This window comes from Panthera pardus, unplaced genomic scaffold, assembly GCF_024362965.1.
Source record: "Panthera pardus isolate Hobbes unplaced genomic scaffold, ASM2436296v1 HiC_scaffold_22, whole genome shotgun sequence".
NCBI lineage: Eukaryota > Metazoa > Chordata > Mammalia > Carnivora > Felidae > Panthera > Panthera pardus.
Genome location: NW_026526788.1, coordinates 76,174,148 through 76,283,379, shown reverse-complemented (window position 1 = coordinate 76,283,379; position 109,232 = coordinate 76,174,148). Strand labels below are relative to the sequence as shown.

Below are 109,232 nucleotides of genomic sequence, written 5' to 3'. Positions count from 1 at the left end.
GTGGCACTGATTTCACAGGAAATAAGGAAGCAAAATACAGATTTTGGAAGAAAATAAGCAATTTCAAAATGTTTCCATTTGCTCCGAATCCAGCTTCATTGCTTCAAGGGGTAGTTTGGAAATTCTTCGCATGAAAGTGCAGTAAATATTACTGCAGACCGTCCTATTTACTGGCCCGGAAGAAAGGGGTAGAAATGACAGATTTCCTAGAACAACTTCTGGGAAATTTGTGTTGATGGTACTTCTGATTTAAAAAACTTTTTTTAACGTTTATTTATTTTTTTGAGACAAGAGACAGACAGACGCGAACGGGGGAGGGCCAGAGAGGGAGGGAGACACAGAATCCGAAACAGGCTCCGAGCTGTGGGCACAGAGCCTAACGCAGGGCTCGAACTCGCAGACCGTGAGCTCGTGACCTGAGCCGAAGTCGACGCTTCACCGCCTAAGCCACCCAGGCGCCCCCGCCGGTACTTCTGATCTTAAAATGCTTCGCTCTTTCCTCCAGCGAGACTACCCCAAATCCTGCGACAACATGCGACAGACTGGCAAATGCCCGCTTCTTCAGTTACACAAAAAAAGGAAGCTTTTTGTTCTTTGTGTCCGTACTGCTTGGGTGTGAGTGGCTGAGTGTGTGTTGTGTGTGACATAGATTTTGAGATCGTTTCGGGAGATATCACAAAAGAATCTCCTTCCTCCCTGTTAGAAATTCCGATTCTACGCCATTAATTGGCATTTTCAAAACACCAAGCACCAGGTTTGAAGTCTACAAATAAAATACAAGCCCAGATGCTGTGTTTACGCTTGCATGCATTAACACTTCATAAGCAGTTCATTAAACTGATAACACTTTAAACAGTAACACTGGCTCTTTCAGACCCTCTCAGCCTGTAATTGTCCCGAGGCACCAAATGAACCCTTTCGAGGCTGGGAACCACAGGAATTTACATTCTTGACGTGTGTCTCTTAATTATGGACACCCTGGGCCCCGGCTGACTCAGAGAGGGCCGGGCTCAAGCCTGCACGCCCCAGTGACTACACACACAGGGACAGACCCAGAGGACTTGTGTGCCGGGGACACGGCCCAGGGAAACGGGCCTCAGGACCGGTCCCGGCCGCAGGGGCAAGGCTGTCTCACTACTTTCCTGAAACACCTCGGGTTTGTGCTGAGCCTCTCACTAGAAACCAGTTTTCCAAGAACAAATCTCCCTGTTGATAAAGATCTGGGGAATGAACTGTCACCACCCTCTTGAGTTTTCCTTTCCCACTGCCCCAGCACTCGCTAGAAGTCAGAGAGCCTGGTGCAGTCTGGGACCCATCCCCCTGGCATAGACTTCTAAGCCCCTGGGGACTGTGTCATCAGAGGGGACATCTTGGCCGCCTTGACGTCCGCGTATCCATGCACGGTACTCTTTCTTGAACAGCGTAAGGGTTAACTGTCCTATTACCACTGTGTGAGCTCTCCGCACGCATTTCACTCAGTTCGACAACCCAGGGAGGCTCTACCTCTTTGGAATGATGACACCGAGGCCACAAAGGGATGATGGTATCAGTCCCCCTTGTACTCAAGCACAGGGCACTCTGCCCAGTAAGCCTTTCCTAGCATTGCCTCCCACATCCTGCCAACTGGTGGGGACCTTATTACCCTCACTTTGCAAAAGAGAAAGGGGAGACAAAGGGGAGGGGGGACTGAACTGGAACTCAAGTCCACCCGGCTCCCACGACCAGGCCAAGGCCTCTACGAGACGGTCCTCTCTGAGGACCTGGGGTGTGCACGGCAACTTAGAGGCTCTCTAAGCCCAGCTCCTGGGGCTTCACCCCCGAGGGCAGTGAGAACCAGGCCCCTCTCGCCCCTCCTGCCAGGCCAGTGCCTGCTGCCCTGAGTTCCCACGCCTCCTACCCCGGGGATGACCTCCAGCCCCACGGAACTGATGGTAACTGATCTGATGAGCAACTGATGGGTAACTGATGCATAACTGACCGGCTGCTGATTAACCTCAGCAGGGGTTTCGGCGAGCACCCTTTCCAGACCCGGAGGTCTACGGGCTTGGCTGCTCAGAGGCGGACACCTAACCGTGAGGCCCTACCCTGGAATCCTTGGTCGGAGTCCGCAGCAAGCACGGGGACCTTGAAGCACGATGTTCTGCGGCCGGGCGCACAGCGCCATCGCGTGGCCAGAGTGGGTAGCGCAGCTAGAACCTCCCGCTCAAACCTCCAGGACCAGGATGAGGTTAGTCGGGCGATTCAGGTTAGGGAAGGACCACTTCATCCTTTTGGGAACCTCCCCTAGTCTGCAGCTGTGGGCTCTGGCGGCTTGTGTGGCTGTAACAGCAGGGGGAACGGCCCGGTGGGGTCTTGCTCAGCGGAGACGCTGTGGTCGGTCCCAAAGCCTTCAGTGGGGGGAGCAAGGCACCCCCACCTCTCCTAGTGGGGCAATGGATTTCTTCCTTCTGAAAAAAGGAGCATGGATAGCAACGGCTCCTGAGAACCTTCTGCTCTTTCAAGGATATGTGGCTCTTCGAAACGGGCAAGGTCGTATTAAGGCCCACCCCACTAATCATTCATTCGTTTTACGGTTCATTACGTCAGCCAGCAAAAATGTCGTGAGCACTTCCCATGTGCCAGGACCCAAAGTGCATGCCGATGGTACAAAAGAGGACCCCAGGGTTGGCTTAGAATGTGGCGGGCCCTTTACCGGTCAGCGGAGGCCCCTCGGCTCCTTCTCAAAACATTTGAGAACGCATAAGGAAAGATACACAGAATCACAAAGCAACCAATCATCCTAAAACACAGTCACCAAAGTATTTTTTTTAATTGTGAAATAGTCGTGTTCTTTGTCAATATATGATGTAACAAGGTCTACAGACCAGAGTGCTAACGGCCGTCATTTCATATAGTGAAGAGCACGAGTGAGATTTCAAGTCAATTGCACCAACTGTAACGTGATGGGAAAATAGCTGTGATTCCCGTTAGTGACAAAGTCACCAGCACTGCTAATACGCTGGGACATGTTGCCTGTATTCATAATTGAAGAAATGTTAAGTTGAAAACAGAGATGTAAATGCTTCCTCATCCGAGTTCCCGGAGCCCCTGGATTTTACCCATGTGCGGCTTTTGGTTAAGAAGCTGGCGGGTGAGCAGATAATAGGTAAATAAACAGGGTGAGTGTGGATGGTGCTGAATCCTTTGCAGGAAATCAAGAGGGGGATTCTGGCCACAAAACTGAGGTGGGGGAGTGGGTGCATGTCACATGCAATGGTCCCGGAAGCCCGGGAGAAGACATCTGTGAAGAGGCTCTTATAGAGGCAGGAGATGGCCACCAGGGGGCGCACTTTAACCCATAACCCGCGCATTCCGCAAACTTGACTCTTGCCTGCAGGGCTGGTCTCCAACCTTTGCCCACAGTGCACTGCACCCCCGCCCCCCCAGTTCCTAAAGCCTGGTCATACTCGCACCCCTGCCTGGGCCCTGAAGGCACTTGATTTTGCAACTTTGCCCCCCGTGGCAACCCAGCCGTGAGACAACAGTGATCTGCCCTGTGGAATTGAACCCCTCAGAACTGAACCTTGAAGAAAAAGCTCAGGATCTGAGTTGTATTTGGGAACCAGGCTCCTTAAGGCCTGGAGGTCCCCCGAGCCTTCCGGGTTTGTGATTCCTAAACCCCCTCAGCTCGCGGGTACGGAACCTCTGTTCTCATCCTTGGGGTCCAGGCCAGACGGTGTCTTGGGGAGTGGTTGGTGAGCTTGGGGCCGGGTCAGAGGCGGCCGTTGTAGTTGGTTACGAACCAGTGTGGCAGGCTTGCGGGGTGATGTCAGGGGCTGGCACCAGCAAAGAACAACTTTGTTGACAAGAAGATTAATTAGACAAATGTAGCGCCCATCAGTTACTGCCGCCCCCTCCTCAGGGGTCAACTCTAGTCAAGCCTTTGCTGGAGGTTTTTTCTTCTCTCTCTCTCTCTCTCTCTTGTTTTCCGTCTTTTTAAAAGAAAGCTTAATCTTCTAACAAGGCAGCCAAAAAATAATTCAAGGCGTGCCAGAGGAGCAAGTACATACAGGCAGGCTCTGAAGGGAAGGTTCCTGCCAGGCCTTGGGCTGGCCCAGCCTGGGAGCCGACTGGGGCCTCTTCCTCCTACCTGTACAGACCCGACCCCAGGAAGCGTGTTGAGCCCTGAATCCTTCCTCACGAGGGGGGACGCCCTGTTTGTGAGCTCTCTCGGCCTCTCCTCCTCTCTGCCTTTCATGACCGCGTGTCCCCAGAGAGCGGCTCTGGCAGCCAGCCATGCTGGGTCTTGAGGACGCGAGGCTTCTGCCATCTCCACCTCTCCTCGTTTCAAATGCCGTCTTTCTCCAGCGGGCACCCGTCCCATTGTCTCATTACGGGAAGCGACAATGAATCACCGAGTCGTGGTGGCCTCATTCATCATTCCACAAATATTCATCGAACCCGTTAAATGCCAGCATCGCTGGGGAGAGAGGGGTGATCTTGATACATCAGGCCCTCGCCTTGGGGGTGGGGGCCTTATATTCCTGAGAGGGAGATACAGCAATGAGTAAAATACACAAATGAGCTAGTTGCTGCCTGTGGTAAAGGCCAAGAAAGAGCTAAATGACGGGATGCGGTGGAGAGGGCTTGGAGGTGGCAGCCATTTTGGGAAGGGCGCCCTTGAGGAGGTGAAATTGCAGTGGAGGCTCCAGGAGGGAGGGAATCTGCCTGGGGAGAGCTGGTTGTTTTTCAGCCACAGGAGACAAGAGTCTCCTATTTACGCTTTGTCAATCAATACCTGACGGTTGGATGAATGAAAAAATATTTCCAAGTTGTGCTTCTCACACTTTTAGCGTACATTTGAATCTTCTGGAAGACTTGTTAAAATTCAGATTTCCAGCCCCACCGATTCAGAAACGGTGGTGTGGGGCCCAGGAAGCTGCACCTCAACGGCCCTCCCCTCCTGTGCACCCCGGCCGGGGAAATGGATGAGGGCTGCCGCAGGTCCCGGCCTGCCCAGAGGCTCTGCTCCCTGCCCAGCCGGTGGCCATGGCACAGCCCACGCCTTCGGCCTGAGCTGCAGTTCCTCCTCGGCCCCCTCCCCTGCTCAGCCCTGGATTGCTGCCATCTCCGTCCCGTCAGGCTCCCTGAGATTCGAGAAAGCCCTTGCACGGCTGTGGGTGCCCCAAACCAACCAGTGTAGCTTCAGCAGGCCTGTCCCGGGAGCTTTTGATAACCCAGGGCCTTCACCTCCCACCCTGCCCAAGCACCCACCCGGCCCGGGGTGAGGCCCGTGTCCCACTGTTAGCGAGGCCAAGACCCCTGAGCACACCCAAGGCTCATAGCAGATCTGGCCTCTTTAAGGGGCCTCTGAAAGCCTCCTAGGGTGGGGGGCAGAGCTGGATGGACACTCAATTGTCCTGCCCAACTGTCACCGCTCCTAGAGACGCCCTAAAGCCCCCAGAGGGTCCCCAGAGCCTCCTGGGCCCCACATCCATTTTTTTCTCAGAAAGAGCTGAGGATCCCACCTGTGGGAATGAGCTTCAGTAGCAGACGGGAGCCCAGGGCCTGATGAGGACACGGCCACGCTGAGGGGCCTCTGGGAGTGCAGGAGAGAGGCCGGGCCTTTGAGGAGTGGGGCGTGATCACCGCTGAGCACTGGGTCATCCAGGGAGGAGGAGCCCACATTGCCACCCCTGAGGCTGTCTTGGCCTGAGGCCCCGGGGGGGGGGGGGGTTGCGGCTGGGACCTGCTCTGGAGCCAGGCCCCTGTCTACTGGACAAGGAGCCCCAGGGCCAAGATGGGACCTTCGTCCTGACCTTCCAGAGTTCATCTTGGGTACCTGGCGCCCTGAGCCAACCCCGGGTCTGTGTGGCCCTCTCTCCCTGGGTTCATTCTCCCGTGGGTAACAGAGCCAGGATGTGTGGGTGGTGGGGATGTGGGCACAGACAGGGCTTGGACATGTGGGACGTGCATCTCACACGCGAGACAAAGAGCTGGGGTTGGGCTGAAGCCCAGCTCTCTGCCCTGCATGTTCTGATAGGCAACTCTTGAGAATTCTCTTTTTTTTAATTTTTTAAATGTTTATTCTTTTTAAAAAATTTTTTTTCACATTTATTTATTTTTGACAGAGAGATACAGAGCATGAGTGGGGGAGGGGCAGAGAGAGGGAGAATCCGAAGCAGGCTCCAGGCTCCGAGCTGTCAGCACAGAGCCCGACGTGGGGCTTGAACTCACGAACCACGAGACCATGACCTGAGCCGAAGTTGGAAGCTTAACCGACTGAGCCACCTGGGGGCCCTTAGATTCCTAAAGTCAAACCTGGCCTTCCAGATGAGGAAGAAGATTCATTTATCAAGGTAGAAGAATAACACATGTCTTACCTAACAGCTTATTTTGACTAATAACCTGTCAGTAATAGGCACAGGGCACTGGGCCTCCACTTTTGCTCTTGTCCTGGGCATCTCAAACGTCAGGGAGCTCAGAGACAGTTGGAGGAAGTTGCCAGAACCAAGGAATGCTCCTCATGGAGGCTGGGTGATTCTGAGAGCAGAGACAGGAAACTACCAGTGTTGGTCAGGCCTCTTTTCTTCTCTGCACTCTGGTTTCACCGCAGCGATTCTCCCGGTGTGGCTGGGGAAGACCAGCCTGAGTCTCGTGGGGGCCTGTTTAACACGCAGATTCCAGGGCCACCTGCCCCCCGCCCCCCCCCCCCCCACACGCCCAGACCTGATGAATGAATGGGGTCTGGTGACTCAAAGTCTCTGGGGATGGGAGAGCCACCGCCCCTCATGGGCCCACACCGGCAGATGCACACTTGGAAAAGGAGCATGGGGCTCTCTGAAGACCAGCCGGAGGGGTCTGACCCCAGACTGGGATCATCTGCTGTCTCGAATAGATGTTTGGGGACCCCCCAGAGACCCGTGACAGGAAGCCGGCCCTCAGGCCACCTGGCCTGGTTCTTTTCTAGGAGGGAATGTAAAACTCACAATGGGATGGAGTGATAGGCCTGTGCGTTATCCTGAGCCTGCCACAACGTGTGGCCCTTTCTCCCTCTCCAGGCCTCAGTTTCCCTGCGTGCAGGACTATAAAGGCAGTTTGATATCATCTGACTTGAATAAATAAACTGCCATGTAAGGCATCAATTTACTGGTCCTAGTCACGAAAGCGAGCACACATAGATTGGGACATTTTTGGTTTCTTTGGCCAATGGCTTTTGGAGGGCTGAGGGGCCAGACAGATCTGATCAAACAGAAGGCACTCCAGAGTTCCGTGGAGGGGATGAGCTGCCCAAATAACGCCATTTCCGGATCTCTGCCGCCCTCTGCTGTCCAGCGCTGGCTAGGACATGCTGACAAGGCAGCCTGGAGCCACATTCCAAGGGGTTCTTGGAAGGGACAGCGGTGTCCTCCAGGGCTGCTGCCTCCCCATCAGCTGGGCAGAGTCCTCTGGCTCACGGAGGCTTCGCAGGTGGTGCCGGGACCAGCAGTGGCTGCAGCACCACCTGGCCACTGGCTAGAAACGCTTTTCAGGGGTCCCCCGAGACCCTGTGTATCAGAAAGTGTGGACGGGACTCAGCACTCAGCATTCTGGTAAATTCCTCTGGGTGATTCTGATGTACACGCTAAAGGAGAAGTTTCGCTTCTCTTTGGAAACAGAAGCCCAAAGGAGAAATGGGTGTATATGTATATATGAATTTATTTATATTTACATGTATTTTGTACCCATATCGTGCATCTTCAAAATTAAAATGAGACATGAAAATGTAGCTTGACTAGTTTGTTTTTATTTCGTATTTGGGTAGGTCAGTGCTGTGAGAACATTAGGATCCCATCACACAGGCGGGCTCAGTCTGAGCTTTTGCAGAGAATGAGACTCCTGGGGGACAAGCATGTAGGAAGTTTTCTCTAATCTGGGTGATGCATGTGCCACTGCAGTGAGTGACGGAGAGCCTCTGCTGTCCAGCAGGATTTCTGGGTCTCAGCAAGACCCATCTGATGGCCGACATCATCAGCGACAGGGATATGGACTTTCAGAGACAGTCCTGATTTGAATGCATTCATTCCCTCGTTTAGTGACTGTTTATTGAGCACTAACCATGGATTCTAAAGACCGAGCCAGCCGTGTGGCATTGATTCCTGCCCTTGTTGACGCAGTCCCACGGGGAAGACCAGAACTAGCGCATAAGAATGAAGTCGCTGAAATTAATTGGTCACAGCTATAAGCACTGTGATGGAGACAGTCCGAGGGCGCCGCCTAGTGACAGGGAGAATTATAAGGCAGTGGGATTTTCAGAGGGAGGTGGCCCCAGCGCTGTGAGGGAACCTAGGACACCTCAGCCTCCACCTTTCCCTCTGTAGGCTGCAGGGGGTGCCCCGAGAAAAGACGTCGCAGAGGCTGGGGGTTGGAGGCCTGAATCTTTCTACCCCATCAGAATTAATTATTAGTCATTATGGGACAATTTGTATTGTTTAAAAACTTTAGAAAACGTGGATCATACAGAGAAGGTGAACATTTTATTTATTTTTTTCAATGTTTATTTTTGAGACGGAGACAGAGCATGAACGGGGGAGGGTCAGAGAGGGGGAGACACAGAATCCAAATCAGGCTCCAGGCTCTGAGCTGTCAGCACAGAGCCCGACGTGGGGCCCAAACTCATGACTGTGAGATCATGACCTGAGCCAAAGTCGGTCGCTCAATGGACTGACCACCAGGCGCCCTGAGAAGGTGAACATTTTAAACCACCAATGATCCCACCACACAGACATAACCACTGATAAGAGTTTGTTGTAGAGGCTTTTTATTTATTTATTTATTTTGAGAGAGAGAGAGAGAGTGAGAGAGAGAGAGAGCCAGTGGAGGAGGGCCAGAAAGACAAGAGAATCCTAAGCAGGCTCCACACTGTCAGTGGAGAGCCCATTGCGGGGCTCGATCCCACAAACTGGAATCGTGACCTGAGCCAAGATGGAGTCGGATGCTTAACCCACTGAGCCACCCATGTGCCCCAGCTTGACTTTATTTATGTAAACATATGTGATATTACACTGCATTATATTAATTATACTAGCCATCATGCTGTATATTGTTTGGTACTTCACTTTTTTTTTTTTTTTTTTGAGGGAGGAGGAAAGTGTGAGGGGGGAGGGGCAGCGAGAGAGAGGGAGAGAGAGAAAACCCCAAGCAGGCTCCGCACTGTTAGCTCAGAGCCCAACTTGGGGCTCGAACCCCACGAACCGTGAGATCATGACCTGGGCCGAAGTCGGACGCGTAACCAGCTGAGCCACCCAGGCGCCCCAGTAATTCGCTTTTCAAATGGCCAGTGTGGCCTGGCGTTCTTCCTTTCTGCCCTCCGTCCACCTGTGACTACCACGCTGTAGCACGTGGCCAGGCAAGGTGCCTCCAAGGCTCATTTCACTGTGACACCTGTCAGGTCTTCCTCCCACGGCTCCCAAGCATACCCTGAACTGAAGGGGCTTTTCTTACTGAAAAGTCACTTTAAGAAGACGGTGGCCCTGTTCTGGGGCTTTTGTGTGAACGTGATCCTTAACTTTCAGAGGTAACTTTCAGAGATAACGATGCCCTGAGGGCCAGGAGAGCGCAGACTTGGGACCTAGGAGGGCAGAGACCAGGCGAGGAGGGACAGGGAGACGGGGTCACACTGGGAGAACCAGAGCTGCCTGGAGCCTGGGAGGGGAGCCGAGAGGTGGTTTCGGCGTTCAAGGCCCAGTCGCCTCCGTGAGGGGCATTTAAGGCGTCATTGGTAATAAGGACCAAAACCTCCTTTCTGCAGGCTGTGCCCGTCATCAGTGAAGCCACGTGCCAGCCCTGCGCCCTGGCCCAGACACGGCCTCCCCCCAAGGCTCTGGTGACAGCAGGGCAGGAGCGAGGAAGGGCCTGTTGGAAGCCACGCGGGAGCATTTGCTGGGGAGCCAGAGCGAGGAAACACAGAAAGGCCTGGGGGCAGGAGGAAACTCAGAAAGCCCGCCTGGGGGTGTGCACCTCACTCCGCGGCCTACCAGCTGCTTGTGGAAATTCGCATGTCGCCAGCAGCAGCCTCCCCGGCCTGGTGAACGCGGGGAGATGCAGATCTCGGGGCAAATTGCTGGATCCGGGCAACGCGGGGCAAGAAGGACACCGCTCGGGGCACCTGATGCCACATCTCATGCTCTTGCCCTGTCCCTGTGATGGGTCTGGAGAACGGGCCGAGAAGGCCGTGGAGGGACGGATGCACCCCTACGGTGGCAAGATGGCCCGTTCTCGGCCATCAGGGCCGCTGGGGTACGGAGGGGCCGTCACAGGCGCATCGGCTCTCAGCCACCGTCACTCCAACGGAGGGATAGGAGACGGATAAGGAAAGTAAGCTCGATCCCGACCGCACAGGGAAATGGCTTGGGGCTCTGGGCACAGCTCACGTGCTCAGGCACCCCCTCGGTCCTCCGGCTGCACGACGCTGTGTGTTCGTGCCTAGTTTTCAATTTGCTCATACACTTCAGGCGACCAGGAAAGAGGCAGAAACACCTGGGGCGCATGCTGGCGGCCCACGTGTGCCCAGGTGGGGCCACAGGTCGTGCAGTGAGACCAAGGTGGTTCTAAGAGTTGAGCGTCTTTGCTTATGAACATAGCGAAACTACAAAATAAAGCACGGTGCTGGTTCTTTCTTGGTTTTATGATTACAAAAGTCAAAAACTGTCGGCACAAGAGTTGATTTTGGCCCGGGGTCATATTTTGTCTGGCTTGGATTTTTTTTTTTTTTTTTTTTAATCAAGCCAACACTTAAAAATTTGGATATTCTATGAAGTGTTTGGCCTTTCAGCTTCTTCTGAAAGATCGGATCTGACGCTCAGGGCTGGGGTTCTTCTGCACCAACAGTCAGCTGGCGTCAGCGGCTGCTACTGATTTTCTTTCCGGAGCCTGCGGCCCCGGCACCCCCCGCACACAGGGTGGGCTCGAGCGCTGCACCCCGTCTGTCTCCCTCGCACTCATGACCGCCCTGCCTGGGCAGCGTTTGACTTTCTGACTTGTTCTAGAGCCTGTGGGTCCCCGTCACCCATAAAATAAAAATGTTTTGGTGCCTCTGGACTTCCTCCGTATTAAAATCAAGCAACATAAATCAAGTTGTTCAAGGGCTCTTTGTGCATCTGATTCTAGCCCCTGAGTCAGTGACGCTATACGTTTTCATCTTGCAAATACGACAACCACAAGCAACTCTAGGGAAAAAGTTGTGGATCACAACACTACTGGTCATTTCTGAGCGCCCTGTTAGACACCGTACCCGTCCCTTTGCTCAGGAGCGGAAGGTGAGCATTGACGGAACGGAGGGGAGATCTGACCAGGACGTGGCTTCTTTGCTGAATGAGGAGGAAGGCGCCTTATCTGGCAGTTACGCCCAAGCTCGTGGTGGCCTGCAGCCCAGTCTGTGGAGGCACCAGGGCCACCGGAGTCTTACCGTCTTTTCCAAGAAGTGGCCAAAATGGATTTTTTTCTGTGTTTAAAAGGGGCGACAGAGAGGCTGTGAACCCAAGTGGAGGTTTCAGTGGACAGAGTGGGGGTCCTGAAAGGCTCACTACACTCTAAAAATAAGAGTCAACCAGAAGTAGACTTGCCCCCCCAAGGTTCAAAGCCCGGTTTGGGGTCACCTCATTTCCCAACTGGATTAAGTTCAGGTAATCTGGCTGGCGCGTCTCACCTGACTGCCTGCAAAAAGCAAAAAGTAACCAACCCCCAGGGGAAGACAGCCCCATCCACAGCTCCAAGTTATACCGAAGCTTTTTTATATACAATGTCTGACAATCAAAAATTATCAGGCAGGGGCGCCTGGATGGCCCAGTGGGTTAAGCGTCCAACTCTTGATTTTGGCTCACATCATGATCTCACGGTTCGTGAGTTTGAGCCCTGCGTCAGGTTCTGCGCTGTCATTGCAGAGCCTGGTTGGGATTCTCTCTCTCTCTCTCTCTCTCTCTCTCTCTCTCCCCCTCCCCTGCTCTCTCTCTCTCTCTCTCAAAATAAGTAAATAAACTTTAAAAAAAACTATCCAAAAATGATCGGGCATATTCAAAGGCGCATCAGTAAGACTGACGACTGGTTCCTCTGTAGAAATAGTGGATGCCGGAAGACGATGGAGTATGTTCAAAGTGTTGACAGAAAATCATCGCCAGGCTAGACTCCGCGGTAAAAATATCCTTAAAATGATGGAGCTGAGCAATGATTGTTTAAGCTGGGTTATGGGTACACAGAGGTTTATTTCACTGTTTTCTCTACTTCTGGAGGCTTGACATTCTCCAGAAAAGAAATGGAAGCAAAATGAAAGACAATGAAGATAAACAAAAGCTGAGAGACTGCCTTACCATTAGACACATACTAAAGATAATAGTGAAAAGTGTTCTTCAGGCAGAGGGAGAAGGATCCCAGATGGCAGCTGGCAATACAGAAGGAGCGAGAACGATGTGGGCAAGTCTGAATGGATATTGACCACATAAAATAATAATTATGTCGTGAGGAGGTTTGAAATATACATAGAATTAAACTACATGCCAACAATAGCTCACGAGCCGGAAGAGGGATAAACGGAATTAGAATGTTCTAAGGTCCTTTTCACTGTCCGGAAGGTGGTAAAAGCATTAATTTATGTTAGACTTTAATAATGAGTCACGATGAATGCTGTAATCCCCCGGATAATAATGAAATGAGAAGAAGAGAATATATAAGTAACGAGTGGGGAAATGGAATATTAAAGAAATACTAATCCGAAAGAGCAGGGAGGAGGGGGAAAGGATATAAAACAAGTAGGGGAAAGGAGAAAACAAAGAGTCAAGATAACAGATTTAAACTGCAGTGCATTAAGGAACGGGTGATATGTAAGTGGTCTAACACTCCAACTGAAAGAGTAAATAAAAACCAAAGCCCAGGGCGCCTGGGTGGCTCCGTTAGTTAAGCATTGACTTCGGCTCAGGTCATGATCTCGCGGTTCGTGAGTTCGAGCCCCGCGTTGGGCTCTGTGCTGACAGCTCGGAGCCTGGAGCCTGCTTCGGATTCTGTGTCTCCCTCTCTCTCTGCCCCTCCTCTGCTCATATGCACACGCACGCTCTCTCTCTCTCTCTCAAGAATAAATAAATATTTAAAAAAAGAAAAAACCCAACTCCATGGTACTTAGAAGGGATGCCCGGTGTATGTAGAGGCACAGAAGGCTAAACATCAAACAGTACAGGCCCAGGGAAGGAAAAACAACGTAGTTGTGCCAACAGCAAGCCCGGAGGACCGTGAGGCAAGAAGCGGTGAGCGAAGACCCAGTGGCTATGCACCCGACAGCCTGTCATGGCGGTAACCTCACCCTCTAGTGAAACGTGGTTTGTGCCTGTCCCAGACCCTGACTCATCATGAAGAAGCAGGCGTATGGAAACCTGGACATGCCTGGTGCTGAAGAAAATGCCGGAGACGCTGGAGTGGGTGAGACCCGCCCCGCCTTCCCAGGGCCTACGGCCCAGTGGAGGAGACAGACTGAGGAATGGGGTGATACGGGGGAGAGTGGCAGGCCTTGTGGTGAGCTCAGAGGTGTGAGATGGGGCGGGGGGCCCTCGGCTGTCAGGACAGGTAGACGGGCGAGGCAGGAAAGGCGTGTGAGACAGCAAGAGTGACGCCATGATGGCGTCGCACGGTCAGAAGCCACCAGTACGTCAGGCTGGTTGAATGTGTCATCGGGTGCAGGTGGCAGGTGCCGAGTGGCCCTGCCCTGGAGAGGAGAGGTGGCCTGGGCCTGGGTTAGGGAGGACCTTTCATGTCATCTGAAAGTGACCAGTCTGTGGAGAGAGACCTGGTGAAGGGTTCTGGGCTGGAAATCAGCATAGTACACTGATTTACGGGGAAGACGAGAGGGGCAGAGTGTTTTTTTTTTTAAACTTGGAAGAGAAAGCCCTGGCAGGAAAGAAGGAAGGGAGGGACGTCCTCACTGTTGAAATGCAGGAGAGCACAATCAGCTAGCAGCAGGCAGAACACGGAAAGAACCTGTGATCAAATAGGATTCGGAATCCCAAAGTCCATATCCTTTGCCTAGAGGAGCACAACTTGTAGCTGGCATATTGAAGATCCTGAGAAGGTCTGCAATAAAAAGAACTTATTTAACCATATTCATTTTGGCATCTCCCAAACTTATTTCATTCTGATGCTTTTAAAAATGTTTATTAATATTTTGCAGGACATCACAGTTCCAAAAAAACACAGACTGGGACATATTGACCAAAAAAAAAAAAAAAAAATCTTGACTCCAGAAGCCTGGAAAGCTAAAACCACAGAGATTCCTACCTCTGGAATCTTCCCTAAGCCACAATCGCGGGTCTGGATGGCTTTGACTGCCAAGCAGACTTTCCCGGGCTGTGGGTTTTGGAATCGCTGGTGCCCGAATCCTTGTGATCAGCAGCGGGCAGCAGAAAAAGTCAGCAACATGTGGCGGGAGCTGCTGCAGACAAGGGGGTGGACGCAGAAGGCAGAGAGCCTGGCCGTGCAGATCTGGTTGAAAACAAAATTTCTAGGTCCAGAGGTGCAACTGAAAGCCATTGCTTTTCTTTTTAGAAAGCAGACGCCGAGAGAAACACGCAAGCTCCAGACCCTCCGCCAGGAGACTCGAGTCAGAATTCCTACTTTTCTAGGGAGGAGGGTGTGCCGGCCCTGTGACGTGAAGTCCCTGAGGAATTCTGGGTCCTCGGTCTTGGTCGAAGGCAGTGTAGTCGTGTCCTAGGGCCACCGTGACAAGTCACCACACGCTTGGTGGCTGAAAGCAGCAGAATTGTGTTTTCTCACAGTTCTGGAGGCTCCCTGGCTTCTGGTGGCTTCTGGCACTCCTTGGTGTCCCTCCACTGGCAGCTGCGTCTGTCCAGTCTCTTCCCAGGGCCATCGTCTCTGTCTCTGTGTTTCTGTGTCCTCTCCTCTCTTCCCCTCCTCTCCCCTCCCAGAGACACCAGTCATGGAGTGATGATCTAATCACCAAGGACTACAAAGACCTGTTCCCAAAAAAGGATACATTCTGAGGTTCCAGGTAGGCATGAATTTTGGGAGACACCATTGAGCCTCTGCAGGAGGGCTGGCGGTCCCACCAGCAGGCTGTGTGTGTGGCTCGGGCGCGGGAGGATGGCCGCAGGCTCTCTCTCTGCTGGGATCCATTGGGTTCAATCAGTCTGAAGGTCTGGGAGTCCAGGGGCCGGCTGCCCATGCTCCAGGCATGGCAACTACTTTGCAAAGAGCCACGGGCTGCTCACCTCCCAAACGTGGCCCCTCCATTTCCCTCCATCCCAACCACTCTATTACAATCGAGTTAGCACAGGGGCGCCTGGGGGGCTCAGTCGGTTAAGCGTCTGACTCTTGGTTTCGGCTCAGGTCATATCTTACAGATCGTGTGATCGAGTCCCGTGTGGGGCTCCGTGCTAACGGTGTGGGGACTGCTTGGGATTCTCTCTCCCTCCCTCTGTCTCTCTGCCCCTCCCTGGCTCGCACTGTCTCTGCCAGGTTTGCTAACTGAACCCAGCCTGACCCCGGATGAGGAGTGCGTACAGGATTCCAGCTCAGCTGCGGATGGAACCCTCTAAGATCCCCTCATTCACTCGGCTGGCCCAGTGCACGCAGTGCAGCCTGAGGCAGCAGACAGGCCTGTGTCTTACATCCCAGCTCTGTCGCTCACTAGTCAGGTCACCAAACTGTCCCATTCTGCACCATGCTGGCTTTAGCATCCAAAATCCAGTGTCTCAGAAAATTCCCCACTGGGGAACAGTCCAAGACAGAGGGCCACCCCAGTTGTCCTCAACATCTCTGATTCGTAGTTTGCCCTTCCGTGAAATGGGACGAGACTGTCTACCGTGAAGCCGTAGACTCGGACGGAGCATGGCTTGGCTCGCGCGTGCAGGTGGGAACTTGGCTTCCGGAAGCTGAGAGGCAGGGGCTCCTGGGAAGGCGTTCATTCTCCAAAGCAGACCCACCAGGGCTGCCCAGACATTTACCATCCCTGACCCACGTGACCCAATAACGAGACCCAACATTTGCCATGCCGAGCTCTGTGCCAACAAGGGAAGTGCTGTCACGGTGCTCACTGCGCTGATGATGAAACTGAGGCATGGGAAGGCTAGATTAACGTGTTTAGGGGGTCACACGACTGGCTAATGGCAGAGCTGGGATTCAGAGCTGGGGTGGGCTTGGGGGCGAGTGGGGCGGGTGCTGCCAAGAGGGGGCAGGGCAGACCCAGGTGGCGGGTGACAGAGTTCAGGCCGTCCCCCCATTCCCATAGAAACTGAAATATTGGCTTTTCAGGACAGAGGTGGCCTCTTGGTACCTACAGATTTCAGAAAATACAAAACAATGACACATCATTTTCCTTTCTCGAAAGCGCTTCTGTTTTGTATTCATTGACCAGAGGATGTCGTCAGACTAAACACTCCAGTTAGTCAGTTTTCAGGGAATTGCATTTAATTAAAACACCATGTGCATTTGCTAAAGGACATGAAATGTGATGAGAAAAAGGAGCCCTGCTGCATATGCCGGGAAACACGGAAAGTTTCAGAATGTGATTACTCCACACCCGCCGGTAACCCTTCTAGAACACTCTGCAGAGTCTAGGGGGCTGCCCGAGGACACGGTCAGGTGGGGAGGCTCTGGAAGGCTGCCCTGAGCCCTCCTGGGGCCCACGGCTCCACAGCCGGGTAGGGCTGCGTCCTCCCTGGGCCAGACCCTTCCTTGGGGACCTAAGTGTGTGTCTGTGCCCCCATCACATGGGCTGTCTCCGCCTGGCACCAGCTTGGACTTCAATGCAGTCCCCTCTCTGGCTTTTCCCAAAAAGCCAATCACATGGAGCATCCAGTGGATTTCCTAATTTTAGATTCGTGAGGTCATGGGGTCAGGGCCGATTGCACAGGCTGTGGCATTTCTGAGAAAAAGCTGTTTCATGTGTCTTCTCCCAGGGCAGCTGGATGACGTCACAGGCAGGGTGACGTGGGCCTGTGGTCACTAGACAAAGGCAGGGTGAGTGGGCCTGCGGTGCCCAGCAGCACGTGAGAGTGATATGGAGTGACGTCTGTCAGCAGCCCACGGCTTGGCCCTGCCCCGAGGCAGGGACTGCTGGAAATGAGCCCTCCAGACCAACTTCCTGTTGCTGCCGTGATGGAAGAGCAGCTCCTGGGCTCATCCCCTCAGGCGTTCGGAACTTCCTGTCCCCCTTGCGGGCTCGCTGGGCACTTGGGCCAGGAAGCCTCTGCATCTGTCCTCTCTGGGATGACGGGTGTGGGGCCCCAGCATACTGTCATGCTCATTAAAGGCTCACTCACCTGAGAAAGAGTGTCGGAGTGAGCGCTTGGAGAAGGGGCAGAATCCCGACAAGGGGTGGCAGTCCCCCGCTCCTGGGCCCTGCTCCTCTGCCTGGTTTCGTCTGGAGCAGGACAGGGCAGGCCAGTCCCGGTCCTGAGTGCCTCGTGCCCAGGAAGGGGGGCAGGGCTCCTACTCAGATGGGCGGAGGCAGATCGCAGACCTCACATGGCCCCTCCTGGTCTGAGGCCCTACGACCCCGGCATGCGGTGCCACTAAGCACAGGATCCTGAGTAGGGGACACAGGGCAGGCACCCAAAGAGCACCTTAGACAGGGAGGAGAAGACACACGCTGTCAGCTCCTGCTAGGACGAAGGAGCACCTCCTTTTCCTCTACCTCCCTGCCAGGCCCCCTGTATTATGCATCCATTCATTCAACATTTATTTATCAATGGTTCTCTATGTGCTAGACCCTCTTCTGGGATCTAGGGACTCAGGAAAGAACAAGAGTAACCCAGCCTTGCCCTCATTGAGCCTGCAATCCAGTGAGCAAGCCGGGTCAAACGCACACAACGCTGGGGTTTCTGGAGATAAATGAAGCAGGTCAGGGAATAGAGAGAGATGGGGTGCTAGTTACAGGACCTGGCTCAGGGTCGGCCTTTCTCATAATGAGGTGATTTGAGTAGAGAGAGGAAGGAGACAGACAGAGAGCCATGCAAATGCCTGGGGAAGACAGCTCTGGGCCAAGGGCACAGCAACCACAAAGGCACAAAAGTGATGAGGTGGGGCCATGATTCCCGATTGGCACGGTCAAGGTCAGAGATGTGGACAGAGAGGTAGGAAGCCAGGGGCTAGATCAGGCAGCGCCTTTTAGAGTCAGGCCCTGGTAAGGACTTTGGATTTCACCCCAAGGGTAGCGGAAGCCCCTGGAGAGATGTGGCCAGGGCTGTAAATGCTGAGAATACGTGTCCAGAGGGTCACTAGCTGCTTTGTGAACAGAAAGCGGGGCTACCGGTGAAGCAGGGAGCCGGTAAGGCTGCTGAGTCCCCCGCCTCCACACCTGAACTTCCTTCTCACGTGCAGTTGGCTGGGTCCCACTACCGCGGTCTGAGGACCCCAGCAGGCTCAGGAGGTCCTGCCCCTTCCTCCTGGCCCGTCTTTCCCTCTGTCCCTGGCTAGTGATGCCCGCAGCGCTCCCTGGGCCCCGACTCCGCCCATCCAGCCTGGGGGACCCGTTCCAGCACTCCTGAAAAATGGAACCAGCTGCTTGTGCTGGTTCCAGGGCCATTTTCACGACCACACCTTTTCCTGTGCTGTTTTATGTGCCTGGGCACTCCCGGCTCGTGCTTGCTGGTCCTAATTCTGCCCACCGTTCAGGGCCGTGCTGATACCACCTCATGGGAGCTTCCAGGGAGTCGGCCTGCTCCCCGTCACCCCTGGGTCCTCTGCACCCGCAGCGCACCGCCCCTGCTCTGTCTTCCGTTGCGGCATCGTGCCCTTTCATGGTCACTCCCCGTGGATTCTGTCCAGCCCCTCCCTGGTGAGGGTGAACTTGCCCTGCTGCCCAGTGCTGCCCTTCACCTCTCTGCCCCCTCCAGCCCAGCCTACCTAGTTTTCCAGAAGTATCCGGTGGTGGCTGTGCCAGTACTCAGAGGGTGGCGGTTCCCATGGGGAGGGACAGGGCAGGGGCAGCAACAGAGGATGGGGACGTAGGAAGAGGCTTTGGAGTCTCAGGCAGACCTGTTGCGTGTGGATTTTCACAACTGCTAGAAGCTGGCAGAGGTTTCTAGAGACGCCTCAAGAGACAGAAGGCAACCCAGCAGGTGCCACATGAAGTTCTTTCCACGAGTTTTCCACAACGCCAGAGTGGGTAAAGGCAGAGCTAAGTCAGGAATCCAGCCTTCCTTCTTTCCGTCTGAATCCCAGCTCCCGCCCAGGCAGCGGGGCTCCGGACGGTGAGGGAAAGCGAGCCACGCCATCCATCCTCAGCGAGGTCAGGCAGCTACACGGCAGAACACGCTGTCCCAAGCTCCACTCCCCCCTTTGCCCCCACATTCAGGTGCTGGGCACGATCACCGAGTGGGTTCAGAGGCAAAGAGGTTCGGCGGAGTTCCTCTGCCGGCCAGAGTGTGGCTCCAGCAGGCCCTCTGAAACGTGTCGGTATTTCTCAAAGCACAAACTTAGATTCTTACCATCACCTGAACTAACCTACTTTGGAGTCTTGCTAGGACATTACCCTCTGGGACGGCTTCCTAGCTGCTTGACAGGACACAGTCCATTGTCCTTGACCTGCTCTTGGCAAAGACCGGCCACTTAAGACGAGGAAGGGCCTGTTGTTCGATTAAATTCCCCACTGACACGCACGCTGGAAGACCGCTAGGAAGCAAACGATCTGTAGAACTGAATGTTGTTGTTGGACAGGTAGTTACCAAGAAAGCTCCCCGTCATTCCCCACAAATCAGCCTGAGAAATCTCATTTCTTGGGCCTCCCTCCCTTCCATAACGTGTCTGTGCAAATTCCGATTTGCCGATTCCCTCCTGAGCTTTTCCACTTGATTATATCGCAGACTCGTCCATTTTCCACTTCTGGTTACTGTCCCACTTCCCGGTTCGTCCACGTGGATGGCAAGCCCTAGCCATCAGTCACTGCGACTCCCCTGACCCAGGACTCTCTCCCCAGGACGATCTTCATAAATGTGTGCACCCTATGAATTCACATCAGCAACAGCAGTACCCACCACTGGCTTAGGACAGAGTATGTTTCATCTTCTACCCTGCCTCAAGTATTCTGGCTAAAAAATGATGGTGAATGTCAAAAGACTAGAGTGAAGCGAGGGTCTTCCTAGGGAAGGACACGTTGGGAGGTATCTGGAGTAAAACTGCGATTTGCTTTGAAATGCTGATAGGTCAGGGCGCCTGGGTGGCTCAGTCAGTTAAGCGGCCGACTTCGGCTCAGGTCATGATCTCGCAGTCCGTAAGTTCGAGCCCTGCATTGGGCTCTGTGCTGATAGCTCAGAGCCTGGAGCCTGTTTCAGATTCTGTGTCTCCTTCTCTCTGACCCTCCCCCATTCATGCTGTCTCAAAAATAAATAAACGTTAAAAAAAAATTTTAAAAATAAAAATAAAAAAAAAAATAAAATGCTGATAGGAAACGGCTCTTGGATTTAAACTTTTATATCTACAGATGCCTTTAGTCTCAGAATTGTCAGGAGTAAAACTAAGGTCACCCCAGGTGGTAAATGTCATATGTAGTTTCCCAGATCCACCACCATGGAGATCTGGGCCCGTAGAGGAGCCAGATGGGAGGGAGCCCAAACAGCTTTCTGTAAAGAGGTTGGTTCTCGTGCACCCGGTCACAGAAAAATCGCAAAGGGCTTCATACTGATCCGTGCCCAACAAGGCAGTGGGACACCTGAAATTTCATCACAAGGAAGCACTTGGGTCCTTGAGTAGGCATGGGCAAACTTTTGCCCATGAAGTGCCAGATATTTAAATATTTTAGGCTTTTCAGGCCATATGGTCTCTGTAGCATCTACCCAACTCCACTGAATGAAAACAGCCACAGACAACAGATGGGCAGGACTGTGTTCCGATAAAACTTTATTTACAAAGCAGGCAGTGAGCAGGCTGGTCTGCAGACCCCTAACCTAGAGGAACAGTTCCAGGGAGAGGCCCTTTCCGGATGACCCTGCCTCCTCCCCCAGCCTCCACCATCAGCCCACTTTCCTGCAGGGTTAAGAATACCGTTAACTGCAAAGAGAAAACTGACCTGAGCTACATTTTGAAGGTAGTGACTGAGGAAGGTCTTTTTGTCCGATCTTAATTCTCCACTATCAGTTGAAGCCCGTCTTTCTGAAGCAGTACATCACAGGGTTTTGAAGAGCCCTCTTCCCTAACTGCACTTGGCTGTGCTAAATATAAATATGGAAGCCAGGAAAGCTAAAAATCAATCCAAATTACCTGAAAAATGCAGAATGTCTTTCCTTCCCTGACATTTAGAACCGTTATCTTATCTGTCTGACTAGGTCTTTATTTCTCAATATCCCTTAAAAAAAAGAAGGGGGCTGCGATGGTGTTTATTTGGCCTTTTCAGGCGAGAGAGCCAAATGCTGAAGGTAAATGCTTCAAAGTGCCAGAAGGGACTCCTGTGAGAGCTTCAGAACCACTGGAAATCCTGAGTGAGACAAAAGTCAGGCTTTCATGGGGTTATTTTCAGTGGGTCCTGCATGGCTGAAAAGCAAACAAACCGAAGGACCCTCTAAGGACAGGAAAGACAGCGGACAATCTGCTCCCCAACGTGTCCTCCAGACCTGCCTGGCTACTTAGCTGCCAGCAGCTCTCAGAAGCGCGTTCCCAAGACTCAGCTTCTTCGCTCCCCTTCTTTTAAAACAGCAACACCTCGGGGACATCCGGGTGGCTCAGTCAGTTAAGCGGCCGACTTCAGCTCAGGTCATGATCTCACGGCTCGTGAGTTCGAGCCCCGCGTCAGGCTCTGTGTTGACAGGTCAGAGCCTGGAGCCTGCTTTGTTCGGATTCTGTGTCTCCCTCTCTCTCTGCCTCTCCTCCGTTCACGTTCTGTCTCTGTCTCTCTCTCAAAAGTAAACATTAAAACAAACAAACAGTAACACCTTCAAGGGTCCTCAATCTCAAGTGCCGTTTCATTTTACTGAGTTCTTTCACTCACAAACCGTCTGGAGTCCACCAAATCAGTTACAAGAATGTGACCCAGAGTCCTGCTGGCTGGAGGCCTCTCCCGGCCGTGCCTCTGCCCTGCAGGACCCCTTCTGCTGCACGGTGACAAGTTCGCGCCTCAGCCTGACGTGGGTCACGTACCGCCACTGAGGAGAACGAGCTATCATGGATGACCACAGAGCCCAGGAGTCCCCGAAACAGGACACTGTCCTCACGAGAGGTGGCGTTTCCGGGCAGTAACCAGCCGGGAGGGGAACTGGTTTCATACCAGCGTCTGTTCTGTGGATTTCTGACCAGGAACGGCAGTGAGGGACGGGAGGCTCGTACAGATGCCACTCCGGTGTCGATTTCAGAAGAGCGAAATGTCCTGCTACCACTTGCAAAGCAATGGACGTACCTGCAGCAAGGCTGCGGGGAGGCCTACAGCATGCCACGGGCGGCAGAACATCAGCCACGGAGCAGGAAGAAGGGAAGGGTGAGCGGCAGGCCCTGCAGGGGCCAGCCGGGAGGCAGGGGTCACCCAGGGGCCTTCCTCCCGCCTCCGCCAGCCTGGCGGCCGAGGGAAGGGCCAAGGCCCAGACGGTGCTCCTGTGGGCACGGGAAAGGGAGGCGCCTGCAGCCCCGAAGCCACTGTTGCTCTCGTCCCAATTCCGGCTGCGGGTTTCATCCTGGGAAGCCTCCCTCGTAAGGCCCTAGTAACACCATGCTCCTGAAGATCCTTCGTGAAAAGATAAGCAGAAGTGCAGGCTGCCTATGAAGGTGATTCCTCCTCATCAGCTCTTGACCCTGAACACGCAGCAAAGGTGAATGTAGCTAAGGGCCAGCTTCCAGCCCACAGGGTCACCAGGGAAAGGGGAGCCCAGGTTCTGTCTGGAATGGGACTTTCAGGTGGATCTTGACAGACCTGGTCTCCGTCTTGTGAGGAGTAACGACTGCCATTCTACCCAGCTGGACTGTGACAGACCTCGGGCCCTCGCCGTCCCTGATTAACGGGTTCTCCCTGCGCTGCTGTGCCTGGCCGTCCTCTCCTCCATCCCCACAGGCCGGCAGCGCCCCATTACTTAGTCACTGGCCTCGAATCCAAAGCATATTTATAATTTTCAAAATGCCCCACTCTGGAGTACGACTTCTTATTTTTCCTCTTGGCTTAGTAAGGCCAGCATTCTTTTTCCCTTTAGCTAGCTGATGGCCGAATAAACACAATATATGGGGGCAATCATTTAACTAATAATATACAGAGAGTGGTGTTTGCCCATGGCCTTTAGGTATTCAGATGTAACCTGCCTACAGGACAAATGGATGGATCCTGTATTTCCTCTAGAACTTTCAGCCAAACTGCCAGTCTCAGAACAAGCATTCCTTTTGACAGGCCCGTCCTCCCCATGGATTCCAGTTCCTTGTCAGAGGGGCTCAGATTGACCTCTAAGGGCAGAGGCCATGATTCTATCTAAAAACCATATGCGGACATCCAGGAGGGATGACAGGAATGCCACCCCCTCTCCTCACCTCACCGAGAGCTGCACGCCGAGCCCTGCTCCCTCCGGAAATCAGAGCAGATCTGCCCAGGGGGCAAGGGCTTGGTCCAACCCTGCACCACACTCCCAGATTTCCTACTCCAGTTTCTCTGGACTCGGCCCGCAGCCTGGACTCTGCAGGGTAAGCATCTGGACTGACGCCCGAGAACCCAGCACAGCCCCTGGCCTCGTGCACCGCAGCTTGGGGAACACAAACGCCTGGCTGCAATCTCTTTTTTATTTATCATTTCTGTAAGTCACAGACAGCAATAATTTACAATTGTCACATCTCACGTATGTCAGTTATTGGACAAACACAAAGACAGAAAATTCAAGCACAGATACTTCAAAAAGGAGGTTAGTGTCATGCATCAGAGAAGGAGTTAAAATTCAAAATACCCAAGATTCCACATCCTAGAATAAAACATAAAGCTTAAAATTTCCCTGTGAGCCTATTAGCCTAAAATTACAAAATTTAGCAACTGCCTAAAGCAGAGAATCAACCGTTCTATGTTCTCAAGGTAAGAAACAAGGAATGCTTTGGTAAAGTCATCTTTACTGTTTAAATATTTCCGCTCTGTCCCTTGAATGACTGTGTATAAACACAGGCACAGCACATATTTGAGAATTAAGTCTCACAAACTTCTCTCACTATTAGATTTTCCAAACATCTTTACATTTAGTCAATGAGAAAAGCAATTCAGTCACTTGAATTTTAAGTTTAAAAAAATTAAAAGTATTTCCAGGGACTCTTAAGGCTGTCTCCAAAAGTATAAAATGTTATATACCCTTTCAAAATCTGAAGCGTTCGCATCTTTTTCTGAGATCAACACGGGACGTGGACGTGGCCCCTGACAACACACATGCTCATTTGCTGCTGTGCACGTGAGCAGCTCCCGGGGACCCTGGCAGGGACGGGGTCCTCCGCAGTCTGGATCGTGACCGTGAGCACGGCCAGACCAACCTCCTGCCCCGCCCTGCTTACGAGGTCAGGTTCCCCAGCACAGATGGACTTGTCACTCTTCAGTCCGTTCTAGCTTGGGGGATTCCAGCTCCTTCAGTAAATCGCTGCCAGCCGCTCCAGCTTTTGAAGCAAAAAGAACCGCTCCCTGTTTGAAACCGAGGTTCTTCAAACTTCGGGCATAATCTGCATATATAGCAGAGATGAGTTTCTGTAAACCACAGTTAAGGAAAAGAAGGGCAGAAAAGGCTGTGATTATATTCCACCAAGCTCCCATGGGCAGGAAAGAAAGACCAGCTCCGTGGGGGGCTGCTCAGAAGGGACGAGGGTGCCCTCGGGAGGGCGCAAGTGCAGACACCTGCCTGGGGGGAGGCGAGGTCTGAGTACAAAGCTATTCCTTCTAAGGAAGATCCAGCTAAATCCTCCTAGACTCCCTCAAAGCCTAACGCAGCCAAAGACTAGAAAAAGAAAGGGAAGATGTAAGTGTACACCCTGTGGCATCTGAAAGGCCCAGAGGTGGGTGGTTTGGGGGCAGATCCAGCTTAGGAGAGAGGTTCTGATGATAAAGCCCGCCCTGAGGCAGGAGCTCTGGCTACCTGGGGCGGGGGGTGGGCGGGAGGAGGGGGGGGGGTCGTTCAGACAGCCCTGTTTCATTGCGCTCTGACATTCCAAATGGCCCCTTCCAACTAGAGCCAAGTTCACCAGTGCCTGGAGATAGGATAGTGAATAAGTTCAAGATCAGTTTCATTGTCTGTAAAAAAAAACATACGCTATATATACACAGAAGACCAAGTATCTGGCAGAAATGAGGCCACAATGTAGTAACTCAAGAGGAGGTGTGATGAGAGCAAGCAGGGCTCAGCCAACACGAGCTCAATCTTTTCAAAGAAAAACAAGTGACTCATGTGAGGTGAGAAGTCAAAGTTCCTGCTAATACGTGGGCCACCGTGACTTGCCTGCATGACGCACATCTCTGAAGTGCCATCATGGTATCATGGTTTCCCGTTAGACTGTCGCTTTGGGTAACAGTATCTTTTTTACCTATTCCAGAATATATATTCCCAGGTAAATATACACGTTTTATTCCACGGAGTGCACTCTTTTCAACAGCACTACTTTAAAGTAGCACCACGGCTCCTGGACTTGTCCTCAAGTATTTCCTTTAAGTTCAAACAAGCCTTCACAGAATGCGGAGTCCCGTCCCTTTCCAGTCCTTCCTGCCTCCCCGTCCATCTGACAGCTGATGCCAGCGACGCAGCCACCTTCTTCCTGACCCTTCCCTCCCATCCTCCCTCCTTCCTGACTTCGGTGGATCTGAGTACGGACCTTCGAGAAGCCCACTCAGCCACTTGCCTCCCCTCGGCATAATCCACCCAGTGAAGGATATCCGTGTCCTCGGTGACTGGGATCACACCATACTTGAGACAGGCTTCCACAAACAGGGCAGCTCTATCGAAGTATCTCATGCTGCTCAAGAGACCAAAGTGAGTTCAAGCTTTGGGATTTACGGCAGTTGGGGGCAGACCCACCCAAGGGTGTATTTCCGTACAAAGACTTGTTGTGCCCGTTCTCCCTGGAAACCTAAGTGCCAGTAGGTTATACGAGCACCTTCCAATCTCTGGCTCATAGAGGAAAGCAGGGGACAATACTCGTGTCCCCACCCCCAGGCTCTTTTTAATTAACATTTACAAAAACTGTGAGATAGTTGAAATACACACGAATCTACAGAGATAAGACAAGCATCCACATATCCACTGACCAGATTTAACAAGGAATTTTTGGCCATATTTGCCTCAGCCTCCCTTAATTTTAAATGTCCTGGAAGGGATACATATTATTTTCGGATATTATTTTGGGACATCTCCCACCCACAACGCTGACACCCTTCCTGCTGCTCTCTGGCCTTCATTTTAGTTACACTATTCAAAGCTGAATTCTCTGAAGACTTCTTTTGTATTGTTTTACTTTTTTTTTTTCGTTTTATTTATTTATTTTGAGAGAGAAAGCGCATGCATGAGTGGGTGGCGGCAGAGAGAAAGGAGAGACTGAATCCCAAGCAGGCTCCGCTCTGTCAGCACAAAGCCCGACTTGGGACTCGAACCCACGAATCGTGAGATCATGACCTGAGCTGAAATCAGGAGTTGGACGCTTAACGGACTGAGCCACCCAGGCGCCCCTTTTATGTTGTTTTTAAATACACGGTACCTGTTAGGTCTGGCTACTATACTGGCGGGAGCCCAGAGCTCCCAGGCCCACTGAAGACGGGTAAGCATGGACCGTTCCATTCCTGCAGGGGTTCATAAACCTAACCCGTAAGCTTCTCCTTTCACCCCGCACGGCGAGTGCTCCACCCACACCACAGAGCCTCAAAAGAGCACGAAGCAATCAGTCACCCCGACTCGCCACGAAGCACTCTGGGTGTACCTGTGAAGGGTCTCGGCCACGCTGGAGAAGCAGCCCAGGGAGAGGAGGACCAGGAGGGCCTTTGACTTCTGGTTGACTTGTGGAGAGCAAAGGTGGTCCACCCACCTCTTTAAAACATCGGCACACTCTTCGGAATTTAAACGGACCTGAGAAAGAGGCCCACGTGAAAAACAAAGACATCCTGCGCTACGTAGAGAAAACTGTCACGTGATCAAAAGGGGATCTGTTTCTAGGAAGCAAACGCGAGGCCCGGCTCTGCCAGCACGCTGCCCTGACGCTGCCGCTCGCCATCGACAGCGGTGGGAAGCCCAGCCTGAGGAGCGGAGGGCCCGGCAAGGCCCCGGGGCTGGGGGCTGGGCTCGCACCCCGGCGGGGAAAGGGGCCAGCTGCTTTCGCTTAACTGCTACCACAGCGATCCATTTTTCATTAAGAAGCCACGGAATTCATCCTCCTAAATAGGAGCACGGGAGTTGCAAGAAAACATTCGCACGGCAGCTCTGCAGCCAAAAACCACTTCTAAATGACAAGGCCGAACTTTCTATCCCAAACGCTCAACGCACCTCCTGGGGTGACCTACTTTTGCAAGCCAGGCGGCCCGGTTCCACTCGCCGTAAGTCTGCAGGTAGCGGCAGGCGTCCGCGGCCTTGTCGATCAGGCAGAGCAGCTGCACGCCCTCTGGAAGACAGAACGGCAGCCGCCCCGGTGAGCCGGCGGCCCGTCCCCGACAAGCCACCACTGGACCTCATCTGGTCTCACGCATTTTATACCCACTGCAGACGTTCTTCACTCACATTTCAACGCAAAATGCTAACGGAGAGTTTTACAACGTTACCATGCGAGGATGGGGGGGCGGCCAGCGCCAACACAGTGCAGGAAGCAAACGGGGAGAGCGCGGGGCTCCCGCCCTCGCCTCCCCTGTGGCGGCTGGCCCGCTGTCCCGGGAAGCGTTAGCGGTGCCCCTTTCCCACCTAAGACGTGTTCCGGTTCAGATGATTACGAGACACGGTCATCGTATAAAGAGCTAGCGATCACTGCCTATTTTTCTCCAGCATATATCAAAAAGCAAGAACTGCCTTCAGAATCCAATGCTCTGCTGGAAACAGGCCGGATTTTCGGGAACTGACCACCACACCCCCACGGTGTGCCTTACCTGCCAACTTGCCGTTGGCAATCATGTTGGTCGCCACCAGCTTAATGGTGCTCTGGGAGGGGCCTGACGAGGTGACAGTTGTGACCAAGCAGGCTTTCAGTGAGTCACAGTAATAGTGCTGGTTGTCCGCACTTGTCTCCAATAGCAACTGCACAGCTCTGTCTGTCTAATGAGAGAAACCGTTCTTGTAACTATGAGACTGTTTTCTTCCAACAGCATCTTCCCGAATTTATAATCTGGAACACTAAAGTTTACAGCTTAAAGAAGACTTTTATTTTCAAAACTGGCTGGTCAATGCTGTGTTTATGCACAAAAACAACAAAGTCTCCCACTGCTTCTTTGAAATAAAGGCAAAACCACAGTCTGGCTTATGCAAATGCTCAAGAAACTGCTTACTTTAGCTTTGCATCTGTCAATTCTGAGACACAAAACCAGACCACACCCAAACAGTTAGGTCTCATCGGACATTTATAGAAGTCAACATTCCAAGCTGGTCAACTACAGATTTTTGCTTTCTCACAGGTTTTGTTGGTCTTATTTTGAAAGACAGCCTAAATTTACATGTATACTTTCAGAGGAATACTCTGATCTATCTACCCATTTGTGTGTGTGCGTGTGATCTAACGTAATACTCTGAAATACTAGTCAAAGAGCAGCTCCTTGAAACACGAAAGAGTTATAAAAGTTGACGTACCTGACCCAAGAGAAGTAGCTGGTCTGTACATTTCCTTGTATGATCATAAGTTGACCGCTTTACTTCCTGGAGATTAACCCTTTCCAGCTGAAATTTCTAGAGTAGAAAAAAAAAAAGAAAGAAAATTGAGCCTGGATTATAAGACTTGAATTAAATTTTACCATACTTAAAAAAATCATTTTATAAACCCTATTTTGACTTCTGACGTTATTAGATAGTCAACTTCATAGAAATCCAACCATTTAATAAGAATTTGATCAGGAAAACTGTTGACATGAATTCTCATTTGTGTGCAAGTCTGCCCATTTACAGAAACCGGGCGTCAGGTGCAGCTGGGTGAAAGCCCTCTGAAGTACTGAGTACCGAAGTACTCTACTGCAGTGAAAACATTATGAAACCACCTTTTTATACACAACACGGCAAATTCAAGTCAAGTGAAAGAAATATTTGTTATTTATAGAAAATAAAATGAGAGGAATTAAAAAGAGTCTTCTAAGTGAACAATTTTAAGAAAACAAAGGCTTAATAATAAAATTCTAATGTGTATTTAAAGACTCAGTAAGCATCTACGAGCTTTTCCAGGCCGGAGTCAGGCCTTTTTTAGGCAGGGGTGCCAACGGACACATTTCTGTTATACGATTTCAACTTAGCTGGCACGTTTCTCGAGTTCAAGATAGTCGCAAAGACATAAGTGGTCAAGATGAGGGCGTCACAGAGTTTCACATACGAAATGGAATACCTGGAAATAGGCATTTTCACAGAGGATGTCATAACATATATCCAGCGGGTTGTTCACTTTGTCCCGAGGGGCGGCCTCTCCAACGGCTGGGCTGCGCGGGGACGAGCTGTGCAGGTAGTGTGCGGCGACGGTCCAGAAGTGCAGCTCCGACTCGTCGCCGTACAGCCTGACAAGGGGGACACCGAAGCCGCGCTGAGCCCACACGGCAGACATGGGTGCGGCCAGGGGCTCCCCCAGTAGCCTGAGGAGCCAGGAGCCTGGCGCCGTCACGTGAAAAACCATCCGGGACACCGGCCTGGGCCGGGCAGGGAGAAAGAGGAAGCAGCGCCGTGTCCAGCCCCGTCACTGGGCCTCCCACAATGCAGGTGCCTGAGCACACGGCCCCTCCGTGCCCCAACCTCCCGCTGTGCCGCGGGAAGATCGGCGCCGTGGTTCCGAAGCCTGGGCAATGGTTCACCCGGTTTGCCATTAGCACACGTTTTAATCTGGACCGGAGCTTCACATTAAAGAAATTCCTCTGGGAAAACTGGCTAAATAAGGTATGGAAATAGTTGCAATTTATTCTCTGGGGAGTGGACGGAAGGGTATTTTTGTGCAAGTGACAACTCTGTTGTACAGTGAGGAAGTTACAGGTTACTGCTTCTAAATACAATTTTTCAGCGTATTTGAGGACATACCCTTTGTGCCTGATACTTTAAAACATGCATTTTTTAAAAATTTTTTAATGTTTTTTATTTATTTTTGAGAAAGAGAGACAGAGCGCGAGCAGGGGAGAGGCAGAGAGAGAGGGAGACACAGAATCTGAAAGCAGGCTCCAGGCTCCGAGCTGTCAGCACAGAGCCGGACACGGGGCTTGAACTCGTGAACCACGAGATCATGACCTGAGCCAAAGCCGCACGCTTAACCGAGTGAGCCACCCAGGTGCCCCTAAAACATGTATTTTAAAAAGCTGTCCATAGGAGGCAATCTTTTCAGTAGAGAAGACCTAGATCTCATGTTAAAAATGTAATTGTTTTTCCTATTTGTATTACTTGTTTCAAAGTTAATTGTAAATCAAATCTAAAGGATGAACTGATATGCCGTTTTAAAGTCTGAAAAGGTTTGGTCTTAAATAAAAACCCTTCATAAGACAAATGAGTTAATCTGAAATACTCTTGTCTCTTACACAGAGCGTTTCAGTGTTACCTTGAAACAAGCAGGCATCTCTGCAATAGAGTGAATTCCGGATCGAGCAAGAGTTTCTTTATGTCACTGCAAACAAAAATCCAGACAAAGGCAAGGCAAAATTTTTGAATCAAACAATAAAGGAGATAAATCACTATACTCTTGAAAGGGGAAATACACTCAGTATTGTTAATCTACTTAAAGTTTTGTTATTCCTTAAATTTTTTGTTCTTTTTGAACTAGGTAGTATGCCTAGAAGGAAGTTGCTTTGCCATGACACTGAAGTTACAAATGCTTTAGAAGGCACAGAGTGTGTCTAGGCTTAGAGAACTAGAACCTGTCAACCACCACAAGGGCGTGATCTCTGACTCTGGCTTACACCCTGGCAACAGGTCAACTCATGGTTTTGAAAACAAGAACAGATGTCTAACAATAGGAACAAGGTCACTGTTGATAAAATGATTTGCTAATCATCAGAAACAATATACACTTTAGGAAAGATACATTCAGAAACTGTTCCCAAAAAATACATAAGGAAAAAAAGCCAGGTTTTTGTAAGTTGGTTTTTCTAAAATAGCCATATATAGAATATTCATAAATCAGGGGAGGAAAAGAGGTTCTTTAAATCTTTTCTTGTCCACTGAAACACAAATGTTAACTTTTGGATGCAGAAAACAGTAATTACTTTGAATCTGGCGTCAATAAAACATGGTAAATTTATTACATGTGATAGATTCTAAGATTGCAAAAATGCATCATGTTTTACCAAGAACTCCTGGTGGACCCATACTTTTCCACTTCCTTTGCAATGTTATTCCCAATGCCAATTAGAGGGTACTTCTAAATGCCCTCCCTCCAGGGAGCACATTAGTTTCTCAGAGTTGTACACGCGCAGCACTGGACACAGAGAACTTATTTTAGAAAAGGCAGCTGCCACACAAGAACCACCCTGTGCGTGGCCTCTAGCACGAGGCTTCGAAGGGCACTGCAGGTGGAGGTGGGCGGAGCCACAGAGGTGCTCAAGCCACAGCCTCCACCCTGCCCTGACCTGAGACCACAGCAACCTGATGCTTATAGACTTGGCGAAGGTAGATGTCGTCCTTGTAACTATTGACTAGCTATGTTTCTGCAAAACAAAGATCCTCAAGGGAGATAAACCTCTGTGAACAGAACGGTCTCGCCTTGGGGCTACTAATATTTTCTAAACACAACTTACTTTAACTTCAAAAAGCCTAAATTATAATATTTTCCTTCTCCTAGTCTTATCTTTTCATAAAACGTAGCCGGAGTGCTTACTTTGACAATGAATTCAGCTGTTCTTGGAGGAGATTCTTTATTTCTTCATTTTCTGGATAATCACTGTACAGAAAAGATTGAGTCAGCTCATGCTCTTACACATGTAATACAACCATGTATTTCTTCACCAGAAAAAAAGTTGTGCCAATAAATACCCTTTGCAATAGCTGGTTTAAAAAGCTGGTTAGAGACCAAACAGCAACTACTCAAGAACCTATCAACCACCTTTCGTGACTGCTTTCAGTTTTAGTTAAAACAAACAAACAAAAATGAGTAAAGAAAGTCTCATTGGCTTTCAAGAAACCAGAAAATTTATCAGTTGGCTCTAAAAACAATCATTTTAGATTCATGTTAATAAGGAACCTAGCAATGACTAAAGGAATTTGTTCTTTCTGCTCTGCAAAATGGACATTCATTTCTCCAAGGAGATACTTCTTGGAGAATAGATACCCATCACACTATTTTTTTTTTTTTTTTATTCCCCTAACCCCTGCCTACCTGTGCACTCGACATGGCAAAAGTCCAATAACACTCGCAGATTTAACTAATAACCATACTACTAGTCACCGTATATTTTTACAGTGAGGCAGGTGGGGACATTCATAAAACATACAATACCTCTGCAGTAAGCCCATTCTTGCTGCTTTTAAAATGGATTTGAAGCCTGGCTTCAAATTCCTCTTGGCCTAATTGGCCATCTTCACACTCATCATACATACCACATTCCACATTTGGACCACAACCAGAGAGCTGCTCGTGTACCCAGCCCCCCACACGCCCCCGGAGGGTGGGGACGAGAGGCACATCAGGGATTGTTTCAATGTGTCTGCCTCAGCTTGTCTTTACAGGCTCCCGCTGTACTGATTTTCAGGGTGCCCTTCAACCCCAAGGAAATTAAGAAAGGAAAACAGCAAGTGGTAAAAACTTACACATGAGAAATGTCCAGAGAATACTGTCCGTTCCACGGCTGGTGTAATAAGAAAGCTTTCAAGGCAAGAGAGGCCCTTGGAATAAGGAGATAGGGGCACCACACAGGCTCTAGACAAAAAAATAATAATAATAAAAATTAAAAATAAATAATAATTAATAAATAAAATAATAAAATTTCTTTCAATAAAATTTTGTAGTCCTGCGACGAAGCTTCAGCTACAGCAGTTTACAGAGAAGTCAACAGAGAACAAAGTAGAAATGTGGCAGCTGAGAGAGTGTACTCAGTGTAATCACTGCTTAAAGACAAGCAGGCTAGGAGTGGGGAGATTCTCTTCATTCAAATGATTAATATCTCTTTTTCCCCTTTTTAAAATGTAACTGTCCTTGTATGGTATGAAAACACTGATCTTAAGTGAATAAAAGATTCAATGTAACAAAACTCAACCGACATTAAGAAAGCTCATTATTTTGAAATACTAAAAACAGTACTTACTGGTGTCATCTGATACCATTTGCCATCTTTGCTCTTCTGAGACTATTAGACAACATGGCCCATCAACCTTGAGCCTGTCACTAAAAGCCACCTCTGATCAAAGGCATTTTCAGGTCTCACTTGTAACAGCAGCCCTTGAACAGAAGGATCATCTTCCTAGACCACGGGCCCTAGCATCCCCTACGGGCAACAGTGGCTTACTTAGGACACAACAGAGATTTGCCTGTTGTTCAGCACGTTCTAGCCTAAAGAAGCAGAAGCCCCAGGGCCCGGTGTCTACGCAGCTGTGCGGCAGCTAACTTACACAGCCTGCTGGGTCGGACACTCGAGCGAATACAGTTCTTCGGAACTTCATTTCAACTTTAATGAATTAACCTTAATTAATTTCAACTAACTTAAATTTAAAAACTAATACTTGATTCGGTCATCGGATAACTTTTAAATCTATTAGGAAGAAGATGAATAGCTTCGTGGCCACTTTTTCAGTTGTAAGTTTTATAGAATCTAAAAACAGCTTAAGTATTTCTGCTGAAAATTTGTCCTCTGAATTAAGATAAGTTCTAATGTAAAATACACACTGGATTTTGAAAACTGAGCACTCAAAAATGTGAAATATCTCATCAGTAATTTTTTTTAAATTTTTTTTAACATTTATTTATTTATTTTTTTTATTTTTTAAATGTTTATTTATTTTTGAGACAGAGAGAAAACAGAGCATGAACAGGGGAGGGGCAGAGAGAGAGGGAGACACAGAATCTGAAACAGGCTCCAGGCTCTGAGCTGTCAGCACAGAGCCTGACGCGGGGCTCAAACCCACAGACCGTGAGATCATGACCTGAGCCGAAGTCGGACGCTCAACCGACCAAGCCACCCAGGTGCCCCTAACATTTATTTATTTCTGAGACAGAGAGAGACAGAGCATGAACAGGGGAGGGGCAGAGAGAGAGGGAGACACAGAATCTGAAACAGGCTCCAGGCTCTGAGCGGTCAGCACAGAGCCCGACGCGGGGCTCAAACTCACGGACCGCGAGATCATGACCTGAGCTGAAGTCCGATGCTTAACCGACCGAGCCACCCAGGCGCCCCTCATCAGTAATGTTTAATAGTGACTATATGCTGAAAAAATTTTGGATATGCTAGGTTAAATAAAATTTTTATTAAAATTAATTTTATCTGTTTCTTTTTACTTTTGTTAAAGTGGGTACCAGAAAATGTAAACTAACATATGGGGCTCACATTACATTTCTACTAGTACTGCTTTAGAAAACTTCATTCTATGTTGTTAGCTAAGAATTAAATCATAGATAAAATATCTTGTGTGGACTTTTCAAAGTCAGAACATGGTCAGAAATATTTCTTTATAAAAATTTTTTAAGTTTATTTTTATTTATTTTGAGAGAGAGATAAAGAGCAAACGGGAGAGGGGCAGCGGGAGAGGGAGACAGAATCCCAAGCAGGCTCCATGCTGTTAGCGTAGAGCCCCACGCGGGGCTCAGATTCACAACTGTGAGATCACAACCTGAGCCGAAGTCAAGAGTCGGACACTTAACCAACTGAGCCACCCAGGAGCCTCTGGTCAGAAATATTTGTAATACTACTTTTTTTCAAACCCAAGAGTTTTAATATTGACTCATTAAAATCACTTAAACTGCAGTCCATATTCAGAGGACCTCTGTTACTTCCTTATCCTGACAGGTATATTCCTTGTCGGAAGCCCAGCATCCATCCAAGGCTCCTGCCTGCACTGGCTTCTCATGTCTCCTGAGTCTCCCCTAATCTAGAACAGTCTTCTCACCTTTTTGTTTTTGGTCTTACACAATGTTTTCATTTTGGAAAAGTCCTGGCCCATTCATTGTCTTAGGAACTGGTCTCCATTGTGATTTGTGTGTTTTCTGAGCCTCAAACTCTGGTCAAACATTTTCGGCAAGAAAAGGATACAAGGGATGTTGCATACTTCCCACCACATTCCATTGGAGGGAGCATGTCAGCTGGCCTCCTGTTAACAATGAATCTGATCATCTAGTTAAGGGGAACTCATGGGCTCTGTCGTAGTCAAGGCACAGTTTCCTCTTTACAATTAGTAGGTAACATGGCGGGTGGGGTGCAGCATGGGGAGATACTGTGAGACCGAATTTCCCATTCCCTTCCACCCAGTGGTCTGACACCCACTGATGACCCTGGCTTGAGCCAACTATACATTAGGAAGGGGAATTGGTGATTTTCTAGTTCCATCATTCTGTTTCCATTTATCAACCAGCATTCTTCTACAAATAGAAGCCTTCTCTTCTTGCCCACACCCGTTCCTCTTTTTCTTTGAATATTACTAGGAGATAACGGATTAAAAAAAAATCAATACAGCTGTTATTCTTTGCAATGTTCAGACGGCCCCAGATTTGGTAGCGGAAGCCCCTAAATGCTAGTTTTTACATCTTTATGACAGGTTCTCATTAGTCTTTCAATTCCTTCCTTAGTTTCTGGCAACACACAATGTCCCAGACTCATCTTGTAACTTTCTTGCCTCTGTCCTGGAATAAACTGTCCAAGGAGCCCTGGTTCTTTTTAGTTGGGAAATGGAATTTATAAACCAAATCTGGGTGCAAGGAACGCTCATTGCCATCTAAATGTCATTGCTTCTAGGTGTGAGATCAGTATACAGAACCAGGATATGAGGAAATAAGGAAATAACATTAAAATTAAGGAAATCGCATTAAAAAAAGAAAAAAGTCACGAATTTATACTGGTATCTCCAATGCAGATCCACTCCTGGAGGGTTCTTCCTCCGCACCCCCCATTCCGTGTCTGTATCTCCCTTTTCCCTCAATAGGAACCCTGGTTCCCCTAAACTGCATTTACTGGCCTGTTCCAGCTGATAATATACACAAAACAGTTTCAGAATGACTAGTGCCACTGTCAACGAGTGGACTGGTGCCACCACCCAGGGCAAATTCCTTTGCGGCTCTTTGTCCCCAGTATGAACCACTACGGTGCACCGGGAGACTTCTGGCTTTCAGTTATTTGAACTATTCTTACCAATTTGTCATATGGTTTGGTTGAATGGTTTGTGTTCAATTCCAGAGTTTGCTTTTTCTTTCACCCTTGTTTTCATTTTATGGTTGACCTCTGAACAGCATGGGTTTGAACCACACGGGTCCACTTACAGGTGAATTTTTTTCAATAAATACAGCACCATACTGCAAATGTGTTTTCTCTCATGAGTTGACAAAATTATGATTTCATGAAAATCTCCTGTGATTTTCTTAATAACATTTTCCTTTCTCTAGCTTACTTTATTATAAGAATACACATATAATACATATAACATACAAAGTATGTGTTAATCGACTGTTTAGGTCATTGGTAAGGATTCTGGCAACAGCAGGCTATCAGGAAAGTTTCTGGGGAGTGAAAAATTATACTTGGATTTTCAACTGCACGAGGGGCCGACAGCCCTAAGCCCCATGCTGTTCAAGGGTCACTTGTATTTTCTGAGCACGCACAACATTTACGTGATTCCGCACTTGAAACTATATGATATTAGTCTATTCACTGAAGTCTCACCCATCCCGATTCTCTCCATCTTTCCATCTACCTCCTATGACTCCTTTTACTAATCGTGTTCTTTAGATCTTGGATTATTCTGCGTTGCTGTTATTTCTGTAAAATAAGCAAGTGCAGAAGCAGACCGCACACACCGTTACCCTGGCATTGTTCACCTACCCATCCCCTATCACTCCACATCAGTTCACAGAGACAGCCCTCATTCTAGTTTACTGCTAGACTATCCCATTGTGCACATATTCCCAAATTTATTCTCTCCAGAATTTTGCTACGGTCACATGTATGGATGGACATGTCCGGGTAAATCGTTAGTAGTGGAACTGCTGAGTAAAAAGGTAAATATACGTGCACTTTTGTGAACTACTGCCCAATCCCCCCCTCCGGGGAGTGCTCCGTGAGTACTGCACGAGTTACTGGTTTCCTCAGATCTGCAAGGGCATGTTTTCAAGCTCTCAATTTTTATTGATCTGACAGTTGAGAAGCAGATTCTTAGTGTAATTTTAATCTGTATGTTTCTTATTAGGAATAAAGTTGAGCATCTTTTCATATATTTAAGGGCCATTGGTATATATATATTTTCTTCTCTGTGGATAGTCTATTAAGGACTTGGAAATAACTTCTAGAAATACCTTCTCCCAGGTTATCATTTGTATTTTGCTTTGCTGATAGTTTCTGTTGCTATGAAGTTTTTAAAATTTTTCCATTCGGTAAAATCTATCTTGTACACCCAGGTTATTAAGAGAGGAATGTACCTGGTAAGAGTGAGACTCACCTACATACCTACAGAACCATTAAAACCAGCACCGGAAGAGACGAGCGTGGGTTAACTTATTAGCACACTCTCTCTCTACTCACCCTTACTAGACAACCACGTAATCCTCCAGCTCTCAAGTCGGCCCCTGCCACTTTCAGACGGTAGTGGCTGCTGGCAGTAGGTTACAAAATGTTTGGAAATAGTCCATGTGAGGACACAAAGACTTAACGGTACAAATTAAGCTTGGAAACAGAGGAAGTTTCCAGGTTAAGTGGTAGTTTCTTAATCAATGGACAATGAAAAGACACAAGAGAATATTCTTAAAAAGCAGCACTCCACAGTTTTTACATAATGTGAGCAAGACAACCTTTACCAAGCCAGGGCAAACGGAGGGAAACGTCTGATTTTTAAAAACAAATGTGTCATTTCTCCGAAACGAAACATTGCTGATGGCATCCCAATGGGGGTGAACAAATTGCAAGTGAACTCCATTCCCTCCTACCTTTCTTCTCAAGGGCAAAGATCAGCCATGAGAACACAACGGGTGACCATCTCGCAGCTAGAGAAAGTCAGCTACAAGAGCTCGTTCATGTCTAGAAATGACAGTGTAGAATGAAAAGGCGGCTCGCGGCACAGATACTCTCCCTCACACGTTCCGCTTGGTCTGGGCTACAGCTATCGGGGTGTCAAACAGAAGCACGCCCAGACTCTTGGCTGCCTGTGTGACAGCGGTGCAGAAAACACTGAAGAGCTGAGAAGAAAAGCAGGAGGAAGATCGCTCCCCCGCCAAGCGGAGGTGGCAAATGGCAAGGCGCGCAGGCGGTCTGGGAAGGAGAGGACCCTGCCCTGGTGACTTTTTCACTATGACGCAATGAGGGGGGGAAGAAGGGACACAAGAAACACTACTGACATTTTGGGCGGGACCATTCTTCATCATCCAGACTGTTCCATGCACTGCGTGCTGTTCGGTAACCCCAGACCTCCCCACTGCCCCCGCAAGTCGTGACACATTTCCAAATACCCCAAAAGAAAACCACTGGAAATGACTGGAAAGCAGAGGCAGACGAAGAGGCAGGGTTTGGGCATAAATCTGACTGCAGAAAGCCTCCTTCTGTGTGCTCCCTCGGGGAAAAGCGTGTCGTCCAGCAGTGGCCCGAGCAGCCGGGAGGAACTGGACTGTGGTCTCTAACACCACACCGACGCCTTTCAGGGTGTGTGGAAAATGCATCCAACTGGAACGTCATTAAACAAGTCCCACACTCTTGGATTCCTTCTTGACGCCGCTAAAAAAAAGTCTTATGATTTTTTTTTTTAATGCCATTTTATGACCCTGATAAATAAGGCAGCAAAGGTTCTCCAACTCAAAAACAGGGCCCCTCGTCTTCTATGTTTGTCAGACCTTCTCGCTTATTGAGGTGGGGAGGGCTGAGACAAATGTAAACGGGGGGACAGGGGGAGAGGACTTTCTAAGCTGTTCTAAGAAAACCGACAAACCTGAACCAGTAGGATATTCTCTACTTGTTATTAAGGAGAATTAAAGAAAATTTATTAAGTATATCACTGCATATGACCTAAAATGATTTTTCATCCCATATTAAGAAGCCCAAACTGTCTAATTCCCCAGAATAGGGATATATTAAACATAATTTTCCCAGACCATAGCAGCATGTATCTGGAGGTAAACACAGAGACCTCTTCTTGCTAACTCCATATTTACACTGCCACCAGTTTTGATTCTTTAATGGGTATCGAATGTTGTTTAAAGGTCAATATTGACCTTTCCCCATTACTATTTTAAAGACTTTCCCTTTCTGGCTGAGGGTACATCACTAGAGATTGGATAGGAATGATTTAACGATGGGCTCCGATTCTGTAGTCACTTTAATTTAAGAAAGAGCTACCTTGGCTTTGGTAGACTCGAATTTTAAATTAATTGTGACTGAAAAGTTTTCAAACATTTGGATTATACTAGCGCACCTCTTTAACCTACAACTAGTAACTAAATTAGAAAGAAAACCATCTTGAAGTTCCCTCGATTTCCGCAAGAACTTGAGGTGTGTTACGGAAGGAAGGAGGGGATGGCCGCCCCTCTGCGAAGCTGGCAAACGTCTCAAGGACAGATGCGGGCATGCAATCCTCAACCCCTGGCTTCAGCAGGTGGCCATCACAGTCACACAGGAGGAAGCGACGGTACCAAATCCACTGGCAGGGGTGGGGAAGCGACAAAAACAAAGCACACCTAACAGAACTTCGAGGGAGCCCGGCCAGCATCCGCAGCACGCTGGGAGCACCTCAAGCAGGAACGCAAGGTCCAAGGGCAGGTTTCAAAACACTGTCTCTGAATGTGCCAAAGACTGACCTTCCAGAGGTACAGACAGTTCCCAGAGCTGCCAGTTCTAGGCTGAAACTCAGCAAGTGACCAAACAAGTCTCTTAGGAAATGTTCTACAGATCAGCAGCCTGGAGTGCACACCGCAGGGATGCCTGGAGAATACTTAATGCAGGAAGTTTCCTGCTTCGCTCCAATTAGGATCAGAAGGTCTGTCTCCCTCCAAAAGCACATTCCAAGGATGAACGCTGTATTTCATTGGACACAAGCTGCCTTTCAAACCGACAATCCCACTCTTTTTTCAAAGTCACAGAGGTTATAGTTACTAAAATATTCTTCATTCTGATAAAAACAATCTAAAAATAGGTATGATAGAGCAATCATCTAATTTTATTTTGACTGGCCATTTAACCTATCTTAAGATAGGTATCAAAATTCATGACAGAACACTGTCTGTCCTTACCAAAGTACCTTTTCTATGATACATGCTCGCCCCTTTCTTTTCTAACATGGTTTGTTTTCTCCCTTCCTTCCTTCCTTCTTTCTCCCTTCCCTCCTCCCTCCCTCCCTCCCTCCCTCCCATCTATCTATCTATCTATCTATCTTTCTTTCTTTCTTTCTTTCTTTCTTTCTTTCTTTCTTTCTTTCTTCTTTCTCTCTCTCTCTCTCTCTCTCTCCCTCCCTCCCTCTCTCTGTCTCTCTCTGCCCAACATGGGCTCCAACTTGTGAGATTAAGAGTCACATGTTCTACCTACTGAGCCAGCCAGGCAACCCCAGTGATATATGCTTGCAAAAGAGATCAAGCTCATTAGGAAAAAGCCAGCAGCACCTAACCACTAGATTCACCTCCTCTGATGAGTTCTCCTGAATTCTAAGTGTATCATTTTTACGTAGACATCTTTGATCTTTTGACAAAGCACTCTGCAAAGGGTCAAAGAAGGGGCACTTGCCAAACCAGAGGCGGAGAATGACTGGCATCTGCAGTTACAGAGTCCAGCGCACTCAAGCTTGAAGTTAATATATTTCCTTAAACTCAGATGGTTAGAAAGCAAGACCGAAATGAAACACAGGCAGCTCTGTCTTTGGAAGAGAGCAGCCTGGACGAAATAAAGACAGGTGTCACACACACACTTTCACTGGCGTCCCATACCGGTTAACTCTTGTTCATCCATTCTGAAACACGTGGACTTCATAGACATCTCCAGGACTCGGATACACCCGTCATCTGATGCCAAGATCACTTTATCTGAAGTACACCAGTCCACATCCAATATCCGAAAGGTCACGTTTCTTCCGCTTCTTAAACTGCTCACCATCTGAACCTACAAGAGTGAATTTGGTTGTCATTTTCAGAAAGAAAAGGAAGATGTTCATCACAGACGCTGCCTGTGGCAAAGACCAGCGCGAGTTAAAACCGAACAGTCTTTGGCAATCTCCTTTCCACATGCAGGTTGCATTTTAAAGATTCCAAAGACAGTGATACCATTAAAAGCGAGAAAATGGTTTTGAGAAGCTTGCTCGACCCATTACACAGGCTTCATTTCTACATCAGAAGGAGGGAGAAGAATACAGCTCCTGTACACAGCTTGGTTGGAGGGCCCCTCCCGGGGCTGAGCCCACCTCTTTCGTGTCCCACACTTCCGCACCGTCGCTGTACATTGCTATTAGTTTTTGGTTTCCTTTACCAGGGGCAAAACGAATCTTCCTCACCCAGCTGCGGTGTGTAGGTATTCCTCTGAGGACACACAAAAACAAAATGCCAGTATGAAGCAGGGTAAGATCTCGTCACCAGAAACTATGTCCAATGACTCTAGGTCTGTTTTTGACAAGGTCTGGTGACGCGAGAACCACTTTGCTTTCTGGGACAGGGGTCCCATCCGACGGAAAGGGTCTGCCTTTTCACAACAACTGGAATAATGTCTCAGCAAGCACTTCTGCCTGCACACTAAATGTCTCCGACGAATGACCCAGAGCTTGGCTCAAGGCCCTTCCTCCCAAGTTCAGTGACAAGAGACCCAAGGGTGCAAGCGACACCGGGTCATGTTTAAGGATCCTACTTACCATGTCACAAGCCTCCGAAGGAAATGTAACAAGAAGCTACTTTTTTTTTTTTTAATCAAGTAATATTGCATTCTTAAATCATACCTGGATACTCTGCCTTTCAAGTCCCAAAAATTTAAATTTCCATCCATATCTCCAAGAACTAATGTGTCACCTTTCCAAGCGATGCAGGTAATACTACCCATACTTCCCTAGAAAACAACAGCAACAAATACACATGGTTTTCACTACGTAAGAGCCATCAAAACAGAGAAATATTTTTACCTAATGTGATAAAATAATACAGGTATTTTAATTAAAACTTCACTATAAACGGTTTTGCTTTAGTATGAATGCCATCAAATATTAACAGACTTCGGACACTAAAAGTGCCACCCACCTAGTTCATCAATTTCAACGATGAAGAAACAGGAGATTTCAATTTGACAGACATTAAGTTATCTGAACTAAATTTATAGAGAAAAGATATCTTTTAAGGAAGAAATACCTCATAGAAAGCAAATTAAAAGAAATAAAGAGAAGGAAGAAAACCTTTTCCAGAGAGCTCTTGTCTCCAACTTATCATTCACTGCAAAAGGATAAACCAATCTATTCCACAGGAAACTACTCAAAGCTGTTTCAGAACGGATTGTGCAGTTTTTCTACTGAAAAGGGGACCCAGGGTTTCACGGATACCTTCAGGAATAATGAAGGTAAAAAGACACTGTAGATTATAGGCGTCTGCACAATCTGAATTCACAGAAAGCTTTGCAAAGAAGGTACACATGGAAACTCAAATATAAGAAGGTAACACTATTGTAGTAACTCCCAGGCAGGGGAGAAAGGAGCCTACTGCTCTAACAGACGCACAGAGGCAGTGTGACAGAGACCCTAGGAGTTCTAGCTGCCTGGGCTTGGATCTGAGCTTTATCACTCAAATCTGTTGTGTGCTTTGGGGCGCATTCACTTAATCTTCCTGCCTCTTGGATTTATTATGGATCAAGTAGGTTAAGCTCATGCAACTTGAGGAGTTCCTATTACTTTTAATGAATTTCTACAGGAAAGGGCTCAAAACAATGACCGCTACACAGCAGTCAATACATGCTACTATTAAACCATATTATTGCTTATTTATTTCTCCACTTATTAAATCTGCTTTTACAGCTATAAAACAAAATAAAAATAAAAATCCACATGCTTAGTTCTCATGCTATCCATAGTAGGAAGTAGAAAGCTCAAGGTTTGCCAAATTGACTATTAATAGACTGGCCCACACGTCAAATACTGCATAAATCCTAGTGGTAGTCAAGAAATAAAAGAAAAAGACTGGATTAAAAATGAATTATTTTAGGGGCGCCTGGGTGAATCAGTCGGTTAGGCATCCAGCTCTTGATCTCAGCTCAGGTCTTGATCTCAGGGTCGTGAGTTCAAGCCCTGCATTAGACTCCATACTGGGCATGGAGCGTACTTTAAAAAAAAAAAAGTATTTCAAAGAATTCAATAATAAAAAACTTAGAAAGGTATGTTAAATAAACAGGATTCTATATAGTATGAAGCAACACTCCAAGGTCTTATTAAACAATTTTTAATTAAGAATTTGCCTTTAGGGGCCCCTGGGTATCTTAGGTGATTAAGTGTCTAACTCCTGATTTCAGCTCAGGTCGTGATCTCACGGTTCATGAATTTGAACCCCACATCGGGCTCCACGGTAGCAGTGTAGAGCCTGCTTGGGATTCTCCCTCTCTCTCTCTCTCTCTCTCTGCCTCTCCCCCATGCTGTCTCTCAAAAATAAATAACTTTAAAAAAAAAAAAAAAGAATTTGCCTTTACTCTTTAGTTTTAAAAACTTTCACATTTTATAACTTTACTTCCTAAACTCTAAAAATTAAAACGTAAAAGTTTAAAATTTAAGCTCTGAAATCAAATTAGAATTATAAGTGAAGATATTAATACAACCATATAATTAAACAATCCAGATCTTTCTACCTAAGAGTCTGTTGGTGGGATACGAGCCACATGGAATACCAAGGTGCTTTCAGAGGATGCGGCATAAAGCTGCTTTGTGGCTCCAAATAATCCTGAGAGAACTAAATGTAAGATTAAAACTCAACAGAGTATTATTAGTTGACACTGTTATGTTCCTGTATATAAAATATGATGTTCCAAAGATCAGAAGTAAGGCTGGCCACAAAGCAGGGACACTCATTCTCTCCCACTGTTCCAGTTTTGTGAATAAAGGCAATCAACTACAGACACTCCAGAATTTAAAATACGCCAAACTTTCCTTTTCTTTTTACCGTCTGTATATACACTATAGTTCTGGGGCCAACTCAAAGCAAATGTTTAAGACTTCACATTTGGGAGGAAGGTAATAAATATTGGATTAAGACAAGCAAACAAAACCCTGCCTAAATTCTATATTAGTCCCTAGAAAATATTTAAATTCCAGAGAATAAAAATGATGAGCCAATTCCTCGTGTATTATTGAGAAGATGCTCAAATCCCTTTCCCTAACTGCTCTAACCTGCTCTAAACTACATACTCATTTCACCGGAGGCTGGTCATTCCATGAGAAAGTGGCTTCTAGCCATGGAATAGAAAGCTCTGGCAGGCAGATGGAGACTCGCTATAGCCTTACTTTAGACCTCCACAAAAGGAGACAGAATCTTACAAGTCCTGAGGCACAATTATCATGCTGAAAGGAATACTTTTAAGAGGGAAACTTGGGTCTAATGTCCAAAAGTTTTCAACTTTTTCTGGGGTAAGGAGGAACTGGCATCTCAATTACTGGATCGTTTCTATATCCTCATCGCAAGCGTGGAGCAGATTAGCAGCAGATGGAACTGCCTGCGAGTGGCTCTAGAAGCGCTGAGATGGGGCTTCTCTGGGCTTCCGGAGGAGGAACCTTCTATTTTCTAAGACAGCAGACAGATTCCACGGGACGGCCACAGGGCACTGCAAGTCTTCCGTCTGCACCCCTTAGTGGTCTTTCATTCTATACGCTTAAAGTAAGTTACCTTTCTGTTAGGACTACCAAATATCAATCTTTCACACTCTCATTACCACCTCCATCCTTTCAAACTAGTGACAATTGGAAAAAGGTCAAAATAGGCATTACTAAGTCTCAGGTATGACCTGTTCTATAGAACAGTAAAAATGAAACTGGTTTGAAAAGTACTTTCACATGTTAGTTTCCATTTCTAGGAGAGAAGGTTGTTTGGCCTCAACTCTTCTGTTGTTTACAAGGAAGATGTGGCAGCAGCCTCTAAGAGGTCCCACTAACCCGGCCTTGAGGACTCATGTCCCTTGGCAGTCACCTCCCCAGAGGAACAGGACTGCCCCGTGAACCAACAGCACACTGAGGAAATGATGGAGTGTGATCGCCCAAGGTCCTAAACACTGCAGCTTTCTCCGTGTTCTTTCTTGGATCACTCGCTCTGGAGGAAGGCACTCGACCCTCTGGAGAGGGCCACGTGAGGAGGAACAGAGGCCACTCGTCAACAGCCTGCATTATTTTGCAATGGCCTGTGAGTTAGCCATCTGGAAATGGACCTTGCACCCTGGCCGCCATCCTGACTACAACCCATGAGACTCTGAGTCACCTGCAAAATACGAGGGCTGGCATTCAACTAAAACATTACATTGTTAGACAACAATTTTAAATGAATAGATGTATTTTATGCCATCGTCTCATCCCTCCACTTAAGCATTATAATAGTATTAGTTAACAAAAACATCTTCTTAATCTCTTCATTAAGAACAACCTCTGAGATGCACGCGGACATGAACTGTGAACTACAGAACCTCTGGGGATCTCACAAGGTCATAGAAGGATACACATAAGTTAGTGAATATTAATACCATTGCACTTACAACCTGATTACTATTACCCCAAAATAATGTTAGACTGTAAGTCAAATCCTTCAGGGTAATGCCTGAAATGGAAAGAGGAGAGACACTGGAGTCAGACGACAGACCTGAGTTTAGAACTGCCATGTCGCTAAGCTGGGTAATGTTGGGAAAGTCACTTGTTCTCCCTCAGTTTTGTCACAGATAAAATGGAAATAATTCCTCATGGATTATTAAAGGGATAAAAAGTAAGTAACACGTAGTAAGTATTTACGCTAAGTAGTTACAATGTTATTCTCTAGCAGTATGGGACAAGTTTATTATCAATGATAGTATCTCCTTAAATAGTGAAGTTTATTATTTACATTAAACTTTCTGAAATAGTTTCACAACTTAACTATGGCTTCCCTGGATATGGAATCAACAGAATCTTTGATCAGAACTCTAAATGAAGATTTAACCAGGAGTTGGACTCACATCCGGTGGAATCCGAGCACTGTCTTTCACGGAGTTTCCTTCAACCGTGAGATGATAGACTTGGCCGTCATTATCAGTAAACACAAAATGTTCTCGGGCAGAGATGTTCTGGCTGAGTTCAGATTTACTTTCTGCCTCCTGCAACAAGCTTTGGAATAGAGAAGATAAAGGTATTTCTTTTCCCTAGAGTGACAGTTAATTAACTTGCCCAAAATATAGATGCATTAACAAGAGGTCCAAAATGATTTCAAAGAAACAAACAAATCACAAGAAACAAAAAAACAAAACAAAAGGCTGAAACGGATCTTTGCCCAGCTACTAATATAGAAAACACAAATTAGGGGCGCCTGGGTAGCTCCTGATTTCAGCTCAGGTCATGATCCCAGGGTTGTGGGACTGAGCCCTGCTTTGGGCTCTCTGCTTAAGCTTCTCTCTCTCCCTCTCCCTCTACCCCTCCCCCACACTCACAGGCTTACTCTCTCTTAAAAAAAAAAAAACCCAGAACAACAACAAAACACAAATGACTCCCAACTGGTCACACTATGAGAGAACACTTACCCCCCCCAGAGGCATGCGGTCATCTAGACCTCACACAAGGAACTTCTTCACCATTTCTGCTGCAGAACACTCCTCAGCAGAAGAGAGGCCTTACCTCGACCCATCATTCTTTCTGAAGTTTTTTATTTGTAAAATTGATGGGAATGGGGATGGGGACAGTCCATAAATCTAGAATTCTCTCTGTATTTTCTTTGGTGTACATAAAATGAAAATATGATGTATCTAGATGTTCATGCTACACTCATTTGAATTTCAGCAGCTGAAGTTTATGGAACACATTCGCTAATGGATGCCGACATGTGGATATTACTGGGTACGTTATTGACCGCACTAAGAAATGAAATAATAGAATTCACTTCAGTCTTCCAGGTATGCACCGAAGCACAACAAAGTATGTTCAAAAGCAGACTGCACCTTGCTGCTAGAGATGCCTTTGGGTGACACTTGTCAAGTTCCCGAGCATGACACTGGTATCCCAAATGACCAAGGCAGGAAACAGCACACCGCACCTGATCACGGACGATTCGACGACACTCAGCTCTGTATCTGAGACCACAGTCTGGCGGGCCATGGCCTCTCGGGTGGCCAACTGTTTCTTTCTCAGGCTCTTCAAGTTGTGAGATGGTGACCACTCCTGGGAAGCAAAGACAGGCACACCTGGAAATGCTGAGTTTACTTCAGTCAAAGAATCCTTCCAGAACAGCTGGGCATGCTCGCCACTGCCTGGCATCACTTCTTATTACTGCACATGAATTCACAATTTGTTCTGAGGTTTTATCTGTTTACACAAAGGTTGAATGAATGCATTTTAATTAGTGCTGAAGGCAGATTTTAATAGTCTACCTCTTACCTCCTTCTCCCTCTAATCTTTAATGAGAGCTTAAGGTAGAAGAGTTTAATGGCAAACTTCCAAAAGGTCTAACTTTTTGGTGCTTTCTTTTTCTTACAAAATGAAAATAATAAATATAATTATGAGATTTCCTCTTCCCTACTTCTACCTCTCCCCTGCAGGTGCACAGGGTGAGATTCGTGTTCCTCCAATCATGGCCCACTGTCATCCACAGATCCACCTCAAAGCTCTGATTTTATTTACTTATTCTTTTGCATTCCCACCTATTCTAATGCATTCAATCTAATATCCTTTCATGTGCACAGATTCTTCATGGGTAGTCATTTTCCATGCATGTATTCGTACCTTAGATAAAGAGGACCGCGTCCGATCCTGCCCTGTTCCTAACTCTTCTCATTTAGCACAATCTAAGTCCCACCTCTGTGTCTTCTGCATGCTACACAATACTCCACGAGTGCATCCGCCGATTTTTAGTCTCTCTGTTCTCTCAGCAAAGGATACCCAGACTGCCTCCAAACTCTCACGACAAATAACGCTGCAGTCAGTACCCTCACAGAAGCTCCTTTGTGATCAGGGGCTGAAGAGCTGGCACACAGGGGATGTCTGTCTGCCCAGGCGCAGTCAGTCTGCTCTGCAGAGCGCCTCACTGATCTGCTTTCCCACCAATAGTTGCATAAGGATTCCTGTGTCCCATACCACACCCGCATCTGGTTTCCCAGTTTTTGCTAGTCTAAGAGTTATACCATGGTTATCTTATTTTGCCCATCTTTAAAAACAGATGAGTTTGAATCTTTCTTCATATGCTTCTTGGCCTTTTAGGTTTCTCCACCAACCGCTCCCGTCCTCTGGCCATCTTTCCACGGGGGTTCCTGTCCTGTCACTGTATAAGTGCAGGACTTCCCACGATCCCAACCCCCTACAGGGATTAGCTGGTCCTTTGTTGGTTGCAGACACCGGTAAATTTCTTTTTCCAACTGGTCTTCTATATTTAACTTTGACGTTAGTGTCCTTCATTGAATAGAAAGCATCAATCTTGACATAATTAAATGCATGAATTTTTCTTTTTTTGCCTTTTGGTTTGAGCTTCTATTGCCCTTTCCTGCTTCCAGGACACAAAAGTATTCTTTTTTGTTTGACTATATCAATCTTACAGCTTTACATTTTTACATTTAGGTCTTTAATCCTGGAGAGCCCACTTCTGAATAGAGTATTAGGTAGAGATCCAGTATTTTTCTCCATAAAGTGAGACCACTTTCCCAATACTGTCCTCCACTTTTTTCAAGGCTGAGTTAGCTGTTATGATTTTTATCCTTTCATAAATCTTTTGGAGTATGTTTATCATGTTCCTCAAAACATCTAAGTAAAATTGTAATTGGAATTCCACCAACGGTATTATCTTAACCGAACCAAGAAAATAAGAGTTATCTCCAGGTATTTAGATCATCTTCTCTTGAACACACATTTTTAACAAGAAAATACATGGCAGTAATGACTTCAATTCGAGCTAAAGAAAAATACCCACCACACACACACGCCTATGTCCTTCACGCATGAAGAACATTTAGTTCTTCAGCTGGAACTTACCAAAGCAGTCACCGCAGGGAAGTTTTTGGACATCTCTCTCAGAATGGTACAAGTCCTAACATCCCATAACTCCAGGGGTTTATCTTTGAATACAACTGCCAAATACTGCCTAAAATAAACAAAATTACTAAATAAGCCCCTTATTGCAAGATTTTCACCATAATACATATAAAAAGTTGAGTAAATCAGAAAACTCACATGACACATTCTAAATACAGACGATATAAATTAACATTTAGTTCTCATGGCTAATAGTTTTAAGAAGGTAAAACCCTAAGATGACCTTTGAGAGCCATACAGCCAAACTTACGTAAGGAGCCCAGCTCAGAAGACAGAATAAAAAAAGGCACAAGTTCATATCCTGGTGAAACAGTTTATGGTAATATGGTATTCCTCCCAAGATTTAATTTTCTGGCACGTGACATGAGAATACCCCTACCTAACCCAATGAATTGGTATGAGGATTATGGTAAAAATTAAATGAAAAAGTAAAGGTTTTCATAAAGTTTCTATCATGCTGACACTGAGGAAATGTGAGAGTAGAAAGATCCCTACATTCAGTGCATCCAAAGACTTATGTTCTCTTGCTCAGGACAAGATAATTTGTGCCACTTGATAATTATGTGGCCTCAGACAAACCAGGTAATCTTTTGGAGTTTTAGTCTACTTATCTTTGTAATGGTGTTAATAACACCTGTCTTACCTCCCTCACTGAATGCTCTAAGAATAAAAAGGGGGAGGGGAGGGGAGAGCGCACATGAATTAATTTTATAAACCACGATGGACTATACAAATGAAATATGTTACACTTTTTACTATGTCTAACATAAAGGCATCTAGTGGCTTGTATGTAAATAACTAATATAAGACAAAATCTGGTGAATGCTATAAAGATTCACTACGAAAGAAGAGATTTATTTTGACAATCGGGCAATGGCATTCCAGGCAGAGTTACAAATGTGACAAATGGCCAAGACAAGAAAGGACACAGAGCGGGGGAACACGCTACCTGATGCAGAACGTGCGACAGCAATCATGGTGAGAAAGACTAAAGTGTGAATTCTGGATCACATCACAAAAGACTTAGAACATGTCAGACTAGGTTATAAAGAGATTTATCTTGCAGAGAATAGTGGATCACTGAAGGCTTTCGGATAGGAGGGATACAGTGATCAGTTGTTTTAGGTGTATTAACTTAGCAGGTGTATATAGAGTCAAGACTGGCTGGAAACAGGAGAGACTGGAGTCCAAATAGTTTAACTGAACAATTCTGAAAACTTTCAGTCTCAGGACTCCTTTACATTTTTAAAAGTTATTGAGGACCTCCCGCAAAGAACTTTTATGTGGTTTATAACAATTGACATTTTGCATATTAGAAACGAAATCTAAGAAATTAAAAACTATCCTTATTAACTCATTTTAAAGTAAAAAAAATAGAAAATAGCAAAGTGGTAGATTTCAACATAAGTCACATTGATGATTACATTAAATAGGAATAATTTAAACACTGTCATTTGAAACACAAATTACCAAATAGAATAACAAGCCCGGACTACATGCTTTCTAGAAGAAATCAACTTTAAATGTAAAGACATAGGTAAGACACAAGTAAAAGGAAGAAAAAGATACACCATGCAAACTTTAGTCAAAAGAGAGCAGGAGTGGCTATACTAATCAGACAAATCCGACCTACTTCTGAATAAAGAATAGGACCAAAATAAAGAGGATATTTCATAATGAGAAAGAAGTCAATTAATCAAAAGGACATAATAGTAATACCAAATATGCATGTACCCAAGAGCAGAGCTTTAAAATATCTAAAGCAAGAACTCAAGTTCTTCAAAAGAAGAATACATCCAGAACAAAGTTCATTTCAACACTCATCTCTCAGTAATAGAGAGAAAGGCTGGCAGAAAATCTGTATGAATGTGAGACTTGAATAACTACAAACCAATCTTTTCAAGAGCATATGGAACATTCACTAAGACAGACCACATTCTGGGCCACATAATAATCACATGAAATTTATAAGGACTAAAATAATATAAAATATGCTGACTCTAATCAAAATCATAAATTAACAGAAAGATATCTGGCAAACCCCTAAATATTTTGAAATTAAACAATGTATCTCTAAATACCCACAGAAATGTTAAAGTATAAGGGCGCCTGGGTGGCTCAGTTGGTTAAGCGTCCAACTTCGGCTCAGGTCATGATCTCGCAGTTTGTGAGTTGCAGCCCTGCATCGGGCTCTGTGCTGACATGACAGCTCAGGGCTTGCTTCAGAATCTGTGTCTCTTTCTCTCTCTGCCCCTCCCCCCGCTCAATCTGTCTCTCAAAAATAGACATTAAAAAAATTATTATACAGTGAATTAAAAGAAAACTCATCACATCAAAAGGTGTAAGGTACAGAAAAAGTAGTGCTTATGTAACATTAAATGCTTATATTAAATTTTAAAGAAAAACCTTAATTCAATCATCTACAGTTCTATCTTAAAAGGGCGAAAGATTTATACGATCTGAAGAGAAACCAGAGTATACAGTTCTATCTTAAGAAACTAGAGAAAGAACATATTAAGCCCAAAGTAAGCAGGCAAAAAAAAAAGATACCTATGGCATTCGATGAAACAAAAACTAGAAAACCATAGAGAAAAATTAAAGAAACTGAACAAGGTTTTTTGAAAATATCAACAAAACTGATCACTGTAATTCAGTAATATCAGAAATGAAAGAGCCATCATTCAGGTGAAACAGACATTAAAATAAAATCATGAACAAGTTTTAATCAATAAATTCAACAATTTCATTGAAATGGACAGATTTCTTGAAAGCCACTACCAGAGTTCATTGGGGAAAAACAAAAAAAACAAACCCTAAATAGTTATATATTTATGAAAGAACTGAATATGTATTTAAAAGCTTTTCCACAAAGAAAGCTCTAGGCCCAGGTGGGTTCCCAGGTGAAATCTTCCTATTTAAGTAAGGAATAATACCAATTCTACACAAATTCATCCAGAAAAAAAGAAGAGGAGGAAATATTTCACAACTTGTTTTACAAGGTCAACATTACCCTGATTCTAAAACCAGACAAGGATAGTACATGAAAACTAGGTCAGTATCTTTCATGAGCACAGATGCAAAAAATCCTTAATAAAACATTAGCAAATCAAACCCAGGAATATACCAGAATATTAGCAAATCAAATGCAATAATATATCATGACCAAGAAAAATTTATCCTAGGGATGTAAAGTTGGTTTAACATGAAACAGAGGTCCATGTAATTCACCATATTAGCTGACCTAAAACAAAAACCACCATCATGGTGACGTCCATAAATGCAGAAAAAGCATCTGACCAAATCCATCACCTTCTCAATACAAAGTTTCAGCAGACTAGGAACAGAAAACTTCCTCAATCTAACAAAGGGCACCTACAAAACATCTACAACTAACATTTTGCTTAATGTTGAAAGACTGAACGCTTTCTCCGTAAAATCCAGAAACAGAACAAAGATGTCAGTTCTCATCATTTCTATTCAACATTGTACTGGAGGTCCTACTCAGTACAGCAAAGCAAGGGGGGGGAAAAGGCCCATACTCCAGAAAATAGAGATATAGAAGTGTCTTTACTGGCAAACGACAGTGAAGTATGTCTATATAGAAAATAGTACGGAATCAACAAAAATGCTACTAGAAATATTACTGAAAGATATTAAAGCTGTAAATAAGTGGAGGGAGACACCATGTTCATGAATCCCAAAACCTGTTAAGATGTCGATTCTTCCCCACATTGATCTATGGATTCAATGCAATCCCAATCAAAATCCCAGGAAGCTTTTTTGGGTAAAATTGATAAGCTAACTCTAAAATTTATATGGAAATGCAAAGATCCTCATAAAGCTAAAGCAATTTTGTTTTGTTTTTTTTTTTTATTTTTTTTAATTTTTTTTTTTAACGTTTATTTATTTTTGAGACAGAGAGAGACAGAGCATGAACGGTGGAGGAGCAGAGAGAGAGGGAGACACAGGATTGGGAGCAGGCTCCAGGCTCTGAGCCATCAGCCCAGAGCCCGACAGCGGGGCTCGAACTCACGGACCGTGAGATCGTGACCTGAACTGAAGTCAGACACCCAACCAACTGAGCCACCCAGGCGCCCCAAGCTAAAGCAATTTTGAAAACTATTGTGGACAGCTTACTCTTTCTTTTTTGTTCTTCTGATTGGTTTTCATTCAGTCTCTATGTTTAATAATCTTGCTTTACATGTATTTTCTCTTGGAATGAAAAAGTCAAAACTTACTAAAATTAAAATTATAAGGAAAGAACATCAGTTCTTTCACTCAACAAACCCATGCTGAAATAGAAATGCATAAGAATTTCATTAGGTAACAAATAACATTTTCTTAGTGGGTGATAGGTATTTACAATAGAGCTATAGCAGAACAAACAGATTACTGGTTTTACCAATCTAATGAAATGTTATCTCATCTTTTTAAGTAGAAATTAAAAGCAATAGGGGTGCCTGAGTGGCTCAGTTGGTTGAGTGTCCAACTCTTGATTTCAGCACAGGTCATGATCTCACACAGTTCATGGGACAGAGACACGCGTCGGGCTCTACATTGACAGCACAGAGCCTGCTTAGGATTCTCTATCAGTCTCTCAAAATAAATAGGTAAACATTAAAAAAAAAAAAAAGAAATTAAAAGAAATAGCAATTTAATTTTGTGATCAAAATATTTTCTTGGATAGAGCTGCATAGCACCATTTATTATCATTAAGAAATTCTATACGTACACTTTCTTCAAGATTAAAACAAATTTTTAAGATTCCATTGTGATAACACTAGATTTTTTTTGGTTCATACTTACTTCAAATGAGATACTTTAATCATTTCGATGGGTGACTCATCATTGCCTCGTTCACCGCGAAAAGCAATGCTCCTACCTTTATTGCAAATATTAAAGAAAATGTAAAAAACCAGATAAAACATGTAAGACACAAGAACTTATCCACACCAATGGAATCTGATCTGGGCTGCCTCTACTCTCCCATTCGTTCTTCCACTTGCTTCTAAGTTATTTCAATTACTCTAAATTTAAAACATATTCTTAGAAGTATTACAAGTTAAAGACAAATTAATATATTACTTGTATTCAAATATCTATTTTATACAAATATATTTTCCTTTGTTGTAGAGTTTTTTGAATACCTTCGGTGGTTTCTTACAGTTGTATTTTAGAAATTAAGAAATCAATTTCTAAAGTTTCAACACATTTATGGTAAAGGAATTGTCTACTATAAAAACTACTGGTATATTTAAAGTAATATAAATATTTGCATGCTCACGAAACTAACTAGTGGGGAAAACACTTTCTAAATTGGTACTTAAGATTTCTTGTCCCATGAACAAAGCTCAACTGAAAGACTTTGACATATTCCTATCAAAAGCTCTCTACACATTGAAATTGGGGAATGATAAGAATTAGTTAACTGCCAAAGAAGCTAAGTGGCTTTCTGTAATTAAAAAATGCAAATTCTACTTCATGTGGGAACAAATATATTTTAATAACTTTCTCACATTTGTATTTACATTAAACAAAAGAGAGAAAGTAATCAAAGACAAGTGAACGCCTGCATGCCTCCCTCCTCCCCAGTGCCATCAAATGAGATCTCCCTCTTCTTATTTGCCAAACACCCACATCCTTTCCTGACTCCGCTGGTCTGCTGCCCTCCTTTATTAGACAAGACTAAAAAAGTCAATCATCTATGAAGTCAAATATCCCACTTAAGCAAGTCAGTAACTATGACTTAGAAATTTGTTCATGAAAAATAAATACGTGAAAGAAAGATTTTAAGTTAACTAACAGTCTTGAACTTGAGCTGACCGGGAGGAAAAAATGGGAAAAAATGAATGACACTAGAAAACAGCATTTCACCCCCAGGCTACCATGTAATTAGAGAAACCCCAATCTGGGGGCAGGGTTTACTAGGCAGGCCACTTCCACTGAGACCAGAACACTGAACTGATTCCAGTGGGGCTAATTCCCTGAGGTTTAGTAACATACTCTGATAAGTAAGAACAACCATACCCTGGAGATACATACGGAGAATACAAGGAAACAACCACATACTTGATTTACCGCACACACACGTACACACATACATATCTTAGGGTTAAACCAGCTACATATATATTCTCGTTGCCACACCATTTTAGAGAAACTCAGGACTATTTTGTTAAGAATTCTATTTGAAATCATGCATGTGCCATAAAATAATTTGAAACTCTCACCTTATTCTTTCTTCAAGTTCTTCATTTTGAGATTCACTGGGTTGTAGGTTTTTAAACAATTCTGAACAAGTTACTTTACTGGAATGTTTCCTATTGTAGTCTTTAAACTCCCAAATTTCCCTATTCAGTCAGCCAGAGACTACCAAAAGTTTTAAATATGAGCACTTAACAAGAATCCTTACCTACAAATTTATAAAGGTTTTCCTACAAAGGCCAAAAGTTATAAAAGAGAATCTAATAAAGCCTAATACAAAGATTTATTTTAAAACTGTACTTCTGGGGGCGCCTGGGTGGCTCAGTCAGTTGAGCATCCGACTTTGGCTCAGGTCACGATCTTGCAGTCTGTGAGTTCAAGCCCTGTGTCGGGCTCTGTGCTGACAGCTCAGAGCCTGGAGCCTGCTTCAGATTCTGTCTGTCTGTCTCTGTCTCTGTCTCTCTGTCTCTCTCTCTCTGCCCCTCCCCCACTCATATTCTGTCTCTCCTTCAAAAATAAATAAAACATTAAAAAAAATTTAAAAAAATATAAAACTGTACTTCTGGTTATCTATAACAATGTACTTAAAGTAGAACTGATACCGTATTTAATTATGAATTTGTCTGTTCAGGCTAATGGTATGCCATTTACCATGCATTTATGTTAACAGAATTTGCATACAAACAAGTCTTTCTAGAGCAATTACTACAGACAAAACAACAACAAAATGAATATACAAATACAGAATACAAGAAAAAAACTCCAAGTTGAAAGAAACTTTTTTGGAACATGTTTTATAAATAGTAACATCTTTGATCAGTATGACAAACCATTTTCAATCTTTTAATAGACTAAATACACAAACCTGTTGGAAGATCAACCAGCTGAAGTTCATTTCTCACTAATCCCATATTGTTCGGTGTTGAAGTAGCAAAGGAAAGAAAACCAGTCAAACTTGTCCATTCGATACCCCTAAAGTAAGAAATTAAATAAAGTTTAGTGAAATAAACTGGGTGGGTCACTTGGTTCATCTCAGGTCAGTTGGTTCACCTCACGGTTTGTGAGCCTGAGCCCCAGGTCAGGCTCTGTCTGTGCTAACAGCTCAGAGCCTGGAGCCTGCTTCGGATTTTGTGTCTCCCTCTCTCTCTGCCTGTTCCCCCAGCCCCCCACCCTGCTTTCGCTCTCTCTCTCAAAAATAAATACACGTTAAAAAATAAAAAAGAATAATATTAACAAGACCTTTCATTTGAGCCTAATTACCATACATTTCCAATATATGTGAAATTATTTCCAATTAAAACTTTATCTCCAAATGAAATGATAAGATAGTTCAGTTACCAGGATTCATAGCAGCATTAAAATGACTATTAAAATGTGGCAAAGGAGAGAGTCACTTATCACAGTAATTTGCAAGAATTCCACTGCTTAAGAAAGAGTGGTACGGAAATATTCTGAGCAATCCCTATCAAAGTAACACCCACATTCTTTTACAGGGCTAGAACAAACAATCCTAAAATTTGTATGGAATCAGAAAGACCCCAAATAGCCAAAGCAATCCTGAAAAAGAAAACCAAAGCCTAAGGCATCACAACTTCGGACTTCAAGCTGTATTACAACACTAATCATCAAGACAGCATGGTACCAGTACAAAAACAGACACATAGATCAATGGAACAGAACAGAGAACCCAGAAATGGATCCACAAACATATGGCCAACTAATCTCTGACAAAGCAGGGAAGAATATCCAATGGAAAAAAGGACAGTGTCTTCAGTAAATGGTGTTGCGAAAACTGGACAGCGACATGCAGAAGAATGAAACTGGACCACTTTTTCACACCATACACAAAAATAAACTCAAAATGGATGAAAGACCTAAACATAAGACAAGAAGCCATCAACATCCTAGAGGAGAAAACAGGCAACAATCTCTCTGACCTCGGCTGCAGCAATTTCTTACTTGACATGTCTCCAGAGGTAAGAGAAATAAAAGCAAAAATGAACTACTGGGACCCCAAGATAAAAAGCTTCTGCACAGCAAAGGAAACAATCAGTGAAGCTAAGAGGCAACTGACAGAAGGGGAGAATATATTTGCAAATGGGTTAGTATCTAAAAATCTATAAAGAACTTACCAAGTCAATACCTAAAAAACAAATAATCCAGTGAAGAAATGGGCAAAACACATGAATAGACAGTTTTCCAAAGAAGACATCCAGATGGCTAACAGACACATGAAAAAATGCTCAACATCACTCACCATCAGGGAAATACAAATCAAAACCACTATGAGATACCACCTCACACCCGTCATAATGGCTAAAATTAACAATTCAGGAAAAAACAGGTGTTGGCAAGGATGCAGAGAAAAAGGAACCCTTTTGCACTACTGGTGGGAATGCAAACTGGTGCAGCCACTCTGGAAAACAGTATGGAGGTTCCTCAAAAAATTAAAAATAGAACTACCCTATGACCCAGCAATTGCACTACTAGGTATTTATCCAAAGGATACAGGTGTGCTGATTCAAAGGGGCACATGCACCCCCATGTTTATAGCAGCACTATCGACAATAGCCAAAGTATGGAAAGAGCCCAAATGTCCATCAACTGATGAATGGATAAAGAAGATGTGGTATATACACACAATGGAATATTACTCGGTGATCAAAGAGAATGAAACCTTGCCATTTGCAACTATGTGGATGGAACAGAGTGTATTATGCTAAATAAAATAAGACAATAAAATAAAATAAAATAAAATAAAATAAAATAAAATAAAATAAAATAAAATAAAATAAAATAAGAAATAAAAAGATCATTATGATTTCACTCATATGTGGAGTTTAAGATAAAAAAGAGATGAACATAAGGAAAGGAAAGCAAAAATAACATAAAAACAGAGAGGGAGACAAACCATAAGAGACTCTTAAATACAGAGAACAAACTGAAGGTTGCTGGCGGGGTGATGGGTGGGGGGATGGGTTAAATGGGCAGGGGGCATTAAGGAGGACACTTGTTGGGACAAGCACTGGGTGTTATATGTAAGTGATGAATCACTAAATTCTATTCCTAAAATCATTACGACACTATATGTCAACTAACTTGGATTTAAATTTTAAAAAATTTTAAAAAATTGTAAAAAAAACAAATATTCTGAGCCAGACTGCTTTTAAAGTTGGGTACACTGAAGAATTTCATCAAATTTCCTAGTTGGCTAGGAGGCAGAAATTCCTGAAGCAAACAATTTGAACTTAGCTGTTAGATTTGGAAGCGGCTTACAGTTCCAAATGGTTTATTAATTAGAGAAAAGCACAAAAGAAAAATCTCCAAGAAACGAGAAGACAGCAACCTGTCAACCAGAGGCCTGGGAGTCTCCTTTATGGGGACTGACAGGAGGTGAATCCACAGTGTCTCCCACTGACATCACCTGCAGAGTGCTACCACCATGGCTTATAGAGAATGGAGGTGGGGGCAGGTGGGGAGCCACAGGACAAGTGCACGGTCAGAATCATAAGTAGGAGAAGGAGAAATTTTGCACTACTGCCCTACCTTGGTTACAAGGTCATAGAGGCTGGCTGGGAGGGACGTCTAACCTTTGTCCTATATGCAACTGCTCATCAGCATTTATGGGACAATTGTTGTTTAACAACATATCTATGACTGCTTTCCTGATATAATGACAGAATTGACTAGCTGTGATAGGAACTTTATGGCCTGCAAAGCCTAAAATCTTTACTATCTGGTCCTTTAGAAAAAATGCATGCTAACCCCGATCAAGTTTATCCATATCTACTCCAATTCGAAAGCTATTGTTAGATTTAGCATTACATGCTGTTTCGAACAGGTCTCGCATTTGCGCTTGAAGATATGATGGCTTCCTGCATCATATCCAAACTCCTATGTAACTTCCGAGGCCATCCAGCCATTTGCTCATCCTACCAAATTTATCTCTCAATCCTCTGAATCTTGTCTGCTACTTTAACTACAGAAACTTTCCTCACTGACCCCTGTGTATCCACCGATTTGCCCTCCTCAGAGGGACAAAGATGGTCCCAAAGGAGCTGAAAATAATATTTGTTAAACCAAGGAACTGCCATAGTTATCAAGGATTTTAACTCTTTAAGTGTACAATTGTGCTGAAACACTCAAATCAGGCGCTTAAAACTGAGTGCCCTTAAGAACTTCCGTGCCTTGAGGGCGCCTGGGTGGCTCAGTCGGTTAAAAGTCCAACTTCGGCTCAGGTCATGATTTCAATGATTTCTGAGTTCGAGCCCCAGTCAGGCTGTCAGCACAAAGTCTGCTTTGGATCCTCTGTCCCCTTCTCTCTCTGCTCCTCCCCCTCTCATGCACACACTTCTCCCTCTCTCTCAAAAATAAACATTAAAAAAAAAAATGGGGCACCTGGGTGGCTCAGTTGGTGAAGCGTCTGATTTCGGCTCAGGTCATGATCTCACGGTTCGTGAATTCGAGCCCTACATCGGGCTCTGTGCTGACAGCTCGGAGACTGGAGCCTGCTTTGGATTCTGTGTCTTCCTCTCTCTGACCCTTCCCCATTCATGCTCTGTCCCTCTCTTATTTCTGTCTCTCAAAAATAAGTAAATGTTAAAAAAAATTAAAATTAAAATTAAAAAATGTCCATGCTTGGCCTGAAAAGACCTCTCTCCTTCCCTCTTCAAATACTACTTGAGTTCAAATCCTGGCTTCAGCACTTCCAGCTCTGTGCTCCCTCTACACCTTACCCGTTATTACTGCAGGAATAATAACACTGTGTACATAAAGAACGCCTGGCACACAGTAAGCGCTGCATGTATTAGCAATTACCATTATTATCATTACTATTCTTATTTCCAGATCTAAAGTCAAGCCCTATTTTCTTCGTGAATCCTCCTCATTTACTAAACTCAAAGCACACCTATACTGAATACAATATAAACTTGGTTAATCATTCACTGAAAAGCCTCACTGTCTCATGCTTCTCTTTGCCTTCTCTAACACGTCACAGTACTCATTAAGTTTCTACTTAGAGTGAACAAAAGAAGTGAGAAATCATCTTGGATTTACGGTGCTTTGTAAGTCTGGCAGCTCTGAGCAGATCTGTTCACCGACAAACCTAAGACACACTCTCCAAGGCTCGTTGCTGGCTATCTGAACACCTATGCTCCAGTAGTGATGCCACGACCTCTGGATACCAAGAATCCCGGTCCCCCTTCTTCACTCATTATTTTTACAGAGGTACCTGTGAAGTACCCAGTGTGTACCCGTGACTGTGCTAGGTGCTGAGAGTACCGCTGTGACATGAGTCGGGCCTTCTGGAACTTACGATCTAGCGGGAAAAAAGACATTACATAAGTGTGTTCTTGATTCCTTATTACAAAAGACGGTGGGACGGAGTTCCACAGAAGCTTGTAAGAATCACACAGAATCTGGTCTCTGGGGCCTGCCGAGACCCAGAGGGCAAACAGGGTGCTGCCTGAAAGTCGAAACAACTTGAGGAAATAGTGCCACTGGCTGAGAGACACTGCCCCGGATCGTACTCTTTGAAGGGAGGCACCACACCATGCCTCTCCATGTGACAGGCACTCAGTACGTTCTGGCGGATTAAATGAAGGATATCCGAGGAAAGCCAGCGTTCCTCCTTGTGACTGTACCACACGCATTCGGCCTGTTTTCCCCGCTGTTTACAAGACATCCCAGTGCTGAGCGTAGAAGAGAACACGGAGTGGCTGCTTGCTTGTAATCAAGCACTGTGAGCTTGTTGCCTTTGAGCAGAGTCCGGCAGCAGCTTTTCTATCTGATTCCTACTGATCAACTGAAGAAAATAAAAATCAAGTTGGACTTCAAAGAAAACTAGATAAGGGCGGGATTATTTCTCAACGGAAAAGAATGAAAACTCTTGTCAAACAATAGCGAGCACCGCACTGCTCTCAGGATCAGAAAGTTGCTGTCCGGGTTTAATTACACACTGAGCTCTATTAAAAACTCCTAAGAAGAGCAGTTCACTTTCTGACTCAATCCAGGATGGTTCTGCTGGGATTAACCAGCGAACAACTGTAACCGCAGACTCTGTCACTAGGTATCTGCGGTTCTCCCGGGCCTGCCGCAGAGGCTACTTCTTGACACTTAGGTGACTGGCGGTCATGGGGGGTGGGGGACACCCACCTCGGGAAGGCCTTGAACTTCTACAATGCCAAGAAACTAACTTGGGCCAAGTTACAGACAAAACAGAGATTATTTTATTTTCCAAAAACCACTCAATTTGCTCAAAGTAATAGTCAGTCAACGTTCTGAAAGTCATATAAACTGCTACTGTAGTAAGTTTTGACACTGAAAATGGTATTGTGCTTTATTATCATAAATGTAGCCTACTGGACAAAGGCACAAACCAATAATAAACTTAAAAAAAATGGAGCACATTTGTGTGATCATTCACAAATCAGCCTGAGTAGCACACCCATTATTTGGTATTGCAAGTAACACTTTATAATTCAGCATCACTCAATAACAAACATTATCACAGCATGTGTAAGTCATGTACTTAGTGACATATACCACATGACTAATCCAGGATAACAAATCTCATTTAAAACTAATAGCTTGATCCCTCCGACGGGTCTGCCTCCCGCCTGGTGCCGCAGGGCCCCTCCCGCAGCGGACCAGCAAAGGCAAAGCGAGCCGAGCCTGCCCCTCCTGCCCCTGTGCACCTTGCAGATCCACCCCGGCTGATACGCCAGATCCCATCCAAGCAGCACCACAAGCCTGGCAGGGTGCAAGTAGCCCAGACAGGGGCCACGCCACTCCACAGTGAGTCCTGTCTCCGGGAGAGGGGAAGCTAAGGTACACACCAGTCGGACTGTGGCCCCAGCGGTGGGCTGGGGGCAGACATCAGGTCTGACTGCGGCCCCGCCCACCAACGCAAGTAACTCCAGACAGCATAGAGGAAGAGCCCTGCAGTTCCGCGCCACTCCAGGGACTATCCAAAATGACGAAACAGAAGAATTCTCCTCAAAAGAAACTCCAGGAAGTAGCGACAGCTAACGAACTGATCAAAAACGATTTAAGCAATGTAACAGAAAATGAATTTAAAATAATAGTCATAAAATTAATCACTGGGCTTGAAAAAAGTATAGAGGACAGCAGAGAATCTATTGCTACAGAGATCAAGGGACTAAGAAACAGAAAGGAGGAGCTAAAAACGCTATAAATGAGCTGCAAAATAAAATGGAGGCGACCACAGCTCGGATTGAAGAGGCAGAGGAGAGAATAGGTGAATTAGAAGATAAAATTATGGAAAAAGAGGAAGGTGAGAAAAAGAGAGATAAAAAAATCCAGGAGTATGAGGGGAGAATTAGAGAACCAAATGATGTGATAAAACGCAATAATATACGCATAACTGGGATTCCAGAGGAGGAAGAGAGAGAGAAAGGTGCTGAAGGTGTACTTGAAGAAATCACAGCTGAGAACTTCCCTAATCTGGGAAGGAAAAAGGCACTGAAATTCAAGAGGCACAGAGAACTCCCTTCAGATGTGACTTGAATCGATCTTCTGCACGACATATCATAGTGAAAATGGCAAAATACAAGGATAAAGAGAAAATTCTGAAAGCAGCTAGGGATAAACATGCTCTAACATATAAAGGGAGACCAATGAGACTAGTGATGGATCTATCTACTGAAACTTGGCATGCCAGAAAGGAATGGCAAGAAATCTTCAATGTGATGAACAGAAAAAATATGCAGCCAAGAATCCTTTATCCAGCAAGTCTGTCATTTAGAATAGAAGGAGAGATAAAGGTCTTCCCAAACAAACAAAAACTGAAGGAATTCATCACCACTAAACCAGCCCTATAAGAGATCCTAAGGGGGATCCTGTGAGACAAAGTACCAGAGACATCACTACAAGCATGAAACCTACAGACATCACAATGACTCTAAATCCGTATCTTTCTATAATGACACTGAATGTAAATGGACTAAATGCTCCAACCAAAAGACATAGGGTATCAGAATGGATAAAAAAACAAGACCCATCTATTTGCTGTCTACAAGAGACTCATTTTAGACCTGAGGGCACCTTAAGATTGAAAGTGAGGGGATGGAGAACTATCATGCTACTGGAAGTCAAAAGAAAGCTGGAGGAGCTTATATCAGATACTTATATCAGACAAAATAGACTTTCAATTAAAGGCTGTAACAAGAGATGAAGAAGGGCATTATATAATAATTACAGGGTCTATCCATCAGGAAGAGCTAACAATTACAAATGTCTTTGCGCCGAATACGGGAGCCCCAAATATATAAAACAGTTAATCACAAACATAAGCAACCCTACTGATAAGAATGTGGTAATTGCAGGGGACTTTAATACTCCACTTACAACAATAAATAGATCATCTAGACACAATATCAATAAAGAAACAAGGGCCCTGAATGATACATTGGATCAGATGGACTTGACAGATTATTTAGAACTCTGTATCCCAAAGCAACAGAATATACTTTCTTCTCGAGTGCACATGGAACATTCTCCAAGATACATCACATACTGGGTCACAAAACAGCCCTTCATAAGTATACAAGAATTGAGATCATACCATGCATACTTTCAGACCACAATGCTATGAAGCTTGAAATCAACCACAGGAAAAAGTCTGGAAAACCTCCAAAAGCATGGAGGTTAAAGAACACCCTACTAAAAAATGAATGGGTCAACCAGGCAATTAGAGGAGAAATTAAGAAATATATGGAGACAAATGAAAATGAAAATACAACAATCCAAACGCTTTGGGAGGCAGCAAAGGCAGTCCTGAGAGGAAAATACATTGCAATCCAGGCCTATCTCAAGAAACAAGAAAAATCCCAAATACAAAATCTAACAGCACACCTAAAGGAAATAGAAGCAGAACAGCAGAGACACCCCAAACCCAGCAGAAGAAGAGAAATAATAAAGATCAGAGCAGAAATAAACAATATAGAATCTAAAAAAACTGTAGAACAGATCAATGAAACCAAGAGTTGGTTTTTTGAAAAAATAAATACAATTGATAAACCTCTAGCCAAACTTCTGACAAAGAAACGGGAGATGACCCAAAAAGATAAAATCATGAATGAAAATGGAATTATTACAACCAATCCCTCAGAAATACAAGCAATTATCTGGGAATACTATGAAAAACTATATGCCAACAAACTGGACAACCTGGAAGAAATGGACAAATTCATAAACACCCACACACTTCCAAAACTCACACAGGAAGAAATAGAAAGCTTAAACAGACCCATAACCAGCAAAGAAATTGAATCAGTTATCAAAAATCTCCCAACAAGTAAGAGTCCAGGACCAGATGGCTTTCCAGGGGAATTCTACCAGACATTTAAAGCAGAGATAATACCTATCCTTCTCAAGCTGTTCCAAAAAAATAGAAAGGGAAGGAAAACTTCCAGACTCATTCTATGAAGCCAGTATTACTGTAATTCCTAAACCAGACAGAGACCCAGCAAAAAAAAGAGAACTACAGGCCAATATCCCTGATGAATACGGATGCAAAAATTCTCAAGATACTAGCAAATCAAATTCAACAGCATGTAAAAAGAATTATTCACCATGATGAAGTGGGACTCATTCCTGCGCTGCAGGGCTGGTTCAACATTCACAAATCAATCAGTGTGATACATCACATTAATAAAAGAAAAGATAAGAACCATATGATCCTGTCAATCGATGCAGAAAAAGCATTTGACAAGATTCAGCATCCTTTCTTAATAAAAACCCTCCAGAAAGTCGGGGTAGAAGGAACATACTTAAACATCATAAAAGTCATTTAAGAAAAGCCCACAGCTAATAACATCCTCAATAGGGAAAAACTGAGAGCTTTCTCCCTGAGATCAGGAACACGACAGGGATGTCCACTCTCACTGCTGTTGTTTAACATAGTGTTGGAAGTTCTAACATCAGCAATCAGACAACAAAAGGAAATCAAAGGCATCAAAATTGGCAAAGATGAAGTTAAGCTGTCACTTTTTGCAGATGACATGATATTATACATGGAAAATCCGATAGACTCCACCAAAAGTCTGCTAGAACTGATACATGAATTCAGCAAAGTCGCAGGATACAAAATTAATGTACAGAAATCAGTTGCATTCTTATACACTAATAATGAAGCAACAGAAAGACAAATAAAGAAACTGATCCCATTCACAAGTGCACCAAAAAGCATAAAATACCTAGGAATAAACCTAACCAAAGATGTAAAAGATCTGTATGCTGAAAACTATAGAAAGCTCATGAAGGAAATTGAAGAAGATATAAAAAAATGGAAAAACATTCCGTGCTCATGGATTGGAAGAATAAATATTGCTAACATGTCAATACTACCCAAAGCTATCTACACATTCGATGCAATCCCAATCAAACTTGCACCAGCATTTTTCTCCAAGCTAGAACAAGCAATCCTAAAATTTGTATGGAACCACAAAAGGCCCCGAATAGCCAAAGTAATTTTGAAGAAGACCAAAGCAGGAGGCATCACAATCCCAGACTTTAGCCTCTTCTACAAAGCTGTAATCATCAAGACAGCATGGTATTAGCACAAAAAACAGACACATAGACCAATGGAATAGAATAGAAACCCCAGAACTAGACCCACAAAAGTATGGCCAACTAATCTTTGACAAAGCAGGAAAGAATATCCAATGGAAAAAAGATAGTGTCTTTAATAAATCGTGCTGGGAGAAATGGACAGCAACATGCAGAAGGATGAAACGAGACCACTTTCTTACACCATTCACAAAACAAACTCAAAATGGATAAAGGACCTGACTGTGAGACAGGAAACCATCAAAACCCTAGAGGAGAAAGCAGGAAAAAACCTCTCTGACCTCAGCCACAGCAATTTCTTACTTGACACATCCCCAAAAGCAAGGGAATTAAAAGCAAAAATGAACTATTGGGACCTCATGAAGATAAAAAGCTTCTGCACAGCAAAGGAAACAATCAACAAAACTAAAAGGCAGACAGTGGAATGGGAAAAGATATTTGCAAATGAGTTATTGGACAAAGGGCTAGTATCCAAAATCTACAAAGAGCCCACCAAACTCCACACCCGAAAAACAAATAACCCAGTGAAGAAATGGGCAGAAAACATGAATAGACACTTCTCTAAAGAAGACATCTGGATGGCCAACAGGCACATGAAAAGATGCTCAACATCGCTCCTCATCAGGGAAATATGAATCAAAACCACACTGAAATACCACCTCACGCCGGTCAGAGTGGCTAAAATGAACAAATCAGGAGACTATAGATGCTGGCGAGGATGTGGAGAAACGGGAACCCTCTTGCACTGTTGGTGGGAATGCAAACTGGCGTAGCCACTCTGGAAAACAGTGTGGAGGTTCCTCAAAAAATTAAAAATAGACCTACTCTATGACCCAGCAGTAGCACTGCTAGAAATTTCCCCAAGGGATACAGGAGTGCTGATGCATAGGGGCACTTGTACCCCAATGTTTATAGCAGCACTCTCAACAACAGCCAAAGTATGGAAAGAGCCTAAATGTCCATCAACTGATGAATGGATAAAGAAATTGTGGTTTATATACACAATGGAATACTACGTAGCAATGAGAAAGAATGAAATATGGCGTTTTGTAGCAACACGGATGGAACTGGAGAGTGTTATGCTCAGTGAAATAAGTCATACAGAGAAAGACAGATACCATATGTTTTCACTCTCATGTGGATCCTGAGAAACTTAACAGAAGACCATGGGGGCGGGGAAGGGAAAATAATGTTAGAGAGGGAGGGAGCCAAAGCACAAGAGACTCTTAAAAACTGAGAATGAACTGAGGGTTGATGGGGGGTGGGAGGGAGGGGAGGGTGGGTGATGGTTATTGAGGAGGGCACCTGTTGGGATGAGCACTGGGTGTTGTATGGAAACCAATTTGACAATAAATTTCATATTAAAAAAAATTAATAAACATTAAAATAAATAAATAAATAAATAATAAATAAATAAATAAAATGAGATAAAATTAGTTTGCCATGGCTTTATAAAAAAAAAACAAACTAATAGCTTGCTGATAAACTAGCTATTGAGTCTTTATTAAAGATTTCAGTGTTCAGAAAAAAATGAAAATGACCTGATTTTCCAGAAGCAGGTATATGAATCCCAGCTCAGTCAACATTTTTATCTTGTTGCCAAAATGTGTGCTACATGCATTTTTTTAGCTGGAGATGTAGCCCATGTACTATAAATAAAGGTCAGTTCTGAAGCTTGAAACGCCCAGGTTAAATTCCATCTACTGTTTCACACATTACAATACTGAGTTTTTTCTGTAAAATGGGAATAAAAATAGTGCCTACCACATAAAGTTGTAGTGGGGATACAATGAAATGGTCATGCAAAATATCAGCACTTAACACAATCCTCAGAACACGTTGTGATTACATGGAGAGTCTGACTGGCTGGTGTCACCCACAGAAGGAAACACTACACAAAGGCAAGGGTGAAAGGGAATGTCAAGAGAAGAAATGCAGACAAGAAAGGGAGAGAGCAGGTATTAGCAGTGGCAGAAAGGTCTACCGGAAGAAAAGACGAACAAGAGCCTGAAATGGGCCAAACTCAGACCTGTGTCACTGCACCCGACACCCTAGTGATTTCTAAAGACATTACGACTCCACGGAAAGGTATTTAAGGGGCTGCTGGAGGGCACAGCATAAGGTGGCAACCAACAGTCATTTGGGCTGCACCACAAACAACACTTGAAGGCAATGTAAGCTTTTCTGGAACTTCCATCACAATCAGAAGTTGTGATACTTAAAGGGTTAACCCTTCCCCATTCGGAAAACACAATTAGTCAGAATAACGTGTTCACTAAGTGATCATACGAATTTTAACATATGCGTGAGACCTATAATTATATAAAGTACAAAGGACAGAAAATAGCCTTTCTTATGTTTGTTAAAAGATCAAAAATGGTAGAAATGTGATAAATTTATATTATACATGCATAACTTCACAATCCATCTTTGCTGGGGCAAAGAAAAGCAGTCATGCCATCAACAAAAGAAGCTATCTGGGCGCCTGGGTGGCTCAGTCGGTTGAGTGACCGACTTTGACTCAGGTCACTATCTTACGGTTCGTGAGTTCGAGCCCTGCATCGGGGTCTGTGCTGACAGCTCAGAGCCTGAAGCCTGCTTCAGATTCTGTGTCTTCCTCTCTCTCTGCCCCTCCCCCACTCATGCTCTGTCTGTCTCTGTCTCAGAAATAAATAAACATTTCCAAAAATATTTTTAAAAAAAGTTACAGAGCAGATAATGCGCGCACATTAAAACAGGAAGCAACCTTCTTCCCTCAGACATCTCTCAATGCACAGAACTCATAAAACACATCACCTCTCAAAATGAAAGAAGAAATGCCATACAGTTTGGTCCTTTCCTCATGGTGTTGAAACAAAAAACAAATCAGATTTGTTAATAATTAAAACACCTTGATTCAAATTTTTCAGGAACAGTCTTACTGATGGATCTCTATAGACATGAAAAACAAATCATAGAAATATGAACAAGGAAACGCAGTGATATCTAGTGAGAAAATATCCTAGACTGTAGAAATAAGATGCAGCCATAAAAGGTAGAAAGAAAATTTCCCACTGCCTAACACCCTTTCACAAAGCAAACAATTAGTGCTCAGCCTTGATTAACATAACCATTACTCTAAACCTGAATAATCACTGTTCCAAGTTTCCAGGCAAAAAATCACCTCTGCAGAGGATTCAATATAGAAAATTCTACCAGCACTTTTTTCCAGTATTCTTGTATTTGTGATGTCAATGTCACAACGACATACTCACTTGACTTCACATGAGTGGACGCTTAACTCTTTGTGCAGCAGCCCACTGGTGAGATGGTACACCAGGACAGAACCATTACTTGTACCTATCGAAATGATGTAAAAGAAGGGTATTAATCTAATGGGAGTTCCAGATCTTTCCAACAAGTCTTTTCTCAAGATTTTCATCATTTTATAAATTTACCTTTTCTAAAAGGAACCCAAGCTATGAGTGAAGAAAGAGTTAATTTCTCTGTCTTCTCTCTTCTCAAAAAATCTTACGTGGTCTGAATCTTACCTAAATCCAGGGATAGGTTTTTACAGAAAGACTTCAAAACTCTAACTCAATACACACAGGATTTGAAGAAGCATTTTGCTGAGCTTTTTTATACATGAGAACTCATACTTTCTGAGATTTGGAGTGTTTACTATATAGCTGGTCCTCAAAAAGGCAACCTAGCAGAACTCATCAAGCAGGACTTTTGCATTCTTCTTTACAAAGATTTTTTTGTTTTGTCTTTTACATTACATAAATCATAGAGATGGTCAAGTATGGCGGTTCACTGTGGATTACAAGCCTGAGGTCAAGCTCTGGCTCTGTCTTACAGTCTTACAAATCACCTACCTATACTAATCTGTGTTCTTAATCCCATAGAAAATCTATGTGTTGGAGAGTAAATTAGAAGACATATTTTAAACACTTAGTATAGTACCTAGCACAAACTAAGTACTATTTCTGTTATCAGTGTGATTTTGGTTTATAGTTATTATTATGCCTAATGCTTTTCATGGTCTCAGGTAGTGTGTGTGTCTAAAATTTAATTTGAAGGGACATGGCCATACTTAAAAAAGTAAAGTTTCAGTCCTTAAAATGTTTTTATAAATGAAGCCAGAAAAGTGAACAGTATAACTTGTTGGCCAATCACTTTCTCGCCGCGCATGACTTAAAAAAATGAATGGATTCATGCAAAGTAATCGAATGTAGAAATAATAGAATAATAATAATAGAAGAAGTAAAAATGCTAGGTAAGCTCCAATTTTAGCTCACCTGCTGAATAAAGCTTCATTAAATATTTTATAAAACTATTTTAGGAAAACACACTATCATACTTGGGTGCACTTATCATCTATTCCACAATAATTAGTCACTTCTAGCGCTGAGACAATATCTAAAAAATTACTAAAATCTTTCAATTAACAGATCTTCATAATAATCAAATGATTTCTATATTCTGCAAGTTTTGATGATGCTGAACCTATGATCTAATCTTCTAGGGGTGCTACAGGAGGAAGAATTCCACAGTGGAAGTCTGCCTCTTTTCCCCTAGTGACTCTACAAAAGCTTAGGCACTTGTTTATGTTTTTTCCTTTTACTTTGTGATTGTATTAAACTCAATAAATGACTTGACTGTCACGACATACCAGTACAATAGAGCTTCTTCTACAATAGAAACCTCAGATCCTGGGGCACCTGGGTGTCTCAGTCGGTTAAGCATCCAAATCTTGATTTCAGCCCAGGTCATGATCTCACGGGTTCGTGAGTTCGAGCCCCACATCAGGCTCTGTGGTGACAGTGTAGCGTCTGCTTGAGATTCTGTCTCCCTCTCTCTCTGCCCTCGCCCTCTCCCCCCCACCCCCTTGCTCACTCGCTCTCCCAAAATAAATAAAAATAAACTTAAAAGAAGTTGTAAAAAAAATTTTTAAAAAAGAGAGAAATCTCAGATCCCGACTCAGCTCTTATTATTTAGCTGTGCCAAGAATTTTCTCCAAGAAATTGACCAAATCCTATTTCACAAATTAGGTATACTGACACTGTACATGCACGTCCATATAATGTACACTGACAAATTCCAATTAAAATTTCTATAAGAGGCTTAATAGTTTCTGAAGCAAAAACTAAATATTTGATTTACATAAATGTGGACACATGTACACACAGACTCCCAAACCTTAAAACGCAAACCACTTTTGGAAGACAGTGACAGGAAAAATGGGAAAATCCGAACACTGACAAATAGAATTACTCCAGTGAGCCTTCAGTACTCACAAGTCAACTGTTAGCTGAGACGCTGAGACATCCTAGCAACAAAATAACTGTGGGTCAGGTTTTCGTTTTAGGATAAAAAAAAAAAAAATCACAAATCGTGTTAGAGGCCCAGAGTGAAAGCCAGAAGCCAACCAACAGCCTCTTAAGAAAAAATGTTGACAATTTCAAATGAATATACTTCTTGAAATTATAGAGAAATGGACTTTAACCTTATATACTTAATAGCAAATTAAAATTTGCTTTCCTCTATAAAGGAAGTTAGGTTACTCACATTACTATAAGTTAATGTGACAGCAAGTTGAAACCCAGACCCATTTTCTATCTATAATACAAAACTTTGCAATTTCAACCCAAAAGGCAAATCTTATTTTAGAGAGACCACAGTCACTTTAAACAACATTTCATACATAATTCATACCAGATGAAGAGCACTGCTATCATTAAAATGCTAGCTATGATTATGTTATTCATTAACAAAAACCCAAAACAAAATGACATGCACAGAATAAGCCTTGGGTAGTCCAAATGAAGACAAGGAATCTGGATTCAGCATCACACAGGGATTATCCTCTTAACATTTCAGAAAGATACCCATTGTGTCAGGGGCTCTATCACCCAGGGTCAGGTGGAGGAATGAACACTGCGATCAAAATGAATGAATAGGGGCGCCTGATGGCTTGGTAGGTTCTTGGTTTGGGCTCAGGTCATGATCTCACAATTCATGAGTTCTAGCCCTACTTTGGGCTCCACACTAACAGCGCAGGGCCTTCTCGGGATTCTCTCTCTCTCTGCCCCTACCCTGTGCTCACACTCTCTCTCTCAAAATAAATAAACTTAAAAAATTTTGAAATTAAATTAAATGACTAAAAAGGATGGCTTAAAAGGACAGAAAAAAGAAAAAAAATGTTAAGTTTATTTTTATTTTGAGAAGAGATAGAGAGCAAGCAGGGGAGGGGCACAGAGGGAGGGAGACAGAATCCCAAGCAGACCCCACGCTGTCAGCAGAGCCTGATGCGGGGCTCAGACTCACACAGTGAGAGATCATGACCTGAGTCGAAGTCAAGAGTTGGACTCTTAACTGACCGAGCCACCCAGGCGCCCCAAGAAGCAAAGTATTTTAAGATGTGTACATACGTGATTCACTGGGCCTCTTCCTCCTTATCCTCAAAGAAAGGATTTTCCAGTAACCAGCAAACTTAAATGTCTTACAAACGAAAGGAGGCATGAAGGACTAAAAAAAGAACAGGTCCAATACGCACCAACAGCAAGCAGTGGCTGATACACCTTGATGTTTTTTGTGGTCAGCGGCGGGCACATGCGGATGGCGAACTGAGGTGAGGGCAGCCCTGAAAGCAGTCCCGTCAGCAGGAACCTGAGGTGCACTTCCTGCAGAACGGGGCCTTTAGGATGCTCCTCCCCGGCGATGGCGCTTTGTCCTGATCGGTAATCAAAAATACAAACATATTCATTATAACGTATGCTGAAAGGTAAAGAAACTTTTCATTGGAAATGCTCTTCAGACCTACAGGGTATCACGCAGCACCCGAGGGGCTACAGCTGAACAGTGGCTGTGTACTTGGCTATGGGACTTAAACCGCACCGTCTACCATCTCAGAGGACAGACCACTCTGGAGCACTGCTGTCCGGACTTCAGGGACCTGTCATCTAAGAAGCATGATTTCAGCCTGAGTTCCGGGTACGAGGACACCAAACAAAGCCAATGAGGGGACCTGGGTTCGAGAGCAGCTTCTACGGACTGGGATATTGCAGTACATTCCCACCTTACCGCCTGCCTTTTTAAAATTTTTTTTTAATGTTTATTTATTTTTTGAGAGAGACAGAGACAGAGCAGGAGCAGGGGAGGGGCACAGAGAGGGGGAGACAGAATCCGAAACAGGCTCCAGGCTCCGAGCTGTCAGCACAGAGCCCGACGCGGGGCTCGAACCCACAAACCATGAGATCATGACCTGAGCCGAAGTCGGACGCCCAACCGACTGAGCCACCCAGGCGCCCCCCGCCTGCCTTTTTAAAGGGTTGCTTTTCAAACTGATGCACTTGCTCAAGTATACATAAAATAGTAATCGCCAACTGCAGGTTCAAAGAACCCATCTAGATTTCTAATGGGAAATCTCAGTGTGTCAATGTAATTATAAAATTTAAGCCTTATAATTAAATACTTCATATATAAACATAAAATAACATATATAAATAAGTTATATATGTTACATACAAACATGAGAATATATGTTAATATATGGTATAAATAATGTGTAAACTGTCATGGTTGACAGTTAGATGGGCATTATTTTCAGATATAGCATTTATACTTAGGTTATTAAGTCTCAAACTAAAAAGATTCGGTAAAACCATTTTAACAAAACGTGAATATGAAGAGTACAACAAAATCAAGACCACTCACTAAAAAGAGTATAATATACAAATTTTCTTCCTATAAACCACTACTGAATATCGGGACATAGTCGTCAAGAACACATAGTAAAGGATACATGAGTGTGGGTGTGTGTAGACACATACATATACATATGTATGCACACACCACACATGCACTGTGAAAGGGGAAAATGTAAATAATTACTGTAAGTGGATGATGGGACTCTGAATGTTGACTATAACTTTCTGAAGCTATAAAGTCGTTTTAATAAAGCGACACTTTAAAATTCGTAAGACGTACAGGAAAAATGGCCATCAATTTAATCCAAATAAAATGATCCCTTAAGATCAGTGATACAATTGGTATCAGCCTTTGGTAACAAAAAACAGAGTCTAAAGGAATGTGAAGTTCAACATATAGGTACCATGTTTACCAACCCTCTGTAGCTTGGAGTTGACTTCTGAGAATGGCCATATTTTTCTTCAAACTTCTCCCATAGAGGCAATTCACAAGGTAGGGCAGATTAGGTCTTAAAAAGCAGCAGGCTTTACCCAATGAATATAAATCAGGCCTCTGTATTTAAATGAATTGCTTTCAATTATCACTAAGGACATAGTGAATTTCAAATTAAAAGTTTAATTAAAAGTTTTAATTAAAATGTTTTCAAGTAACAAAGCTTTATTTATTTAATGCTTTTAAATCAACTACATTGTCAGGAATTGTATACAATCCGTATCCTTTTGTCTCTTAAAAAAATGTAATTTATATCACTTAGATACCTAAACAGCATGAAATTTCAGCCTCCTGTGGGCTTCATATTCCTGATTAGTTCTATGCATGAGTGTTTATAATTCTTCTCACTTTAATATTTTATATTAAGTGAAGACAAGGTCAATTAACTCAGCAAACTGTGTTACTGACAAAATGAATTCTGCAAAACAAGTATGTGTCTAAACTTCCTCATATGGATTATGTTTGGAAGATGAGGAGAAAGAATTTTAAATATACACGTTAGTGCCATTGAGCAAAAGGATTTTGCAAGTGGGAAGAATCGTGAGAAAAGCAAGACCTGGAGAAGTCAGGTCTTGCCTAAGATCACAGTAGAGCAGCCAGGACTGGAGGTCACGGCCAAGGAGCAGATTCCAGACTGGGTGACTGGGCTCACATGGGGGCTTTTCCACTTACTGGCTGTGTGGTTTGGGACAAGTTTTTTAAATTTCTCTGGGTCTCAGTTCCCACTTACATAAAATAGAAATAATAATAGTATTACCCACCTTGCAGGGTTATTAAGGTAACATGCAGGGCATTTAGCACAGCACCAATAAATGTCATCTCTGATTTAAAAAGAAAATTTTTTTTTAAACTTTTATTCATTTTTGAGAGACAGAGCAGAAGTGGGGGAGGGGCAGAGAGAGAGCGAGACACAAAATCCGAAGCAGGCTCCAGGCTCCCAGCTGTCAGCACAGAGCCCAACGTGGGGCTCGAACCCACAGACCGTGAGATCATGACCTGAGCTGGGTGTCAGATGCTTAACCAACTGAGCCACTCAGGTGCCCCAAATGTCATCTCTGATTAAAAAGATTAATAAAGGAGGAGGGCCTGGGTAGCTCAGTTGGTTAAGCATCTGACACCCAGCTCAGGTCATGATCTGATGGTCCGTGGGTTCTGCTGCTCGTGCTCTGTCCCTCTCTCTCTCTCAAAAATAAATAAATGTTGAAAAAAAATTTTTTTTGAAGATTAATATGGTAATGTTCTTTCTAGCATAATCATCTTCAGCATTAAAAAAAAAAACCTACTAAACAATATCAACTTTATGAATAACGGTACAGAAAATCCTTTATGAGCCAGAGCCATAATTTTCAAAGAATTAGACATCAAAACTCTTTGGCATATTTACAATTTCTAGTTGTACAATATTTGAAATCATAAATCGTCATTCTGCCTTTAGTATATACTGACCCTATAATACTTAAATAACTCTGAAACAATATGTTATCTGTAATTAAATATTTGTTGAAAGAATCCCCAACATGAAAATTTTAAAATGTACATCAAAATGTTTGAAATAACCTTTTTCTAAAACTGCTCACTTTGTCCCTTCAACAATGTATACTGCACATCTTGAATGTACAAGGCTCTTTGCTGAATGCTCGAGATACAAAGTGGAATCAAACACTGACCCAAACTTACAGAGTTTATAATTTACTGGAGGAAACAAAATCACTACAATCAACTGACCACTGTTAGGGACCACAAATGAAGACCATTTAGGTCAGGCTAGGGAGACTAAAGAAAGCAACACTCGAGCTGAATCTTGAATCAGGAGTAGCAGAAAGGGAGAGAAAGAAAGCATGTGTTCAGAGTGAAGGGACGAGCCAGCATGAAGGCCCTGGGGAGGTAGGGCAGGACTCAGCACAGACTACATCTGGTATTCGGAGGCCTAATGTCATCCCCTTCATTTAAATCAGAATCTCTCATGAATGAACATTTTCTAATTCTAATAACTGTAATGCTCATCTAGGCTTTTATGCTTAAATATTTCATACTCTCGGATTTATTGAGGGAAGAATGATTCCACATTTTAGTTTTCTCAAGTATTAACTTTGACTTTATAATAATTGCAAACCAGAGACTATTAATTTTGCCCTTCAAGAAGAATACCTAACCTAAACGTTAGAGGAAAGAAAATAGCTTACCAATCATGTTGTCTAAGGAGAGGTCTGGGAGTTTATTCTGTAGCACTCCTACAGGAATTCCACAGAAAGACACTGGTGAATATAAAGGTGACACACCAGAACTACTGCAAAGACATAACAATTACATGATTTCACATATTTAAAACCGACGTCACATTTCAGTAACTCAAATTACCAATTTCGGATCATGGCATTCTACCCACTTTTACGGTACCTATTCATCTTACCCACAGGCAAATTTCCCTGGCAGATTTACACAATTCCCTGATAATCTAAAGTCTGAATTCTCACTTTAAAAATATTTTCTGAAGGAAAAAAAGTCCCTGCTATTTTCATATGATTCTGGTAATCTTTTAAAAAGAGGAAACAAACCAGAAAATGATCCCGTTGATTCATTTACCTGTTCCGTGAGCTTCGGTTACAAACAGCAGACTTCAGCTCCCATATCATGACCCTGCCGTCACTCACAACGAGGGCAGCTGCATTCTCATTGACAGGACAACACACCATACTGAAGGGACGCACGGTTTTTGTCACCCTGATGGCATCGCATTGGCTTCGTAGATCATAGGTAAGTTCCTGGACAGGATCTGGATCTTAACACAGTATTGTTTTCTTTTAAATGGCAGAAAACAACCGCAGCAGTATCACTACTATTTAGTTCAAATCAAACCTCAACTAAAAAGAACATCATTCCTTCACTAGTGCAGAGTCTGTCACACATGCCTTCTCCCTTTACAATTACTATTAATTTCAGAATACAAATATAATTCATTTAATGACGGTCTACGCCAAATTTAATTTCCAAAATAAAAACTATAATCAGTATGGCTTGTTTTTTAATATTTTTAAAAACGAAAATAACTTTGAAAAAGGATCAACAGTGATATGATTAAGTAATGTACAGTACACTATAGAGCATCATAATTTACAGTGGTCTATATAATGAGCCTGAAAATAATGGCTCTCTACAAAAGATGTGAAAGTCACCTTTGCCTTTATGTAGTACATCACTTTACAAAACACCGCTTTCATTCTCCAGGAGAAGACTGAAAATGACAACTGAGTACCCTGGTGACTTATTAACCTATGTCATTTTACAATGGAAATTCCTAAAGCAGAGGTGAAGTCAGGGAGTATAATAACAAAGGTATTTTACTGGGTCTACTTGTGCTGAAGAAAAATTCACAAAGATAATACCTACTTGGCTCATGGATACAACTGAGAAGGAATTACAAATCATTACTTTCTTTGCTGTGTAGGACGAACACTATTGTAACACCAAGAGATGAATCTTGGGCTTGTGCTTTTTTATGCCTCATATTATGACCATATTCTATTTTTTTTTTTAAGTTTAAGTTTATTTATTTCGAGAGAGACAGAGACAGCATGAATGGGAGAGGGGCACAGAGAGAGAGAGAGAGAGAGAGAGAGAGAGAGAGAGAGACAGACAGAGAGACAGACAGAGAATCCCAAGCAGGTTCTGTGTTGTCAGTGTGGAGCCCGATCCAGGGCACAACCATATTCTACTTCTCAAGGCCAGGATTACCATTAACTCTATGCCTTGGCTGGTATCTAATACATGAAGGTTTATGAAATTCTAAAGAAAAATACATTAATATTATTCTGAGATATAAACTCACCTGGCTCCTCATTTGAAGTGGTAAAAATGCTGTTATAAGATCTTCGAACACGTAAAGTTATGCAACCATTTTCATGTAGGCAAAATAAACCATCTCGTTGAAAGCAGGGTATTACCTTTAAATAGATAATATAATCATTTTTAAAAACACAATAGATTAAAGAGTATATACTGGGAAGCTCAGAACTCATATTTAGAGAATATGGGCAAAAAAAAAAATAAAAGGAAAACAAAAATACACACATAATCTCCAAGCCTTAAACTAAATGAACATTCAAAAACTCCACTTATATACATAAAAAATTTGTCTTTGTCTAGGTAACTTAAATAGTTCAATACTTAGCTCCAGACCAGTCAGAAGAATTTCTAGGGTAAATCAAACCAACTGAAAGTGTAGAAAAATCGGAATATACGACAACATTGTTAATTTCTAAATAAACAGAAAAGAAAAGGTGGAACTAAGGACATTTCTACGATTATGTTTTTTCTTTCTATAACATTCATAATCAACTTTTGGGGATGTAATTTATAAATCACAGATACCTGCAGAAATGGAACTCCCGTTCGTTCTATTGCAATCACACCCACTGTTTGATTCACCTCAAGGTCAAGGATTAAAATCTCTCGAGGATAGAGTAACAACATGTGATTTCTTTTGGAAGGCAGATATGCCAACTGAAGGCAGTCATTGAGAGTTATAAATTCAGCACTGAAAAAAGTAAATGTATTTTAGGCATCAAGAAATGAGTCAAAGACTTTATTCATATCAAAAAAGCTAATAAAATACTGAATTTTGTCCTTTCCACAGAACTGTCAATGTGAATGTACAACTGTTTCCTGAAATGACCAACAGGGACTAGCATCTAAAATTATTTCTCTACTACGTGCCAAAATTCAAATTTATGACAACAATATTGCATAGATTAGAGACATTTCTAAATTTCTGAGAAATTTAAAGTACGACGTCTGTAAGACGGTAGGTGACAAAACTGTACTGGCATTCATAAGAGAGTTTTATTCACTTATTTAAAAGTTTTAAATTTTGTTTACTTTAGAGAGAAAGAGAGCATGAGTGAGGGGAGAGGGGCAGAGAAGGGGAAGAGAATCCCAAGCAGGCTCCATGCTCAGTGTGGAGCACAACGCAGGGCTCGATCCCACAACTCTGGGATCACAACCTGAGCCGAAATTGAGTCAGATGCTCAACCGACTAAGCCACCCAGCCGCCCCAGTAGTTTTATTTTTATTTTGCAATTAGAAGTACCAAACAGGGGCACCTGGGTGGCTCAGTCAGTTAAGCATCCGACTCTTTGGCTCAGATCATGATCTCACGGTCCATGGGCTAGGGCCCCACGTTGGGCCCCGCGCTGAGAGTGAAGCCTGCTTGGGATTCTCTCCTCTCCCCCCAGCTCGTGTGCTCTCTCTCAAATATTTAAAAAAAAAAAAAAAAAAAAAAAAAAAAAGGTACCAAACTGCTGAAATCAAGACTCAGCATCAAAACAAAAATAATTCAGCCAATTAGGGCCCCTGGATCAGGAGTCAATGAACTATCTGTACGGCCTTGGGCAAGTCACTTCCCCTCTGCCTTCATTCACTTTTAAGTGGTCTTAAATCTGTTTTGAAACAAAGTAGGGCATCATATTCACTTATCACAGCATTTTCTTCTGTGTAAATAAAATTAATAAAACTATATAACGATTGCAGAAGACTGTTCAAGAGACTCAAGAATCATTTTAGTCGTGACTTGCATATATTTAATCACAACTTTTCATATTAAACATATTTAAATAGGAATAAACATATAATTATGTGCTATTTTCCTTTTCTATAATGATTAAAATGTTTCAAATTAAAATAAAGTTAGACTAGAGGACTAGAAGAGGGACAGAGCTTGCATTAAAATCCTGGCTCTGCCATTTCCTAGTTGGGCAAGCTTGAGGAACATATTTCAAACAATGTGGAACTCAATTTCCTCACTTATAAAATAGGCACCGTAATGCTGCCCAGAACTGTAGTTGGATATGTAATGATGGATGTGAATGCACCTGGAGTGGTTCTATTCGAAGGGACTAGGAATCCATTTCCCCAAATCATAACATAAAACAATTCAGACTTCAAAAGATGTATTTACAACACAGAATCAAAAAAAAAAAAAAAAATAGAAAATTCTCTTAAGGCATTTAAGGAACAATCTTAAATTATTTCAGCACAGGGTGGGGGATAAATTAGTGAACGTAATCAGCCTATGGCTGAATACATAAAAATGATACTTATATATAAATTCAGAATGTATTTGTAGAGCTATTTGTATTTTACCACATATTTTTTCAGGTAATTAACCATAAAATCTAGAGAGAATAATTTTAGCACATTAAAAATAAGAGCCTTGTTAAAATGAATGCCAAAAAACTGCCAAAGCAATAAAAATATAAGAACAATCATAGCTCTCTAGGGAAAAAAAGGACTAAAATCTATTTCTAATGCATAAAATTAGCTACTTAAAATAAAATTTTATTCCGTTCCAATTTCTGAGATAAACAACAGGTAGCATTTACCAAATAAATGCTTGCTAAGTATCAGCCACTACATTAAGTACTTAAGTTACTGTATCTATTAAGTTACTGTATCTATTAATCCTTACAACGACCATCTAAAATCCTTTAGAACACTGTTTTAGAGATTGGGAGACTGAAATCTGAGCAACATTAAAGAATTTTCTGAGTCACTGTTCCCTAGAATCCTGGCCCTTTACCAGTATAGGAAACATCTTCACATGTATAAGAGAAACACACGTATTTTAATGTTTATTTATTTTTGAGACAGAGAGAGACAGAGCATGAATGGGGGAGGGGCAGAGAGAGAGGGAGACACAGAATTGGAAGCAGGCTCCAGGCTCTGAGCCATCAGCCCAGAGCCTGACGCGGGGCTCGAACTCACGAACCGTGAGATCGTGACCTGAGCTGAAGTCGGACGCTCAACCGACTGAGCCACCCAGGCGCCCCAAGAAACACACGTATTTTAGCAGCTAATGAGACTGCACGGCATTTAAGTCAGGAAAATATATTTAAAATGAAAATCCAGCTTTTTCCCCCAAATTTTTAATGTACTCAACAGCCAACTTTAAAATCTTCATCTTATACTTTCAGAGATAAAAAAAACTGAAGTCAAAAACTGTGATCTGTAAAAATTAGCGGGGGAGAGGTTAGCACAATGAATAGAAGTGAAGGAACCGTGTTTAATGCAGAATCTCCTCTTTGGGGAAGAGACAGAACATTCTCCTCCTGTAAATTCAAAACCAGAAATAAGAAAGGGGGAGGTAAAGGAGAAAACCAGTATAAGCACATCTTCAAAAATGATGCTGCATGAATGGATGGCAGATAAACGGTGAATAGATGAAGGTTATTAGTTTTACACTTGTAACTTACCTAGGTTTCTCTTGAGTAATTAAGATTTTTACTTTATTAAGAGCCTTCTTGGCCCCTGTGGCTGCAGCCAGCTTGTTATGAGCTGGACTGGAGTGTGGGCTGGATATGTAAACTTTTTTCCCAGGGCCCGAGGGAGGCTTGGCTGGAGAGAAGTCTGAGATGAATACAATACCCTCGCTGGTGAGTACTATATTGAGAGAAGCAAAACTCTGATTAAAGTTTAATCAAGTTTAGCGCAGAGTTTTATTCCAATACAAGTCTGAAAGCAAGGTAATGGTAATTTTAGTAATATAGAACTGGCAGTGTAATGTAGTCATAACATAACTGGAATGTTCTCCAAGTTGAAGTCAAACAGGTGGTCCATTACAATTCATCGGAGGCCTCCAAGCTCAGTGTTTTAAATTAATGTTTTATATTAAAACGATACCAGACGGTTGCCGGCAGAAAGAACAAATGTTTGTTCTTCCAAATAAATTCAGTGCACGGACTTTCATTAAAAACCTTTCTTCATTATATCCGTTAACTTCAAAATCCAAAGACTTTTCAGAATATAAAATTCACAGACGAAAAAAAAATCCCATATATAGGAGACTCTACATATCACACGTAGCTAAGTTCAAATATTTGATGTGTTATTAATTTTTTATGATTATCATGAGCTACTCAATCTAAATATATTTCCTTTTTCTTCTGGAGCATCGGACTGAACCTCAGGAAATATGAAAGAGTATTCTTTTTCTCTTTATGTCTAGAGTAAAAATAGAGTGCCAACAATGGCTTACTAAATGAATGTACAGGAAACAGAAGTATTCAAGAAGGCAGCACCACATTTACCAACACAAATTATGCCTTTTTATGACTGAAAAATAATCTCCCTCCAAAACTGGGGCCGTTACAAGGATATCTGAACAGAGAAATGTTGTCTACCCTGGCTTCCTGCAGTGAGGCTGCCTTAAGCACAGAGAGCAAAGAAGTATTCAAGAGTTATGACAGCCTTAGCACATTCAATAGGAGTAAATCAAAGATGTTGGGTGAACTAAAGCTTTGAAATATACAGTGCTTTTATCAACCAAATTACAGAGATGCAGTAAGTTAGCCTGAGGCCTTATCTCCTTTTCAGATGACAGAACTCACTTTCCAAGGTCTCATTCATTCCCCATTTTTATGATGCCCTCCCTCCCCGAGTCGACCAGCTAACGCAGCCCACCCCTGCGTCCCCACGGCACCACACAAACCAGGCAGAGTTCGTGTAGGCACAAGATCATATACACAGATAGAAACAGGCAAAGCCTAACCACACACTACTGGAGCTCCACGGCCACACTGCCCATTTTGGTTTCTGTTTGTACACCCTTCTCTTCCTTCTCCAACACACAAATATACACTCAGTAAGAACACACGCCGGTAGATAAAAGTCACAACTCCGAGTCATTCAAATTCAGGGAAAACATTCTTTACCGCAGCTAATTCCCTTACCTCTCCAGTTTTTGATCAAATATCAAAATGAAGTCTATTCTGACCACTTTGTCTAATCTGACAACCTGCCCATCCCACCCCCCCTTCCCCTTCATTTCCTTTACGCCTGGCATGTAGTGATAGCTCAAGAAATACCTGTCAGATACTGAATAAGGAATCTCTCCTAAATCATTTAGTTACAAAAATACATGTCTGACAACAACTCTAGTTTTTACATCAGCAGCTCAGTGAATTATCAAAAGCGCACTGGCAAAAACAACCTCTGCAAGAAAAAATCCCCTTGGGCTTATTCTGTTCCTCACATGCGTCTGTTTATGGCACTCAAGACACACGGCATGAATTTAAACGGTTTTTTTAAAAGAGGAACTGAATTTGGCCACATACTAAATGAAACTCTTGACTCAGGTTCTTTAAATGTTCCTAGAAAAACAAATTTAATTAAGCCTGAATTAGCATAGCCCAGCAACTCCCTCTCCCTGGCTAATCTAATTCTATTTACGAATTCAACACAGTGAAGGTACAGCTTGCTGATTTAAATTTCTAACCATCAAAATACTTGCAAATGATACGGGATTATGATTTAGTGTCTGTATTAGGAGCTGAAGATATATGGACTTCTCCGCTTGGCTCAGTTGTTTTCACTTTATAGATGTACGATGCGGGTTGTGCATATTTTATGTATATAGTATTAACTATATTACGAAGAACTCATTTTCCACCAGAGACTATTACTCACAAGTTAAATGTGAGGGATCAAAAGGGTCAAAAGAAAAAGAAAGAATGTTATCTGCATAGCTCTTCTTCCACAGTTTGGTGCCGGTATCTGCGTTCCAAAGCACAATATAATTTGGTGGATGGATAGCAAGTAGTAAGTCTCGGGAAGCATCTTGATTCCACAACCACTGAACATCTGTAAAGACCGGATAAAGGCAAAATTCAGAAATCACTTCAGAACTCTTGGCTAATGTATTCTTGACATTTACTTTGTTCTGTTTTTCATAATCCTTAAAATCCCAACTTCCCTTCTCCCTATGTTGCATATATGGGTATTTATGCGAAGAATGAACAGAAAAAGTGCAATTTTATATAAAAATGAGCTGTCTGGACAGTAGAACCTCAAGGTCAACATTTTCAAATTACTTCAAAGAAAATACAAGACAGTTTTCACTAGTCATTACTTAAAACTTTGTGTCTTAGACTGTGCTGGCCATGATCAAGGTCATATTCTCCTAACATTTTTGTGGAATTACTTAACAGAACTTTGCAGAGTTTCAGGTTTATTCTCACAATAATAAACAATAAACATCTAGTTCAGCACCTAGTACAAAACACTCGACAAAACATTTTTAAATGAATTTTTAAAAAATTCATTCAGTCAGGAAAGCCACTCAGTCAAAGCCTGGAATCTAAAGAATACCATATTGGTTTTAAGTCAGTAACATACACAAACAAATGATCTATAGGCAAATGAAAATAAAATGTGGATCATCTCTATTAATAGAAAGTAAGCACTGAGGGCTAATTCAAAACAGCAGTTCAGCCAAGTTTACGTCTGTTATAGCTTAGATTATAATATTGTTTATAGCAGCTTCATTTTTCTCATCATGCTTGACTGAAGTCAATGTTAAAACCAGCACAATTTACAGAAGCACAGATCAGCTGAGATTTGAGGAAACGTACAGAAATACACTGATAAGGAAAAGAAAGCTAGATTCAGGTCAATAGAACAGACTAAACACAATCAAGCGTTAACTGGGAAGTGATGAAATTAAAGGGGGAAAAACCATTCTAAGAGTAAGTGTATTAACACAAACACTTAGCGGAGCACAGACTTTCCTCACCCTGAATAGGTTTGGCATGCTCTTGGATCTCACACTGAGCTACTCCCGCTGCTACATCCCAAACGATGATCTTTCCATTGACATCAGCAGAAGCTAAGCGCAAGGAATATGGTGAGCCAATGTTATGGTGATAATTTTCCCTGGCCCATTTAACCTAGTATCAAGAAGAAATCAAATCAAGTAAATACTTGTACTGGATGAAACTAAACACAATTTTCATAGAACATCAACCAGAACCCCAACTACAGTCTGCACTTATGTTACAAAAATATTTAGAAAGCATAAACAGGAAACTGGTTTCTGTCTCAAAAATCAGACTTATTATTTGTGATGCTTTTTAAGTTGCATTACAATCATAAGATCTAATCATGACAAGACATCTGAAATCCTAAACTGCTAAGTAGAATGGTTTTCCATATTCTCCTCTCCTAATTAAAAGGAGACAACTTAGAAAGACCAAAGCCTTGCAGAGGAAAAAATAGGAAAAAATAAAAGCAAGCAAAAAACCTCTGTCTTTTTCCTAAAATTGGGGAAAAAAATGTTAATTTTTCCTCTTTGAAAAAAAAAAAAAAAAAAAGGAATGCTTCATACCTCAAGCAACATCGTAAGAGAAGAATTTTTAAAATAAAAACCACAAGAATTCTGGCACAAATCAGGTTAATCCTGAGCATTAAATACCGATGGTTAGAGACAGGAATAAAACATATGGTCTTCATTTTGCCCGAAGCCATGGCCTTCCAAGGCCACAATCTCTCCACTGTCCTAGCTCAGCATCCAGCTTGTTTTCTTCAAAGGATTTTCCAAACAACAATTGGTAATTGCTTTATTTACCCTGTTCTGACCTATATCACCAACCCATGAATTGTAAGCTCCACTGGGCAGGATCACACAGGGCTCAGTCATATTGCTATCCCCAGACCTTAACACAGGGCCAAAGATAGTGCTCAGCAAGTATGTGTTTAATAAATGAACCCAAAAGCCACAGAATCTTCCAATATATACATACATAAACATATGCATATAGATACTTGTGTGTATATATACGTAAACACACGTTTATGCCTAATGCTAAGGCAGGGAAGTATGAAACCAATTCCTACAGCATTCACAAAAAAGATGGCAACAAAACATTTCCTGAAGTTTAGTGTTGAGAAGGCTTAAAATTCTACTGTAATACATCTTTTCCTCAGGCCAGAATTTTTTTTAATAAAACGTATGTGTATAAATGTGTACAAGCATACATGTCTGAATGTGCATTTATGTGTATATTTTTGTGTGTATACAGTCAGGACTCATTATTTGCAGATGCTGTGTGAGTTTGCCTCCTCACTGAAATTGATGCTTTTATTTAAAAAAATCAGTATTTGCAGGGCTTTCACTGTCATTCACAGACACATGCACAGGGGTGAAAATTCCCACATAAAACAAAATGTGCTTGTTTCAGCTCTCATAACGCAAACAAGCGTGTTTTTTTTTTTTAATTTATTTACTTTTTAATTTACATCCAAGTTAGTTAGCATATGTGATATAATGATTTCAGGAGTAGATTCCAGGGATTCATCCCCTCTGTATAACACCCAGTGCTCATCCCAGCAAGTGTCTTCCCTAATGCCCCTTACCCATTTAGCCCATCCCCCCCTCCCACCACCCCTCCTTCAACCCTCTGTTTGTTCTCTATAGTTAAGAGTCTTTTACGTTTTGTGCTTTTTCTTGAGGATTTCACTGTTCAAATTCAAAATGGTCCCCAAGCACAGTGCCCAAGTGCTATCTAGTGGTCCCAAGCCCAAGAAGTTGTGATGTGCCTTCTGGAAAAAACACGAGATAAGCTCTGTTCAGGCATGAGCTTTAGTGCTGCTGGCTGTGCGCTCAATGTTAATGAATCAACAAAAACACATATGAAACAAGGTTATATACTGATCAGTAGATGAAAATGTTATGACAGGAGGCTCACAGGAACCTAACCTGTTATTTCCTCTAGAAGTAATCAACATTTCAGTATTCACCAATGTCAGCGTTTGCATCAACTTTACAGAATAAAACTATCATAGATAAGAATTGACCGTATGCATGTATTTAAGTGCTTGAATTCCATTTATGTAAATGCCAAGCAGTGTGTGTGTGTGTGTGTGTGTGTGTGTGTTTAAAATCACCTAGATATATCCTAATCTAACTGCTAAAACTAAGGATAAGGAGAAAATCTTGAAGGCAGCCAAATGAGAAAACATACATTGCATGTAGAGAAATAAAGATAAGAGTTTCTCTCAGAAGTTATGCAATGCTGTGTGTTTGAGTTTGCACATACAGTGGAATATCTTTAAAGCATCATAAGAGAAAAAAACTGATGAAATACCTTTATAGACAAATAAAAGCCAAGAGAATCATCCTATATTAGACATATACCTCAAGAACTTGAAGGAATTTCTTCAAGCAAAGGGAGTATAATACCAGACTGAAACATGGATCCACACAAAGAAGTGAAAACTCCAGAAATGCCAAAAAGATTGGGGAGTAGGTGAGAGAGAGAACCTATTTTTCTCAAAATAAAACCCTGTACCTAACCTCAGACTTAACGGTGAAAGACTGAATGCTCTCCCCCTGGGCTCAGGAACAAGAGTATTTTCTCACCATTCCTATTCATTATAGTAGAGGTCCTAGCCAATGCAATATGAATACGACAAGAAAAAAATAGAAGACATAATAGATTATCAATGAAAAAACTAAACTGTTATCTGCAGATAACATGACTATGTAAAAAGTGTCCCCAGAGCTACTAGGTCTAAAGAGTTTAATAACAAGATCGCACGATACAAGGCATCTGAATTTTTCCCTACTTCACATTATATATAAAAACTAATTCAAAATGGATTATGAATCTATATCTAAGAGCTAAAACTTTAGAATTTCTTAGAGGAAAACAAAGGTGTAAATTTTAACAACAGAAAAAACAAGAAAAAATGGACATATTGGACATCAAAATTAAAAACTTTCATGTTTGGGGCACCTGGGTGGCTCAATCGGTTGAGTGTCCAACTTCGGTTCAGGTCATGATCCAGTTTGTTCGTGAGTTCAAGCCCCGCACTGGGCTCTGTGCTGACAGCTTAGAGCCTGGAGCCTGCTTCAGATTCTGTGTCTCCCTCTCTTTGCCCCTTCCCTGCTCATTCTCCGTCTCTCAAAAAATGAATAAACGTTAAAAAAATAATAATAAAAAAAAACTTTCATGTTTTATGGGACACTATCAAGAAAGTGAAAGACAACTTACAGAACGAGAGAAAATATTTACTAACCATATATCTCCTAAGAGACTTCTATGTAGAATATATAAAGAATTCTAATAACTCCATAAGAAGATAATACAGTTTTAAAATGGGCAAAGGACTAAAATAGACACTTCTCAAAGAAGATATACAAATGGCCAATTAACACACGAAAAGATGAAAAGATGTCCAACATCATTAGTCACTAGGGAGATGCACACCAAAACCACAATGAGAACCACTTCATACCCAGGAGGATGGCTACAATCAAAAGGACAGAGAAAAACCAACATTGCTGAGGATGTAGAGAAATTGGAATCCTCATATACTGCTAATAGGAATGTAAAATGGTGCAGCCTCTTTAGAAATAGTCTGGAAGTTCCTAAACAAGTTAAACACAGAGCTACCATATGAGTCAGCAATTCCACTCCCCAGTATGCACCCAAGAGAAATGAAAACACATGTTTGCATGAAAACTTGTACATACAGGTTCATAGCAGCATTATTCCTAATACCTAAAAAGTGGGAAATACCCATATGTCCATCAATACATGTGGTATACTCAGAGTGGAATATTCTTCAGCAATAAAAAGGAACGGAGCACTGAAACGTGCTAAAACATGGATGAACCTTGAGTGAGAGGTGAAAGAAGCTAGGCACAAAAGTCCACATATTGTTATTCCTTCATTTATATGAAATGTCTAGAATAGGCAAATCTACAGAAACTATTTTACTGGATGCCTAGGGATGAGGAAACGAAAGATCAGAGGCAGCCACTAATAGGTACTGGGTTTCTATTCAGTGATGAAACTGCAGCGATGGCTACACAATTCTATGAACATATTAAAGACCGTGGATATTGTACACCATAAATGGGTGAATTTTATGGTAGGAGTATCTCAATAAAGCTATTACCAAACAAACCCAAACCCCCAAACCTCTAGCTCTAATCCTCTCCCTCAAAATTTCAGGTCACTAGAATTCAAAAGTCAAGTGCACCAGGCATCTGAGACTTTGCATGCTGAAAATTTAACTCACTGATTTCATACCTATTCACCTGGTCATAGCAACATCATTCCCTTATTCAGAGAGAACTTGGAATCATTCTATAGCTTCGACTCTCCTTAAACTGACTACTATAAAGGCTATCAAGTTTTTTGTTGTTTTTTTTTTTGAGGAAGAAAATCCCAAGCAGGCTCCACGTTCATGTAGAGTCCCACGCGGGGCTCAATCCCACGACCCTGAGATCATAACCTGAGCTGAAATCAAGAGTCAGACTCTTAAACCGACTGAGCCACCCAGGCACCCCTATCAAGTTTACTTCTTAAGCGGCTCCTGAATAGGACTCCTTCATGCCTTGGCTTAATCTTAGGCCCTTCGAATTTCCTGCTAAAATTATGGCAAAACTCTCCTAAACGATCTCCCTGCCCCATCTTGCCTTTTCTCCAAGAAATCCTGCACTGCTGCCAGAGTAAGTTTTCCCAAGATGCCAATAGGACCTTATCAACTGACTACTTAAAAATCCTAATTCCGTGAGAACCTTGAAACACTTGCGGGACGGATGAATTTCTCTGGCTGCCTCCTCTTCGATCACCCCTTTAAGCGTATCCCCACTTTTAGCCATCTTTACACACCTACTTACCTTTGTGCCTATCCTTCCTTTTTCCTGGGGTGCCTCTTCCCCAATTCCTCACTTGCTAATGACGGCTGACCAGTCCCTAAACTGGAAAGACTTGTGACTCTCCCCAGATCCCAAAACTAGGTGATAGGTAGCTCCTTTGTCTTTCCACAGAGTTCACTTATCAAACTGTATTTGTGTTTTCATTGTTCCTCATTAGACAATGAATTGCTTGAGGGCTTTCATCTGTAAATGCTTAGCATATGCTAAGTGCTCAAATCTTGGCATATACTAAGTATTCTGGTAAATGGTAGAATTGGTGTTGACTGTTAGCTTCAAAATCACCTAAGAGCTAGTATCTAAAAGCTCATCTAGGATTGCCATTTATACCCCGATAAATTATCATATTTAAAAGCTATTCAACATTTATACTGTTATACATACAACATTTATATATGACTTGATGAGAATCTAGTGGTATTTAAAACTTCTGAATAGACAATACGTTATAGGGTGAAAGTGGAATTTGACTTACCTTGACCACATCAGCTTTATGTTTTTCTAAAACTTGAAGAGTTTGAGCAGTATTGGAATCGATCACTACTACAAGCGAGTGACATCCATAAGCAATTAAACCTTGCCAGCCCCTAACAAAACAGTGACATGAAAACTTAAGTACAAAACAAAGACTTAAGTTCTCTCTTGCCAAGAGACGTGCTAAAATAAATCGCAAATCTAATATATACTACCATTAACAAAATTATTATTTAAGCATAAAGGTCAGTATTTTACCTTATCTCATTTAAATAAAACGTCTAGCTAGCTTGAAAATGTTGACATTTGTTTTGCACTTGGATAAAAAAAAGTTTCTAAGAGACATGCGTATACAGCCGTAAGCATGTATAAGGCAACACTGGACAGACAGGAGGTTTCAGTCCTCTGGCTAACGTGCCGTACAGAATTTTGCTTTATGCCTCAGGGTTCACGGTCGGAGTTGCGGTGCTGGTTTACAGTGGAAAGGTAAAGGTGAGATGACAGGTAAGGAAACAGGCGCCTCGTCTGGCAAAGCTGTTGAATAGCTACAGGTAAGAAACAGGTATAAGACACAGAAGGAAGACACAAATTGGGGAAGAGAAAGTGGGCAGGGGAATTGATGGCGGAGGGAGACCAGCTGGAGGTCGGCGGCGAGGGAAAGAAACGAGAAGGGGATGGGGGCGAAGGTGCGGGGCGAAAGAGCAAAAAGCAAGAATTTGGGAGAAACGGGGCAACTCTGTTTGCACAGGGAGGGCTCGCCCGTGGGGCATTTACTCCTTTTATAGGAACAACAAAAACCCAGCATGAAAAGAAAGTCTCTAGCGTGAAGGCAGCCCCCCCGGCTTGGCGAGGCCAAATTAACCAGGGGGGTGAAATCTCTCGTTCTTTCCCCTTCCCCTACACACTCCTGGCCGAGCCCGGCCGCCTCGGAGCGCGGCGCCCTCACCAGTCCACCGCCGCCTTGTTGTGAGCATTGAGGGCCCCGGTGAGGGTGCGCGCAGACACCTTGAAGTTCACCGTGAAGGGCAACATCGCCTCGGCGAAACCCCGGCCCTCGGCGCCCACCGGCAACCCGGAAGCGGCGGCCACTGCGCTTCCGTTCCAAGCAGAGTCCGGGTGGCTCCTTGAGCGCCGCCGTTTGGTTCCGTCGGATGCAAGGTCCCACCACCTTGGATTCCGCGGTTCAGCCTCCTTCAGGGTCCGGCCGCCCAGGTCCGGGCTGCCTGTCCCTGTGGGGGCGGGGCTGCTTTCCATGACGTCTGTTTGCTTTGCCGTGGGGGCAGCATTGGCCTCTGTGCCCTGCTGGAAATCGTGAAAAGCAAGGGCTGAAAGCCCCACTTAGCCTTTCTGACTTTGATCTGTTGATTTAGGACAGCTACCAAATGCCAAGCCCTGTCCTAGGCATCTGCAGTGTAGCCAAGAAGAAACCGTCCCCGCTCTCAAGAAGTTTATAGGACAAACATAGGAATAGGACTGGGATATAGGAATACAAAATGGATACAATGGATGAGATGAGGGGCGCCTGGGTGGCTCAATCGGCTCAGGTCATGATCTCGCGGTTTGTGAGTTCAAGCCTCGCGTGGGGCTCTGTGTTGACAGCTCAGAACCTGGGGCCTGCTTCGGATTTTCTGTGTCTCCTTCTCTCTCTGCCCCTTCCCTAGTCATGCTCTGTCTCTCTCTGTCTCTCAAAAATGAATAAACGCTAAAAAAAAATTTTTTTAATAAAAATAAAAAAAGAATGGATGAGATGAATGGCTCTGATATACACAATTTCTAAATACGGAGAACACTGCGTGTCTGGTCTTGAAAATATTTGAAACAATACATTACCCCTGAGGCCACCTGTCAATTTGCGGGCTTGTTGGGGTGGCTTTCATTGTGCAGTTTTTCCTCTGCGGCTCTCCTTTAAATCAAACTCCATCTCTCTCTCTCTCTCTCTCTCTCTCTCTCTCTCTCTCTCTCCCCCTCTCTCCTCTGTGCTCAGCACATCATCTGCACTGTTGATCAGTAAGAAGAGGTTTGTAAAGCAACTAAAGCATTTATTTGGGGTTTTAGGGATTGTAATCCATGGGACATAGGATCCACTCAAATCAAAAATATGCTCTAAATTGCCAGGGAGCCGGAGTGCACTCTTATAAAGGGGAAAACAGCAAGGTTCCATAGCTTGTTTTGAAAGAATTAAAATTGGTGCTGGCAGAGTTTACACTGATCATCTGATACACGATCGGCTATGTAGCTAACAAGTGTTGCATTCTTTTTATTTTGGCTCAAAATAGAAGGATGTATTCCCGGAGGTGGTGAAGTTGCAACTGACAAAAGTCAAAAGTTCCTGGTATTCTGAGGATTCAAACAGGAGAGGTGCCCAGGTCTTACCACTTCCATTCCACGACCTTTGCCACTCTGTTCAGAGCGACTCTCTTAACAGCCCTGACTTTATTTTGAGTCTTTGCCATGCCCTTTACTGTAAGATTCAACATGATTTCTTTCCAGGAATAATTTTTGTCGATGTCTCTTTTTTCCCCAATGCATTCAACACAAGGTACAAAACAATTGGTAATTTTTGTGTCCATCTTATTGCTCTTAGAAAACAATGTTCTCAAAGATCACCTCCAATACCATCTCAGCTGTTAAAGCCAATGAACTCCTTTTTCCTTCTAGTTGCTCTCTGGCAAGTGTTGCTGCTTCCCTTCCCGCCCCACATCCTTCCCTACTGATGCTTTGGGGGGCATCCAGAGGTGCCAATACCCATAGGTCTACATTTATCACCCCCTTATTGCACATCTTTGATGTTTCCTATGACAGAGATTGCTACTTGGCTCCCAAAATTCATTCTCCTGTTCTTTCATAGAAACAGAACCACAATTTGCATCTGAGCACATTTTCACGCCATTCAATGAATATATATCCCAGCTTCCCTGACAACTAGATCCAGCCATGAGGCTAAATTCTGGCCAATGTGATGTAAGTCAACGTATTGTGTAGTGACCTCTGAGAAACCACTCTTCTGTGTTATTTCAATATATATACTCCACGTGATTTTCATCCCTGTACGCTTCTGTCTAACAGGGAAAGTAACACGTTTTTAGGCAACTGTAATACAGGGGAATAAATTCGTCCTCGTAGACTTAGAACTCCTTTGAGAAAGGGACCAAATTCCAATCTTTCTTTCTCTCCAATGCCAAACACTTCTCAGGCATGCAGTTGGTCCTCAATAAATGACTAAGGGAGCAGGAGCTTTAAGTGGCCATAAGCATAAGGCCAATCAGGTTTCAGGTGACAATGAGGAGTCAGTGATGGCACTCACAGACAGAGAGGTGCAGCAAGTGACCCTCTTGGAGGAAGAGGGATTCACTAGTTTAAATCTGTAAGCTACCTTGAGGACATGAATGTTAAATATTCAGGGCAAGGATGGATGACCAGCCGGGGCTGGGATAGCAATACGTCTCCCATGGTACAAAGTGTGAATTAAATATGTTAATGGGTTTCTATGGCCTTCTCTGAAGCATCTGTCTTGGCCAGTGTGGCGACAGAATATTGGACACACTGGACTATTGATCTCTTCAATAGGACAGAACCTGTGCTCCTCTCCCATGCCTGAAAAACTAATTTCACCCCATGCCCATGCCAGGAGACATCAGCTCCAAAGCGTGGTAATAGGGCCCAGAGCATCCTTCCACTGCTATATCATTTGCATCCCTGAACTAGAACAATTTTTCTCTCTTTCTTTTAAAGCTGGTGGAGATAAGAGTACAGATGACCCTTGAACAACACAAGTTTGATGCAGAGTTTTTTTTCCAGCAGATATAGTACTATAAATGTATTTTCTCTTCCTCATGATTTTCTTAATATTTTCTTTTCTTGGGGCACCTGAGTGGTTCAGTTGGTTGAGTGTCCTACTCTTGATTTCAGCTCAGGTCATGATCCGAGGGTCCTGGGATCGAGCCCCATGTCAGGCTCCAGGCTGAGCATGGAGCCTGCTTAAGATTGTCTCTCTCAGGGCACCTAAGTGGCTCAGTCGGTTAAGGGTCTGACTTCGGCTCAGGTCATGATCTCATGGTCCGTGGGTTCGAGCCCTGCATCGGGCTCTGTGCTGACCGCTCAGAGCCTGGAGCCTGCTTCGGATTCTGTGTCTCCCTCTTTTTCTGCCCCTCCCCCACTTGTGCTCTGTGTGTGTGTCTCTCTCTCTCTCAAAAATACATGAAATGACAAAAAAAATTTAAAAAAAGATTGTCTCTCTCTCCCTCTGCCCCTCTCCCCTGCTCATGCTCTCTTGCTCTCAAAATAATAATAACAATAATAATAATAATAATAATAATAATAATAATAAACTATTATTTTTTAAATTATTTTCTTTTCTCTGGCTTACTTTATTGTAAGAATACAGTATAGAATTCGTACAAATACACACATTTGTATTAATCAACTGTTTATGTTATTGGTAAGGCTTCTGGTCAACAGTGGGCAATTAGCAGTGAAGTTTGGGGGATTCAAAACTTATATGCAGCTTTTCAACTGCATAGGGGGTTGGCCCCCAAGCCCCTCATTGTTCAAGGGTCAAGTGTATATTGCTGATATCTCTGATAGCTATTCCCCTCTGGTCGGGGGAAGCAGAGAAAAGTGATGAAGATGGAAATCATGATAACTGAACACTTACCTCATGAACTTTCCAAAGTCACATCAGAAAGAGCACTGCGGTGGCACCCGGGTGCCTCAGTCAGGTAAGCATCCAACTTGTGACTTCGGCTCAGGTCATGATCTCACAGTTCGCGAGTTCAAGCCCCGCATCGGGCTCCGCGCTAACAGCGAGGGGCCTGCTTGGGATTCTCTCTCTCTCTCTCTCTCTCTCTCTCTCTCCTCCCTCTGCCCCCCTTTCAAAATAAATAAATAAACTTTTAAAGTAACTTTTTTGAAAGAAAGAAAAAGAAAAAGAAAGAGCACTGAGTAAATATATCTGAGCATGGATGGAGATGTTGACAATGAAGCCAATACCTTACTGCTGACACTCATAACGTGTCAGATACGATGATCTACCTTTTACCTGTATAATCTCACTTAATCATCTCAAAGTCACAAGATTATGATCACCAGCATCCTATGGATGACAAAATTAAGACTCACAGAGTGATTTGAAGTTACACGGCCAACAGAAAGCAGAGCCAGCATTGGAGCCCAGGTGAGTCTGATTCCAAAACTCAAGCTTCTGACTACTGGCGGTACCATGCTGCCCCCCACCCCACCCCCCCATGCCACAACCCACTCCACAGCCCAGGTGCAACGAATTCTAGCTGCCTGGGAAGCACCGGATTAAGCAACAACAACACAGATTTATACAGATAGAATGCATATACCCTAGAATTCATTTCTTTAACTTGCACAATTTGCCGATGTTCCCAGAGCTTTGCAACCATCACCACAATTAGTTTCAGGATGTTTTCATCGCCTCATAAAGGAAACTTGTACCCGCTAACAGTCACTCCCCATATTTCCCCAACCTGCCTGCCCCCCTTCCCATCCCTAGGCCACCACATGTCTCCATAAGCATGTCTCTTCTGGACATTTCATATAAATGGGATCATATACCACGTGGCCATTTGTACCTGACTTCTTCCTCTTGGCATCATGTTTCCAGGATTTGTTTAGGTTGAAGCATGTGTCAGTACTTTATTCCTTTGCATTCTCGAAAAACATTTCATAGTTCCAATGTACCACTTTTTATTTATCCATTCATCTGTTGATAACCAGTTGTGTTGTTTCCACTTTCCAGCTGCTATGAACATTCCTGTACGCTTTTTTGTGTGAACGTGTCTTCATTTCTCTCGTGTGTATACTGAGGAGTGGAGTTGCTGACTCATGTCGTAACTCTATGTTTAACTTCTTGAGGAACCGAATGACTGTTTCCCAAAGAGGAAACATTCTCATCAGCAGTATAAAAATTCCAATTTCTCATCATCTCTACCAACATTAGTTATCTCTGTCTTTTTTTTTAAATTATTATAGTCATTCTAGTAGATGTGAGGTGGTTTTGATTGGTATTTCCCTAATGGTTAACGCTGTTGAGCACCTTTTTATGTGCTTATTGGCTGTTTATGCATGGTCTTTGGAGAAATGTCTTTTCCCATCCTTTGCTCAGTTTTAAATTTGGTTATTTGTCTTTTTACTACTGAGTTACAAAAGTTCTTATATACACTAGACACAGTCTCTTATTAGACTTGAAAAAAAAATTCTCCTGTTCTATGTCCTGTAGGTGACAACATAGACTCTGAGCCACTTGGTTGAGCAAATATTGCCAATAAGTTTAAGGACTGTCGCCAAGATCTTATTTCCAAAACTAAGAAAGATAGTGGTGGCCTGGTTCTGGCGTAATTGTGGAAAAAGGGAAAGGAACATAATTCTGGTTGCTAAAACAATGTGTGTAAGAACACGATACACTTCCAGGAATAATGAAATTAACTGAAGGGAAAATTTGTGGATCGTTTTTTATTTCCTTTTTTTCTCCTTTTATATTTCACCATTTGTGCAGCTGTAACTTGCGTTTTTGTTTTCACTCATCCCACTCAAAATGGCAGGATAATGAACAACTTCAGGAACACTGTTGGCGGTCCTGCTCAATTCCTGACCTTCACACTTGGCCAAATGCCTTCTAGCACTTCTGTGTCCACAAGTCTGTGGAAACCATGCCCCGAATGTAATCCTTTGCAGATCTTTTTTAATGCCTTTCCAGTACGAATACCGGGTCCCATTTGTTGAGGTTTGAACCACGTGTTAGACAGTGAGCTGAGGACTTTCCATGTTAGCTAAGCCTTTTCCGTTCTTTAATTCTCATGCTGGATTTTCTTCTCCTGGCCCTCCTCTCCTGGGAGAGTCCTGGACAGTTATCATCAGTAATAGAAGGGCCTTTGCTGTGACCCTGGACAGATTACTTGACCTCATTAAGCTTCCTTTTTTTTCCTTCTATTATTTACAGGGAGAGGAGTAACTGTTCTTAGATGATTAAAAGCATTACCTTAGACGACATATTTTAAAAGCCCAACATAACACTTAGATTCCTAAGCACCTCACAGAGTTTGGGGAATAAATCTAGGCCTCCTGTTTTCATTGACGGCACTGGCCCATCGAAGCTGTAACACCTTGCATTTGAAGAAAGCTCTTCCCTCTTTAAGGTGCACCTGGCAAGAGAAGTAGCGATAAGAATTTGGATGAAAGTGGAGTTGAATTTGCTGTCAGTCATCAGGACACCAAAACCACAGTGGCCAGCTTTAAACAAAGCCTTACCGGGTCCCCACAGTGAACACATCAGACAGTGTTTGGAAATCACAGCTCTGGACAGACCATGCTGACGTTGGCTACAGGGGCCAAATCAACACTTTCTAAAAGGTGAGGGTGTCCTGACACAGCCAAAGACACAGGCTGTTTGAGCTGTCAGGCAAGCCCTGACCTGTGCTCCCCACCAGGAGCCATAGGTAGGGACAGCAGTCCTGTAAACCACATCCTGCCTACTGCACCAAATACTGCTTGGGTCTCACCTCTGGTGGTCACAGGTATTGACTTTATTTATTTTTTCTTAACATCTATTTACTTATTTTGAGAGAGAGAGAGCGAGAGAGAGCGAGCAGGGGAGGGGCAGAGAGAGAGGGAGACAGAATCCCAAGCAGGCTCTGAGCTGTCAGTGCAGAGCCTGATGCAGGACTTGGATCCATGAACTGTGAGATCATGACCTGAGCCAAAATCAAGAGTCAGACACTTAGCCCACTGAACCACCCAGCCCCCCGCCCCACCAGGGATTGGCTTCTAAATGAGGGGGGTCTACAGCCTGAATGCCTTTCAGAATGATGTTACCTAGTGTCTCTTCCAGGCCTAGATCCCTTGAGTGCCGTTCTCAGGCTGTGTCCTCACTCAAAACCTTCTCTGGACATTGGTTGCTCAGCCCCCCACCAACTATGGCACCAATATGTGCCAAGACTTTTATTGCACTTGTTTTGTTATTTTCCTTATAACATTGGTATTTTAAAGTTTATTTATTTTGAGAGACAGAGAGTTGGGGGAGGGGCAGAGAGCAAGAGCGAGAGAGAAAGCGAGAGAGAGCAAGAGAGAGAGAGAGAGAGAGAGAGAGAGAGAGAGAGAGAGAGAGAATTCCAAGCATGTTCCACACTGTCAACACGAAGCTCGATGTGGGGCTCAAACTCATGAACCATGAGATCATTACCTGAGCCAAAGTTGGATGCTTAACCACAGAGGCACCCAGGTGCCTCTAGAACATTGATATTCTAACTTGATCATCTCTTTATTATTTAAACAAAAGCACTTGAATTCCAAACTAAACCTGTTTTGTTAGCGGTGGGTATCACCAACCCCATGTTCTAGATGAAGGAACTTGGCCTCAAACAGGATCAGTGACTTACCCAAGATCACACTTCCGGCCAGTGGCATAGGGGAACCTCCACCAGGTCTTCTCACTCCAAACCCTGGCATCTTCCAGGATACAGAGCTGCTCCACATCAAATGTAGGGATGGTTGTGAAATTCTCCAGGGGATGGAATGAGGCCTTAGCACAGTCAAAACATTTGAAAAGAAAAGCACCCAGTTATGTGGGCAAAGTCAGAAGGGGAGTGGGTGACTGGCCAAATGGGAGGGAATTCCGGGCTGATAGCCTAGACTTGGTATCTATTCAACTTTCCTCGGATTTTTCCTTAAACACCTTCTGCCCACCCCTTACTTTGTTGAGAAGGATCATCAATCTGATTATTTGGCTACTGTCCTTACTGATCTCCTTTCATGTATACATACTACAGGTACGGGGAGCTTGGGTGGCTCAGTTGGTTAAGCTTCTGACTCTTGGTTTCAGCTCAGGTCATGATCTCATGGTTCCTGAGTTCAAGCCCCATGCCGGGCTCCACGCTGACAGTTTATTTGAGGTTTACTTGACTAAAGGATGTTTCTGAGAAGCGCAGTCCTGATGAAATGGATTTCTTCCAGGTAGGTCATGTGAGGGATGTGCTTCTCTTACACGGTCAGCACAGGAGGGGTGGTTGGATGCTCAGATCAGGAGTGCTTTACAGTTAGACAGTCAGGCAGGCGAGAGTTCTGGTCTGGCCCTGCCACCCTGAGCCCTGTGACTGTGGGTGATTTTAGGGCATAAAAATACTGCATGTAAGATTCTCCAATGTAATAATGGCTGTCCTGGCTATTAAGGATGAGGACCCTTGTCGCCCTTTGCCTCTCAGTGGCCCATTCTGGCCCTTTATCTCTTTCCAGCTGGTCTCCGTAATTGACCTGCCAGCATATCTCATTCTGAGGCCGCTTGGGTTCTGTTAGTGTGTGTTCATCCAGTTATTGGCTGTTTTTTGAAAGGAAGAATAAACTAGAAAGGGCTTTCTTATTTGATTTCTTCATCAATTTTATCAGTCCAAATAAACAGTGCCTTTAACAATGTGGTCATAGAACAGCATTTCATAAACTAGATTAACCTAACAAGATTGTATCTGGTATATGACCATGATTTCGGGGGGGGGGGGAAATGATTCTATTGATTTCTTCTCTTAACGAGCTTGAACTTTGGTGGAAGTGGAGTGTGAGATGCTCTGACAGGTTTAAGGTCTTTTTGATGTCGTCTGGTCTTTCACAGAATCTACTAATTGTTGCAATTAAAAATAAATGCCAGTTTTCTTCTGTGAACTTTGAATCTCTGAGTGTTATGCTTGTGTTTCTGCCCAGGGCAGATGAACGACTTATAATTCAAATCTACCCTGTAATGAAGCTTGAGTGTGGACAGGCTGAATCAAGAGGCTGAGATGACAGCAGAAAACCAAGGGGCCTCACAGCACTCAGACCTGTACCAAAAGTGTTTGTTCAGAACTATCTTGTTTTACTCTTTTGAAATATGAAGAACAATATAATTTTTAGAAATGTATCTGTAACTTTCATTTGCTAATGTTTTTATTTTTATTTACACATTTTCTCCCAGTTGTTCAAATGAAGATGTATTTTACATAGTTGTGTAACACACATACATCTTGTCAATCTTTTCCTTTGAACATTCTATCAAAATTATATTTATAATATTTATGTAGTCATCATTATCATTTGAATGATTTCACAATATTTGGTAGAGTGGATTTATTTAACTAGTCTACCCTTCCTTGCCTGATACGTAAGTTATTTCCATTTTGTTAAAATGTTTATTTTTGAGAGGAGGGAGGGGCAGAGAGAGAGGGGGACAGAGAATCTGAAGCAGGCTCTGCACGGACAGCACAGAGCCCAACGTGGGGCTCGAACTCACGAACTGCGAGATCATGACCTGAGCTGAAGTCGGATGCTCAACTGACTGAGCCCCCTATTTCCAATTTTTTAAATAATGAAGATAAAAAACTACAGTAAATATCTTTATGCTTACAGTTGGTTTTAATTCTATTATTCACAGGAGTGAGTATAACTATCTTCGTTTTACTAAAAATTTCTAAATCATACAACAAATAAATGCTTATTGTAGAAAGCATGGAAGTTTCAGAAAAGCATAAAGACAAAAAAAATTAAGTATATGGTCACTGGTAGGATTGGCTTCTTGTAAGTGACTATGTCTTCCTTTTAAAATGCATACGTTTTATTTTTCAGAAAATTGAGATCATACTATAGGTGATATTTTTACTCTTCTCTTTCCCACTCAATAACCAGATACAATCATTTGTAAATATTTTCCCCTCAGTAACCAGATACGATCATTTGCAAATATTTTCCTAATTTAATCTGCCCTTTATTTTGTGATTTTTTTTTATAATACAGAAATTTAACAGTTTTTAATGGAATAGAATGCGCTGCCCACTGTATGCCCTTCTCATATGATAAAAGCATGTCTTTCATTGCTTGACTGCCCCATTTCCATTTGACAACGTGGTGTTCTAGATCGGTCGTGGCATCGCTGCGTCTAGGCCTGATGTCAGTCACAGAAGCTAATGAAAAGGAGCCATTTTTGAAGTCCTCAGGTGATGAGCCAGGTGCCAGCCCTGGGAGGTGCCAGCCCTCCTCCCCTCTCACCCTGCTTCTCTCAGTGGTCTGCTCAAGTTCCCAAGAGGGCTTTGGTATAGTAGGAGCTGAATCCCAGAGTCTGCACTCACTGTCTACACGGACCCTGCAGGGAGCCTGGGCTTCACAGCCTCACCTAGATGTCAGTCATTCAGCCCCACAGCTGGGAGACTGGTTCAGGTAGCAAGGGACAGCCACCAGACCCACATATCTGCCTCAAGACGCACCTAGCTGGGTGCTTGCCAAACAAGCCAATTAATGACAACGTGGCGCCTTCCTCTGAAGGATGCTCTCTTGAGGGCCAAGTTAATGCTCAGGGGTTTCCAGCCAAGGAAAGTCACATCTGACTTCGCTATGTGTCACATCTGTCTCATTTGCATGAAGGGTTTCAACAGACAGTAGAGAAGGAAGACGGTCATTAATCTTCTCATGGCAGAATGTAGCAGTTATAAAAGTCAATTCTCTGCAGGATCGGGCTGAAATTTCACTTAAAACATTTTTAAAAGGGAGAACCACTAGGATTCTTGGATAATTGTAGAAAGGAGCATTCTATAAAGCTTGATGAGCTAAATAATGCGGTTTATTGAGAAGCAGTTTGGTAAATGGAAATTCGTGCTTCTGATTAGATATGTTATATATATATATATATATATATATATATATATATATATATATATATATGTATAAAATCACAAATATAAAAAATATATATAAAATGTTTTAGCTCCGACCATAACTTGCCATGTGGTAAATGGCAGTGATATTAAAATGTTCTCATTTTAAGTCTTGCCTTTCCTAGCTGAGCGCTCTCTGGGGGCTCTGGAAGTGGGGGATGTGAGTTACTGCTGAGAGCCCGAACAGAGAGGTGAATAGAGCAACCATTATCGAAGACGTTTATGGTGTCTATGATTGAGGACTCCATCGCTTCCCTGCTTTAGTTAGCCCATAAGAACAGTCTTTACATGGTAATATGTTCGTGTCGGGGTTATACTGCCATTGCAGAATTTGCATTAGGGCTCATTAATCTACAACAGGAGGTAGTAGGTGCTTTACTATGAAATTTAATGATTCAAGGAAGTGATAATAACACAACATCAGATTTTAAACTGTAGGGGAAATTCTCCATCCCTGAACAGTACCTTTTCTTCTAAAACAGTGTTTCAGGTAGTGTAAAACATTTCCCTTATGCTCTGAAAACTGTATCCCGATGCTCACCTCCATCAAGTCTATCCTCCAGGGCAATGCTCTCCCTTGACCACTGCCCTTCTCCCCCTTCCCTCCCTCATCCATCCTCATTCAATGTCACACGTGTTCACAAAGCATTTGCCAGGGTCGGTGCTACGGGGCCAGCTGGTGGCCATCTTACTTGTCCATCATTGCTGGGGCTACAGCAGTGAGGTGCCTCGTGGACCTCCCTGTCAACCAAGGTCATGTCTCTTGTCTCCCACTGCTGGGTCTTCGCTTACCCTGTTCCTTCTGTCTGAGACACCGAGTCGTCTTTCTTTGACTGGCTCTTCCTCCTCTCTTGAAAAATCAGATCTGGTATCTTCCTCTCGGGGAGGTCTTTCTGGAATCTCCAGATTCACCATTTTCACACTGTCGTATTTTTTCTTTTAAAGAAGGGTATTTCCTATGTTCTTCTCATTATATAAGTAGCATGTGTTCATGAGTGAAATATTGGTAAATTTTTAAAATGTATCATTGAAATATTGGTAAATACAAACACGTATACAAGAGACAAAAGTTTCTATTAATCGCATCTAATGATAATATTCATATCATTTTAAAAGTTTCTTTTAATATGCCTGTTCCCTTCCCCTGACCTCTTGGGGACACATATTCATGTCTTATTCATATTATGCCTTTTTCTACCTAGCTCTCTGCCCGTCACATAGCAGCTCTCAATACATGCTTATTGAGTGGATCCAGATTCATTCACCTCTTATTGCTACAAAAGAGAGAGAGAGAGAAGTGAGCAAATTAAGCATTCTATTTGGGGCATTAGGAAAGAAACATAAATTCTTTCCACCAAACAGAAGGATATAATAAAGACAAAAGAGAAATAGAGTAGAAAAAGAGAGTATAATTAATAAATCAAAGCAATCTTCTTTTGAAAAAAAAAGTATATGGATTACTCTTTGGCAAATCTTGAAGACAAAACAGTGAAGAAAAAATACAAATAATAGAAGAACAGGACTGAATTGTAGGTATGGAAATATTAAAAAAAATTTAAGTACCATATATATATATATAACTTGAAAGGCTAAATTAAATGGATAGTTCTGAAAAACACGCATTGATACCATAGTAAATTTCTTTTCTAAATCAGAAAAGATAAATAAGAAGAAATGAATCAAAGAAGTGAGGCCTCTTCTTTAGAGCCCACTGCTGACCTGGGCTACTTGACAGGTGAGTTCTTATACAGTCAAGACATTGATAAAATCCATTATCTAGAAGCCATTTGCAAAACATATGGCCCAAGACGTAGATTTGTTAACATGTTGGCTTGCAAGGAACAAAACCGACCGCGTGGCTTACCAGAAAAGAGACTGTTCCAAGAGTATCGGAAAACTAGTACACTCGCTAGAAAACAGGAAAACCAGGTTTGACTAGGAATGTGAGGAGGAGCAGCTTACCCCAAAGCATGCCAGCAATCTGCCCAGGACTGCACTGCTCCCCAGCTGGCCCCACGACACTGCTGGTGCCACCAGCTCTAGACATCTCTCTCTCTGCCACACCCTCCGCACGGTGGACTCTGGTCCACAGCAACCACCACGAAGGACATTCTCTGACTGACGCACCCTGCTTGGTGATGCTGGGTGCCCATGCACACTTCCTCCTCTACTTACGCTTACGAATAATGGCTCCTGGCAAGTAGGTCCACTCCCTGTCATAACTAGTAGAACAGTGCCCACCCACAGGGAGGGTTCATCCAAATCCCACCAGTTTCTGGACTGAATCATATGAAACTGCCATTCTTCTTGATCAACAAATGGTCGCATCTGATCATTTTCTTGTGGTTCACACTGACATTATACTCAGCTCCCGTTTCTCCAAACTAGCAGAACCCTGGGTTGCAGATGGGACAATGGCCCCTAAGACTGGTATCTCCCAAGGGCACTTCTCTCACCAAGAAGGAAGCTCCCTGAGCACAAGTTATGCCGTGTGGGCTGCCAAAATGCATCTGGTAAGACATGGAGTTTGGCACTGGCAGAAGCCTGCTGGGCCAGGAGAGCAACTCCAAGTTCAGCAAGAGGCCTGTTCCAGGGAGGGAGAAGCTCTGCTCTTCCATGATGGAACGAACCTGGCGTAGTTAACCTACTGCCGGCTTGTTATCCCCTAGTGGCTTTTTAGGTTTGGTTACTGCTGATATCAGATTGTGCCCGCGGCACCAGCGGTGTCACGGTCAACACCAGAGAGAGGAAGTTCATGTTATTGAGCCCAAACAGAGCCTCTGCTTCACGAGCAGGCTCTGGGCTGGCTGAGGAAGGAAGTCAGCTGACATCCTTAGGGCCCTTTCCCCACTACCTCCCTCTACCTCCAAGAGCCTCTGTCACAGAGGGTAACTTTTGATGAGGCACAAATATTCTCATATTCCGGGTCCAGTCGTAGATGTCTGCCCATATATCTCTCTCCAATACTCCTGTGATGCCATCTCAATATTCATTAACTGATTGAGTCAACTGCATTTTCTCCCATATGCTAGCAATACAGCCTTCAACACAGAGCAAGAGGAGGCCTAGAAGATACCAGAACTGAACTTGTATGAACTCTCACATGCTGTTGCCTCCTTCCCTCATTCTTCTGCCTAGTTCTATCCGTCCTTCCGCACTTAACCAGAAGAGACACTTCTCCTGGAAGCCTTCATTGATGTCTGTTGCACATCGGGTCTTCCTAAAGCAGACGCCGTGACAGAGTTTGGCCAACGATGTATTTATCAGAGATCAACACCTGTGTAAAGGGGTGAGCAGAAGCAGGATGAGGCCGATGTTGAGCTGTGCTGGAGACCCAACAGTGACCTAGTCCGAGGCCCATAGGTTGCCCAACATCTCAGATCCCTTCCAGGGCTGAACAGACGTTTAAGAAGTAGCCTGACTCCAAGAAAAGACAGTTTTTTCCCAGAGGGAGGAGATGTGGGCCGTCCTCAGGTTTTGGAGATTCCACAGGGCAAAACAGAGTAGCAAGTTGCAAAGCCTGGGGCTCAGGAAGAAGAGAAAGCACACAGGGTTTCTGCTGAGCTGCAGTCACAGGCGGGGGCCCTTATACTAGGGTTTTATGAACATGATCCTTAGTTCTTGAAAAGAGCCTTCCTTCCCAAAGAGATGTGTATAATCTCTACCCTAAAACCTCAACCCAAACCGGCAAGTGGCAGACACACAAAGTTGTTCAAATGTGTACCACTCAGTTATTTCTTGACTAATCTTTGCACAGTTCAGAACAACTAGGAATATAAGGCGGAGGGCACCTGTCAAGTTTGCTCTCGGTCCAGGTCTTCCCGGCATGATCTAAGACACTCTGAATCTAAAATAGAATTGTTTCTACCAGCCTGGTTGGAGGACACTGCTGACCTCATGGTGCTCATTTGCAGCATATGGTAAGCACAGCCCACAAAATTCAAGTCAGCTTTCAGAAAATTCGACACAATTCAACCCCCCTCTACCTGCACTGACACCAACTCTCAGTCCCTCAGAGATAACTTCTGAGCATCTTTTACGTAAAGGCTGTGCCTAGTAAATCACTATGGCCCCTCATAATGCTGACCAACAAAGCCTGGGCATAGGGCATAACTAAACACTTCCACAGTAGTGTAGGAGAGGGAGAGGAGGGGGGGGTGGTGAGAGAGAATATGAGATGTATAAGATTTAATGCAATATGCTTTATACTTTGCTGCAAACAGGAGTATGGTGGAGCGGTAAGGATGTGGGTTTTAGAGCCTGGAAGACCTAGGTTTGACAGTCTGCTCTAGCTACCTAGAAAGTTCTGCTCCTCAGAGACCCCTCCCAGCACCGAGAAGATGAGCCCTTCATGTTTGACTCCCCTACCTGCCATGTTCCCTCCAGAGCTCCCATCACTACTGACACCATAGCGCATGTTCATCGTTTTTATTGTTCCTATCTTTATTGAGTGCCTTCCCACCCAGTTGTAAGGGAATCTATCTCTTAATTTCTTCAAGGACTAGATCAGTGACAGACATAATGCATAACTCTTTGCGGGTGGATGAATGAATAAAATTGTAAGGACAGAAACCAGCCTTATGCATCTTTCGATCTTCAGCCTCCAGTGGGCACCGATGATTTGTTGAACTCATTACGTGAGTACCTTTATAAACATATATTTCTTAATTGCCCTGCACTTCAGTTCTCTTATCTGTAAATAGGGATCAGCTTCCTCTTAAGATTGTTGTGAAGACTGAATGGGTTCATACCTGCTTAGAACATGTGGCATATGGAAAGCTCCATAAAAGTGTTAGATGTTCTACTTATTATACATACTGTATATATTAATTATAATACGGTTGCAACATTATCAAAATGACATGTTAGTTGATGTTACTCTCATGGGATACACCTAAAATTAATCCATTTTCTGCCTCACGCATTTTGACACGTAGATAGAAGCACCCAATGACGGCCAGCCTGGTGTGGAGCCAGGAGTCAGGAGGACCTATAGCGCCTCTAGGACCCCTCACCCTCAAAGCCTAGCATGGGATCCCCACTGTGTGGTCCTTGTTGATGAGGAAGATTCCACAAAGGACGCTCTAAGTAACAAGCATCCCCTTCAGATTTTCTTTTCTAGTTCACTCCGTCTGAGGAAAAAGAATCAACCTAGTGTGTCAAGACCTCTGAGGCCGAGAGGATGAGCCGGGATAACATTACAGCCTGAGGTTAGCGTGACAGGATACTGGTGCAAGGGCTCAAGGTGAGGGGCATTGCTATGGTCTGTTTGCTTATGTGCCCCCCTCATCCATATGTTGGAAACTTAACCCCCAATGTGATGGTATTAGTAGTAGGTGGGTCCCTTGGGAGGTGATCTGGTCATGAGGGTGGACGCTTCATCAGTGGGATTGTACCTTATAAAAAAGACCTCAGAGAGCTAGCTCCCCCCCTCTGCCATGTTGAACACACAGCAAGAAATCTACAACTCAGAAGAAGGCCTTCAACTCACCTCACCAAGCTGGCACCCTGACCTCAGAGTTCCCACCCAGAACTGGAGGAATAAATCCTGTTGTTTATAAGCCACCTGGTCTCTGGTATTTTGTTACAGCTGTGTCAACAGGCAGGAAGTAAAAGGGAGGGGAGGCAGTCCACACAGTGAGCATGCTCATGGGCTTCCTCAGTCACTGATTAGGTGCGTGACCTTGGGCCCATCTGCGCCTCTGATTCCTCATCTATAGAAATGAAATAATGATAGTGCCCAAAGAATAGGGCTACCATGAAGATTAAAGGGGATGATGTATGTGAGTATTTAGGACGGTGTCGGGCATGTTGTAAGCTTTCAATAAATGTTGTTTTCCCACTGCTCAAAGGCCTAAAAGCCTGGCTGAGGAAACAAGACACAAACTTAAGTGGGCTTCAAAAAATGATTAAAAAAAAAAAAAACCCAACTCTTTATATGGATCCCAAACAATGGACTGGAATTATACTCACCAAATTCACAGTCGTACTCGGTCTGGGAAGAAGGAATGGGAAAGGAAGCCTCAATGTTATCCATCACCATTTATTTTTCTGATCAAAGGAAAAGATCTGAACTAGTACTTAGAAAATTCTAAATGGTGGTATGTGAGTGCTTGTTGTATTATCCTGCATACTTTCTGATACCTGTATGAAAAAAAAAATCTTTAGAAGCAATAAGAGAGAGAAAGGGCAAACTCTCCCATGTGTCTTCTAGGGCATTCCACCCTCATGACCTAAGCACCTCCCAAAGGTTCCGCCCCCTAATACCATCACACTGGAGGTTAAGATTTCAATATAAGAATTTTGGAGAAGCACAAACATTCCATCCACAACAGACGGAGAGGTGGGACTTGAAGAATTGAAAAAGAAAGATATTTGCACTGAAATGTCAACCTAGAAAGGAAAATTAGTTATTTGAACTTCTGGCTGGTTATCATTAGCTAAATATATGACTGCCTAGCTATGTATTTTTCCTGTGTTCTTTTCTAATAGCACTCAGACTTGATTCAGCTATCTACCCCTTCCCAAATAATCCTAATAAGTCAGGATAAACTGCCTTTACCACCTTTGGGTCTAGGCATGTGCCTGATTGGTCCAAGTGGGGTTCCTTCCTCCTCACCAGGAGGTAGTTAGGAAGGAGCATGTGATATGCTTCTGGTTAATGAAATATGATAATTTTTTTGCTGGAAATTTCTGGTAACATTCTTCTTTGCTCCTCTGAAAGGAGCTCCTCTGAAGGGCTTCCAGAAGCTGCTCTCTCTTTGTCCTGTGGATATGAACAGGGAGAACATAGCCTGGTTGTTGCTAGAAGCCACCTTATCATGAGGAGGAAAGCCAGCTTTAGGACGCAGTTGACTATAAACAGCAGAGCAGAATCACAGAGAGAGCCTGGGTCTCAATTATATTATGAGCCTGATTACGTCAACCCACCCAAAGCCCACCCATCTTTGGATTTCCTCTCACATAAACAATAGATCTCTAGTTTAATCCAGTTTGAGTTGATTTTCTGTTACTGCAGCCTAATGCACTCAAATTGACATGTGTTTGACCTTGGAAAGAAGACACACTTCAAAAGTTAAACTATAGCATAAAATACTGGTACAAGCAGCTCCTGAAAGCATTCTTTGAAAAGAGCCAATGAGCAGTCCACACTCTGCTAGAATGGCATGAAATGCAGAAAGCACACTGCCTCCTACCTGGAAGCATCCGGCTCCTGTGAAGGCA

The 109,232-nt window shown here is 43.6% G+C and overlaps 1 protein-coding gene across 2 annotated transcripts; it reads right to left on the bottom strand.

The window, feature by feature from the left end:
* Window positions 1–23,683: 23,683 nt before the first annotated feature.
* On the bottom strand, window positions 23,684–91,407 carry WDR11 (WD repeat domain 11). Of its 2 annotated transcripts, XM_019459625.2 has the most exons (29): window positions 91,265–91,407; window positions 90,320–90,431; window positions 84,913–85,066; window positions 83,808–83,981; window positions 81,596–81,782; window positions 78,717–78,882; window positions 78,175–78,289; window positions 76,932–77,127; window positions 76,532–76,635; window positions 72,703–72,879; window positions 69,419–69,503; window positions 56,437–56,543; window positions 54,174–54,249; window positions 49,308–49,416; window positions 47,383–47,507; window positions 46,316–46,463; window positions 42,096–42,202; window positions 41,571–41,685; window positions 41,101–41,272; window positions 32,817–32,925; window positions 31,888–31,950; window positions 30,613–30,678; window positions 29,428–29,593; window positions 28,689–28,784; window positions 27,995–28,160; window positions 27,422–27,519; window positions 26,845–26,990; window positions 25,808–25,887; window positions 23,684–24,633 (listed from the first exon to the last, which is right to left on the bottom strand). In XM_019459625.2, the coding sequence occupies exons 1-29, from the start codon at window positions 91,348–91,350 to the stop codon at window positions 24,476–24,478; spliced, it is 3,663 nt and encodes a 1,220-aa protein (XP_019315170.2). In that variant the 5' UTR covers window positions 91,351–91,407; the 3' UTR covers window positions 23,684–24,475. The 2 variants fall into 2 exon arrangements, 1 of the variants encoding a protein (XP_019315170.2); XR_002082689.2 differs by lacking the exons at window positions 23,684–24,633; window positions 25,808–25,887; window positions 26,845–26,990 and having other exon boundaries at window positions 27,459–27,519; window positions 27,995–28,156; window positions 91,265–91,406.
* Between the last annotated feature and the right edge of the window lie 17,825 nt (window positions 91,408–109,232).

Bases quoted from the DNA above. Each gene is read 5' to 3' on its own strand.
- WDR11 (XM_019459625.2), bottom strand. From the start codon at position 91,350: ATGTTGCCCTTCACGGTGAACTTCAAGGTGTCTGCGCGCACCCTCACC. The intron at 72,880-76,531 runs GTAAGCTATTTT...ATTACCGATCAG, and splicing joins CTCCTTAGACAACATGATTG to GACAAAGCGCCATCGCCGGG. The intron at 27,520-27,994 runs GTAAGGCACACC...TCTGTCTTCCAG, and splicing joins TGCCAACGGCAAGTTGGCAG to AGGGCGTGCAGCTGCTCTGC.